Raw genomic sequence first — 144,179 nt, 5'->3', positions numbered from 1 at the left:
ACCAAATTAATTAAAGGCAGGTTTGTTTTTTACTCTTCTCTTCTGTTTTTTGTTCTGTGTGTACCATAAATATCGCTATCAATTAGAGAAAAATTTGTAGTTTTGGAATCAGTAGTTCTTTGGCTGCTGTTTCTGAATTTCTCAGTATGTTGGAGAAGCAGGATACTGCTAATCCCTATATATTTATGATTATATATATATATATATATATATATATATATATATATATATATATATATATATTTATGATTATATATATATATATATATATATATATATATATATATATATATATATATATATATACATACATATACACGTATATACACATATGTGTAGTGTATGTGTGTATATCTGTGTACATATATGTAGATGTCATCAATGTTTAATGTTTGTTTACCATGCTGGCATGGATTGGACAGTTTGATAGGAGCTGGTAAGCCTGAGAACTGCACCAGGTTTCAATTATTTGTTTTGACGTAGTTACTATGCCAACCACTTAACAGTGTGTACTAGGTGTCTTTTGTTTGGCACCAGCACAGGAACTTCTGAATGGCACCAGCATGGGTACATATATATGCATATATTTACACACATACTCATGTATATATATATGTGTGTGTGTGTGTGTGTGTGTGTGTGTGTGTGTGTGTGTGTGTGTGTGTGTGTGTGTGTGAGTAAAAATAAATACAAAAACGGGTTTTGTATGATCGTGTATAGAGGAATATATTATTTTATTTAAAAGAGTTCCAACTCTGTCTATTTTTTATGTTTTTTATTTATATTCTTATAAAATTTATGTGGGATATAGAATATGGAATATATAATATATAATATTAAAAAAGATGGATGGTACAATGAAATGAAGTATTGAATGTCTTATTGAATATATGGAATATGTCTTATTGAATATATGAAATATTGAGTGTTCAATATAAAGGATTAAATATATAAATATATAAAGGCGAATACGTATTTTCTATACCTTGTGGTATTTCATCATGGCCGGTATGACTATAGTCTGTCATACCGGCCATGATGAAATACTACAAGGTATAGAGAATACGTATTCGCCTTTATATATTTATATATTTAATCCTTTATATTGAACACTCAATATTTCATATATTCAATAAGACATATTCCATATATTCAATAAGACATTCAATACTTCATTTCATTGTATCATCCATCTTTTTTTATATTATCTATATCTATACTATATATAAAACAGAGATGTGTGTGTAATCGCTTTTCACGTGAAATTGACTTCACCAAATGCTTCCATACTTGTAATGCATGAATAATTTGACCTCGGATAAATCTTAGGCTCTTCATTTGATTTTTTTAATTAAAAATAAATAATATTGCTTTATATTTAAGATTCACTTCTTTAAAAAGGTTCCTCAATGTCAACTTCCGGTATTGACGTAACAACCGCAAAAAGCTTCACTCTCTATTTTGTGTGTTCGTGTGTGTGTTCGTGTGTATGAGAGAGAGAGAGAGAGAGAGAGAGAGAGAGAGAGAAAATACTACATACACACCGCTCTCTCACTCTGTCTCACACACATACACACGCACACACATACCCCTTGACTCACTCACACTCTGTATCTTACAAACACACACATACATAAATGTATACAAACATATTTACAAAGACACACGTGTGTATGCGCGCGCGTGCGTGTTTGTAAGAGACAGAGTGTGAGTGAGTCAAGGGCTGTGTTGTCATAAAGATGTATGTATATTTATGCATGTACGTATACATGACAACAAACCTCTCTCTCTCACTCACACTCTGTCTCTTACAAACACACACATACATAAATGTATACAAACATATTTACAAAGACACACGTGTGTATGTGCGCGTGGGGGGTTCCACAATCGCCATTTATTTCAATTACTCTTCTGACGATATTCACGTAAATCATTTTTTTCATTTAATCCCCATTTTAATTTTCGTAAAAGTTTCCAAGTACCAATGAGGCTTTTTGGCACATCTTCCACATCTTCAATTTTCCCCATTCATGAGAGGCGCCCAGCCATCATTCATCTGAGAGTCCATCTACAGAATGTCCTCAAATTTCTATGCAGCATATTTTGCTTTTTTTTTCTTCAAGTATATAAGCAACAATTTCATTCCTGAGCAATGCCGGGTGCCTCTGCTAGTATATTATATATTCCATATTCTATATCCCACATAAATTTTACAAGAATATAAATAAAAAACATAAAAAACAGACAGAGTTGGAACTCTTTTAAATAAAATAATATATATATATATATATATATATATATATATATATATATATACACTGACACACGACCATGTATGTATATATACATATTAATACATCTTTCCTCTTTGTTGGCACAATCACTATTATTAAGCACGTGGTGGGGTCTTTGATATCAAACATACATTTCTTTTTCTCTCCTTCTGACTAAGTAACCATGTATCTCTTCTACAACAAGACACCTGTTTCTATCTCATCACCCTCTAACCTCTCATCTTCTGGCACAAAGCCACCTCCTTCAATGACCTCTCAAAGGATCTTCTTCATGTGAGTTACTTGATGACCCCACAAGTGCTGGTGCATCCAGTCTACACTGTATTGCAGTTGGTGTTTGGAAGGGCATCCAGATGTGAAAATTATGGCAGAACTGGCTTTGCTGGTGCTGGTGCCGCATAAAGACCACTCAGTTGACTGTGAGGTGGTTGGTGTTAGGTGGGGCATCCAGCTGGAAAAACCCTGCCAAAAGAAACACTGAAGCCTGGTGCAGTCTTCTGCCTAGCCAGATCCTGTCAAACCATCCAGCTAATTCCAGCATGTAACATGGATAATAAATGATGATGAGGATGATTACGATGTGTATTAGGACAGTGTAGTGGATGAGAGAAGTTGGAGCAAGTTGAAGCAAAAGGCTTACATTCTGTACCATTAGGATGCGTATAAATGAATGAGAGAGCGACAAGTAAGGGTGAATGTTGACGTCACCAATGAATTCAAAGAGGGTTGAAGTAAGGCATATATCTTGAAGGCAGGTGAGGATGGGCTCAGACAGATGCTGGTAGTTTGAGATGTTACGAGAGCATCACAGGGTGCAAACTCATTAATGATGGGAGACTATGATACAAAGTAGCTGGATATCAGTATTGTTGGTATGCAGGTGAGAGGTGAGAGATAGGTAAGAGAGGTGTCTATATAAGCACAGACACCACCTTTCATGGTGATGTAAAATAGAGTGTAGCCGGTACCAGTGAGTGAGATGGGTTGGTGATTGGTGTCTGGGAAGAATAGGATGTATGGCCTGTGTGTGAGTACAAGACATTGAGTGAGATCTAGAGTGGAATGAAGTCCACAGAATTTGGAGAAGAAGAGGGAAAACTCTCTTGAGGATTTACTTCAGTGAAAGGAGTTGTATGTTTGTGAGTGTGTGTGTGTGTGTGTGTGCAGGCATGCATCCCTTTCTCTCACTGCTTAGCAATTGTTGTTGATTTCTAGGAGTGACTGTGTGGTAAGTAGCTTGCTTACCAACCACATGGTTCCGGGTTCATTCCCACTGTGTGGCATCTTGGGCAAGTGTTTTCTACTATAGCCTCAGGCAGACCAAAGCCTTGTGAGTGGATTTGGCAGATGGAAACTGAAAGAAGCCCGTCGTATATATGTATATATGTGTGTGTGTGTGTGTGTGTGTGTGTGTGTGTATGTGTGTGTGTGTGTGTGTGTGTATGTGTGTGTGTGTGTGTTTGTCCCCCTCAACATTGCTTGACAACCGATGCTGGTGTGTTTAGGTCCCCGTAACTTAGCAGTTCGGCAAAAGAGACCAATAGAATAAGTACTAGGCATCCAAAGAGTAAGTCCTGGGGTCAATTTGCTCGACTAAAGGCGGTGATCCAGCATGGCCGCAGTCAAATGACTGAAACAAGTAAAAGACAGAATAAAGAGTATCCCTCTAACTTAGCAGCTCCGAAAAAATAGAAAAAACCCAAAACAGATTAATAAAAATCTGACTTAAAATATGTGGTGGGATTGATGTAATCAACTAAATACTTCAGGCCAGTCACCCACCAATATTACAGCCCAATGACTGAAACAAGAAAAAGAACAAAAAACAAGAATGTTGATATGTATATTTTTATTGTACAAATATTTGTTAGTAAATGTAGACACTTTCACAAATTGTTGGGTTGAGTTGATAACATCATTGTCATCAAACTCCTTTGATAATGAGGTCATTGTGATGTCTGTCTTTCCATTTGGTTAGTTCGTGGCTGTTAAGAGTGCTTACATGAATTGCTGGAGCAACCTTCATCAGGCCTCTGAGAAGGAGGACCCTATAATCTCTGCCTTTCTTTACAGCTGGTTAAGTTGATGGCTGTTGAGAGTGTGAAGTTTCAGCATCTCTATGTATGCTATTCCAAGTGTTTGCTGCTTTGTCTTTGCTTGTGTTGGTTGTCACACAGGTATTTGGTGAATTAGTTGATGTACACTTCTCCAAGAGAGTTCATTTTAATCTGAATCTGACCACAGACATCATAATGAAGAAGTGGTCACACAAGCTGTTGGATTTACTGTTGGATTAGGTTTCTCATGTGAGATTAAATTCAGTGACCAACTGGTCATTGATGCCTTTTAAAGGGTTCATAGGTGGCCTTTTTTTCTCTGGTTAGGCCATTAAAAGCCCCATTGAACACAGTAGTTTGAGACTTGTGGAGTTTCATCTGATCATGGGATCAATGTTGGTGGGGTTTCATTAAAAATGAGCTTCCATTGATGTATGTCTTCCATTGCAGTTGGTAGAAGTCAATGGCTGTTGAGTATATGTTGTGGCAGCTCTCCATTGCTTTGCTTTCTGTTGTATTTGGTTCTAGTGATGTCACTAGGTGAATGAATTCATTTTCATTTATCCAAGAGTGTCTACTCAATGTTAACACTGCCTTTGGAAAGGGCCGAGGTGGGAAGGGGCCTCAGCTAAACCTACATTTTAAAAGGTAGTGTGTAATGTGGATGTAAGTTGGTATCATTTAAAGTGGAGCTGCTGATTTTAGATATCTCTATTTGGTTCCTTAGCTATGTACAATATGTACTGCCCCAAACTACCTATGACCAATATCTATGATCGGCATCACCCCGGCCCAACTCTAACTCCCCAGCTCTAGTGCGATCCGTGTCTACATCAGACATGGATACAGTTCTCCTAGAGCAGCACAGAAGAAGTCCGAACCTACGAGAACTATAGGATGACAGATTTCTCCTGCCCAGCCGAGCATCTTCCCAAGCAGAAGAACAAGGAACCACAATACTCCTACTTGAGACAGATGGACAGCTGGCAACCCTAACACTAGATGTGCTCTCTACAGGAGGTGAAACAGCCCTATCACCTGTTGTAGAGCTAGGATCAGGAGCGATGGCATTCCTTTTCCTAGTGCACCGACGGAAGAGCCTCCCGCAACCTTTCCTCAAAATAGAGAAAACGTTGGCCAGACGTCGCCCGCGATGGGCTTTCGCGGACGTGGACAAATCGGGGGTGCTCGACATTACCTAATACTATCCAAAACACTATCTAAAACACGGAATGAAAAAAAAAAGATTGAAAAATAGGCTGACTCAATAAACTGACGAAGTTATTAGTAAACTGACTGAAGTACAAAATATTTCACAGACAGACGATTAAATACAAAGATATCGCAGATTCGTAATTAACTAGAGAACGATATGAACAACCTTCTCGAAGCGAATTCGAATCAGAAGTGAATTTACTATAACCTTAGTGTTATTACGTCATAATCACTTCGTGAATTTCCGCTAACTTTAGTATTATTACGTCATAATCACTTCGTGAATTTCCGCTAACTTTTGTTTTATTACGTCATAATCGCTTAATCCAAACCCTCCTTAAGTTTGAGGCCTGTACGTGTTAACATAACTAATGTAATTATTATAATATAAATTTTAGCATAATTTCCTGTTGGAGAGAGTTTAATACCAAACTCCAAATTTACAATAAAGTTCTTATGGACAATGCGATTTTATTAAACGATTATAATATTATATTTCGAAGAAAAACATTAAATATATTATCAATTGTAAGATATACTCGATCTTATACGGATTTTCTGTTGAAGTAACGGTTTTCCCCAAAAGTGTTCCACTTTTCGCAATTCCAAACTTTTAGTTGTGCCCTTTGGCACCATGAGATAAAGATAATATGGGATACCAACGTAAAACTATAGAAAATATATTGGTTCGACAAGTACTTCGTTCAAAAACGTTTTGTTAACCACCAGTCATCTTTCAGAGTCCCAGAAAGATGGTTTGTCCTGTCCCTAGCCCGCCATGTATGGCACCTCAAAGATCAAGGAACCCAGTGTGATGTCAGGTGGAAATTAATTGAATTTCCGAGCCCGTATATTAATGGAAGCGGCCGTTGCAAGATCTGCATCGCGAAGAGAATCAACATTCTTAAGGAGTTTAAGAAGCCTGGTGCATTAAACAGCCGTAAAGAAGTATTTCCTGAATGTATCCATCCGTTTAATCGTTAGGCCTCTCCGAGTCTACAAAAGTTTTCTTCCCCCCTCATTAACGCTTTTTTGTATTCTTCGAGTTCTGAGCGTTTCTTCACGCCTATGACGTAGATATTTTAAAATTTTGTATTCGTATAGAGTCTGATGAGCTGTCCACAGGGCCTTAGCTTTATAGGTGTGAAACTTTGGGTAACTCTACGTAAAATTTTGTTGTAATAATTACTGTTCTATTTTTTAGAGTGTGCTTCTTTATGATATATGTTTTATTTTATTAACTACGCACGCACACGCACGCACACACACACACACACACACACATATATATATAGGGTATCCCAGAAAGATTAACCTGTTAATATTTCTTAACTATTCAAAATAGACTTAATGTAGGATCAAGAAATTTGGCACACACATTCTAATGTAAATTGTCATCCATTGCAGTAATTACATTTCAAAACGACCACCTTTCGCCTTGATCATAGCCCAAAAATAAGTGGTCACTGAGTTGCATGAGCGTACCACCTTTTCATCCAACTTGACTGATGAAGGCAGAAGTGCTTTCTTCAGATCTGACACATTTGAATAGGAGTGAGCAGAAACATTACTCCCAAAGATGGACCAAATAGCTAAGTCCGTGGGTTTGATGTCTGGACTTGAAGGAGTCCATATCGTCTTGTCCCATCTTGAGTGAAGATGTAACCAAAGGTTTCTGTGACCCAGAGTAACACTTTCTCATCTAACATTTTCACATAAACTTCAGTTGACCTTGACGCTAGCATCGATGAAGATCAAGGGAGACTTGGACCCATCAGATGCAACTGCAGCCCACACGATGAGTGAAGCTGACTTCTGACAGCGTAAATAACTCCTGCTACGTTCGGCAAGTCTCTTGCATTACGTGCATGAAATCTGTCATTCTACTTGTTGGTAACTGCCTCCACGGTGAAGATCTCGTTGGGCGACGCACTTCATCTCAGCTAACATAGTTTTACCCCCTATTGAGCTGTTTGTTCTTGGAAGCTGCAGAAATTAACTGCTGGGATTTTTTCTTGTATGCAGTTAATTTTAAATCCTCTTTAAAAATCCTGTGCATTGACGATTTCGAAATATCAAGAGCTTTTGCAGTTATTATTTTTTTTTTTTTGCACTCCTGCTGGGATTTCGGTTCATTCGCTTCTTCACAGCTTCAACACTTTGTTTGGTACGAATTGATCATTTCCTATCAGAAATTGACTTGCTAGAGTTAGTAGCGGACTCCATGTATCGTTTCCAGGTATCAAACACAGTTTTACAGCACACATTCAACTGTTTTGTCATGTCCTTGTAGCTCACTACAGCTGTTTTCAAAGCGACAATCTGGTCACGTTTTGCTTTCGGCGCCATGTTTGTTTACAAACCTGTTATGGACGAACGAAACAATAGACACATGAATAAAAGATATATGCAAATCTTTATGTAAAATGTAGATAATATTATATGAACCGATATTCTTTAGGAAGTTTTTAACATGGATATATCTTTCTGGGACACCCTGTGTATGTATATATATATATATATATATATATATATATATATATATATATATATATATATGTTCATATGATGATATCTCCACAACGTGTTGATGATGAGAAAAACATGTAATCGTTACCAGTATAGCAAGAGATTTCTCCGCAAAAAGTCTAAAGTAGACTCCTTAAGGATCGTTCTCCTTGGTTATATATCCAAAATTTTAAATTTAAAAGAGTTTTGACGCTGATATCCATTATTATTGAAATTTATTCCTATGTCAACATTTCTGTATAAGGCTATATTTAACTGTCAAATTCAAGTCAAACATATAAATTGCCTTACACATCTTCAGGGAAAAAAGTTTAAGAACAAAAGGTAAACACCAAAACATCGTCTCTAAGTACAGTTCATATTCAAATTTCTCCTTAAATAACTCGTTAAATAAATTCCTCCTTAAATAAAGGTCCGTTAAAGAGAGACAACCCCTCATAATATTATTAATAATATTATTAATAAATTATAAACAATCACATATTACAATGGAAATCTATATTATATTATCTTTGGAAGTTTTAGCAAAGAACACAACTGCTATTAGTAAATTATACACTGATATGGCCTGCCTTAAGACCCAATATTATACTATAATGTACTATAATACTCGGTCATACTGCAATTTATAATTAATTTAAACCAGAGAAATGTGTCTTGGAAACTGTGTACATCTTAGAGCATTATTTGTTAGTTTATTTATCAACTTACCCTTAGAGAATAATATAAAATATAGTTCTAAATTACATAACGAACAATATCTCCTACCTTTGTCATACGGGAAAGACCTCCCGATGATCGACCATTCTAACGAATATTGCTTTTTTTGTTCTTTCAGTTCCCAAATGAATTTACTAAGACTAGTGCTTGCTATTTTAATTCTATCTCTAAAGGTACTATAATGATTAGATAATCTTTTACAGATTTGTCCCGAAGTACACCCCAGGTATCGGCTAACATCTGTCTGAGTCCTTACCTTACATTGATAAACTACATTTCTAACTCTCGCATTAGGGCCTTCAGACTTCAATCTTCTGGGGTTGACCTCTGTTACTGTAATCATATTCCGATTATTATTACTATTATTATTATTATTATTATTATTATTATTATTGTTATTATTATTATTATTATCATTTATATCAGGGTTCATATCGCTATCCACCCCTATTCCTTTTGATTTAAGTATTTTAAAATTATGAGCTGCAATTATTTGGGCTAAGTTCATAGTGTTTGAAAAACCAAATCTAATGGTATGTGTATTAATAATTTTACCATAGTGTGAATTCTTTGGGAAATATCTGCTTATCACCTCTCTAAACTGTGCAATCAAGTTAGATTTAACATTCCTACCAAAAGGCATTATGAACCAAACATTATCATCTTTAGTATTATCACAGTCACTAGTATAATTTTTTAAAAATTTTAAATTACCTATGTTACGTTTATGGATATTCCTGGGTTTATCTTCCTTATTTCCATTAAGTTTATTCTTATACCTATTATTTTTATCTGTCTTAACGTTGTTACTATCAGTTTCAAAATAGTAAACCTTCTCTTTGTATCCTGCCCTATTTAATGCCGAATTATAGAATTGAGCTTCATTATCAAAAATCTTATCATTAGCAGATAATCTAGAGAGTTTTAATGAAATATTTCTAACTAAATTATCAATAAATTTTCTAGGATGGTTACTCCACTTATTTATATATTTTAGGTTATATATATATATATATATATATATATATATATATATATATATATATATATATATATATATATATATATATATATATATATATATATATATATATATATATAACCTAAAATATATAAATAAGTGGAGTAACCATCCTAGAAAATTTATTGATAATTTAGTTAGAAATATTTCATTAAAACTCTCTAGATTATCTGCTAATGATAAGATTTTTGATAATTTTTCGTTTTGATGGTGGTAGGGGCACTTGCACTTGGGTTTACTTTCCAGGCAGGTTTCTTGCTTGAATCTTCTTTGTTTTCTTGAGTGTCTAACAAGTTGGGGTGACATCTTTCATCTGCATCCGTGCCTCCATCCATGGATGGATGAGTGAATTCTCCTTTGTTTATAGTAAACACGGAAAATTCAATAAACAGTTACCAGGATAGCAAAATTCATGCAAGAAGGATGTAGCAACCTATTCAAAGCTAGAAACTCCGGGTTAATGTGCAGTAATTTGTATAGTATAAGTAATATATGGAGTTAAACGCAGATGTTATTCAAATTCTTTTACTTCCGATATATGTTTCGAAGACAACATTGGTTTTATTCCAAAGGAATAAACGGTGTAAAATAATGTAATCTTCTCGTCAGGGAAAGAAAGAGAACCAAACTCAAAAATAAAGCATTTTAACAAATGTGATGACTGTGTAAATGATGAACAGAACGCTATTAAGTATTTTTTTAAAATCCGTTAGTGGATCTGACGTCAAAGGTAGCCCAGAGGAAGAGAAGGGGTAAAGAAATAATAAGGAGAGAGCTAATAAAGGAGAAATATAGAGTGATATATGGGTTAAATAAATGTTCAAAAGCTTGTAAGTAGATATCTCTATTGGAAGTAGAGTGAAAGGTGAACCTTTACCCTTGTCGTAAGGGAAAGAGATAGACAGGATGAACCAATCTAAATTTAAATTCTTATTATTGTCTTTAAGATACCAAATCAATTTACTAAGTCCTGTGCTATTGCGTTTACTACTATCCCTGTATCCCTGAATGAAGAATAATGATTAGATAACTGGGAAGAAGAAGCTTCAATATAGAAATAGACATCGGTACTGGAAGTAATTTTACATTGATATATAGAATTCTTAATCCTAGAATTATTAGATATAAATTTAATTCTGTTGGGGTTGACCTCAGAGACCAAAACTTTGTTGTTATTATTATTATGGGAAAGGTTGATATTAACTAAATTAATGTTGGAACTCTCAGTAAATGAACTTTTATTTAACAAGCTGGTATTATGGGAAGATATAATTTGCGAAAGATTTTTTGTGTTGGAAAAAGCTACTCTAAGTATATGAGAATTTATAATCGATATCTAGAATTTTTTGGAAAGTTCTTACTAACCGCTTCACGGAACTGTAACGGAAGATTAGATTTAATTTGCCTTCCATACGGAATAGCAAACCAAATAGTTTTGCTAACACCAGTCAAATTGTAAGTGGAACTATCTCTAAAGCATCAGATGGCTCACCTTCTTCTTCGATAATAAGGATATACAACAGACCAATAATGACATATCTTCTGAGTATAAAAAATTATTTAAATCGAAGGGCAGTCCTCCACCCAACCCTAGATTGAAGCAATTTGAAGATGATCTGTGGTCCGTCGTGAAGAATATAAAATTTCACCGTTCACTCCTCAGGAACAAACATCTTAGATATCTTCACAACATCTCTAAGGAAATTAATAACATGGATTACATACTTGTTCAATCAGATAAAATGGGAAACCTCTATAAACTTACTAAGAGCTACTATTTGGAACTGCTTAAAAAAGAAATTTTTAAAAAGCTATAGGATTACTGGTAAGAATACACTCAGGCAGGCTAACCTAGAGGCTAAAGGAATTATGGAATCGTATGGATTACAGATGAAGACAGAACCATTGGGTCCTAGGCAACCACGGTTTATTTTAAAAGACCACAAACAAAACTTTTATAATAACCCATCATTACGGCTTATCTGTCCTTCCAGCTCAGACATCGGTATACTTAGTAAATACATCCTAGATAAGTATATCCCTACATTAGTCAATAAATTAAAACTTAGCTTACGGTCTAATTCATTTCAATTTGTTGATTGGTTTACTTCTATTACTAATAAGGTTAGCATTATCGGCCAGAGGGTCAGAATGCAATTTCGGCCATTATCGATTATATTACTTCCACTCTGGAGGCACCGGCAAGAAACTTGCCGGGAATGGGACCAAGACATAACAAGACGAGACGGGCTCGAGATTGTTAGTAAACGGACGAGGAACAGAATAAACAGAATAGCGGCTTAGGGCCACACGAAAACAACAATTAAAATGATAGTAATGCATATACAGCAAAAAAAAAGCGTTATGGCTGCAAGACAAGACAAAAATGGATAAGGCGAAGAAGAAATGAAAACTCTCCTAAAGGACTATAAACACAGGAGAAGTAGAGCGACAAGCTCAGAAAATCGTGACCAGTCCGGTCGAAGGCAAAGCAAAAAAGAATGACACCGCCTTAGGCCGTCACCGATCACGTGATAGTGGGAGGAGGTAACAAAGACAGACAGCAGGAGAGAGAGAGAGAGAGAGAGAGAGAGAGAGAGAGAGAGAGAGAGAGAGAGAGAGAAAGAGAGAGAGAGAGAGAGAGAGATGAAATTAAGAGAAGCGAGAAACTCAGAAAATCGTGAAAATCTCATGGCTGGTTGTTGACAATTTTTTCTGCTCTGTAAGGATTTTATCCTATATATGCTGTTATATCAGTATTTACGCGTTGAAAAATATATCTTTCTAATTGTGCTACAGTGCATTTCAGCGCTTCAAAAGCAAACTTATATATGTGTGTGTGTGCGCGCGCGTGTGTATTATTTCTAAATCTCTGAACGAGAAGCATTCAGTAACAGTACTCTAGAGTAAAGATTATTTGCCAACATAATGTGGCTGTACTGATTAGAACGAATGTTACTGTTAATTAGCCCCAGGAAACATCGTCTCCAGCTGGCTATCGAGCTGGCTATCCTTATATTTTCGAACAAGGTAGCTTAGTGACCCCACTCAAATAACCAAGAAACCATTGGTATACAGATATTTATCTGCGTACCAATGGTTTCTTGGTTATTTCCCTTCATCAGCACAGAATAACTGCTCGGCTGGAGATGGCGACGCTGGATTCTTGTTCGAAATATATACTTTTCAAAATGACACACAATCACTGATCTCATAAATAGAAAAATATTATTTTTAAATATCTGAACGAGAAACATTCAGTAAAAGTACTCCAGAGTAAAGATTATTTGCCAACATAACGTGGCAGTCCTGATTAGGATGAATGTTACTATTATTTAGCACCAGCTGAGCTCCCTCGTTCGAAAATATAAGGACGCTGCTAGTGCGTCGAAAGTCAGCTGGAGACGGTGGTGGTGGTGGTGCTGTAACGGTAAAAATAAATATTTCCTTAAAACCTCATGCATTGTTCATCTTTCAGATCTTACAACATACCGTTACAATTAAATTTCAACCCTTACATACCTTTAGAATAATCTGTCCGAAACAATCTTATTACATAGTTGATGTATTTAATCCGTGCGTGCGTGTGGAATATAACTTACTGTTAAGAATAAATAGTATAGAACCGATTAAGTTACCTGCCTTAAGTAGTCCTATATCATACGAATGAGTAGATATGATATCCACGCTAAGTCTACTGATTGACTGATCGTGTTTATCAAGGAGGTTTATTTTCAATATACCTATTCAAATGCATGTTGGACCTTTCGCCTCTATTTTGGGCTATGTCTGTCTTAATCAACGAAGTTTACGCGAGACTTCTTCGTATATTACGCGGTGTATAAATATATTTCCCAGTTTTAGTCGATACTTGTGTTTTATAATACATTCTAGAGAAATACTTATGAAAGAGATAAGATGCTAAACCGATAGACCTGATGTATTCATTTACCCACAACTGAAATACTGAGTTTGTTTCTCGGAGGATATTCTTAAATTTATTAGCTATTCTCTAATACTGGTGCCTACTATGAACATTGCCTTATCAAACTTATCTGTTAATGTACGATGTACTAAACTATCTTATTATTTTCTCTGTCTCCTTATTTTTGTCTAACTACTCTTCCCAAGTATGGTACGATATAGATGATATATTCCGTCTGCATCATTTCTTAGAACATTTTCAAGCTTTTTCTCAGGTTGGTAGACGTAATTTAACAGACGAAGGGAAGCAACTCGATATAAACACAGTTGAAATTGCATAGTGATATTAAATATATTTCCAGTCACACTTCTGACATCTGTAACGAAATACACAGCATGAAACATTACGCAATTTTTTTAACAGTTACACATAAATACAACTACAGGGATCAGTATGTATGTACGCAAGCATTAATGGATGTGTCCTTTGACGGGTTGCAATTCAGCCAGCCCATCATCGACAGTTATGCCGATTAATCTATATTTGTGATTGGTAACGTGTGTGTGTGTGTGTGTGTGCGTGTGCGCGCGCGCGCGCGCGCTAACTTTGTATCAACAAGCAGCGATTTTTTCTCATTTAAACATGAGCATACTCACGTATAACTTGACTTTTCCACATTTGATCTCATAGATGGATAGACTGATACACGCACACGCACGCACACACACACACATACTTATACATACCAGGGTAGCCCGCGTCTCTCGGTACGAGAGGCTGAGCGCTGTGAAGGACCGATCACGGCTGCGGAGGTTACAGAGGTGCTTTCCGAGTGCCCCGGGGACAAGTTGCCGGGACTGGACGGTCTACGCTACGAATTTTATATAAAAGTACGCCAGACTTGTTCGGGCACCTACTGGTCAGCGTCTATGCCAACTGGTAGTAGAATGGGAGAATTCCCAAACCTGCGAGTTGGGGAGTGGTGACGCCGATCAGAAAGGACTCTAGCAAGGGGGACACTGTTAGCAATTTTCGATCCATAACTCTATTGAACACAGAGTTAAAGATTTTGGCCAAGGTGTTAGCAATGAGGTTGAAGCGAGCCGTTGGGGAAGCGCAAACTTGCGCTATCCCTGGCAGGACGATACACAACTTTCACCTCATACGCTACACCTTAGAGAGGGTGGGAAAAGTTTCTGGCAAAGGTGGGGCACTGGTACATTTTGACCAGTCTAAAGAATTAGATAGTGTTAACCATCGGTACCTGGCGGCAGTTCTCCGGGGGATCGGGCTGGGCCCAACGTTCCGTGGTTGGATCGTCGGTATGCATAGCGACATTAATCTGTCGTCCGGGTGAACGGTTTTTTCTTGAAACCGCTCAACATTGAACGTTCAGTTCACCAGGGTTTCCCCTTGTCTCCGCTGTTGTATGTGCTGGCTCTTGATCCACTACTGCGAAGGCTGGAAGTGTTAGTGGGTAATCCGTGTGATCTATGTTATGGAAGAAGGGCGACTGCGTACGCGGATGATATCACCATCATCGTGTCCGATGAAGAACAGCTACCTTATGTAGAAAATGCCATCAAAGGATACGATACGGTAGCAGGAGCAAAAATTAATCAGGAAAATCAGTCGGCTTGCAACTCGGCACCTGGAGGGGCGAGTCGATGCCGTCCAATAACGTCGTGGGGCGTTGGACGGAAAGCCCGGTTAAAATACTAGGGGTCTGACTTGGACCAGATCTCCAGATGGAAAAGAATTAGAACGAGGTCACAAGCAAGGTGACTGTCCTAACCCAGACATGGTCTGGAAGAGCGTTATCTCTGCTAGGAAGAGCGGAGGTGACGCAGATGTTTATAGTATCTGTCATAATCTACTGCCAGACCGTCGTGCCTTTCCCTAATTTTTGGCTGGACAAGTTGGAACGCCTTCTCTTCCGTTTTTTGTGGAGGAGGAGACCACTTGTACGGCGCTCCATCTACTGTCAAAAACCGTTAAAGAGTGGGCTAGGGATGCCGTGGCTGAAATTGCGCAAGTTGGTGCTAAGGCTGAGGCACCTCTGGCTCTACTTGGATGACGAGCAGGTGTGGTCACCAAACGTAAAATTTTTCTTCCCTCAATTAACTTCCCTGCGGGATTTGGGCCCATGGATCCGGCGAAAACATAGAATGGGTGTACCTGGATAATTACCAGAAAACCCTGGCTTGGTTGTGTTACCGATCTGCCTTACCTGTTCGAGAGATGCTGCCAAGGCACGGTTGTGCCATCCCACCGACATGCCCGTCGGTGAAACTGTCCTGCACGTCTTCGTGCAATGTGCAGAAATAAGGGAGCTGATAGCCTATGTCGAACAGCTGATGTCAACTAGAGAAAGAGTACAGCTATCGGCTGAATCTGTCATCAACATTGTACCGCCACCTTCCTTTAACAAGGAGAGGCAGGCGTGTTTTTTTTTTTTTGTGTAGTAGTCATACTGAAAAAGACAGTGTGGAAGACGCGTAAAAGATGAATTGCGACGGGTACCTTCATCTCCGGACGAGGGCTGGTGAGTTATTTTAACTACCACCTTAACAGTAAAATCTGTCTGGAGATGAGATACCTGTCGCAAAGCATGTTTGCGAAAAGATGGACGCCTATAGTGAGGATGTTACGAGCGAATGAAGCCAGGCTGGTGTAGCCATCGAGAAAAACAGGATAGAATGTCGAACAAAGCCGCTGGGTAAATTCGACAGTTTACAGAAAATTATAGATTTTTAACCTGTCATTGTTAAAGCGAATGTTAAAGCGAATGTTAAAGCGAGCACGTTACACATCTATGTTTGTGTGTCCTGTATTGTCCCCTCTATGTTGACCCCTGGTGGGCAAATGAAGAAAATCGAACTGTGAGCGCGTTAGTCACATTATTGATTCTGCATTAGAGTATTGGATTGTTATCGTGCGAACGATTATAAGATAACTAACTCTTGTTGCATTGCTTATTGTTATATGATTATACTTAGTACTGTGATATATTGTTACACACACACATAATATATCGTGACTGACGATATAACACATGCATACATGCATACATACATACATGCATACATACATACATACATACATACATACATACATACATACATACATACATACATTCATACATACATACATCCGAAAATTGTTTGGAGACACAAAGCACATATGTCTCCATCCCGAGACATGTAGGATGGAGCGTCACTGAAGAAGTTACGGGATGTGTAAAGAAAGATTTCAGAGAAAGGACACTAAACAACAGCAACAGCAACAGCAACAGCAGCAGCAGCAGCAGTAGCTACAACAACAACAATAATATAGTGTGTGCTTAATTGTATGTATGTACGTATGTATGCATGTATGTATGTACGTATGTATGTGTGCATGTAAGCATGTGCGTATGCATATGTGTACATGCGTATGCATGGGTGCATGCCTATACGCATGTAGGATCTTTTTTAAAACGGGGGCCACATTTTTCATTAACGAAACACTTTGAAACTTGGAACACTGGTAGAATGTGTCATATAAAACATCTTTTTCTCTTAGTCTTCTTTTAAAAAAAAGAAATCCCTAAGTTATTCCATGTTAAAGTTGTCGTATTTCTGTAATTTCAACCAATCACTGACGTCCATTCAGCCGATATACATTAAGTGCCGACTACATAAACAAACGATTCTGAAACAATTCTATCGGTGATAGGGTTAGGGTAAAACAGCAAATTTAAAAGTTTGTGCCAAAACTGCTTTAAGGATACTCAGGTGTCACTTGCATGAGATCTCCTTGATTGTGTCGAGAATGATGAAAACTTTTTGAAAACGGTTATAACGGGTGATGAATCGTGGGTCTATGGCTATGACCCCGAAACAAAGGCTCAGTCTTTGTAGTGGAAGACCCCAACCTCTCCGGGACTGAAGAAAGCATGAACTGTTGACCGTTTTATTCGACTACAAGTGGATTGTTTATCATGAGTATGTTCCACCTGGTCAGATAGTAAAGAAGGAGTACTCTCATGATGTTCTGTGGTGTTTGTGGGATGCTATTCATCAGAAAAGGCCACAATTGCATGCGTCTGGTGAGTGGCAATTGCACCATGACAACGCACCTGCCCATTCAGCGCAGCTTGTGCAGCAGTTTTTGGCTAGATACAGCATTCCATACTCCCCAGATCTCAAACCTTGCGACTTTTTCCTCTTTCCGGAAATCAAACCCCGCTTGAAAGGAAAATTTCAGGATGTCGAGGAAATCAAAGTGAATGCAACGAGGCAGCTGCAGATTATCTCAGAAAACGATTTCCAGGAATACTTCCATCAATGGAAACAGCGCTGGATTAAGTGTGTGGCTTCCGAAGAGGACTATTTTGAAGGCGATTAAATGCCAAATTAGTACGTGTTGTAGTTTTGTTTTTATAGCACCAGTCCGGATACTTATTGATCAGACTTCGTGTATACACACACATAAATATACATGTATGATCTTCCTTTCTTGGCTCGGCTGCCGGCCGCGAAGCATCTCTTATATTCTTGTCTCAAAACTTTCATCTTTTATGTTCATCTCCTATGTTCCTGCCTCAAGGCTTTCACTCTACACGCGCCAGCTCATCGTGATCCGTCTTTATTAGTCGAAAGACACCTATTGTTATTTTCTTGTTGTTTGTATTCGTAATTGCGTAACATTTTCTCTTGTTTTTTTGTTTTTTTGTTTGTTTTTTGTTTTAGTTATCGTGCGCATCCGCTTGCTTTCTCCCAAAAAACTTAATGCTCTTAGCTAAGATTTTTGGGGCCAGTCAGATTTGAACAGTGTCAAGTGTAACCGGCTGAAACTGTAAGAATGATCTGGAAACTTGACTGATGAGAGAAGGCTGCGAATGATCCGTCCTTGTTTTTTCCTGTCTGTCTTTGTATCATCTATCTGTCCGGATATTTTATGTCGGCTATTGCGTTCTTGTTCCATTTTTTGGGGATATATATATATATATATATATATCAGTGGCGTGCAGTCTCAGACATGCAAGGTATGCGCCGCATGCTCTGTTATATAATCGGAAAATTAGATAAAATAGTTACTTTCTTGCAAAAAATAATCCGTCCAGTTTTCGAAATATTCTGTCTCCCCTTCCCCTCTCTCAGTGACTAGTAAAAGCTTTGAGAATCCAGCATATAGACACTCCCTAACTCCCTATCTATGTTAGTTTGTCCTTCCTTCCTTCTCCTCTCTCTCTCTCTCTCTCTCTCTCTCTCTTTCTCTCTTTCTCTCTTAGTGACCTGTCAAAAGATATGCTAGGACCGATCTCCCCTTCCCCTCTCTCAGTGACTAGTAAAAGCTTTGAGAAGGGTATGCAATGAGAGTCCAGCATATAGACACTCCCTAACTCCCTATCTATGTTAGCTTGTCCTTCCTTCCTTCCTCTCTCTCTCTCTCTCTCTCTCTTTCTCTCTCTCTCTCTCTCTCTCTCTTAGTGACCTGTCAAAAGATATGCTAAGGCCAGCATATATATTTTGTACCCCTTCCTCTCTCTGTCAGTGATTCCACAAATTTATCATAGGAAGTAATGCTTTCTGATAATAGCATGGCCCCCACCTCTCTATCTCTTTGTTAGCTGGTTCTGACCGGAACTAGAGCAGTTCTCAAGTACTGCTATAATTAGCCATAATTCTTGGAACAGCCTGGCGGTAAGTTTGAATCTTTTATCCAAAACATCTGTTTGCACTATTATATTTTTGGAGTGTTCTGAAAACAAAAATATTTAATTTAACTAACGTCATTTTTCCGTTTTTTTTTTTAAATTTACTTACAATATACGCAGATGCTTACACGTGTGTTACTTTTTTCCAAATGAGTGAAATGTGTGTTATAAACGATATTTTGAGAAATAGTTTTTCGAAAAGAGACTTCGATGGAAAACAATTAATTATAAACGGTGGGTGACCAAAGGATTCGTATATTTAATCAGTAAATATGACAAAAAAATGGAAAGTCATCTAGATACAGCTTCTATCTTCACTGGTATGTCAAACCAGTGATTTCTTATTTTTGTTAGAAGTATTCAGTGACATTTTTTTCTTTTACTGACGTCTTATTTAATATCCAGAGTAAAAGTCATGACATAGTGTATTGTAAAGAGCAAATAGATAAAACTAGAACTGTACTCGAAAACAAACTTGATAATTTTTCAATCTTTTATGATATATTAGGGGAAAAATATGGAGTCGATGCAGGAATCGGAATTCAGAGATCCAAAAATATATCTATTGAGCCTCAACGACATTATTAGAATGCATTGTAACAAAATTATCAGTACAGTAGTTGACCAAATAAAAGCATGATATTCATCCTTAGAAGAGTTTAAATTCATGGAACTTTTGAATTTCAACAAAGTTGATGAATATTGCAAACAATTTCCTGTGGACTCTATACATTCTTTAAAAATCACTTATGGCAGATTTTTTTATGTAATTCGATTACAAAGTGAGCTCAATGTGACGTATTCAATGAAAGATTTTAAAAAGCGAAGTTAAGTCATTTAATGAGTTACATTTACAGCAGTGACCTTGTTGAAGCTATGCCAGAACTCTTCAATCTGTGCAAGTTGATTTTGACAATTCCGTCTACCACTGCTTCTGTAGAGCGATCCTTTTCTGCATTAAGTAGAATCAAAACATACCAAAGAAATGCGACAGGAGAAAGAAGACTGTCTGGGTTAGCACTAATGTCAATTGAAAAAGATTTATTACAACAATTGATGAAAAGAGAAGATTTCTATGAAAATGTGATAGATATATTTGCCCAGGAAGATCGAAGAATTGAATTAATTTATAAATGAGGTAAATAACATTTTAGAACCTTAAAAAAACAAATTAATATTAAAGGGCATATATTACAGGTTTTGGTTAGTGTTTGTTATAATGTAAGGTTCGACCATCTTACATCAGTATCGTTTGGCAGGAGAAATGGTTCGACTTCTTCGTCACGCCTAACCTACATAGGTTTTCCTTTCTGTGCTGCTGGGTGTAGTCTATTTACGGCCGTAAATGTCTTGTTTCAATCTCAGAGATGTTGACTTCTGCCACAACAGTTTTGGGGGGCTTTTTATAATGTTGAATTTTCACTGTCTTTCATTGTGTGTGTATTCATGTATATGAGTGTATTTTCAATGTGTGTGCGTGAGACGTAGTCTTTTAATATACGGAGTTCAGTAAGTCTCAGAACAGTCTGCTTGAGTATCGATAATTTTCCCAGAATTGACAAGTAGCATGATAAAACACCTGACTTGTCTTCCAGGGCGTAACGATCTTAAAGCATGGCCATATAATGTAACTAAATGTGTTCTCTTAATTAAATCATTTCAATTTGATTCAACTCAACCAATAGGTATAGGGGCTAATGCAGAATCGCACCCCTTTGAAAAACGAATTTTGTGAAAAAAAATTTTCTGATTCCTACCTTTAACAGAGATTCCGAATATGCAAAAATATTAACAGAATCCAATTTCATCTTTATTACATTTCATTTATGATTTTTAGACTTTTTAAGGGAGAGTGAGGATGGGAAAGTACTGACGTTTCGAAGAGAGAGAAAAATACAAACAATACACTTATTTCAGGCTCATCTTTACAGAGCCATTTTTTATTCCCTGCTTATTCTAGGTCATACGAGGGTGATTGCATATTCAGAATCTCCCATATGTAAATTGTAGGAATACGAAAATTTATTTACTGAAAAATTGCCGGGGGAGGGGGGAGAAATTCATTGCATGCCCAACCCCGGAAGTCACCGCACGCCACTGATATATATATATACACACACACACACACACACACACACACACACACACACACACACACACACACATATATATATATATATATATATTAGAAAAAATAATAAGGTACTCAGATATTTGGATGATTGTACATTTACAGATTTTTATTAATATGTCACATGTTTTTATGAATTAGCGCTTGCATCTATTCTGTTAGATTCTCCAGGTTTAATTTTTCTTGAGAGGATTTGTCTCTTTTTATAGTTTTATTGAATGTGTAGGGGTGGAGAGAGATATATAGGATAGTAAAAGAGGGTGAGGAATGGGGAGAAAGTGAGAGTGTGTGTGTGCGTGTGTGTGTGTGTGTGTGTGTGTGTGCGCGCGTGTGTGTGTGTGCGCGTGTGTATGTGTGTTTGTGTGTGTGCGTGCGTGTGTGTGCGCGTGTGTGCGTGTGTGCGCGTGTATGTGAAAGGAGTGTCAAAGGGAAAGAGAAGGAAAGAAAGAAAGAAGGAAAGAAAGAAAGAAGGAAAGAAAGAAAGAAGGAAAGAAAGAAAGAAGGAAAGAAAGAAAGAAAGAAAGAAGGAAGAGTGAAAGAAGAAAGAATATTGTGTTTACAGCTGATCAAGTTTATTCTTGGCCTTTAAAAATGGCAAAACTAGGTGGCTCTTTAGGGGTGGCATTGTTTGGAAGAAAGTTGTTTTTCAAAAATTGCCATCATTGTCCAGTGAGAGAGAATGGGTGTGTTTTGTGCGTGCGTGTGTGTGTGTGTGTGTGTGTGTGTGTGTGTGCCTGTGTATCTGAAAGAAGTGTCAATGGAAAAGAGAAGGTAAGAAAGAAGGAAGAAAGGAAGAAGAAGGAATGGTGTTTACATCTATGCAGCTGGTTAGTTCAAAAAAAGGAGACAAATATGAAAACCAAGTTAACCAGGTTCAATTCCAGTTGACACAAAAATGTCCCATTATCTGGGTTTCTTGCGTTTTTTAGGCACTGTTGTTCCAAAGTTGAATAACGATTAAGAATAATGAAATATTGTGATGAGAAAATGACGTAATGAGCTGGTGTAACTGTTAACAGTTAAGAAAGAAAAGGAAGTAGAAGTTGAAAGGAAGATAATTCTTAGACGAAATTTTTTTGTGTGTTCGTGCTTAGATGCATATATACATATACACACACACGCACACACACACGTACACACACACACGCACATACATGCATATATATATATATATATATATATATATATATATATATATATATATACTAGCAGTATAACCCGACCTTGTCCGGGTGTGACTTATTATGCCATCTACGATAAGTCTTGCTAGCTGAAAATCAACTAAAAAAGAAAGCCTTACAACGAAAAAACCCTTATGATGTAAATATGTTCATAATTCAAAAGACGATGAAATTAATAGGGAAAGTCTGAAAGCTGTTTTGCGTAAAATTATTAAGCATACGTAAATTTCATCCGTGTAATTGGCTATAGAAATGCTTGTGCAAAATAACTTTTTGCGCTGCCCTGATTATACATAGCAGGGTAATCCCTTTTCACAGGAGCTAGGATGGCAATTTGTGATGACGCAATTGCTGGCGATCTGTTGCTAAACAGTTTTGCCAGAATTCTATCAGATTGGGCAGAAGGTGTTGATGCACTATTTTGCATTATGTTCAAAGTAACTACTGGAATGTGGTGAATTGCTGCAGTCTGTGGCTGTCATTTTAAACTGGTTGCTGTCTTTCCCCAGCAAACTCTCTTCTTTGGAGGCATAATCTGTGTATATATTAAACAGAACAACAAAAGTTATAATAGATGGCAGGGTCGGTACTTTTCACATATCTGTAATTTTTCAGATTAACAACTGCACGATTACCCAACCCAAATCCTAAACCTAATCCTAACACTAACCCTAACACTAACCCTAAACCCTAACCCTAACCCTAACCCTAACACTGACCCTAAAAAACGTAACCGTAACATTAATCCTAAACCCTAACCCTGACCCTAAAACCCTAACCCTAACACCCTAGTGAAAATCGTGGTAAATTTACAAAACATTGACGAACATGAGTTATATCTTACTGAATGATTGTGTACTTGCACGTGTATGCTTTTGAGAGAGCGAGAGAGGAAGAGGTAGAGAGGGGGAGAGAAAGGAATAGGGGTAGTTAAAAGTTTTCTTATGACTGCTTCTCTTCACTGCCTATTACATCATTAGAAATCTAAGGATGCACATAAGCACATAATAGAGAAAAATGAAACAAATATGGACGACTTGCTCCGAAACACCACCGAGTGGGGAACACTTCTCAAAAATAACCTGCAGTTGTTTCCTTCAAAATTCCTACATGCTTGAAATGTACATACCTCAAGGTACATTTGTACAAGATTTCATGAAAAAATATTCATTTTCCTGGAAGTTAAGAGGAATTTAAGTGGAATTTCCGAACATTGTACCTCACCCCCTTCCAAAACACTTTCACCGAAAATTTTTGTATATTTGGAATCTACATAATAAATAATAAATGCATAGAAAATTTCATTAAAAAATATTCATTTTTATGAAAGTTATGACCTTCCAAAGTTGGGGGATACAACTCTGTAGTTATGCCATCAATGTTTTGTAAATATACCACGATGTGAATGATTGTGTTTACTTGCACGTGTATACGTTTGAGAGAGCGAGAGAGGAAGAGGGGGAGAAATGAATAGAGATTGAGAGCAATGTGTATGCTGTTGTCACAGGTCATGTATGTGTGACTGTGTGTGTTTTTACGTATCTATGTTATGAAAAATAGGTAAAGTATACTGAGATGAAAGTTTAATCTATGACGTTGTATGTATCAGTTTCTCTCTCTCTCCCTCTCCCACTCTTACTCTCTATATTTTTATGTTGAGCGCGTGTGTAAGAATGGCGTTCCAGGTAGAAGGGATGAAATATAAAAGTTGCTAGAAACAACAACCAAATCTCCCTTAAATCACACAAAGTAAACGGAATTTTAAAAATCTAATTACTGCACTGGAAAGTTCAGATCGAGAAAATTCCATTGATGTAAAAATTTTAACGAAAAAGTGGAAAAGGTGGATTTCTATAAACTTTCAAAAAGGCTTCACACAGACACACAACTTCAGGTTTATATATTAAGATATATATACATACGCGCGCGCTCGCATATATATATATATATAAACATTCTCTGTGGCAGGACTTCACACGGACAATTGTGTTGGCTGCTCCAGAGTGGGGACCAAAAACATTCTATTCGCATTTGCCCCGTAAGGTAAAACAAAAAATATTGTCTACAGAGAGGTTCTGTAGGCTTTCCCTGTACCTACCTCCACGCATCTGTCAGACTACTTGCTCCAATAAGCTCGCAATTTGTGCAAATGTCAAAAAGAAGTGGCTACGAAGAAAGGTAGGTCATGATGTTGATGGAATTGCCTTGGGAGAATTTACACAGTCCATCCCAGTGAAAAGGAGTGTTTCCAGGATCTGAAAACCTTTGATGAATAGGTATGTGGAACATAGTGGTAGGCCAGTTTCAAGCATGGGTTGCTAAAAGATGGGGCACAGTGGGATGCAACACTGCCAGAGGCAGCTGCATCAAAGTCCCAGCCTTGGGAGAGTTTACACGGTCCATCACAGTCAACAGGAGTGTTTCTACCTCAGTCTTTTACTGCACGAGGTCAGAGGATCAACATGTTTCCATGACCTGAAAACCTTTGGGAGAAAAACCGGGAGACCTGCTTCAACTACGGTTTGCTAGAAAATGGGGCACAGTGTCATGCAATGCTGGCAGAGGGCGTTGCATCAAAGTCTCCCAAAAGTCTCAGGGCATTGTTTACAGTGATATTGCAAACATGCATGTTATGTGATCCTTTGTGGTTCAAGTACAGGGATGTGGAAAGTGAGAGGATGTCTTTATACCGAGGATTCCCCTTATTCTATCAAGAGTGGAAATACCCTTTACTTTGAGGCAGTTGCAATTTCCTGTTCGTGTAAGTTTTGCTATGTTAAGCAACAAATCGCAGGAGCAAACACTCTCTGTGGCAGGACTTCACCTGAAAGACTCGTTAGTAGCGCTGCCGAATTGGTAAGTTTGAACAGTTTTGTATGTCTCTACCGAAAAATTGACTGTATTGTACGTTTTAGAGATTTTAAATTTCAATCTTTTTTCTTTTTTATATGTATTTTCATCAATTTCAAGTTATTATACACCCACACATTTCAAATGTTACAGTATTTTTCTCTATTTTTACGGTTGTGACATATTTAAAAAATATTTTGTACGTTTTTGTGAATTTTGATACGTTTTGGCATGAAATTTTGTACGTATTTCCAAAAAAAGCATTCACAACCCGAGCTACGCCGGGTACCTCTACTAGTAGCTATTAAAATGATTATACCAGTGGCCAGCGTATAAGAAACATCATATGGGTAGAACTGATATTTAATCAATATTTTTTAACGTCTACATTCGCACTCATCGTACCCTTGGAACACAAGCCACCACTTTTTTTCTTTTTTGTTAATTTTCGTCATGTTATTTTTCCACATTTTGAAACATTTGTAATTTGTACTTATTTAGAAAAACATTTGGTAAAGCTATTATGCATAAATCAGAATTCTCTGGGCGTGGGGGAAGAGATGGAAGTATGAAATTTTTTCTCTAAACATGCGTATTACATGTGTTTCAATATGTGGAATGCTATAACATTTAAGATATATTGTGCAACTTACACAGAATAACCAAATTTAGCTCACAATTAGATGAGTATTCTTTGTAAAGCAATTAAAGTTTGCTTCTTGCATAAGCCGTCGTGAATTGAAGGTGGAAAAGTGCATACCAAATGATAACATTCAAATATGTTGTTCATATCTGGATGAGCTACACAGAGACGTATCTGACAGACTTCAAGATATTTATTTTTGCTTAAAATACTTGTCTGTGTGACTCCTAGATGTCAGTAGTGAGGAAACAAGAATAGTGGAGGAAGAATTGATTTCACTTTAAAATGATAATGAGCTAAGGCTAAAGTTTGTTTTAAAGTCATAACAGGATTCAAGGGTGGACCCAAGGAGTGGGGTAGGGGCTGAGAAGACTGTGTCCCCCTCAAGAAAAGAAGTGCGCCCTTCTAAATAATGTTATTATGCCCTTTTCTCCTGGAATTGTATCCCCTTCTGACCGTGTGCTCTCCCTTCGAAAAAATCCTAGGACCACGCCTGAGATTTTTGATTGCAAAACATTTCTGACTGCTACCCTGCACCATGGAACAAAGCCTTTATTGCCTTTTCAACATCATATTCAGTAGAGCGGGGTCTCCAGTACAGCTGCTCAGCTTCTTTCTAAACAAAGTAAAACCAGACTGAAAATTATTGAACGTGAGGATCTAACACTGCTTCTTAGTGTTTTTCAGCCTGATGTTGAGAAGCTGATATCCTTGTACAAAGTATATCCGTCGCAGTTAAAAAATGAAAACAACGTAGTTACAGATGAGATGTAAATTTACTCTTCCATATCGCAAAAGCAACAAATAATGGGTTAATTAAGTTAAGTTTTATTTGTGAAATATAGTCGTTTTGAATTTGCAGTAGAAAGAGGTATATTCTTATGATGTGGTGTGGTGGGGCGGGATTGAGGCGCTAGGAATGTGGCCTGGGAGCCAAGAGAGAAGTCCGAAAAGTATGGGAACCACTGATCTAGAGTAAAAATCCAGCAGTGTAGCAACTCAGGTTTTAAGTGTCTATAACTTTAAATCACTCTGCCAAACAGCCTCTGAGATCTGCGAAATGTAGATGTTGATGTGTTCAAAGAACATGCGGCCAAATTTTTATTTGAGATACCAGATAGACTCACATCGCAACAGAAAACAAAGAAAAGCGGTTCTGTCCAAATCGCTACTTCGCCAGAAAGAGTTCCTGAGAGAGCGCCAGAAAGTAAATAGAAAGAAAAGCTAATCACGCAAAAGGTGGTGCCCCAGCATGGCCACAACCTCTGACTGAAACCAATAGAAGTAAAAAGAAAATGGTAAAAAAAGTAACTAACACCAATCAATGAATAATTGTAACTTGATGGGAAATTGTGAAACTATTGCCTCTACAGTTGTGTGGTAAGAAACTTGCTTCCCTACCACATGGTTCCGGGTTCAGTCCCAGTATGTGGTACCTTGGGCAAGTGTCTTCTACTACAGCCTCGGACTGACCAAAGCCATGTGAATGGATTTTGTAGACTAAGAAGCCTGTCGTGTGTGTGTGTGTGTGTGTTTGACTCAGCGTTTGTCCCTTACCACCACTTGACACCGGTGTTGGTGTGCATACGTTCCCATTACTTAGCGGTTTGGCATAAAAAGACCGTTAGAATAAGTACCAAACTTTTTTTTAAATGTACTGAGGTCGATTCATTCGACTAAAAATTCTTCAAGGAGGTGTTCCAGCATGGCCGCAGTCTAATGACTGCAACATGTGGGGGAAAAAAAAGATAAAACTTGGTTTACCTTTTTGTCTCAGAAAAATAAATAATATTGTAGGTGAAAGACTTATAAAATGTAAAAGGGATAAAGTTGAAAAATACGAATAAATGAAAAAATGAATCTATTTATAGATGTTAAAATTTAAGAAAGTACGTTATTTTCAAGGGAAATAATTGTCAGGGTTATCTCCCTTATCTAATTGCTCGTGTTGGCAAATATTAAAGTAATGCGTTGGTTAAGTATCAGATTCATTAAAACGTTGAACAAAATACGCAGTAGTTACGCATTTCTTGTCTGAGTTCAAATTCCATCGTAATCTATTTCACCTTTCGTTTTTGGCTGGTTGATAACTCAGCCAAGTATTGAGATCGATGCCTTTTAGCCATCTCACAAAGCTACGTTTAAATCTATCGAATGATGACCTCCCGTTGACTTCTTGTCCTCAAGAGAATCTGAACACTAACTGCAAATTAATAAAACATTTGTTAATTACTGCCAAACTCCATGTACAATTGTTTATAATTTAGGCACAAGGGCAGCAATTTTTTAGAAGAGGAGATTATTCCATTGGTACTTTATATTACCGATCTCACAAAGATGATAGGCAAATTTGATCTCGACGGAATTTGAAAGCATTTTATCCGACGTTCTAACAAGTCTGCCCGAAACTTCATTTATATATGCTCTTTTCCAAAATCAAAATTAAAATTAGCGATGCCTCTAAAACATATTAGGCTGCAAAGTATTTTCCTTATCCACTTTTATTAGGTACTACTAAAGCAGCACGGTCCCGAACGCGCAGTCGCGCGTCCGCGCTAGCTAGTCGTGAGTGGTCGATCCTAGCCCTGACCCTGTCCCTAACCCTAACCCTAACCCTAACCCTATCCCTAACACTAACCCTAACCCTATCCCTAACCCGCGTGTGTAAATGAATACATGTTTAGGGTTAGGGTTAGAGTTAAGGTTAGGGTTAGGATCGACCACTCACGACTAGCTAGAGCGGACGCGCGACTGCGCGTTCGGGACCGTGCTGCTTCAGTAGTACCCTTTTATTGATAATAAAAAACAACAATGTTATAACGTTTTAATATTTTAGATTTGTTTTTATTACCGTATATACTCGAGTAATCGTCGATCTCATGTAAAAGTTGAGTCCCTATTTTTGGCCAAAAAAACTGTGAATTTTCCATAGACCCCGTATAAAAGTCGACCCTACTATTTCACGAACTACAGGACAACATTTATACTGTATGTAGAAATAACAGTGGAACTGGAGGATAGTCACTCTGTCCCCTAAACTGACCTTTCCGATTTTCTTTTTTTCACCGAGTACCTATGTTTTTGATGACGGAGATTCCGAATATGCAAAAACACTACGTTTTCAAAAATTTTAATTCCCCCTCCCCATCAATTTTTAATCTTTAATTTTTTTTCAAAATTTTTTTAAAATCTACGTGGAAAAATACAGAGATTAAGAATATGGGGGGGGGTTTAATTTCAAATTTTTAATGAAAAACTCCAAAATTGATCCACACCCCATCTCGCTGTCTAAGGAATGAAAATGAACGACTGTTTAATCCGTTTCCGCATGCGTATATTTATAGTGAAGCCCTCACCACGAAACTCGATATGCTGAAAATATCAGCTAAATGTCCGGAGAACTTTTGTACTTGTGGTTGTGCGCACGTGCAACAATTTCTACAGCTTATCCGAATGAACTGAGAGAAAAGTACACAAAATATATTTTACATACCTGTCGTATACGTCGATTTTGTTTCTTTCGCTTTCTGATAGAAGTAATTATTTTGCTGTCAATTCATTGGATTAATCCCAACAAAGTGTTACAAGTTTAGTCACCGGTTCAGCACTTATGTTTTTGTTCTTTATTCCAAAATACTAAAACCTTTAACATACTTCCAAAATGGGACTTAGTCCATGTGAATCCGTGTACGTATATGTGCATGGTGGTGGTGGGGAGTTCGCAAGGAAAACATGTACGGAAATGTACTCATAAAATTTCTATTAAAATAAGTTGCCTTTATATGCCACGCTTGCAATTCTCCATATAAATGTTTATCAAATGAAATCAAAATCCTCATTCAATGACAGATCGATCAAGTTATTAAAGTTTTAACGTTGTTGGTAACAACATATTCTCTCTTTTAATTGAATATTGAAAAAGAGAGAAAATAGCAGGGAAATTAATTTTTGCGGTAACCCTTGATTCGTTATCACAATTAAAAAGAAATTCAGAGGTGTAACATTGCGCAAGTTTATTTCCGTAAAAAATAATTGCTTCTATCAGAATCGTTTACCTTTAAAGCAAAAACAAAACAAAACCGACGTATACGACAGGTATGTGAAATATATTTTGTGTACTTCTTTCTCTGTTCATTCAGATAAGCGCGCACCCACAAGCACAAAAATTCTCAGGGTATTTAGCTGTTAGGGTATTTAAACAAAAAAAATTCAAAATTCCGATTTTTGGCAATCTTCCGGAATCTCCGTATCCGAAAAGCTGGGTTTTTGGCAACAAAAAATTTTTTTGTAAATAATTATTTGCGAGAAAATGCGGTGGGGCGGGAGGAAATCTTCCCGAAAATAGTAGCTGAAAAACAGGAAAAAAACCCTAAAAGCAGTAGGAATGCACGGAAGATTATGGTGGTGTCGTGAAGTAAACGTGCTTCAGATACACACGTCAGTGTAAGAAAGCGTCACAGAGTGCAGCATAAAGTGGAAGATCCTGGAGAAATGCAAACCGTACTTCAATAGCAGCAGGAGATGCAGGTTGTGCCTGGCTGAGAAAAAAGCTATATTAAAGGGTACCCAACGCAAGGATATTTACCTGAATAGCAGGAGTGATGTTGTATTTCCCTTGGAAGACTCGCAGAGATAACACAACGAGTTGTACAATTTAATTATTACATTTATTATTCAATTACATACAAAAAACGCACTCACCCAATGTTCGTTATGAATAAACAAGAATCATGTCCGCCATATATATCAATGACATTTTACTACCCCAGTCCTTCAGAACAACAACAATGAAACAATGAACTCAGACGAACCACAGTGACACACACGTTCAGACGAATTACATATCTAACAGTCCATATAACACCTCCCCACTGAAATTGATGCTACACAAGAAGTATCAACAGCAAAGTCTCTCTTGGGTTTTACGGGTTCTCTTGGACCGTCTTGGGTTGTCTGGTCCATACTCTGGAACGGGTAACATGGTCTTGGGTCTGGTTTGTCTTTGAGTTAGTGGCACAGTTTCCGAGATCTCCATCGGGTGATCTGTTGCAAATTCAAATACAGTGTTTTCTGCATCACCAGGTTCACTGTTTTCCTCAGTTGTGTACCGCGGTCGCAGCTGTTCCCAGTGTCGTCTCCACATCGGGCCATGAGGTATGACCTTCACGTTAAAGCAGCGAGTACGCAATGACTTCTTAATGATTGCTGGTACCCATCGGGGATCTTTGTCTCGGCGAGGTCCATAGTATAGTGCATACACAGGATCTCCGACCTTGTACTGCCTGGTAACTTTAGCGACATCAGCCGAGCTTGGAGTCACCTGAGACTTATGTGCTTCCTTAGACTGTTTGCCTTGAGCAATGTGTGCTGGCGATGGCAGCAGAGAATCAATCCTTGTTCGTATCTGCCGGTGATTCAAAAGTTCACTTGGAGAGAATCCACAGGATGTTGGTGTTCTCCGGTACTGCATCAAGAATTCTTGAAGTGCTCGGGTCGGCGGAAGAGAAGACTTCCTCAGAGCTTGTTTGAAGGTCTGCACCAAACGTTCCGCTGCTCCGTTGGTAGCTGGGTGGTAAGGTGCCCTTGTCAGGTGTGTGATCCCACGTTCTTTGCACCAGCTCTGGAACTCCTCAGACGTAAAAGTTGGTGCGTTATCGGTGACCAGTGTGTGAGGAAATCCGAAGTGCGCAAAGTCTTCCTCAAGCAGATTTAAAGTGGCTTTGGAGGACGTGGAGGAAGTAGGATGAATGCATGGGTACTTGGAATAAGCATCTGTGATCACCAGCCAATCTCTACCCATAAAATTTATTGCGTGGTCCAGGTGTAAGCGGCTCCACGGCTTTTCTGGTAACATCCATGGGTGAACTTGAGGCTTAGATGGCTGCCTTTGATGTTCGTTGCACGAATCACATCGTTGACCGGCTATCTCTATAGCAGCATCGATACCAGGCCAATAAACAGCAGTTCTTACTAGTTGTTTCATGCGTTCCATGCCAAAGTGTCTAAGATGCAGAAGATTGAGGATCTTTGGCTGCAAGCTATGTGGAATCACAACTCTAGATCCATGTATAAGGCATCCATGGCAGATACTAACTGAGTTTGATAACTTCCGGAACTTGTTGACTTCGTCATTGATCTCCATGTTCTTTGGTGGCCAGCCTTCACGGACGTAGCGCATCACTGTAGATATCACTGGATCTTTCCCTGACTCTTGACGGAGGAGATTAGCATCCACAGGTTGGACTTGAATACTAAGAGCTTTGATGGCACACACCATGTCTATGTCTTCACCATTTTCCTTTCTATCAAAGTCGCTGTCATCACCGAATGGCAAGCGACTGAGGGCATCAGCATTGCCATGATCTGCTGATTTCCGATATTCAATGGTGTAGTCAAACTGGTTCAGCCACAGGGCCCATCGTGCTAGTCTGTTAGCAGCGAGAAGTGGCGTCCCTTTCCTCGGACTGAATAGTGATGTCAGTGGCTTGTGGTCAGTCACGAGTACGAATTTACGACCGTACAAATACTGGTAAAATTTCTGCAAGCCAAATATGATAGCTAGGGCTTCCTTTTTAATTTGACTGTAGTTACGCTGTGCAGAAGTGAGAGTCTTGGACATATTGGATATTGGGCGCTCGCTTCCATCAGGATAGCGGTGAAACAGGACTGCTCCAATACCAACGTTTGATGCGTCGCAAGCCAGTCCCAAAGTTTTGTTTGGATCGGAGTGTATCAGAACTTGACTCGATGAAAGTACATTTTTCAAGTGATCAAAAGCTGACTGTTCCTCATCTCCCCACTTCCAAATAGTTGACTTTTACGTAAGGCAATAGAGTGGCTCTGCTATACTGGCTAAGTTTGGGATAAACTTTCCATAAAACTGAACTGAACCTAGGAAAGATTTCAAGCTTGATTCGTTCGTTGGAGATGGCATCTTTAAGACTGCTTCGACTTTGGATCCCTTAGTGATCCCCTCAGTCGACAAAATGTGTCCAAGGTATTCTACACTGGGTAGTGCAAACTGGCACTTTTCACGGCGACATCTGAGTCCATTGTCGCTTAGACGTGTGAGCAGACACTTTAGGTTGTTTAGGTGACTGTTTGCACCTTTCCCACTGATAAGCATGTCGTCCTGGAAGACGGCCACTCCAGGTAGATCATGGGTCAGGTTTTCCATGATCTCCTGAAAGTAACCAGGTGCTGACTTGATTCCGAAAGGGAGTTGTTGTTGCAGGAGTACTCCACGGTGAGTGCTGAGTGCGAATCTGCGTTGACTCTCTGGAGCCAGCTTGATCTGATTATAGGCATCAGCAAGGTCTATCTTTGTGTTTCCGAATCCACCTCCGAGTTTCTGCATCAGTTCAGCAGGGAGTGGCATTGGATGACGGTAATCAGCAAGCTGATCATTAATTCCTACAGAGTAGTCACCACAAATCCGTAGTTTGGGCTTCAGGTTGCTTGAAGCGTGTGCTTTACGAATCGGTACCACTGGCGTTCCGTATTCGTTGAACTGAACTGGCTTCCATATTCCCTTGGCGATGCCTTCTTCGTAACCTTTGGCTAGGTCATCACGAAGAGCAAACGGGACCGGACGTGCCTTGTGAAAGACTGGTGTTGCGTCCGATTTGAACTTCACTTCCAGTTCAAAGTTCTTGAGACATCCCAATTCTTGCTTGAAAAGATCTGGAAATTCATTAGACATGTTGTGAAAATCTTGCTGCAGGGAAACATAGAGCTCACTTGAGGTCTTTGGGTATATCCCTTCTGCCCCTTCCCTCTTGGCTTGACTGTCTATGCTTTTCAAACCTAGAGCAGTGTCTACGGAAATTCCCAGAGTCTGGATAGCATTCCGACCCAGCAAATTAAGATCAGAGATCTTGGTGACTATGTAAGGTATAAGATCCTGCTTACCAGTTGTCGGATCCTTGGTTTGGCCCATGAAAGTTCCTAGAACAGGCAGGTTGTGCTTGCTGGCAGATTCATAGCGATGCTTGACATCTTGCAGCTTTGGTCTTCCAAGTTGTTTCCAGACTGACAAGGAAACAAAATTGCCTGTAGTGGCAGTGTCCAATTCCATTGTGAACAGTCTGTTCTGGATTGTTACTGGCACACTTAAACTATGAGTGTCTTGGGAAACTTCGCCTAGGATCGCCTTGACTATCTCAACTTTTGTGATTCTTTTCACGGGAGTTTGTGAATGGCCATTGCGTTGCTGATGTTGTTTTTTCCTACACACCGCTTGCAAATGTCCCTTTTTGTCACAAAAATGATATTTGGATTGTTTGAAAGGACAGTCTGTTGCTTTGTGGGCCTTTCCACATCGGTAGCATTTCTCCTGGTTTGTGGAATAAGACTGCTGATGGTTCTTCTGAGGACTCTTATTCCTGTTCTGCTGGACTCTGTAGACTTGCTTGGTTTTGGAACCGTAAAAAGTTTCTTTTGCAACCTTTGCTGCGTCTTCAGTCTCAATGGCAACTTGGACAGCACGGGCAAAATCTAATTCTGTGTCTTTTATCTTAAAAAGCGCCTTCAGAACCGCTTCATTATTAACCGAACATATGAATCTCTGTCTCAAAGTTTCATCCTGTGGGTTGGCGATCGACGGAAAATCACAGGTAGCTGCATCCTGACGTATACGTGCTGCCAGCTCTTGGAGTGTTTCGCCTGGCTTCCGCTGCATATCACTCCAAAACTTGAAACGCTCTCTCAATGAAAAGTTTAGCGTCAAACTGTTCCTTCATGAAGTCAACGATTTCGTCCATTGTCAAGTTGTTGATATCTTTAGGCGGATTTTGTTGGGTAGTCAGATTAGCAAGTTGTTTGTAAACAGTAGCGGTCTGATTGGTCAGGAATGTAGTGAAATTACCTATCGTCTCTAACACCTCGATCGCCATTACATACAAAACTACCTACCGCCACTAGATACAAAACTGCTATCACCATTCTTCTCATTTAAATATAAATAAACGCGGGCGTAGCAGAGAACCCATTCCTTGTCATCACGTGACTGATCATTATTCGAATCGGCAACTTCTTCGAACCGTTCCCGCCAGAACGCAAACTGACCAATCACAGCCCTTAATAAGGTCACGTGATAGTGTTTTTCTATCACCGTCTGGGAGCCCCCTTAACGCCTTAAATAGAGCAACTCATACCCAACAAATTTGTCTCGGTCCAGTTTCTCTTTGAGAACTGTTCCGTGTACCACACGACAGCAGCAGCAACAATCAGCCAGCGACCACTTCAACAGCTTCGTCCAGCCAACGATGACCACCGCCGTCGCCGCATCAGCAACATGAGTCTACGACTACTAACCAGCACCATCGTCATGACCAACACGATTACTACCAAGCAGCCTCAATCACCACCAGCGTCTACACGACTTTATATGTACACCAAACCAAACCTCCGCGGCACATCTCTCTCTTCGATTCTGTTAGGTGACTTAGCTTCACCACGATAAATAAACAGACAAGAAATCTCAGCCAGCGACGAACATCTGTATAACAAGAATCACGGCCCGGCATCGATGCCACGACATCACAACTAGTGATCAGCACTGCCACACTCAGCCTCCCCTCACTTCACATACAGACTCATACTATTGGGTACACAAGAACTGGTATAAAATTGCTCACGTGTTATTGACTCTCTTTCCATCTGCTGTAATAACTCACACACATGTATCACTCACATACACACTTTTCTTTGTATGACGGCCTGTCTTTGATTATGTTCTTATATGTCGCATTCACACTCTCACACAGACATACATCTTTAACGCCATAATAAATATTTCTGTTATTCATCTCATACGGTTGTGGTCTTTCATTACTGGTCATCTATGTTATCGTCGTATAACATATCATGTATATCATCATTGATATATATATTTGTGTGTTCGACCGTGTGACACGTTTAAATAAAAGGAGTCCTCTGTTTTTCCATTCGTCACCATTTCTCCTTTTTGAGTTCGCACGGTCGTTCCTTACAGGAACACTTGTGCCATGCGTTGTTCAGGTACAGCATTAGCAGCCACAAACGTACGGAATCTTGACCAGTAATCAGGCCATAGTTCTGACGTTGAATCAAATGCAGCAAATGGTGGAATCGACACCGTTGTCGAAGCAGCTGAAAAATAGCCACTAGGATCGCCTTCAACTTGTCGAGCACCAAACAGTTTTAACAGAGCGTCCATATCTCTCTGATGTTGTTGCATTTGCTTGTCCATTTGTTCCCTAAACAATTTAATAAGTTCTACTGTCTGTTTTTCAGCCATTGTTATTACGATGAATAATCTTACGGTAAAATAAGCATGTATCCTACCGGCGACGCCAATAAACTCTATAATATTTCCCTCGGAAGACTCGCAGAGATAACACAACGAGTTGTACAATTTAATTATTACATTTATTATTCAATTACATACAAAGAACGCACTCACCCAATGTTCGTTATGAATAAACAAGAATCATGTCCGCCATATATATCAATGACATTTTACTACCCCAGTCCTTCAGAACAACAACAATGAAACAATGAACTCAGACGAACCACTGTGACACACGGAACGTCAGACGAATTACATATCTAACAGTCCATATAACAAGTGAGTTGTTTAATCTTTGCCCACATGAAAGAAAGTACATCCTATCGTACCTGCGCGCTCCACTACAACTGCAACCACAGGTCCCCGACCTCGACCTTCCACTAATACCGTCGGGCCTGGCAAAGAGTTTGACCAGAGTACACACCAATGCACCTATGTACACACGCGCACACCCCTACAAGGTGGACAACCCACAAAATAAACTGTCTCCCACACCACCACCAAACACATACCCCTTCACACAAATTGTAACCCCACATATACATAGATACCCCGCGCACAAACACATTACATACCGCACGCTAACATAACTCCCCACCCCCACGACTTTATCCTTTACAGAAAGAAAATGGAACAAAGAACACAGCTATATGTACCTACACCCCTGGAAAAAAGTTTGCATATGACACCACTATATATATCACACACCCCATCCCTACAGGAGCACCACACTTAATAACGCACACTCTTCATACAGACACTTCAGGATAACTCTTACCGGCCTTACAGCGTACCCAACCAAGGAGCATAACTCCTTACCTAATCCCCTGGCCCTTTTTCGTTTCACCACCTTTTTCACAGCAGCCGCAAACCGGATGTGCTAATCCACCTTCGACAATAGAGAGCAGTCGCCATATTCCCTTTTATATCGGCTAACTCTGACGAGCGTAAGATTATATAATCGGATTGTCGCCAAACACTCCATTGTATTCCTTGCGCGAAACCGATTGGTAAGATCAGCCGTGATGGATATATAATACTGTATATTTTGGATAATATAATATTAAGATTGACTGTATTGAATTATAGTAAATTGTCTACTCCTATTGCAGCAGTTGTATAACACTGTTATGCATCGTATTATAAAGTTTTTAAAGTAGTTAAGTCCCGTGATTCGAAATGAGTATCTATACATGGTTCATTTATTTGGACATGCATTTATTCATGCACACGGACTTTAACACTGTTTGGTGTTAGCACTGTTTACAAAAGTAAACTACCCATTCTGTCGTACCTGGAAATAATATATTACTTTATGGTTATAAACAGTTCAAAAATGGAATAAACTGGTTTGTTGTGAGGAAGAGAGTAAATCTAATGTTTGGCGAAGAACCTTCCATCGAAGAATTCAAACAGAAATGCTACTATTTTCCCTTTTCTCACTAATCTACTTTCGAAGTATTTACAGACTATTGCTACTTACTTGGATCCTAGTGTTTACTTTTAAGTTGTTTTGTTATAAACACAGCACAGTGATGTTAGCAAAATACGAAGCATTGATAGTGCTAGAAACAATCTAATTGATTATACAAAGCTTTCAGATGATAAAAATAATATTTCTTTCTACAATAGACACAAGGCTTGAAATTCTGGGAAATCGGACTTGTTGGTTACATCAACACCAGTGCTGAACTAATACTTAGTTTATCGATCTCCAAAAGGAAAGGCAAAATCGACCTCGGCGGCATTTGAACGCAGAACAGCTTGAAAAGATATTCCTTAACACTTTATCTGCCAGTTCACCGCCCTTATAAAAATAGCGGATCTTTGTGATTTGACGGGCAACACTTGTTTTCTTAACGAAACACTTTCAAACTTGGGACACTGGTAGAATGTGTCATACAAAACAACTTTTTCTCTTAGCCTTCTTAACAAAAAATTATACATCGCATGTTAAAGTTGTCATATTTCTGTAATTTCAACCAATCACTGACGTCTATTCAGCTGAATACAGTTACTGCTGTTGTAATCCTAAAACTAACCCTAACTCTAAAACGCGAACCCTAACCCTAAAACCCTAAAGCTAAAACCAGTACAAACGCACGAACGATGTCATAAATAACAGGGACAAACGAAAAATATACCGCTGATAGTTGTTGACAATGGATAGTTTTTGTTGACAAACAACGGGACTAATTTTATTCAAGGGAAAAAATCCCGTAACACCGTTGTTTATATTCCACGGCGTAATTGTTTTCACCTCAATAGACGTCAGTGATTGGTTGAAATTGCCGAAATACGACAATTTTTTACATGAAATAATTTCGAATACAAAATTTTTTATCTGTTCTATAACACAAAATATACAAGTATTCGAAGTTTGAAAGTGTTTCGGTACCAAATACACTACATAAAAAAATGTTGCCCGTCAAATCACAAAGATCCAAAATAGCAAATTGCTTTTACTTTTCAGACAATAACCGATTATAGGGCTTGGATCTATTTTAAAACGGGGGCCACAGTATTTTCTTAACGAAACACTTTGAAACTTGGAACACTGGTAGAATGTGTCATATAAAACATCTTTTTCTCTTAGTCTTCTTAAAAAAAAAAAGAAATCCCTAAGTTATTTCATGTTAAAGTTGTCGTACTTCTGTAATTTCAACCAATCACTGACGTCCATTCAGCCGATATACATTAAGTGCCGACTACATAAACAAACGATTTTGAAACAATTCTATCGGTGATAAAATTATTATTTCCTTGTCAAAAAATGGCTGAAGCATATTGGCAGTAGCTAATAAACCTTTCTATTATAGGCTAACCCTAACCCTAACCCTAACCCTAGGGTTAGGGTTAGGGTAAAACAGCAAATTTAAAAAGAAAAAAGCAAATAAAACGAAGAAAAAAAAAGAAAATGTAAAAAGCAAATAAAACGAAGCTATGGAGATTAAATACGCTTTACACCGCTTAATCAGCCAAAGAAGTTAATATAAACAACTGAATACTTGTCAGTGATTGGTTGAAATCATCGAAATAAGACAATTTTTTACATGAAATAAATTCGAATACAAAAATATTTTTCTGTTCTATAACACAAAATAGATAAGTATACGAAGTTTGAAAGTCTTTCGGTACCAAAAACACTACGTAAAACATTAATGAAAACTGTGGCCCCCGTTTTAAAATAGATCCTAGGGCTTTCCTATAAGGTGTTATCCACCCCTGATTGGAACTCTCCCGTATGACATGTACGCATGCTCAGTGACTTGCTTTAACAGTTGCAATCAGCTGAATTCACATTGCCAGTGACATTTGACATAATTACCCACACTCTGTCGTCAGGATTCTTTTTTTGGGGATTACCAGACACCGGACAATACAGTGAGAGCAGCTTTCACTCACATCGTGGTATTCGATGCTGTGTACGTGTCTGTCGTGGTAAAATATACCACTCCTTAACTGTTGCTTTGCTTTCATCCGTAGCACGAGGTAATTATGTCATTATCTGTGAAATTCGGCAACTTACAAAGATCTTTAGATCAGGCAATACTTCACCAAGAGGAGATATAAGCTTCTGCTTATTCCTGTCTGAAGTATCGTCCGATGAATTTACTTTGTTGACATTCTTCATCGACAGAATTATTCCTTTCAACCTTTCAGTCAAGTCCGCCTTTCTTCCAGTAACATACTGTCCATATAATCTTAAATATTTCTTTAACTCAGGCACAGTAAGTACTTCGATAGCTGAATCATCAAGCTGCTTTATATCCATGATAAGACGTAAAACAATAACAATGGCGTGGGTTAGCCTCCGGAAGTTTAATTATCTACATGGAGCGCCGCCTAGCCAAGGGAGATAACCTACTTATAGGAAAGCCCTATAGCAGTGACTCGATCAATTCCTAGTAATATCTGAAGAAGGAATTTTTATATTCCGAATATCAGACTATGAATAATTAAATTATAACAGTTATTATAGTCCACTCTGCATTGTTGTGCCATTCAAGACACTTCATATTTCTTCTTCTAACATTTTTTCCATCTTTACTTCCTTCTACGGTATAAGTATTTATTACTAAATATTTACACCGTGTTAAAGAAATATGGTTTAACGATGAAACAGTATAAACCAAAATCGTAGATATTTGATATAAGCTGGTAACTGATTAGGAAGGAAGATGATTCTGACTAAACTTGTAAACAATCTTATTCAGTGTCAAATGTAAGTGTGAATAACTGTGACAGGGAAATGGGAGGACTACGGGTAAATTTGAAGCTGTTTTCAAGTGTTTACAGGATGAACGCTACAATACAACAAAATACTGAGTATTGTTGTAAAAAAATGTCAAATATTTACGTTAGTATACTATACATCTATACGAAGCAGAACTATGATTAAAGTTCTAAGTGCGACCACCCCCGTCTTTTTACTCAAGTACAGTGTATCGAAGGGATCTTTTCTGTTTAGCTGCCACTTTTCAATTTCTTCAATTTTTGTTCTAATTGATTTTACATTTGGTGTATTGGTATAGTTTTGTAAAGTAATCATCGTCATAGAATTTATTTTCGCCATAAATCAATAAATAAAAAGTTAATAGCTTTTATAGTTTGCAAATATTTTTCTGAAAAGGGCGAATTATCTCCTGAGATTCAGCATAGAAAATTATATCAATACACTAAATTTTAAAATTTTTACTAAACTTTAAAATTTCTACAGATGTAGTCAAGCAGAAAAGATCCTATTGAAGGTTGCTTTATTCAATGTGTTCTTCCTTTTTCGAGGAGGTATGTGTGATACGAGGAAAATTTTGCTGCTATTTCTAGGAAGTCGATGGACCTCGCCATGGTTCCTTCATAAGGTGGGGCGGTGGCAACGGTGGTTGGTGGAAGTGTAACTAATGGAGTCCATGAACACCCAGACTGACCTGTCACTCTGCGCTTGCCATTCCCTACTACATTCCCAAACATTTGCTCAATCATTCTTCTCTGGAACTTCATCATACTCGCCAGATCATCACACTATCGGCCAATTACAGGAATCTCCAGGTTTTGTGGAAGCTGTCCATCTTCTTCCGACTCGTAATGAAAAAAATTTATCTGTCTGATAAGCAAACTTTTGAATGAGAGTTCGTTCATAAGACAGATAAGCTGATACACTGGGAAAGTTACACTTTGAAATATAGGGAGGCCTTTTGTGCAGAGTTAGGTGTTATATATGCTCTTTTTAACCACACTTAACTTGCTACATCTATACTGTGTCCTCCAAACACACTTGTTGCACCTGTCTCTTCTCGACATCCCTTCTTAGTCGAATATCCTACAAGCAATGCTGTCTCAAGGCATGGGTACTTGGGTCTAGGAACTCAATGCTAATCTATGTATGTAGTGTTTGAGTTTGTAGGGGCCCCAGATCATTGCTTTGTCTCGGGGTTCTGAAATGTTGTCGAGACGGCCCTGCATAAACGATCCCATACTAAACACCCCATCCGGTTCTTCATCCCGAACTGCGACCGTTTGGAACTTCCCTGTCCACGTTTATCACTACCTCTTCCAAATGTCTCTCATTTCTTGGGTCGGAAGCTTCTTGTCAGGTCATACCATTGCATTCTATCGACTCTGGTGTACACCTGCACATTAGTGATACACGCGCTATCCCATCTAACGAGAAACGTTTGCGCTGATTATACTGGGAAAGATTTTCGAAAACATTGTAGTTGTCTTGCTTTTTACAATTATCTGCAGATATGCCTACGCTGTGCTTGATTTAGTGTGACTATTATTGCAAACCTTTATTTCTTATGAAAATTGATATTTTCAATGCACCCTCAATATTTTAATTTTGAGGTCACATGAGTCAAGGTCTGGCTTTCGAAAATAGGTCCGGATCAACTTGCAGCTGTTCTTTCAGTTCACGACACGCTTTCAGTCGTGACTACTTTTGATCTTCCGTGAACAAACAAGACACAAATTTTGCTGCAACTCTTTTTCATTCGCAATTCCTCGCTCAACATTCGTTGGAAAGAGCTCCAGGACACACTAATCATATCAACAAGTTTGTCAATCGTTCATGATTTTTCATGATGTTTCATTCGTTCGGGAGGTCGATGGTCGCCCTGAACGAGATTGCTCTTCAAGCGAAAAGTGACCATTCCTAAAGAGTGAAAACCATTTGTAAACTTGTTTTGCTCATGGCAGCTTCCTTGTAAGCTGTTTGAAGCATGACAGCTGTTTCGGTCGCCGTTTTCCTAAGCAGAAAACAGAATTTCACAGAAGCCATCGAAAAAATCGATGAACAGGGAAGAAGCACTGCAAAACAAAGACGGATCACGTGGCAGTACGACCTCACCGGACAACGCAGGTCGGCAGACTAATGCCTGAAGGCTGCATCAAGTGGCTTCAAGCGGCGGAAGCCCGGTCTACAACGGGCTTGTCCCACAGAAAACGTTTCCGGTAACTTTTGAGTACCCCTTGTATGTGCATGCAGTCCTACATAAACTATATCGTAATAAGAGCCGTGTTTCTCTGCCCGTCCGTCTGTCTGTTCGTCTATCACACGCTGTTTTCATATCAAGATGATCTTCAAACTGTTTATATGGAGAAATAAGAAAAAAACTTAATTCATCCAATTTAGTTACTGAATTCACATATGCAACGTTAGGGAAGATAACGTTTACGATTTATTTTTAGTCAATATTAATTTTTCCCTCGCGCGTCAACGAAAAAAAGAGAGAGCTATGAATATTTCACTTTCAATTACATGAGATAGTCGTTAAATCCCTTTTCTGTTTTGCTTCCCGTCGTAGCCGCCAGGGGTCACTACATAACTCCCCACTCAGAAGAGCAATCGATAAGCAGAATCATTGTAGTGATCAAGGGCAGATACGAAGCAAAATGAGATAGCAGAAACACGTGCTTGCAAAACAAGTAGTAAAATAGAAAAATCAATACATGCATCATGATAGATACTGAATATAATTGCAGAGTTTGGCGCGGTAACATTTAGCTACACAGCTATGCACATCAAACTAAATGAAAAACATGGCAACATGAAAATACAATGTGAAAACATGCATAGGAACAATGTTTGTGAATAACGTTCTTTGTAAAAGAAATAACAAACAGTTTATATTGTAATACAAAGTTAAATGTACATAGTTCTGGATAATTTTTGTGGCCAATGTTCTGTTCTGTCACTTCTTGTGATGTAAGGTTTAGAGGTATGTTGTGTTGCGGTGCATGTAGTGGTGTTGGTGTAGGAATGAATGTACGTGGTATGTCAGGTTCTGGAATGAGATTTTCTGAGAAACCTTTTTTTTATCCTGCCGATGGATATTGTTTCTTTTCGACCATTAACGTCGACAATGAAGTTTTTTTTGTGAGTGCGACAGTACACGACAAGGTCCAGAATAAGGTGATGTAAGAGATCATTTAAAGGAATTGTTCCAAATAAAAAACATGTGTTCACTCAGAGATGTCTGATGGGACAGCAGAAGAAATGGAGACATTGGTAGAACATTGGAGAAGTAAGAACGAAGTCTGTTAACGTATGATGACGTATCAGAATCTGATGAATCAACTATTGTGAACATTTGACCGGGAAGTGTCAAGGTCGTGCCGTAAAGCAGTTCGGCCGAGGAAAAACCTAAATCTGTCTTAACAGCGGAACGGCAACCAAGAAGAACAATTGGTAGGAATTCGATCCAACGTTGCAGGGCATGAGTAGCGCGTAGTGCAGCTTTTAACTGTCTGTGGAATCGTTCTATCATTCCATTGGAAGCTGGGTGATAATTTGTCGTATGAATCCGATGAGCACCTAAGAGTCGTGATATTTCACAGAATAACGAAGCTTCGAACTGACGTCCTCTATCAGTGGTTATTTTGGATGGAACACCAAAGCGTGCCACCCAATTGGAAATGAACGCTTGTGCGACGGATTCGGCTATTATGCCAATCAGAGGTATGGCATCGAAAGAAACGATCGATGTAAGTTAGGATTACGTAAATCCGCGACTAACGGGCTAGGGTCCAACAATGTCGATGTGGACATGACGGAAACGAGCGTCCGGTGGGCTGAATTTTCCGAGAGGAGAACGAACATGTCGATGGACCTTGGTGCGTTGACACTGTTGTAATACTTCGACCGTGCGAACCAAAGGAGATGGCAACGTAGACGGTAATGACTCCTTTTTACCATGTCGCACGGTCGAACACAAAACAAGATATATAAAATAGAAGGCTCATCGTGAGAGATACGAGCCATTGTGCCAGTAAAAGAACTTAGGACAAACACAACCGTTATGATTTATAATGAAAGTGAGTTTATTAATATAGTGAAACTGTTTGTGTCTGTGTGCGCGTACATGCGGCAAATAAAATAACACAGTAGATAAGTCAGGCCTTCGTGTACAAGAGAAAGTACACAACAATGTGAAGTGACGGACAGTCGTATAAACAATAGTGTGTACAATATGTGAGAGTACAAGTGTACGTGTGAATGAGAGGAACACAGAACAATAAAAAGAGTGTCTGTAACATAGACTGTAAAAAGTCTTAAACACTGAGAATAGAGAAAACTAGTTCGTATAAGAGTTACACAAGATAGACTGTTCATACGCAGGAAGTTGTGGCCAAGTAGCAGAGCTGTGAGTATCACAATATGTGTGTTGAGCGTCGAATGCTGTGACCTGTGTTACCTGGTATAGTATATTCTGGCTGGTTAGTTCTGACTGTTGTTCGTGGTGGAAACAATCCACTCAACAGCGTCGAGATAAAACCGCGCTTGTTGATGTTGGTGTTGCTGGCGACGACAATGGTCGGTGCTGGAACTGGCTGTAGCTGTGTTCTGTATGTGTGGTCAGCGACCAGACCTGTGAGAGATCTGAAATCGAAGACGACTACCGTCGTTGGATCGGGCTTATTTATAGGCGAAATAGAGCTCACCGGAATCCCAGTAAAACTCTTTATCACGTGACTTTATCTTTAAGCCACGATTGGTCGTAATGCCCCCTTAGCAATCAGAACATGGGGACAATTGCCGCGCAAATAAGAACCAATCAGGATGATGGACAGAAGGGTCCAAGGCAACCGAAGGCTAGATGTTAGCAGCTTCGTTATCATTTATGGTTGAATGCCCGAGAGAGAGGTTTCACTACACTGTAAACAAGAACGTGTCCAACTAGTGATTATACGGCGCATGTTAGGCCAGAAGAAACGGGCTGTAATGAGCTTTACCGTGGCGGCTATGCCGGGATGCGACAAGGAATGAAGAGTATCGAAAACGGTACGTTGATGACGATGTGGAACAAGCGGTCTAAGTGAGCCGGTAGAGATGTCACAAAGGATTCGTCCTTCAGCAGATGGAATGGGTAGATATTCAAATCTGCAACAGGAATATTGATTGGAAGAAATGTCCAAAGAGTCCAAAGGCAGGTGATCTGTGGCGATAGCAACCAAATCGATGTGTGCGGGAGACGAAAGTAAATAAACAGGAAATTTGGATAATGCATCAGCTGGTATGTTTGCAGATCCGGCTATATGACGAATGTCGCTGGTATATTGCGAGATGAAATCCAAGTGTCTGTATGTCCTCGGCGAGTATTTATTGGACTTGGACTGAAGGGCGAATGTAAGAGGTTTATGATCTGTGAATACACTGAACTCCCGACCTTCTAGGAGATGGCGGAAGTGTCTCACAGCAAGATAAAAAAAGCTCTCTGTCAAAGGTACTGTAACGCTGTTCTGCTGGCTTGAGGTGACGTGAGAAAAAAAGCAATTGGTTGAGTGTGCTGGTTGATGATGTGTTCTAGAACGGTGCCGACAGCGATCGTGGACGCGTCTACATTAGGAATAGTTTCGCGTTTGCAGTAGGATGCGCGAGAAAGGAAACTTTAGCTAATTCAAACTTTACGGAGTCGAAAGCTTGCAAGGCGTCAAACGAAAGGGAAAATAGATGCGTCTTTCTTCTTTGTTGAAGAAACAACTTGTCCGTGCAGTTTGGAATAAAAATCTTGTAGAAGTTTATTAGTCCCCAAAAATGACGTAGTTGTCTCAATGAAGTGGGGGGTGCAATTTTCTGAATAGCATCCACTTTAGATGGGAGGGGTCGAATTCCATCTGCGTCTATAAGATGTCCAAAAAATTCCAATGAAGTTGTACCGAATATACATTTAGCTGGATTGATCATTACATGATACGCTCACAGATGTTGAAACAACTGAGATAGATGTTGATGATGATGTTCAACTGTGTCTCTAGCTATTAGGAGGTCATCTACATAAGCAAAAACAAAATTCAATCCGACTTCGTCGATGAAGCGCTGGAATGTATTGGCAGCATTTCTCAGACCAAAAGGCATAGATAGGAATTCGAATGGACCAAACGGAGTGGTTCAGCAGTTTTTGCTATATCTTCCAAGTTCATCGGAATTTGGTGGTACGCACGTACAAGATCCACTTTGGAAAATATAGTGCAACCATGGAGTACATAAGAAAAGTCCCTTAAGCTGGGTAGGGGATAGCGGTCGGGCGTAGTGATAGCATTATGTCTCCTGTAATCATCAACGGGTCTGAAATCCGCTTCACCTTTCTGAGCTAAGTGTAGCGGAGATGCCCAAGGGCTAGTAGAATGACGTATAAGACCAAGCTGGAGCATGTGCTCGAATTAAGCGCGGGCTTTCTTGAGTCTGTCTGGCGCTAGTCAGCGTGGACGAGAGAAAACGGGTGAGCCAGTTGTAATAAAATATTGAGTCGAGTGGACTGTCTGGGTAGGTTTAAAGGCGAGATCCGTTAACTCGGGAAACGAGCAAGCAACGTATAGAACTGGTTATTGGCAGCAGCTACAAAAAATAATGGGCTAAGGATAGCGGCGGTAGATCCACTTGCAGGCGTAGATAAAGATACTTTAAAGGCACAAGGCTTGTTACAACAACGTGCCTTGTCGTGAAAACATGCGTGGTACCAACACACCGAAAAATTGTCGGTTGAAAAAGTGTTATGTCGTTTAGAAAATGAAGAGCGGCTTTGCGAACGCCGACTAACACGACAGAATTAAACTGTCGATAGCCTTCAACATGGCGTCTTCGTTTTTATTATTAGGCTGCTGTCAAGTAGATGATGAAGCAATAACCGAATCAGCCGCGGTGGGTCTGTGAAAAAATTCCATTATTCCATCTTTAGACGAAGCTATTTGATCTATGGTGTTGGTGTCAACCATGTTCGCTAATATCGTTTGTAGATTAGTTGGTAAGAGGGAAAAAATAATTTCTTTACGAAGAAACTGTCCGCCGGTGTGTCATCACTAACTTCTCTAATCCGCCTAAGAAATTCTGAAGGAGCTCTTTCACCCAGATTCTCATCCTGTGTTGTTGGCACTCCGTCGCTTACGACGTCGAGGGTTCCAGTCGATCCGATCAACGGAAGATTTGTGATGATATCTTTAACGGTGTCTGCTAATATGGCGGGAATGTCACCAATAAGTACGTGTAGCTTCTGTTGAGCGGCCTGTATGCCATGTGCTGTGAATCAAGCTGTGCAAACCATAGCTTAGCGTCGCCGGAATAAGCTGGTATGGAAGTGTTACTCATGATTATGACAAAGAACAGGCGTGATAAGTGACTTTCTTGTTGGTCGTGGAAGACACGAAATTATTTCAAAATATCAGGTGCTGGTAGAGTAATTCAGAAATTACTTTGAAAAGTGTAGTATGGTGTCGATGTACCATTTGCAGTGGCATGCGTATCCAAACGAGTTGGGTTTGCTATGTTATTATAGTAAAGCGGCAATCGTGTTCTTAACGTCGGTTTCACCATTTTATAGTGGAGCGGCTATCGTGTGCTTAACGTCGGAGGTCACCATTTTATAGTGATATCAGGGTTATCCATTTTCGGTGGTAACGTTGGCTTAATGATACACTATAATTTAGTCAATATGAGAGAACGAGGGGTCACCATCTTGTTCGCAACAACAAGAAAATAGAAATTCACGAGACGCTTGTGATAAGTCATAACTTTTATTACTGGAGGTAATGCGCTAACATACAAGGTTAATTGAAAGAAAGCTTATAACATTACATGAATATGTTCTGTTTGCAGTCACATGTCTCCAAGTAAGTAAGGTTAACGTGTGCGCGAGCGGACGTAAAAAGCGAAGCCTTGATTCAATACCAGCCCAAGGCTAAACAGACACGGAGTGGTGCGAATTTAGAATTTCTCTCCTTTATATAAGGGATGGACCGGAAGTCCCCAATTTCCACGTAAACTGGAAGCTTCCAGAAAGATCTCGAACATTCTAGGAGCTCGTGGAAGATTACTCTCGTTAAATCCCTTTTGCAAACGACCGTGCGAAGTGAAGGTGACGAGAATGACTCCTTTGCACATCACACGGTCGATACAATAATTATGAAAAGGATAAATGAGTATAAGTGCCAGAAGGAAAGGAGAGACACAACCGGGTAGAATGTTTAAGAGAAGATTTTATTTATAGGTTAACATGTGTGTCTGTTGTGCGTCATGTATACATAATGTGTATGTGTGTGCATTAAGTACAGAGCATTGAAAGAGTCTATAATATGACGTTAGAAGAATGTTCATACACAAGGGTGATAAGTACCAGTTCGTAGTCAATGTACACGATAGTTGAAATGCTGTATCGAGAAGTTGTGGCTGTAATGCAGTGCCGGTTGAGGTACATGTCGCATAAGAAGTTGTGGCTACAATGCTACTGCCAGTCACTTGTTACAGGAGTTCTCCCAGGTTGTATTTGCAGTTAACCATGGTGAAGTAATTCACAAACAGTGTTGAGCTGGAACCTGTGCGAGTGTTGCTGGTTGCTGTGTACGTAGAGAGATGATGTTGACGACGTTAAGAAGATGATGGAGACGACGAAGAAAGAGATTGTAGTATGCTGTTGGTCGAGTGTTTATGAGTCTCCATGTGGCTGCTGTTGTGTTGTCGCTGGAACTGGTTGTATCCTGTGTGATCAGTGGCTAGACCTCAAAAGGTCTGGAACTGAAAGACTTCGACTCTATGTGCCGCTGAAGTTTTATAGGGAACAGTCGGCGCAAACTGAGGTTTAGAAGAGACTGTCTCACGTGACCTTATCTGAAGGCTGCGATTGGTTGGGTTGCATATTGGCGCGCAATAGAACAAGAGACAAATTGCGTCAATACCAACCAATCAGAGTAGTGGACACAACAGGGTCCAAAAGGGCGGCCGAAGGCTAGCTGTTATCTACTACGTCCGTATTTATGTATATATAACAGAGAGAGAGGAATTTCCCTCCAAGCGTACGCTACATCCCTTTCCGTTTTGCTTCCCGTCGTAGCCGCCAGGACTCACTACAAATGTAAATATGTTTAATGTATATACTGAATTTGCAGAATATGAAATATTTTAAAAATAAACACCTTGTTTTGCTTTGTTTTAAATTACTTATTAAGTATTCATTGCGAAAACAACCTAAATTGAAAGGCTCTTTGTATTTAAATTCAATATAAATGGACAAATAATCTAATCTTAGAATTTCACTGTCTTGCTGTCAGCAATGCGATGGAAATTCAACTAGTATAGAAGAGAAAGTCATAGCTTTTTCATACAGCTTTTAGAAGGTATTACCAATATGATTAACTTTTAGATCAATGTTTAAAGCATAAAATATAATAGTAGGTATACAACAGAATTAAATTAGAGATCTTTTCTGTTGCTGTCACTGGTTTCTATTTTTATAAATTTTGTTCCAATTGTCTTTAAATATGGTGGTGTAGTTTTGTATGCTAATTATAAAAATGAAATTCATTTTGCCATAAATTAATAAATAAAAAGTTAATAGCTTTTAAAGTTTGCAATTTAGGGGTAATTTTAACCAATCCAAAACAACAGATACAAGGCGGCGAGCTGGCAGAAACGCTAGCATGCCGGGCGAAATGCGTAGCGGTATTTCCTCTGCCGCTACGTTCTGAGTTCAAATTCCGCCGAGGTCAACTTTCATCCTTTCGGGGTCGATTAAATAAGTACCAGTTAGGCACTGGGGTCGATATAATCGACTTAATCCGTTTGTCTGTCCTTGTTTGTCCCCTTTATGTTTAGCCCCTTGTGGGCAGTAAAGAAATAAGATACATTGGTGCCTGTTTCCATAGTAACAAGCCAAGAAAACTACTGCACTATTCTTGACCTATTTTCTCTGATAAGTGCCTATTTTCTGAATGTTTGTACTACCTCATTTTTGTCATTTTTACCTGATTTTTTTTTTTTAAGAAACAGATATTTCCGGCTCCTGTCCTCTCACAACCTCATTATTTTGAACTGTGTTTTCCTGGACCTTTTCAACCTAAACAGAAATATGACCGAAGCCAATTCATTTAACCTTTAGATTATGATGGAGAAATTGAAAACTGAGGAGGATGCGGTTTCTTGCTTGCAAGAGAAAGGTATTATCCCTGAAAGAAAAATGATTATGTACAAAGAGACACCTCACTATATGAAGATGTTTCATGGGAAAATTTACTGGCTGTACCCCTGAAAAGGATGCAACGAGTATGTGTTTGTCAGAAAAGATATATGGTTCGAAGGTGGCACCCTTCCTCTTAGGATTGTATTGCTATTTTACCTTTACTTGTGAGTCAAAGAATTGACTTCAGTCCTGGTTTTGTATTGAAGAAGTGAACTACATTCTGGTTTTATGAAAATGAACAACTGCACAGCTGTTGATTACAATAGCTATGTTCGTGAAATATGTGTGGAGGACTTGCTTCTAATAGGCGGTCCTGCGAAGGTTGTTGAAATAGATAAAAGTCTTCTCAACAAGTAAATACAACCGAGGAATGATGCTTGCTACCTGAACAGTAGGTTTTCGGAGGAGTGTGTTGCATGACCAGACATGTTTTTCTTTATGCGGTGCTATTTCGGAATCACAAGAGGAATGAATATGTCAATCAGTTCTTCTAGAAACCACCATTTTCAGTAACTTGTAGAGAACCTAATCTCACATTCCTGATATTAATCTATACTATAATTGCTCTATTTACGTCTCTGTGTGTGTCTATGTCAAAATTTTGTCAACAAACTATTCCACAACCACTTGACCTATTTCGACCAAACTTGGCGTGAGAAACCATGGGTACAAGGAGAGTGTCAACATCTATTTGGGATTCACGAAAATTAACCGGTCCAGTTCCAGACTGGTAAAATCCGACAAAACAAATTACCCTTCTCACACTATTCAGGGACTCTCCTACTATTCCTCATGCTTACTAACCGCTTTCTCTTATTGAGAGATGTAGTGTGAGGAGTGGTAATTGACAGCTATTCTTATGTCTGCTTATGTCGTTACATATATGAATATGTTTTTGAATGTACTGTCGTCTAATATTTCACACATGCGTAGCATTCTGAAATAGCAGATGTAAAAAGTATGAAAATTTCTGAGACTTTACGCATTCGGCTGCATGAAAATAGGTTCGACTAATTTTATTATTACTTTAAAAAATACTAAATCTCGACATTTTTATAGTCAAATTCATTTAGAGCAATTCAACAACATAAAAATCGCACTTTAAAATAGTGTTTAGCGAGATTCATATAATTGTAAATAAATACCCAAGGTAAATATTTACAATTAATACCGTGAAAACTTCCCGTTCAGAGAAATTAGCTCAGATACTTGCTGAATTGTCTCAAAACTTTCAATGTATAATTGTCATAAATATTCACGCTTTCAACAATACTCTATACCCAGAAAAGGGAGGGCAACAACCTGTCCCGAAAAATTCTCGCTCACAAAATATCACTGAGAAAAGACAACAAACACTAATTATAGAAAATAAACAAGGACCTAGCCCTTCTCGATGTCTCGAAATAAAGCGAAGGAGTATGCAAGAAACCCGTGCAATGGAAACACTAGAAGAAACAGAAGCACGGAGAAATGCAGATCGGCTGAGGAGACAGGAAACCCGTGCAATGGAAAGGCCAGAAGATTCAGAAGCACGGAGGAATGCGAATCGGATGTGAACACAGGAAACCCGTGCAATGGAAAGACCAGAAAAAAGAGAAGCACAGAGGAATGTGAATCGGCTGAGGACACAGAAAAGCCGTGCAATGGAAACGCCACAAGAAACAGAAGCATGGACAAATACTGATCGGCTGAGGAAACAAGACTCTAGGGAAAACACACCGCTGCCACAAATTCAGTAGCAAACAACAAACAACCAGGCACGATACCAATCGAGACTTGGTCAACAAAGAACTGACATTGAGAGAATGGCTATGGAAGTTGATGTGACAGATTTTCATGAGAAAAAAACGAAACCTAAGCCTCATGTTGCACTACTGTAGAAACATTTTTAACAGAACATGTCCTGACTGCAAAGCTTACCTTTGGGGTGCTGAGAAAACTACCTTCTGCTGTGGCAAAAGAAAAATTAGCAATGACAAAGTTCCACAGATAAAAAAAAAAAAGCCCCCGAAATCAATAGCTAAATACTATGATGTTAATCTATGCGGTCAAATGTATCTGAACAAAATTCGTGACTACAATAATTTACTGGCTATGGCTTCACTTGGACTGGATAATCCACCAGTTGAACCACAGGGTGGTAGCACTTTTACGCCTACTTTCAAGATTCAAAGAAAGTTGTACCACCGCATAGGAAGTCTCCTACGAGCAGTAAACAGGAAGCCAGTCTATGCACAGCTATATTTCGTTGACAGTGTAAATGAGATGAGAAACAGGTTGTCATTCAGAGGAGCTGACAATGACCTTAATGAGAACATCTTGCTAGACCTGCAGAGAGCACTGCAGATGCACGATCCATATGTCAAAAGTTTTAAACAGGTTATTGATATAATTAAGGAATACTCTGCATCAGGAAAATGTTCTACTGGTGATATTATTATAAGTCTGACAAACGGCTGATTCCTGCTGGGTCACATGAAAGAATCTATAATCCACCGACTGCATCAGAAGTTGCTGTGATCATGGTGGGAGATGATACCAATAATCCAAACATTAAACCTGTGGATGTTGTTGTGCAGTACAGAGAGAGCAATGAGAAGTTAGACTACATTAATCAAATCCACAGAAGCTATGACACTCTTCCTTATGTACTTTTGTTTCCCTATGGAGATGGCTGGAATGTGCTCTTGAAAGACAACGATCGAAGCAAAAATATCACTGAATGTGACTTTTATTTTTATTGGCTTCAGGTAAGAAAGGACGAGTTCAATGGCATAATGAAAAGTAGACGTCTCATACAACAATATGCAGTAGATCAATATGCAAAGATAGAGCAAGATCGATTACACATCCTGAAAACTCATCAGAAATAACTTAAGGTTGAAAAATACCAGGGCCTTCTGGATGCTATTGCAAATGGTGACATGAATGACGAAGAGTCTAAAATCATTCTTCTGCCATCACATACTGGTTCTCCTCGGTCTTACAAGGAATGTTTCCAAGCTGGAATGGCACTGGTGAGAGAGTTTGGAAAGCCAGACTACTTCATCACTATGACGACCAACCCAATGTGGACTGAGATAACGGAAGCCCTGTTTGGTTCTGGGAACAATGTGCATATATTGGCTTTGGACTCAGGGTATAAGGGTATGAAAGGAATCTACACTGACAACGTCGTCTATAAGGAAATTCTTTAAGAAATGTTTCACTTTTTACTTTCAAACTACAAACAGGAATTTAGAAACGTACTAACTGAATCGACCGCATAAAGGACGGTGATTCAGCTAGTGATTATAATTTTCGACATAGAACAGTAAACCAGTGTTGAGTTTGTAGTGAAACTACCTCTCTCATGGTTATTTATGTACAAATGCGAACGTAGCAGGTAACAACTCTTTCCCGCCTTGCTGTGTCATCACCTGACTGACTATTATTTTCGCGGCAATTGCCTCCAGTCCTTACGCTCCAGGATGCAAGCCCACCAACCGTGGCCATCTAATAAGGTCACGTGAGAGAGTGTTTTCTGATGCTCTCTGGAGCCTCTCTGTACCTATAAATAACCTAATTTATACGCGTCACTTGGTCGCGGCTTCAGATCCTCACAGATCTGGTCGTTGACCACACACGTAACACAGCCAGCCAGTTTGCACCTCTATGAGTTTATGTGGTGCAGGAGATAGGAAAATTTTAATTTGTTTGAGAAACTCCAAGAGTATATCTCAAACTTTCGTTTTTGAATTTTCGCTACAAAAATGTATTAATTGTTGACTAAGCTATTACTTCAATAGTATACGTAATGTTTTGCTTTCATTTTGTTTAATAAAAATTTGTCAGTATGAAAAATTACGTCAACATACCAAATTTGAAAGTGATCACGTAATTTAAAAATTTCGAAAACTGTGACAGCAACAGAACAGATCCAAAGTAAGTTCACAGACTTAATCTATTACGTTTTAACTTGGCACATTAGATGCCTTGGTTAATGTTTACTTTAACACCCGACTACCAAAACAAACAGACAAAAAAAGTGTAATAGATGTAATTTGCGCCAACGAACTGATTATAAAGAAACTTGTGGGGAAAATTTTTTCCGGAGGTGTGAGGGGAGGACTTCCGAAGGGTAGAGGACTTTCTTCCCACCCCATTAGGCTTGTTAACTTGCTTATTGGTGACAGAGAGAATTTGTAGTAATTAACCGAAAATATTAAACAAATAAGGAAGGTATCAGATGGTCGTGAGTTGTGCTAAAACCAACAGCCAAATTGTCCTTAACTTTTTTCCATAGTGAAACCATATTCAACACCGAATATATGAATTTGTTTCTCTCACCATCATACACGGGATCTTTTTTGAAAAATAAATGAATCTAAAAATTCTATTTTCAAATTTTTTTCCATTACACTCAGACAAAAAAAATATTTCATGAATTTCAGTTTCTTCGAAAGTCCTCTCCCCACCTCCTCAGAAAAAAATTTCCCCACAAATATCTTTATCATCGGTTCGTTGGCGCAAATTTTTGTTCTTATATTCGTTTAATACACGTTTTTTTACACCTATGACACTTTTTTTTTTTTGTTTTGGTGGCCGGGTGGCGAAATTATTTTCCCACGTGAGTTCCGGACCCCAGTAATGAACTCATTTGCATACAACCAATCAGAGCAGAGCCACCGTTATCCTTTCTAGTCAGCACCGTGCATTCCTTACTCTTCCCTCTCTACTGGCAGACAGCAACCTTTTTGTCAGTATTGAAAAAAATTTTTCGCTATCACTGCAAGTACTGTCTCTAACTACCTGTCGGGCAAACGAATAAATATATATAAATAACATTTCTTCCTTCTTAGTTTTGATCTTTCGATGTTCACTGGTTACTCCGACGTTGGCACAATAATACATTTGCCCAAACAGAATTGCTGGAATTCTTTCTTTTTTTTTTTCCAGAAAAATGTTTCTAAAAATTATGGAGATGTACTTGCTTAGCAAGTAACCTGATCTGAGATCGTGTGCTGAAACAAAAACAATTGCAGCGTGGAAGGTGTTTATAAGCCATTTAAAAACACAAAAACCGTTAGATTCACTTCAACATTTAAATTTAATTTGTTAAAATATTTTCATCGCTTTGAGACCGCAACCTGTTCACTGATAAAATTCCGTATCATTTTCACCCGCGATAAGATAAGGTCACTTGGTTAAGGAATGACCATGCTTCTTTTCTCTTTTAATGATGCTTTTCTTGTTTCAACCATGGCTGCCTCAACGTAATTATTTGTGTTGTTGTTTACTTTGTAAAACAGTAAAGGGAGAGGGTTGCTAGCACATCACTATTTAGGACTCGTACCGAAAGATCGCCCTAATTACTTGTCTCCTATAATCAGGCATAACTTGGCGATCGGTCGACTTACAACGACTTCTTCGTCTTGAGTTTACTTGGTAGAGTGTGTTTGTCAACTTGACACGGTCAAGGTGGGCTCTGATTGGCTGTATGTAAATGAGTTCATTACTGGGGTCCGGAATTCTCGTGGAAAAAAAATTTCGCGGCCGAGTGTTAAAGTAAACATTAACCGATGCCTTTAGCAAGCATTCAGGCCGAGTATTTAATTTGAAGATTACCTCCTTCCCACCTCCAGTTTCGGAGACTATGTTGAGTATCATGGACACTCTCTTGACTAAAAGGTGAAATAATAAGGTGAGACAGACAGGTACATATATCAACAAGTAGTTGAACAAGAAGAGAGTAACAAAATAACAGAGGTTACAGAATGATAAACAAAAGGTAGAATACAAAGAGAGAGAGAGAGTGAGAGAACCAAATAGACAGTTAGACTGACAGGTAGAAAGAGAAGGGGGGAATCTAAACTGATAGATAGATAATCAGAAATATAAAAAGTCGTAATCTCGATATACTCTTACATAATAAACACACTAAGAGAACACATCACCACCCACTTCAACAGCACTAACAACTAGCAACAACACCAATCATCAGCACGGGATCTAAGTGAAAGTTTTTTTCATTATTCTGCCAACTTTTGTATCACTAACGTGACGAACGACAGTCTGCCATCAACCGGTAATACAGCACACAGCATGTCGGTGTGGTTTACTCGTGTTATTCGGAATCCCCTGTTAAGTTATCGCTGTAAGTTGATTATAATACATTAACTGTTGTTATTAACATTATTATTTTTGTTGCGATTGCTATGTATATATGCGTTTCATTTAACGTCGCTCATGCCCTTGGAGATTGCATGATCATCACAACTTCACATATTCCCTCCCACCCATTTCACCTTACAAATCTTCGTCTCTTATGATATATAAAATGTCTTTTTCGCTGGGAGAGATCATTTGGTGGTGAAAGGAGCTATCCTTGATATCTCTCTCTCTCTCTCTCTCTCTCTCTCTCTCATCTCAATGCCAACCTCATGTTTTTATAATTTACCTATTTTGGAAAAAAAAAAACGAAAAAGATTCTCAGCTGTTAATGTACAAAAACCAAGTACAGAAATAGAGAGATGTTTGTACAAATACATGCATACATACAAACATTACATATATATATATATATATATATATATATATGCGAATGGTTTTGTTAAGCAGTGTCGAGTTTTACAATTCTGTAAATAATAAGAGTATTTTATAAGCTTACGGCTTTTTTCTGTCGGGGGCTTGTATGCCCTATGATTAGACTATTTTCCTTATTCATTGCGCGGTGATCGCTATAAGCCTTAAGCATATAAAATAATATTATTATTTACAGAATGTGTGTGTGTGAATATATTTCCACAACAACCACGCTACCGTCGATCTAGTTTCTGTTTATATACGCCGCTTCGTCCTAAGGTCAAATTCCAGGACGACAGATTTACCTCGTATTGACTCATACCAGTTGATTGTTTAGCCTTCGGATAAGATGTGATTGGGTAGACAACATCTGTTATCAAAAGCATTCCAATTGTGACCATCATATCTGTTTGTATATCACGATTTACTGTTGTTTAATTTGTCCTTCCGTTGTTTTTAAGACGGCGGGGCATCATTTAAGACGAACTTTCCTACCTTTTCGGACAAAACCTTTTGTAAGCTTCGTCCTGTCTTTGTCCTTACATGTTTTTAATTGATATTAGCCCTTGTGGCCAATAAAACGAATTAATCATTTAAGATGGTTTGGCTAATATTTATAGCAGATCTATTAAAGGCTCCTTCGATTGCCTGCACCCCTACCTCTCACTGGTTGATTTCTCACTTCAAGTACACGAAGGGAGTATTGTTAACCTCAATATATTATCTTTAATTATATCATAAAACCCTGCAGTGGATTTGAACTGGAAACATGCTCATAAATGTCACTAGTTCAGTTTCGGTCTGAACAGACACGTGATCAAAGATATTCTCATCTTTCTATGTGGAGCATACTCCAAAACATTAGAGCAGTAATACTTCGAAGGTTGTTTGTTGTGGCCGGCCAGAGAATGACCATTACTTTTGTACCTATACAGTTAAGCACTGTATAGGTACGAAACCAATGGTCACTCTCTGACCGACCATAACAAACAACGAAGTATATATATTCACTTAAACCAAAACAAAAGCCGTTATATTTATTTGTATATGTAAACGCATCTTTCCAGTAAAACCTTAAGCAACCATACGCATACAATGAAGAAGTGACATTCATTCGGTTCTAGCAGCAGAGTTGTCAAAAATCACAGCTGTTTTGTCTCTTGCGCGTGTTATGTAACATTCAATGTCTTTATGCAATCACTGTTAAACTTTAGAAAGACTTTAATACCGGTGAATTCTGTGTTTTGTTGTACAGAATAGTAGGGGTGGGGATGAAGGTCTACCAGTAATCAAATAAAGGTACTTTGTAATTCGACCAGCTTCACTTCAGTAACCAAATATTCCGCTGCAGACTTCGGCACTGTCATGGTATTAGCTGTCAGAATTGAAAGTAGAACTGACAAGGAACGTTACTGCTGGTTTGAGTTGATTCTTTGGCTACTGACTAGCCGGAGCTATCTATCTGTCTGTCTGTCTATCTCACTATCTCTCTATATATATATATATATCTATCTATCACTCGTTCACCTCTGTTTGTGTCCGTAGAATTTATCAAATTAGAAAACGCAAATTTAATATAAAAATATATTTTCTGAAATTGCAAATTATTTAGAATATAAAAATATAATTTTCAACAGAGAGAATTTATCAAAATAGAAAACAAATGAAGTTTGAAGTTTAAAAATAATAGGATCGACCACTCACGACTAGCTAGCGCGGACGCGCGACTGCGCGTTCGGGACCACTCTGCTTTAGTAGTACCCTTATACTCTGTGCGTTTTCAAACGCATGGATATAGGTGTCGAATTTGTTCCAATAACTTTCGAGTGATAGATAAATAGATAGAGAGAGAGAGAGACAGACAGACAGACAGATAGCTCGCTCCGGCCAGTCATGTCAGTAGCCAAAGAATCAACTCAAACCAGCAGTAACGTTCCTTGTCAGATTTTTCTACTTTCACTTCTGACAGCTAATATCATGACAGTGCCCAGACTTCTTTCTTTAAAATAGCGACCGTGTGAATCTGTGAAAGAAGTTCCATGGATCTCAATGCGGTAGTCAAATCTCTAACAACAAACGCTTTAAAACAAATAGGGTGTGTTTTATGCAGCCCGGAATCAACATGAATGTAATCTCTAAACAAAGACCAAACGAAAACTTCTGTGTTTGACAATGTGATTTGAGGGCAGTTTGGTTTCTATTTCTAGCTGGTGAAGTGACAACATAGAGCAGTGTTTCTCAAACTGGATTACATGAAACAATTCTGGTTTTCCACCAAATAAAATGTCTATAAATAGAATTTAATCATTTATTTTATATAAAAATATGCTATTTACTTCCCACTGTAGCCCTGAAATTACCAAAATCTTATGAGTGGGCTTAGTAGTTGGAAACTGAAAAGTAAGCCTCTGTCTCTGCGTGTGTGTGTGTGTGTGTGTGTGTGTGTGTGCCTCATTGACCTAACATCATGGGATAGTTTGTAAACAAATGTCATTGTCATACAAGCAGTGTTATTTATTTCCACTCTTCCTTGAAAACATGTCTGGTCATAAGGAAATATCTTGCTTGGAAACAAGCCTGGGCTAGCAACAGGAAGGATATCTGATAGTGAAAAAATGTGCTTCAGCAAGTTGCATCTGACCCATGCTAACATGGAAAAATAAGTGTTAAAATGATTGTATATATGTATATATAAATAATTCCTCTCTGAAAATGTTTTGTTTTATTAGAATTAGGGTGGTAAGGACTTGTCCATAAACCATGGGCTCTAGGATTTTGGAAAATCAGCAACATATGAAGAAAATGTTCAGGTTATTGGTATAGAGTCTCAATTGTTGACTCATTACTTATTCACAGACTAGATATGTATTCCAGAAGTTGATGACCTAAAACTATAAATTTATATCTCACAAGCAAATTTATCTCAAAGCATTCTTTATAGTTGAATTAGATTTTTTTTTCATTTTTCCTGTCATTCCTGCATAAAATCTCAAAGAATTTGTGGAGAGTGTTGAATGAATCACCTCCAACACTTTACTTTTTTACTCTTTTATTTGTTTTAGTCATTTAACTGTGGCCATGCTGGAGCACCACCTTTAGTCGAGCTAATCGACCCCAGGACTTATTCTTTGTAAGCCTAATACTTATTCTATCGGTCGCTTTTGTCGAACTGCTAAGTTACGGGGACGTAAACACACCAGCATCGGTTGTCAAGTGATGTTGTGGGGGGACAAACATATATATATATATATATACATATATACGATGGGCTTCTTTCAGTTTCCGTCTACCAAATCCACTCACAAGGCTTTGGTTGGCCCGAGGCTATAGTAGAAGGCACTTGCCCAATGTGTCATGCAGTGGGACTGAACCCGGAACCATTTGGTTGGTAAGCAAGCTACTTACCACACAGCCACTCCTGTGCCTATGATAATATTTTTTCAGGGTTGTTGTTGTTGTTTCATTTGGTCTTTTTCCCCCCTTGAGAAATTCAAATGGTTGTTTTGAGCTTATTTCTTATGCCTTGGAAGGATAAAAGTCCAAATGAATTCAACAGGATTTGGTATTACAAAGATATGTGACTATATATAACAAAGAATTTTAAATTGCTGGTGTGTTAATAGTAATTTGTTTCTTTTATATACTTTACTATATGAATGTAAACAATATGGCTGTATATGTTTTTGTGAATAAAAAAAATGGAACAGCTACACACATGTCATGTATATAACTGTTTAAACCTATCCTACAATGATATTGTAAGATAAGTGTGAAAGGCTGGATCTGGCTGGTTTGAACTTAAAACAGGTAGAATATTTAACCAAACTAGCTGCCAAAAAATGTTATAAATATAACTTGGTCTAATCAGTTTACATAAGCTTTTAATAAACATGGGTTTTTTTGTTTTAAGCAACTTATAAGTTACTTGGTTACCTCACTGGTGCCAATACATTTGATAAAGTAGTTGGCATTAGGAAGGATATCCAGCTATAGGCACCATGGCAGAGCAGATATTGAAACTCAACACAGTCCTCCAGCTGTCAAACTGTCCAACCTATAACCAGTATGATAGACAGATTTTAAATGATGTTAATGATTGTGATGATGATAATGATGATGATGGGAGACAGTTAAAGAGGATATACAATTACTACTGAAATCATCATCATCATTATATCATTCAATGTCTATGTTCCATGCTGGTATGAGTGGACAGTTTGACAAGATTTGATGGGTCCAAGGACTGCATCATATTCCACTGTCCGCACAGGTGTCTTCCTAACAGCAACCACTAGGTGCTTTTCTCATGCCACTGGCACTACTCACCTCATAAAACCCTAAAACCTGAAGTAGGATGGAGCTTTAGACTAGGAGATGATAAATTAATGGACAAGAGAAGCAGGGAACACATTCCTGTTGCAGAGAAGCTACATGGCTACTCACTTTTAGAAGAGGGGGTCTGAATGATCAGTTGGGACTGCAGCAGATGACTCCTCAAGGTACATGGTAAATAGATGTGAGTGGGGACCAAGGAACTAGGAGTGTGGATGGATGGGGGGTTTGGGTCTAATGGATGGAGGAATGGAAGAAGGAAGGTATGCTACAAACTGTAAAGATTGGGATGGTTGAAGAGTGGATGTGGAGAAGGTGGAGTGATGCAGAAGAGAGTGAGCAGAGCATCAAGAGGATAGTAATGATAAAATGTTTGACAAGGAAGAAAGAGAGAGGTAGACATAGGACATTAGGGGAGATGACTTGGTGCTTAAATGGGGAAGTGATCTATGTAATATGTGGGTGTAGAGAACAATAATTAATGAATGAAGAATAACTATCAAGTAAAATCGTTTCGGGTAGTAAGAAAAATGAAATGATACCAAGGGTAAGCTGTAGTGATGGGTAAAATTGAAACATGGAGACCTGACCCTGGGGATCAACTGCAGATGTGGTCTGGTGACCAGGGTCATATATTCCCTATAGAAACCTCTCCAACATCATTACTCTATCTCCTGGAAGAAAAAGCTCTGCATCTACAATGCATCAGCCCTTTCCATTCTCTTCTATGGAACAGAAACATGGCCCTCTTGAAGACCCTAGTAAAGAGGATCAACAGCTTCAATAGCAGAGCCCTGAGAGCCATCAAGAACATCAGTTGGTACCTTCATGTTTCCAATAAAGAACTACGTGCACACACACATCAGCTTGCAGCCTCCCACCTCATAGCTATCCATTGCATGCACTGGTATGGACATGTCCTCTGTCTCCCACTAGATCATTCTACAAGAGCTTTACTCTCATTCAACTCAACAGCTGTGGGCTGGAAGAGGCCTCATAGCAGACCCTGCACCAGATGGCTGGACATGATAAAGGAAGATCTCCAGAGGCTCAACATCACCTTGGAGGATGCAGAGGGGCTTGCATGAGAGACTGCATAAAGTTGCCTTCCAACCTCTTCTAGCATAAAACCTCATTTCTTTTTCTATAACCCCACTTGATCAAAGAGGATTTTAATGTTGCAAGCTACAGGATAACCTCACTGCTGCTGGTGTCATAAAAAAGTGCCCAGTACACACAGTAGAGTGATTGGCATTCAAAAGGGTATCCAATCATAGATGTGATGTCAAAGCAGACATTGGAGCATGTCAAACTGTTCCAACTTAATAATAGTTTACCAGTATTGGTCTATAAACATAACATGAAAGAGCTCAGAAATATAATAATGCAACAAAGGAACACCAGAAGAAACTAACTAACAAAGTATCAAATATGATGGCAGTCTGAAAGAAGAACAACACATTGAGTAATATATTCCTCAATATATTACGTCAATGGAGGACAGTAAAGTCACAACTGAAATGTCTTTGATCAAAGACCTATCAGATAAGAGCCAACCTAGGGTTAAATAACAAGTTGAAAGAACTTTTGCTTTATTGTCAGATATGCAAGATAATTAAATACAAAGACTGTCTTCAAAAGATCTATCTACTAACAAATTAAGTGTGTATAACAAGTGTGTATAACAATATCTGTTTTATTTGTCCCTCTAGGATTCAATAAAATGAATTACCAGTCAAGTACTGGAGGTTTGATTTCATCAAACCCTGTTATCACCACCACTAAAAAGAAATTAGTGGCATTATACTTGCCTTAGTCGTCAATATTGTTTGTATTTATATATCCTAGAAACAACTATTGAAAGAGATTGTACCTCTGTATGTTTGGATTATGTGTGTGTGTGTGTGTATGTACACACACACACACACACAGAGGCACACACAAGAGAATTGTATAGATAAAAAGCTGTTGATTGAAGGTATTTCTGATTATTAATCTTACTTCCCCTACTTAAAGTGTACCTCAAACAATTTTTGAACACACATTGACAAAATATTTGACAACTATATCTGTGTAATTGTGTAAGAAGGGCAATGTGTAAAGAGATAAATGTTGTTACTGATCAACCTACCTTTTAAAAAATGTTTTTTGTTTTTATTTGTGTGTGTTTTTTTGGGGGGGTGTGGTGAGTTTTCCTACTCACTATTTATAAGTTTGGTGAAAAAGTAATACTGAAGTTTGCTACAAAATGACCTGTTTTATATCAAAAAAGAAAAAAAGTGGGGCGGGGGATGTAGTTGAAGCTAAATGGTTCTGGAAACCATATTGAAAATTTATTCCCAAGAAATTGAATATTATGTTTGTGCCCTTGGAAAAAGAAATTCAGCTGTCACTCAGAAGAATGCTTAAGATCTAAAGAGGTTACATTACCATACAAAATGCCAGGCTTGTTATTCATATCTCAATACTGATCGTTATCAATGCAAACAATTTCTCTGGATTTGATGCAAAGCATTTATGTTATGTTGTACAAAGTGACAATGGTAGCTTGATCCTCCTATTCTGTATCAATCTTGATTAAACAAACCTTTGATCCAAATTTTTTCAGTTCTAATGTGTATCCTTCCTTGTTTAACCTTTTAGCATTTAAACAGGCCGTATTTAACCCTAATATTGTTTTATGTTCAAATTTGTCAGATCCAGCCTCTCACACCTACTCTACAACATCATTCTAGAAATAAAAAAAATCATTACAACGAACCTTGAAGATACAAGGTAGTGCAAGATTGAGTATCCCTTCTTTTAATATGGTAGGGTGTGATTTGAGGTTAATCAATGTCCTGTAGTGTTCTCTCACTCTCTCTCTCTCTCTCTCTCTCTCTATATATATATATATATATATATATATATATATAGAGAGAGAGAGAGAGAGAGAGACAGCAATAAGAAAATGGAGGGGAATAGGTGGTATTTATCAACTTGCAGACATTGTATTGTGTCAATTTACCTGTTTATTTGTTATCTAAGAGGACAATAATAACAATATACAAACACATGTGACATATTATGTCATATCAGTAATTAAAAAAGGACATCTAGTGACTATCCCTTAGTGAGTTGGATTCACAATCCCTAACTTTCTTGGATATATATATATATATATATATATATATATATATATATATATATATATATATATATATATACATATATATATAATAAATTCCTTGATCCTGAGATTTTGACAAAATGCATATAGTCTAGTTTAAATATCATAAAAATGTAAACTGTTGCATGAATCATCATTTAACATCTCTTTTTCCTTCCATACTGGCAAAGGTTGGATAGTTCGACTAGAGCTGGCAAGCTGGAGAGCTGCACCAGGCTCCAGTCTGATTTGGCGTTGTCTCTACAGCTTCCTAACGCCAGCCACATTACAGAGTGTGCCAGATGCTTCTATGTGGCACTGGCATAGGACACTTGCAGGCCAATCCTCTCCACCAGGGTAGCAGCCTTAACACTTCTACTGTGGAGGACAGGTAGATGAAATTTGTTGATACAAAATCAACATCATTAGTGTACATTGTGAATGTGGTGTTTTTAAACTGTTAGTATGTCCTTTCACCTGCAAAGAGAGGTTGAAAATAGTTAAGTTGATTACATGTTTCCACCTATATTTACGAGATTTATTTCCTAATTAAATTACTCTTTACTCTTTTACTTGTTTCAGTCATTTGACTGTAGCCATGCTGGAGCACCACCTTTAGTTGAGCAAATCGACCCCAGGACTTATTCTTTGTAAGCCTAGTACTTATTCTATCGGTCTCTTTTGCCGAACCGCTAAGTTACGGGGACGTAAACACACCAGCATTGGTTGTCATGCGATGTTGGGGAGACAAACACAGACACACAAACACATATATATATATACATATATACTACGGGCTTCTTTCAGTTTCCATCTACCAAATCCACTCACAAGGCTTTGGTTGGCCTGAGGCTATAGTAGAAGACACTTGCCCAAGGTGCTACGCAGTGGGACTAAACCCGGAACCATGTTGTTCATTAGCAAGCTACTTACCACACAATAAATTTATTATTAATAAATATCACTGAATTCTAATTCACTTCTTGAGGTGTTAACCGCCATTAAACTTGAAAATTGAAGGAAGAAATTTATTTGATAAAACACAAAAAAATATACTCAACATATATGATGCAAACAGGAGGTTTTGTGACAGAAATTTCTTTCTAAAATGTGATTAAATTTTGTTTCTTGCATCAGCTTTTTGGGATCTATTTTAAAACGGGGGCGCCAGTTTTCATTTATGTTTTATGTAGTGTTTTTGGTACGGAAAGACTTTCAAGCTTCGTATACTTATCTATTTTGTGTTATAGAACAGAAAAATATTTTTGTATTCGAATTTATTTCATGTAAAAAATTGTCTTATTTCGATAATTTCTACTAATCACTAACGTCTATTCAGTTGAAAACAGTTAGCGCTGTAACGGTGTATATCGTATTAATCCCCTAACCCTAACTAGACTGTTAACCGTAACCGTAACCCTAACCCTAACTCTAGAATCCGAACTCTAAAATTGTTACACACATAGATACGCACAGCGTAATTTATTATATAAACAATATATGCGTATAAATTACGATTAAACCGGATGAAATATGTCACAGGGAATAACATTTTTATGACCGCCCAGCAGTAACTCTATTGAGCTGAATAGACGTCAGTGATTGGTTGAAATTACAGAAATACGACAACTTTAACATGGAATAACTTGCGATGTACGTTTTTTTGTTAAGAAGACTAAGAGTAAAAGATGTTTTATATGACACATTCTACCAGTGTCCCAAGTTTCAAAGTGTTTCGTTAGTGTTTCGTTAAGAAAATACTGGCACCCCCGTTTTAAAATAGATCCGCTTTTGGCCCTCAAATAGCATATTCATTTGGTTTAGGACTTGGCAAAAGGTATGCCAAGATCTGCAGCTTTGAACTTTGAGTGAAGGCTGCTATTTCTAGCCAGTCAAGCAACCACTTTGAGGCTTGTTGTGAAAAAATGTTTCCAGCTGAGTGGGGAGAGGAGTTTCAGAAAATTCACATGACTCAGCTTTGTTTCCTCACAACTTTTGAAAAAATGGGTATTTTTAAATGAAAATTTCAACGAATACCTTTCAGAGTGTGTAAATTACAATTACATAGGAATTTGATATGGAAATAAAAATTGGTGGGATAGTGCACATACATACTGACACTCATCACATTTTTTTTTTTTTTTTGAAAAATTTTTTTCACTACAAATTCTACTATAATTAGAATCTACATCATCTGAAGTATATTTATAGAAAAGTTCATCCAAAATAAAGAATTCATTAAAAAATATCCACTTTTCTATGAGGAAAGAAATTCGTTGGGTCACATAGGTGTAGGTATGTTGCAGCTAACTGCAGCCGGTTTATTACGGATTTCATGCATTACCAGAAATCCGTAATAAACAAGTATTACTTTCATTCTAATCGTCATTCATACACACATAATTTTTCTCGTCTGGCCGTAAGGCCTTTTCTGTTTGTTTTCCTGTCTTGTTTTTTGTCCGCCACTACATTCCTCCATGGCAAGATTTAATTTGCGTATACAAATTTAATCTGCGGTCCATGGGATGAGCCGTTTTAACGATGCGTCCTGCCCAAGCTCTTCGAAACGCCGGTGTTAAAACGTGGGTAGCTGATGAAGTAGAATGTTCTCTATGTGGCTTGTGTTTTCTCGTCTACGTTTTGTTTGCAATGTCCTGTACCCAGATATGCACCTATACATACAGGTGGATGTCGGTATGCACATACCTGTACGTATATATGCATATACTCATTTACCATTTGTTTATATATATATATATATATATATATATATATATATATATATATATATATATGGTATTCTTTCGTTATGCGTTGCAGTACATACAGCATTCCGTAAAAAACTTTTATTTATTTCTTTTTGTGGGTGGGAATGTACATTTCCTTTGATCTCACAATAAAGTGAAACAGAAATTTGACAGGGAGGTGTGTATATGTCGATAGGAGCTGCGAGACAGAAAGTGTGTGTATGTGAGAGAGAGATAAGTGTATGTGCATGTGAAAGAGTAAGTAACATCGTACATCTTTAAATTTATTTTTCCTCGCATCTTTTTGAGTGTGTGAGTGATTGACTGAGAGAGAGAGAGAGGTGTGTGTTGTCGGAAAGAGAGAGAAAGAGCGTAAATTTTATTTACTTTTTCTTCCATCTTTTTTTAGTGAGTGTGTACACATACACACATCTCTCTCTGTCAAAAACTAAAAAAAGATGCGTGAAAAAGTAAATAAAATTTACGCTCTCTCTTTCTCTTTCCGACAACACTTCTCTCTCTCTCTCTCTCTATCTCAGTCAATCACACACACACTCAACAAGATGCGAAACAACAACACACATCTCTCTTTTTCTTTCTCTCTCTCGCTCTCTCACATACACAACACACTTTCTGTCTCGCGCCCCAACATATATACACACGTCCCTATCAAATTTCTGTTTCACTTTATCGTGAGATCAAAGGAAATGTACGTTTCCATCCACAAAAATATATATATATATATATATATATATATAGCTGTGATAAACTGCAAACAACAAGCAAAAAGAAAAAAGGCAAACAACAAGCAAGAAGAAAAAAACATACCTTCTCTCTCTCTCTTACACACACGTCATTTATCTATCACCTCTCTTTCGCGTCCTTTCCCACTTCCCTAACACAACATTTTTACGAAGACTGCCGAATTGATGTAAATAAAGAGATGACAGAAAAAAGATTAGTATCGAAAGATATAGATATGGTAATCTTCAAGTTTTTTTTTTGGGGGGGGGGGGGTAAATCACACACGTATTTTCTTGGGGGGGGGTTGTAAAACAGCATGCGACGGAAGGAGAGAACTTTTATCGATGAAAATGCTAATGAAATTCAACAGATTCAAGGGTCAGTATGCAGTTCTAGAAATTCACCTACTCAACATTATACACTTCAAAAATGGCAGCCAAAAAATAAACAAATATTTTTTCTTTTGGGGTTGAATTCCGCCATAGAAATTCATGTAGATAATATGCAAATAATTCATTCGATGTCCCAAATTGCCACCGAAGTTTTCTTTTCAATCTCATCCACAAGTTTTCTACATTCTGTGTATGAATTTCATTGTCGTTTGGATCTACAAAGTGGTCCCCATGCACAATAACTTCGTGGGTGTATGTACATCCTCCCAAGTTTGCGATATTGGCATAGGATGCCCACCCGTCACTGATTATGTGGGTTCCTGGCAAAATCCACCGCTGTATCAATTCCGACAGTGTCCGCTCTGTTCGGTCGGGCACTTCTACAAGGAAACACTTCCCTGAGTCTCTTTCAACACCTCCGAAAACCCAGTGGCCAGGTCTCCACAGCCCACGGTGGTACTTTCGATACACCATTCCAACATTCTGTGTCTTGAACAGCTGCATAACTCACTAATATTCCAATATTTTTCTAATATTAATTCACGAGTAAATATTTCATTTTCAGGAACAATAAGTTGTTGTGCAGCCTGTCTTCCACGAGGCATTTTCGATCTCTCAGCCGGTACTATGATATTCAATGGCGTGTGTGATTTATATATAAACAGTTAACTTCAATCAAATCACGTGCGTGATTTATTTATAAACAGAGTAGTACAGAGAATACTGGTAAGACATTCAGTTACTTCCCTTGAATTTTTGTTTTACCCCCCTAAACTTGAAGATTACCTATATATATATATATATATATATATATATATATATATATGGGAGAATGTACGAAAAAACAACAACAGACGAGGACAGGTGGTGTAAATAACAAAAGGATGTATTAGTATGACGCTCGGGAATACGGAAAGTCTTTGACGTTTCGAGCTACGCTCTTCAACAGAAAGAATACGGAGACAAGGAGAAAAACACGGATATATATATATATATATATATCAGCAACAGCAGCATTTTTTTATCATCCATTTTCCTTGTTGATAAAAAATTTCTTCCAGTGATGTTTAACACTGGAACAATAAGCAAATGAAATATATCCAGTAAACTAAGTTGATTTCAATTTTTGGACAAAATACATATTGAATATGTTTTGCTGTGGAGGTCTAAGATGAAAGTAAGTCTGTTGCTTTCAACAGTTAACTTTAAAGACAAGATCCATCCACTCCAGCTAATCTGACGCTATTTTGAATTGATCTTATAGTTATCTCCCTTGCTTCTTGATTTTAGATCTTAACACTGAGAGAAAGTTCTTGTTTGGATAATGTCAGTCACAATGTTTAAACTCTGTATTACCAATACCCTATTGTATTGATATTTAGTATACAGAATGCTCCCTTGAGAACCTCTTTTCGAATAGATGTTGATCACACACTAGTTACCCTGAAACTTCGCATTTTCTATATAACTCTTGTCAAATTAAGATCTGCTGTTTCTCAGAAAGATCTATTTAGACCAGAGTTCACCAAACTTTTTCGACCATTGACACCTCCTCTTAGCCACTTTTTCCACATTGACCATCCTCCTCATTTAAAATATCTTAATACCCTACCGTACCATATCTTAAATGCATACTGGGTACTGATGCTCGCAATTAAAATGTCATCTAAAATATACATGTACAACAAATTAAGAAATTCTATTGAAGATGACACTTTTTACATTTAAAACTACGGATCTTGTCTTTCTCATTCACAAAATGAGCCCCCTTTAATTTTGTTCAGATTGCTTTCAATTTTGGTGTATCGATGCAGCTCTGAATTTTGATTACAGTCAACCAATTTCTCTATCTCGTAAATTAAAGTATTTGATGTTATTTGGAATTAAAGTTGGGAAATTTGGGTAATTTTAGCCATTCAACAGACAGCATGACATTAGCAGCTTGTTACCATGACAACTGCACGCTATGTTGTGGTTCACCGTTGTCTGTGCCACTGTTATCTATGTTGATTTTTCACACTTGATTCTTCACACCATGAGATTCTTTTCACCTGCATGTTTTGTTTTAATTTTTCTGTGTGTTAGTTGTTGACCAGTGTTATTTCTGATCGTAGTTTACAAGTCCAAGCATGAAAATGTTACTCAACTTTAGAGTTTTGGAGACAGACGCCCCCTTCACACACACACACACACATTAATGCATAGATGTACATATAAACTTATATATGAATACATACATCCACATTCACTTATCTATTAATTATGTACACAAATACATGACAGGTATACATGATACTGAAATAGGCATAAAGTAAAAACATGCAGACAAATGTATTAATATAACAAATTTTAAAAAGTAATAAAAACATACAATCAATGAAGAGACAAAAGAAAAAGTACAATGATACATGTTGATTTTATTAGGTATTTCTGTTTATTTAGAAACCTACAATGAACAGGTCATGTTACAGGTGCTAAACTATAAATTTCACAGGGTACAACCTTAAAATTGACACCGCTCTGCTAATCACAGAAAATTTCTGTCTCACTATTAGCTAAAAAAAAAAGTTTTTCCAAACCTCTGTAACTCTTTCCTACAGTTTTTTTCTCCACAACATCATACCTTCACAGCAATGAGATTGGAAGACTACATTATTATAGCCAATATTCAGATTTTTTACTTCCTTTTAAAAAATACATATTTTGCGAATGAAAAAAAACTAGATCTAAAACTACATGTACAAATGTACAAGTATGCAGTATTAAACTTTCAAGTTTTATGAAATTGTTTCCATGATTAGAAAATGTGAAAAACGCATCATATTGCTGGAATATCTTTTATTGAAATTGACAACATCAATGTGAGGGTTGAGCATGGTGCTCACTAACTATTTCAAGCAGTTCATCTAGGTGAGCTGGTCTTTCGCATGCCAACGCCCATTCAACCCTTGGCTATCATCAAACCCCTGTAATTCCTTGCCGACCCCTAAGGGGTCCCTCAGTCCCCACTTGGCAACCCCTGATTTAGACAATATACATGAAATATCTTAGACATACTAAAAAGAAAAGCAGTTATACTCTACAGGGTGATTGGTGTTAGGAAGGGCATCCAGCCATAAGAACCATGCCAAAACAAATACAGTAGCCTGGGATAGTCTTCTACTTGGCCGGTTCCTGTCTAACCATCCAACTCATGCTAGCATGGAAAATGGGCATTAAATGATGATGATGATGATGATGATGATACACAGGTTTGAAATCCACTAATGTGATTGTTTGGTGAATATAAGAGACAAGTACTTAATTTAAGTGCAAGTTGTTTATTAGTATATTGAATAAATTAGTATAGATGTGTGTGCATATGCATACACACTTATGAATTTATTCTCTGTCTTAAAAATTCATCTCCATGAGAAATACAGACCTGGTCTGACCAATATATATATATATATGTAGAGAGAGGAGGGGGCAAACAGATGTATTTATGTGAGGGGTGTGTGTGTCTGTGTATTGAGTGAGGCTTAGTGGTCAGGATGTTGCACTCACAATCTCTAGACTGGGCGGTGCATTGTCTTCTTGAGCAAAACACTCCATTTGACATTGCTCTGCAATCATTTCAAAGCACACTTGTGCACCTATACAGGCAGTATTGATTTGATGGAAGTAGCAATCTAATGTACATCATGTACATTTTATCACTATAAAAAATCCTTTGTGCAGGTCATCCAGCAAAAACTGAATGCTCATATGTCATCTTCAGCAGGAGATTCCACCATGCATATATATATATATATATATATATATATATATATATATAGAATTAGTAGTGTACATTTAAACACAAAAGAGGTGACTCTTAACAAGCAGCCTTACATGCTAGAAGTAGCAGTCAAAATGACCAAAACCACATTTAAGAGCAATTTCAAAGGGAATGAAAAATAAAAACTTTTACCTTGTTTTTTTTACAGCCATACCTAGGTTTCATAAAGCAAGATAAAAGTTTTTATTTTTCATTCCCCTCGAAATTCCTCTTAAATGTGGTTTTGGTCATTTTGACTGCTACTTCTAGCTGCCTGATAAGGGTCGCCTCTTTTGTGTTTAAATGTACACTAATTTTATATGAAAAATATGTTGTCTAGTGACTTGTTATAGATGCTAGGCCACTGGTAGTGTAATTTCTAAAATTTCGCTACCCTATATTTTATGAATATTAAATATATATATATATATATATATATATATATATATATAACTTTACGATGAAACTAAACAAACAAAGTTTGTCTTTAGAAGCATTGAGATGTAGTAAGATACAGAAATAAATTTATTTCTCAAACGCGTGATAATGCTATAAATAGCGTGATCAGGATAAATTATCCATATAATGCAGAAAAATACGTTACTGGCCAGCCATGAGACTCGAACTCACATCTCTGTGATTACATGTCAAGTGTTTTACCATTAAACTAAACTGCCCAGCAACGAATTCTTCTGCAATTTTAGAACTTATAAATTTAGCTTCATAAGACGCTAACGTTAAATTCAACTTTACGATGAAAGTAAACAAACAAAGTTTGTCTTTAGAAGCATTGAGAAATGGTAAAACACTTGACATGTAATCACAGAGATGTGAGTTCGAGTTTCATGGCTGGCCGGTAACGTATTTTTCTGCATTATATGGATACTTTATCCTGATCACGCTATTCATAGCATTATCACGCGTTTGAGAAATAAATTTATTATATATATGCACACACTAATACAGATAGTAAGGCCCCAGATGCGATGGCCATTTATGGTGATTGCTAACATGTTTCCAGTGTGCAACCAATCACAGCATCAAAAATGCCTGGAATAGGAGCATTGTCAACTCAATTGTCTCATATCCTTTGTATTGTCGTCAGCATCAGGGAACAAAGGTAGGGCACTGGGAAGCCAAGGGTTCTCCTACTCTAGTATTGGGGTGTGGAGGAAAATGTTTCAAGCAATCTTTACACTGCATTGTCTTGCAGCTATGGAGAGGAGACTGAGAATGGAAAAGGGTAAGGAAAATCTTGGGGACAGTAAAAAGAAAAAATGTAGGGAAGAGAAAAGGAATTGGTACAAGGTAAAAACAAGTTGGTTTCACTTGCAGAAGGGTGTCTATGCACTCTTAAGATCTTGGATGTCATTGTTGTGTGGATCAGTAGGGAAAACCCAATGTAAATGCTGAAGGAAGAACAGCAAGACGAGATGGGTGATCATAGCACTGAACAAACTATGGAAGAGAATGTGTGGATCTTAGGAGATAGTAAAGAATTTTTATTGTTTTATTTTGTTTTGTTTTTCTTAAATAAAGAAAACTAGCAACAGTAGCAACATCAATCACCTTCATCATTGTAGTCATTGTCATCATCATCAATATTAAGGGTAGTGGATTAGTAGAACTGATAGGAAGCTGACAAAGTATCTTGTAGTTTTTAGCTACATCTATTTATATTTTGTGGTTTTTAGCTACATCCATTTATAAGTTTCTCTGTTGTTGACTTAGTCTTTCATCCATCTGGGGTTAATCAAAATAAGTACAACTCAATGTAATCAAGTTAATGAGAAAAGACAATATGATCTTTGTTATAAGCAAGAGACAACTGTATACATAATTTCTTCTCTGCAAACAAATGGGAACTATATTATCCTGATAAAACCCCACAAACCAAAATATATGTACATAATTATACTTTACTGCAACAAAGATTTAAATCAACTCAACAATTTCTCATTTCCTCTAAATTATTTCCAGTTACTAGCATTGCCAAACATTTTTTTTTTTGTCTTCCACTTATGAGGAAAGTTTTTAAAAATTTTTTATTTAATGTGCATAGCATTCAATTCTACTGCCTTTTGACTTGTGTGAGAGTATGTGCAAGCATGCATGCCTATAAAGTTAGCCAAAAAATTTTTATTCTTTAACCTTTTAACATTTAAATCAATCTTATCTGGCCAAATATAATTTTATCTGTTTTACATTCAAACTGGCCATATCTGGCCTTTCCCATCTACCTATACTGTCATTCTAAAAACAAAATCTCAAAGTGACAAGATTGTAGCAGAAGTGATTTACACTGTCATTATGTGTGAGATATTTTCATTATGGTTGTTTAGGCTTAAATACCCAGATATTGGCTCCACAGACCTTTTCATTCCAGAAGGTCACATGAACTTGTGATTAGCTGAACTTGTTGTTTGTATTGGTCGGTTTCCAGCCATCCAATCATGTTGGCACAACAGTTCATTTTTCCTTACATGGGAAATTAATTACCAGCTCTAGGAGCCTACTGATCTCTATAAGAATGGCAGTTCATGACTGCACTTTGTCTTTGGTACATGCCACTCGTCTCTGACAATGACGTATCTGACACCAGCTAGTCTCCACTTTCATCTCTACCAGATACCTGCCTACATCATTGCTGTATGAAGACCACACAAACAACAGACCAATGGCTGCCTCTACATACCACCAAACAATATATCAACTATGTTTACAAGATCCAGCCTAACCACAAAGTCTCTCACACATCTTTGTTGTAACCTGTTATTTTATTTTATTTCATGTATGGCATTCATTGTATTTTATAACGGAGAATAAATCGTTGTTTACCGGTTCATTTTCGTCTCATGTCACTTGTGGTTGATGCATCAGACACAGCTGTTGGTGCTGTTTTACAGCAGTTTCATTCAGAACAGCTACAACCTCTTGTATTTTTCTCCTGGAAGTTGAAACCTGCCGAGACACAATACAGTATGTTTGGATGAGCTATTGGCCATCTACGTTGCCATAAAACATTTTTGGCATATTCTCGAGAGAAGAAAGTTTACAACCTACACAGATCTTAAGCTTCTTACTTTTGCCTTACAATCAAAGCCAGAAAAATATTCACCAAGGGAAACTAGACATCTCGACTTTATTTCTCAGTTTTCAACTGATATACAGCATATCTCAGGTTCCTGCAATACTGAGGCAGATGCATTGTCTCGTCTGCCTATAAAATTCTTTGCTGTCTGCTTTGGAAATCAACTTGACTGCTTTATCATCCGACCAACCTCCACTGGACTCGTTAGACACCTCATCCACGGTTTTTGCAACATCTAAGTTCAAATATCTGCTGTTGTCAACTGCTGATAAAGAAATATTGTGTGACATATCTACTGATGTACCATGTCCTTTTGTTCCTGAGAAGCATCGACAAGTTGTTTTTGATGCTTTGCACAATCTATCTCATCCTGGCGCTACTGCCTGAGTAAAGCTCATTTCAGCTAGATTCTTCTGGTCTAATACGAGGCATAACATTACTGAGTGGTCTCGTTCTTGTCTTCCGTGCCAAAAATCAAAGGTACATAAGCACATCCATGCACCCCTGAACACTTTCAGTACTCCTGACGCTTGTTTTCACCATGTTCACATTGATCTTGTTGGACCCTGGCCTGTCAGTGAGGGATTTTCTTATATCCTGACTTGTATTAATTGTTTTTTCTCATTGGCCTGAGGCTATACCAGTAAGTGATATTTCTGTGGCATTGGTAGCACAAGCCCTTGTTGCGGGTTGGATTTCGCACTACAGCGATCTTACCACTATTACCATGGATCGAGGTAGACAGTTTGAATCCCATCTTTTTGCGGGACTGTCTAGAATCATCGGTGCTCAAAGAATTCATACAACTAGCTATCATCCTGTGTCAAATGGAATGGTGGAATGTTTCTACCATCAGTTGAAAGCTGCTTTTAGAGCCTCTCCTAATATTCAACATTAGACCAAGTATCTTCCTATTGTTCTCCTTGTATCCAAACTTCAATTAAGAAAGACATTGGTTTTTCTCCTGTGGAGCTATTGTATGGTGTTCCTTTGTCTTTGCCTAGGCAGATGCTTGCTCCTATTGATTTGAGTTCACAGGATCCTAACCTATATGTTGATCGCATACATGCCTATTTTCAGGAGTTACCACCAACGAGCACTCGACAGCAAACTATTAAATCTTTGGTTCCAGAGAACATTGCCTCGTGTACACATGTCTTTGTTAGAAAAGATGCAGTGAGAAGTCCTCTCACTCCACCTTATTCAGGACCTTATCACGTGTTGGCACACATTGATAAACATTTTACCATAGATTTGAATGGTTTTAGAGAAACAGTCTCACTTGATAGACTTAAATGAGCTTATACAGATGCTCTCACACCTGAGCCTCATACACACCCATCCTACACTATACAGCATGAAAGTAACACACCAATGCATTCACCACAAGCTCATTCACACACAACTCCCCCTTCACCAACATACATCGTGACAACCCATAGTGGTCGTCATGTACATTGGCCCAAGAAACTTTGTAAAACAATATTCATATGAACTGTTTCTTAATGCATATTATTTTGCCTTTCTTTTTTAATACACTAATGTTTCCTTTTCTCTGTATGTGAACGTTTGTTGACTTTTATAGGCATGTGCCTACTGTTGCATTTAAATTGTTACTTTTTACCTTTTTCATAACATTTTTTTTATTCATATGCTTACATTTGTAAATATTCTGTACTTTGTTGTTTAAAATATTTTTTTGCAACATTCATATGTACATTGCACCATATTATTGTGCCTTTTTTAGTGAGTTATATCACTATAACAGTGTCTGTTAAGCTTTTTTGCCTGACACCTTGTACGTTGGATATTATCTCATGCTTTCTGTGCTCATCAGACACAGCTTACCTCTATTGGACCCATGGTTAGTCAAGTAATTAATAGAAAAAGTTGTCTGTCTTTTACAATGTGCCTACATGCAATTCTGTTGTTCTTGCAAATTTTAGCAACTGTGCTTGAAAATAGGGATCTTTCTGAATTGACGGGCACCACTTTTCATTTATGTTTTATGTAGTGTTTTTGGTACCGAAACACTTTCAAACTTCGTATACTTGTATATTTTGTGTTATAGAACAGATAAAAATTTTTGTATTCGAAGTTATTTCATGTAAAAAATTGTCGTATTTCGATAATTTCAACCAATCACTGACGTCTATTGAGGTGAAAACAATTACTGCCGTGGAATGTAAACAACATGTTGTAACGGTGTCATGGAATCTTTTCCTTTGAATACTGTTGGCGGTACTGTTATTTATGACATCGTTCGTACATTTGTACTGGTTTTAGCTTTAGAGTTTTAGGGTTAGGATTCGAGTTTTAGAGTTAGGGTTAGGGTTCTAGTTTTAGAGTTAGGGTTAGGGTTAGGGTTATGATTATTTTTGCCATAACCTCACTCCTAACCCTAACCCTAACATCCGAACCCTAACCCTAAAGCCCTAAACCCTTACTAGGGAATAACGATATAATTAACAGAGAATAACAATCTTGACACCAGCAAAAATTATTGTTTACAAAAACAGCAGTAACTGTATTCAGCTGAATAGACGTTAGTGATTGGTTGAAATTACAGAAATATGACAATTTTAACATGAAATAACTTGCAATGTACAAATTTTTGTTAAGAAGGCTAAGAGAAAAAGATGTTTTATATGACACATTCTACCAGTATCCCAAGTTTGAAAGTGTTTCATTAAGAAAACAAGTGGTGCCCGTCAATTCAGAAAGATCCTAATTTGTTTCCTGGAACTACTGTGAGCTCTCATTATATTTGCCAGAATATATACTTTCTGTCATTATGGATCTGGCTTCCATTCTGATATTGCAACGTTTATCCATACACATATGTGGCATTTCTTTTTTTACATGCACTTGTATGAATATTTAGTTCTTGTTGTAAACATGTGTTTTTGCTGGACAATTGTTTAATACCCATTGTTTTACTATCGACTTTCAGTCTGCTGAGGGGTAATGTAGTAAGACATGATAAGTTTATTTTTTTCCTGCAGCGCGAGTTGGTTGTTTAAGACAGACACTAACCAGTTAAGGTTGGCATTGCACAAATCCAAACAACTTCCACCCAAGTTGAAAATGCATTTAAAAGCAGTAAGTTGAGTTAGTTGCTGTGAAGACGTTGAACCATTAACAATGTACTGTCAAGCTTCTCATTCTGTCAATTTCATCTAGAACCTAGAAGATTAATTGTTCAATTTCTTAGTCACTATAACTACTGAGCTAAGATTTTTTTAGCAAGTCAAAATCATTATGCCCTCTTCTTCACTTGGCATTTGTCTCCTTTTTTAAGCTGTTATGAAGCTTATATTGTTTTACCATGTTTGCTGAAATTGACTGCTTCAGCAAGATTAGTTTGTCCGGCTTTGTACTATGGGATTAATACCCAGTACCAGACCAAATAACCTGTAAAAATTAGTAGGCGCAACCAAATACATTCATGTCTTGCTATGTTATTCCTGTCTGACTGAAGGTCCAAATTTTGATTGTTTACACACACAGTGAATATTCCTGTAATACATGTTTGTTTAGCGTTGTTTTGAAACCGTAAATAAAAGTGTCGCATTTTGAACTTGAATACAACTCATTGCCTTCTGATACTTTCTGTGTAGCATCTATCAAACATTTATTTTTACTAAAAGATAATGTAATATTAATTAATTCATTTTATGTTTGACAGAATAATCTTAATACTAAAGGGTAAAACTATGTACATAAAAGGGTTTTATAAATGTTTTTATGATAAATATCAGTTTAGACTATAAAGCAGTGAGATTACTACATTGTGTTCTCTATAATTGCAGTAATTTCACAACACCAGTTAATGTTTGCTCACAAGAAAAGCCGTAGCTTCCATAGTAATCCTTTCATTTTAAAACACCACCACATGTTTAATTAAATATTTTCATAGATGCTGCCACTTGGAGATGGTAGAATTCCTTCAGTGAAAGTATCATTTAAAGAAGTTGCAATGTTAAAGTTTCTTTTGATAATATATATTACCATGTCAATGTCACATGACTCTACAATAATATGTTTATAGTCGTTTGCCATAATGTAAATTTTGTATAAATAATTTTTTTTAAATATAAAAAAGAAAGAAAAGAGAAAAAATGTATATACAACAGGTGGCATAAGAAGTTTTTCATAAAAGCCTCTCAGAAGGCCAATTTTCATTTGAAAAATGATGCAAACAACTCAGCAGTGTCACACACAAGCCACAGAGTAATCCCACAATAAGATGCTACAAGTCTTTTGTAGCATCAACAATTTGTTGAGTGTGTAAAAGTGCTAGACAACAATTGTTTTCACTAAAACCACTCGGGATGACAGCTCTCATTTAATGATAATAGAAATATTCTATCAGTATTTAGGATTGATTCCACGGTGAGTTTTTACAAGACATTTACCATAATATTGGTTATATAAAAACCACAGACAGCAGGTGATAAAAGAAGTTTTCCACTTATGATAAGCTTCACTAGGATATAGAACTATCTCATATAATACATGGATTCTACAATGGTGTGTTACAAGAGTTTTATTTAATATTGGCTATGAAGAAACTCAGACAACAGAAGTTTTATGAAACAAGATAATTGAAGAAACAAATGAATTTATGGAAGTTGAACTCCACAATGTTCATCATTTAGAACATTGTGTAAAATAATTATATTGACGAAGTTATCTCCCCGGAACTAATCTGCTTTGACTTTATTTTTCCTGGTGTGTCTAGTTTTTTAATATCATTGAATTACCAGTGGCAAGGCTATATTACCCTACTAGATACCAGAGACATATTCCATTATTGTATATGTGGGAGGCTTATTTAGACTGAGCAAAATATTCACAACTACTCAAGAAACAAAATACTTTGAGGCTCTGAATATATAGTATGGTTGCTACAGCTTAACCAAATGGTCATACAGACATTAAAAATGTTTAAAACATATTTCCATTAAAAAATTTTTTTTAATTAACTTGTAGTGGCGCGAAATTATGGTTGCCATTAAGGAAGTACAATCTACGCATACACAAGGGACTTGCCTTCCCGGAAGCCCCTCGAGTGTGCATGTGTAGTAAAACCAGTACTTAAAGCGCTTCGCGCGCTTTCTAACTCTTTTTAGCACGATGCCTTCGATGTAACAACAACTTGCTCCTCTCAGATGCTTCAACGAAGCTCTTAATATCTAGATGCCGATTACAAGTTAACCAACAAGTTAACTAGGCTGAATGACACAGGATTTGTAAAGCCAAGCATCACCAAAATAAAACTTATTTTATTATTTTGTTAATTGTTCTACTGTTTTCTTAATATATAAATTTGTTGAAAGGTGATAGAGAGAGACTAAAGTCTCTATTGCAACTATCAACCTTTTACAAACTAAAAATAACTATTGTTATTTGGTTGTCATTTCAGTTCTCAGTGGATTCAAGAATGTACGCCAGTATTCTTCAGCAGCAAAAATCACAACACATTACACAATCCATCCAAGAAAGGATGATGAGCGATGGAAAGGTACGAGCATCCTGTTTGTATATACATCTATCTTCATTTATCATGGACGTATGGTTCCAAAAAACACAGTGTTAAATGAATCAGCTATAAATAGAACATATGGGGAAAATAGCTTTTGTTCCAAAACCCTGCCACTTGTCCCCTAACTTACCCAAATAACACCTCCAAACAATTTTTAACCACATATAATGATAGTGTTTTATGGTTGGTCTAATATTTAGAGTAAAATTTATGTTGAGTAAATAATAAATACACTCATCTCCATTCTTTGTTTGGATCAAGCGCTTTCATATTTTTTCCATTCACTGGTGGCATGTTAATGGGCACATTGTACGTAAATCCATATGAAAAAATATCCAGACTCACAACTTGATGATGTAAACACAAGCAATAATCAGTGCATTCTAGGTAACTGAGCATTGTGGATGATTGCTGGAATGTGCTTTTGTGCACCAAACAGAATCTTTGACCACTTGCTAAACCATCAGTGATAAATGAGAACAGATGTATAGATATAAATGTATGACAGGGATAAGAAATATGCTGGTGTGTGCATGTGTAAGTAGAGTCTGTTTTTTTTCATTAATATTAACAGGTTCCATGGAAATCCCACATTTTGTAAATCTTATTTCTATTTTGATCCTAAACTTATAGTTATTCACAACATTGTTTCATTATGCTAAAGATTTCATGATTTTGTTCTCTAGTTAAAGATTGCTAAAAGCATAATGCTCAAGCACATGTGACAACTGAATAATATCATAACAGTTTTGAATGTGCAAAAGTAATTTAGATAAATTTTGTCAGTTGTAAATTTTCTTCTGTTAAGTAATCAGTGATAATGCTAAACTGTTAGCATTAACTTAAAGAGTTTTCAGCATATAATAAATATATAAACTCTTTTTTATCTACTGAGTACCTTGTTTTCTCATTTGTACATGTTTGTGTGTATGTATATATATCTATATATAGAGAGAGAGAGTGAGAGAAAGAGACAGGGCTTTAATTATTGTCATGCCTGTATAATTATGTTTGTACATGTGTGGAAATGAATGGTGAAGCACAAATTAGAAGCCTGATATATCTATGCTAAACTATAAAGAACACCAATCAATTGCTACAAATCTCAGCTGTAAATTACTTCATGTAAGATTATATAATCATCATGGATAGTTACAAAGATTTTTTTCCTATGATATATTCAAAAGAGAAAGGAACATACCTCTGACTTTTTCAAGCCCCCTCAGACTAGTGAGATTGTAGGGAAAACACAGAAAATTCCTGAGGGTGACAGTTCTAGGCCCAAAGAACTAAGTGAGATGTTTAATGCAGATATGAGAAATGAGACACAGTATGTGTGACAAAAGGTAAGCTTGATTAAAGATAATATACAGTTATCTCAAAGAAACAAAGGCTGTTGTAGTAACAATAGAATAGGTAGAGAGAGAGAGAAAGACAGAAAACAGTATGTCTGTGAGCCAGTGAGTGCAGTATTTTACAGGTGAGTGAATAATTGCTGACAATATGGAATAGCTTTCACCTGGATGTGGTATTGCATTTTATATGTGTATGTGGGCACAGTACTATGCTGGATACAGGAGCTGTTAGATCCAGTTGAAGATCTTATGTTCTCAAGAGTCAGCGAAGAGAAATTCTCAGAACAATTCTTTTGTAGTGACTTAGATGGGTTTTAGTTGTAGATTATTCATGACTATAAATGCTGAGTGGTTAAATTCACTTCAGAGCCCTGGAGTCCCAGGTCCCATTCCATTGCATGGAACTTTCAGCAAGTGCTGTTGCCAGAGTAAACAAACTATCTAGAAGTCCATCATATAGACTGCATCTGTAATTCAAAGGTAAAGCCTTATTCTTGTATCACACTAATTTCTACTTATGAATTATGTTAAGGATATACATGTTTATGGAATGCTCAGCCACTTCACATGATTCAGCAAGTGGAATATCCCATTTATTAAAGCTATATTGTGAAATCATTGTGGAACCCCATCATTCACAACTATATTATGTGTGGTACAAGTCTACTTCTTAGATATGTGTAGTGATTTTGTTACTTGACTGGGTTGTCATATCTCCATTGAAGAATTTTCGCAAGATGATTGTTCAAATTGTAAATGTGTGTGAAAAGTTAGGAAAAAGTAAAGTTGTGAAGAGTGTATGGGATGCACCAGAGTTTATAGAATGTAGGCCAGATAGAACATTGTCACCAACCTCATAAGGATCTTGTTATACAAGAAACAAGAGATGGAAAGATGCTACATGTAGGTAGCTCAGTTAGATGATTCTTATTCTAGACACAAAGGTCTTTGCTGATGTCAACTGTAAAAACATTGCTTTTGTTTAATATTTAGAGTAAACCATTTCATGTAGAAAGACACTATTGAATGACATAGGAGCAGAGCAAGTCTGATCTCACTGTGTAGAAACTATATTTGTAATTACCAAGGGATGACAGATCTTTCAAGGTGATGAAGGAGCTGATTGCTGACAACTGTTTCTATTGCCTGAAATGTTGGAATGGTTAAAGAGGTGAAACGGAATATACTGTGGCATGTTTCCAAATAGACTAGGATGCACTTTTGTAGAAAAAGAGAGGGCTTGGAGTGTTTGGCAAGGATAGGAGCTGACTCTAAATGGCACAGTTTGAGAATGGTGAAATACCTTTTCACATTGGAGCAATTGGATGTGTTTTTTACATTGTGACTGTGTAAGTGATGATGAAAGGTGAAGGCAAAGTGAAAGCTTTTTCAGCAAGTGTGCTGCTAAGAGAGCTTAGTTAAATAAAGAGTTGATGACAAGAAAACTATGCAAAGTTGGTTGAGAACCTCTTGATAATAGCCCAGAAGGCTCTGCTATAATTTGGTACCTAAGAAAGTTAGTAAACTGTTCAGTACACAAAAGCATCCTTTGCTTATCTGATAGCTATCTTTGGGCATTGGATAAAAGATCTCTTATAAATGGAGTTTTAAGCAGCACAATTGTGGACAAACCTCGTGAGGATATTGCAATTATAGACTTCAATTATGTTGAAAATATCTACGGAAGAAATATGACTGGAAGCATGGTTTTGGTCATTCACTTTATTTCGGACCAAAATGGCAGAGGGAGGGAAATACGTTTGCTTCCATATGTAGTGAAACTTGATCAGTTAGCTGATTTGGTAACAGAAGATATGAGATATTTTGTGAGAGGAGAATACTATGATGTATTTGTGTGTTTGTGTGTACATGTGTTTTAATTTTAATGTCTTATATAAGAAAGAGAAGTGCTCATGACACTTTTTTTTCTGAGCTTCCAAAACTGGTGATAGGAAGAAAGAGAGGAAGAAATCACCACAGTGCATTACGATATTGCATAATTGCATACATTCAGACCTGGACTGAATATATGTAATAAAGTAGACTTCACTAAAGGCATTAAACCAAGTGACAAATTATGTTTTCCATTTAAGAATTGTTCTACTTCATTTGACTGACTCTCACACAGTTTCTTTCTATCAAACTTCACCGAAAAGGCTTGGGTCAAATAAAAGGTGCCTACACAATAGAATCAGTGTTGAAACTGTATGATTACAAATCAGACTTCTTAACCTCTGAACATCTGTGCACCTTTATACAACATCAACCACCTCCTTTCTCTAATTTCCATATAACAACAAATGTACATTCACCATCTATAATACTGGCTATAAATAAACAGACTAAAAGTATAATATCCACAATCTTCCTTTCTATCAGCAACTCCAAAAAGTTTCAGACATGTCTAATATCTAACAATCATTTTCAACAATTAAAACATTCTAATGCAGGGAAAAAATACAAGAATATTTCTACAACATTCTTCACAGAACATAAAATATAGTCAAAGAAGGCAAAATTACACACACATTAAGAACACTCACAAGCATCACATTTGAAACATGATTAGTATTTTAGTCTATATAGCAGTTATCAGATAAGACAGTAGAAGCAAAGACAGTATAATACAGGGGTTAGTTTAGGGTTTAAGAATAAAAAATTGATCAGAAGTATTCGGTGTGTCTTTCAGAAATATGTGTAGGAGTGGAGCTAACAGTTGGTGTTGATAATTCGACCTCCCTGCTGGCAGTACCTGTGTTGTGGGTGGGAAGAACATGATTTATAAAGATGAGTTGTGTACACTGAAGTCCCAAATTGTGATGACTTCAAAGAGAGGTGAGGTGAAATTGTTGTCTTCAAGGTAGGAAGTGAGATAGTCAAACAACTGGTGATGATTGAAAGAATTTGGGGAATTGTAGCAATAACGTACAAAGTTAGAAGAATAAGACAGAGAGACTTTTAGACAGAATAACTGAAAAGTCATTATTACTGAAGTCCACTACTGAATATTGGAAAAAGTTATCTGCATATACGGAGGTTTAAATATGAAAACATAGAAATTTTTAATTTTTTAGGACAAGATTTACATGATGATAATTTTGTCAAACATTTTATATTTCTAAAATTGAATAATTTCTATTTTCAAATTTGAACTTTAATACTTTTTATCAATAGCTTTTTCTTTTATGGAGTTAAATCACAGTTTGTAAATAAATAACATGAAAAAAGAGCTTACTTGTCAAAAATGTGCGTTATTGTAGTGATAGTGACAAAGTTATCTCCCCTACATTGAAAGTAAAAATCCAGAATCCAAAGAAACTAGCAATATGTCAGAATCGACAAAAATTAATTCATTAAGAGTTACTAACGTGGAACTTGATTCACATAAGGATATATTGAACAAGTTTAGCAGCTTCAAAAAAAAAATGTGCAAAAGGCTGTCACAGGATTCAGACAGTAATATTCTATCGATGAACCTAATACTTGCCTTCTAATCCTTTTCTTGACATGAGCTGAAGAAGTTGTCCACTTGTTTATTGTTGTTGCTCCTTAGCCCTAGGTCAACTCTGATCAAGTAAACCTGTTATTAAGGACATTTTTCCTATGTACAGGTAACTCAAGGCCTCATTATCCAACATGTCCTTCTCTAAGATGGTATTTGTTGTGGAGCTAGTCACCATGCAGAATAGTGGCTTCTAGTGTTTCTGTGACCTCATCATCCTATCTCCTTTAGTTTGATATGCAACACCCTTGGTTTATTCTCAGAAATTTTAACCAAAGAAGAAAACCTGCTATGCCCTAAGTGTGTTTTTGCAGTCTTTCTAAAATCTTGCTTTTAAATACAGACATTGGCTTTCTTTTTTTTTTAATTGTATAATTTAATTTGATGCTTTACACATTCCTAACAAATGTTTGTGGCATTCTATGGTGTCGTGACACCCATACTGAAAACCACCAGTGTAGAGTCTCTCTCTCAGTTTGTTGTTCATCTGGTGATATAAATCTGTATCATTGAATTAATATGGAATAGGCCATTATATTCACCAATCATTTAGTACATCCCATAGATAAGAACCAAAATAAAAATCCAAAGAACACACAGTGAGTTATTTGATGAACTCTTGTTTGTACATTGGAGGAACTTTACTAGGCATGTTTCATACAACCGGAGTTCAACTCAACACTGCAATTTAATAAAACATGTTTTGCATGTTGTTGCTTGTCATCTACAGTGGTGAGCTGTTCCTGCCCTGTGGGGTCTTCTTACAGCCAGATGAACTACCAACTACTTGACTAAATGTACAATAACCTGTCTGTGTTCATGCTCCATATTAATATCTCCAAGGAAACGAGCATGAGAATGGAGAGAAGTCTAGAATTTTTACCCCTTAAATTATTTGAAATTATCTGGACCACTGAAAGAGTCTCTATGAGGTAACTCAACCTGACTTGGCCTGCTAAAAGCAGCACCCAAGTTTGCTTTAAATCACATCCAGCTGTCTCACAAACAGCATCCTTTAGATAATGTAGTATGGGGTGTAATGTCCTTTGTAGAACCTGGTGCTAAATAAGAACCTGAATGTATGAAATTGACTATCCAATGTCCTTCACTACACACACTTCCTCTATTCTTTCAACAGCTTATTTAATGTTAGAGTTATCCTTATCCTTTTTTTTCTTTCTTCCAGATATCGATATGGAAAGATATGCTGATGAAACAGACATCCTAATTGTTGGTGGAGGGCCTGCAGGTTTATCTGCAGCTTGTCGCCTCAAACAGCTTGCAGCTGAAAAAGAAATTGAACTACGAGTAACACTAGTTGAAAAATCTGCTGAAATTGGTTGGTAATGTTTTTATTTTATTTTTTATTTCCTTAGTTATTTTTCCCAACTCTAAAGGTATCATTACCATAAACTGTTAGAAGATACCTCTTACCAAGTAATGGTTGAAGTACAGTTTTACTTCCCAGTTGTAACACTTTACACATGTGATGCTCTCATTTTGCATGCTTACCAAAGATATGGGTAATCACTCATAAAAGTATGCCACTAGTTTCTAAAAAGATTGCATAATTTATGTAATGGTTTACTTTTTATTTTAGTTTTGTATCAATTTTTCTATGCCTACATACATAGAGGAGGTTTTGATAAATTTTGTTATTTATTTACTGTTGGAACATCTTTTTTTCTGCCTTGCTATTTCTGGAAGAAGGGATAATACCCATGGCTTTTTTCAGGCCCTCCTAAACCTGTGAAATTGATGCCATTAGTTTTTTTCCCCAAACCACTGTAAGTCAAAGCCTGTGAAAAAGATATGAGCAAGAAATTCCAGAGTTTGACATTCTGAGAGAAAAAAAAGACTGGATATTGCAATTAGTGAAGGGTCAGTGGGTGTGGGTATAATAAAAAGGATGAGAAGACAAGAATTAAGTAGGATGGGAATGCCTGAGTAGAGCTGGTGGGAATCCAGCTAGAAGCCATTATAGTAATTGCAGAAAAATTGATAGACAGTGCATCTCTGGGCTAGAGGCTGGAGTGTATCTGCAAGTGACTTTAAGTTGATCAACCTTTCTTGGATATGGTGTAGGATGTCTGTGTATACAGTAGCAGCACCATCTCAGATGTAAGAATAATATTCCATTGTGAGCCTCGCTTGAACTTATAGAGTGCTGGTAATTGTTAGGGGCTGAAATATTTTCTGGTCCTGAAAAGAAGAGCCAGTCATTGGAATGAGATTCTAGCTATTTTAAAGATATGCTTGTGCTAGGAGTATTGCTTGATGGTAGTAAGACCCAACAATTGGAGCAATTTTGAGAGCTCTAGCTGAATGCTGGTTGTGATTAAAGGGATGTAGTGTGATGATGTTTTTTCTCTTTATATATAAGTAACATTTATGTTGTTGAAAGAGACATGTCCCCAGTAGAGGATACATTTAAGGTTTTGATTTGGGGAGTTAATGTGGGTTTGTTGTGTGGTTTAATGTTGTGTGTGGGTGATGCATGGTTGGAGAATGTTTTGGAGAAATGAAGAGAAGTATCATCAGCATAATGCTGTTATATGTAGCTGGAAGATAGTCTTTTGGTATGTAGAATGAAGCGATTCTAGAACAAAACTGAAGCCAGGGGCACACTAGTGTTGGTAGAATGAGGAACAGAAAAATCTCTGACAACATGTGGCAATAATGCAATGTGGTAAGAAGCTATAAATCCAAGAAGTAAGAGATTGGTGGAGCCCATAGGCAAAAAGTTTTAATAGGGGGTTTACATGCAGACACAGGCAAAAGTTTTGCTGATATCAAGTGTGACAACATTGCTTGCACTAGATTATTCTAAAGCAAGAGTCTACTGGGGAAGACAGAGGAGAAATAAGTCACCAATAGATCTGGTTTTATGGAAACTATATGCATTCAGCTGTTTTCAATCCACTTCTGAGTGAACCCTCTGCATAGGCACAGGTGGCTGTGTGGTAAGAAGCTTGCTTCCCAACTACACGGTTCTGGGGTTCATTGCCACTGTGTGGCACCTTGGACAAGTGTCTTATACTATAGCTTTGGGCCAACCAAAGCCTTATGAGCGGATTTGGTAGATGGAAACTAAAAGAAGCTTGTCATGTTTATATATATATATATATATATATATATATATATATATATATATGTATGTATGTATGTATGTACATATGTATTTATGAGCATGTGTCTTTGTCTATGTTTGTTCCCTTACCATTACTTGGTGTGTTTACATCCCTGTAACTTAGCAATTCAGCAAAACAGACCAATAGAATAAGTGTTAGGCTCACAAAGAATAAGTCCTGGGGTCGATTTCTTTGACTAAAAATCCCTTTAAGGTGGTGCTCCAGCATAGCCAAAGTCAAACGACTGAAACAAGTAAAAGAATGCCTTTCACAGTTATCTGAGCTGGTCATAACCCTACCTGTTCATACTAGCTAGTTATTGGTTGGCAGGGTACTCTTGTGATCAGGTAATTGGTTCTGGCCATCAACACCTTGATGGAATTTTTTAAGTTCAGAAAACAAATCTTCTGCAAGTCATCTCAATTTCATCAGTTCACTGCCTTGGACTAATAAAAGGCAAAGCTGGCCTTGGCAGGATTTGAACTCAGAGCAAAGACAGCTGGAACAAATATCATAAGGCTTTTTATCCAATGCTCCAATGACTCTCCTAATTCTCTGCCTTCACAATTAAATGGTTAATAGTAATTAGTCATTTAAATGTGATGTCAGGAAAGAAACTGTTTTATCAACCAAGCAAACTGAAGCAAATAGTGTTTGTATTCATTTCTCAAAAAGTACTACACAACAGTTGTATTAGTAGTAAGCACTGTTACTAAGGACTAAACTGTGATGTTTTTGTTGTTGGTTACTCCCAGAACAGACTGATGATCAAAGGCATTCCAGCTATGACCATTCCTCTCTTTTCTTAGGTATAGTATAGCTTGGACTACATCATACTATGTCCTTTTTTAAGACAATAGGGTAAGATCTGAGAGATGTTATCTATTTCTAGCAGGTTGAGTAACTACTTAGCTATATTTGAAGAATCACCATTTCCTCGTGTGGTTTGGGAGAGGAGGAAAAAGTAGGATTTGTATGTATAAGTGTGAAAATTCTTGTTTATGACAATTGTCACAACTAGTTATATTTTTAAACTGAATATCTTATCTTCCTGACTGACTGTGATTTAGTTGTATGTTTTACCAACCAGGCAGACTGAGGCTATTACAGTATTGTTGTTGTTGCTGCTTGACCCCAGGTCAACCCTGATCAAGTAAATCTATGATGAAAAGCATTCCAACCATGGCCAGCCTGTCTTTTTAGGGATATGTACAGCTACATTATTTAGTGTGTTCTTTCCTAAAATAGTATGGTTGAATTTGGGAGAGATTTGGCTGCTACTTCTAGCATATCAAGTTTCTATATAGAGACTCCTTCGGTGGCTCATGTATAGTAATGTATCTTGTGTAGGACAGTACAACACAAAGATTGGGACAAAGTTTGATCCTAATACCTTCTGCACAGTAATTTAACTCCTTAACATCACTCAATTCTCAATTGTAGTATAGCTCCCAAGTGTAGCAAAGAGAGTTATATTGTGTTAAATTAACATGTTTGTCTGTTTTGCTATGTAAATATCATGATAAATCTGTGCTCATGCAATAGTATTAACACACAATATTTGTATTCTTCCAGGTGGACACACTTTATCTGGTGCTTGCTTAGAACCAATAGCTTTAAATGAGCTCTTTCCAAATTGGAGTGATTTGGAGGTAAGTAGATACCTTGATTTTAAGGAAGGTTCTCTTTGGAACAAGTTTACAGAATATCAAGAATCTAAATAATTAAGATAATCTTCTGAAGATACAGCACTGTTATTTGACAACAAATTAGAAGAATCATGAGAGTATAGAACAAAACCCTTGCACTTTGAATTCAGATCCTACCATTGTTAACTTTACCTTCCATCCTTGGTAAAATAAAGTACCAGTCTAGTGCAGTGGATTGACAGAATTGTCAGACAAGATTATGCCGCTCTTTGTTCCAGCTCTTTGATTCTGAGTTCTTAAGCTTAATCTGATGCCCATAATTTGATCCTTGGGAGCCTTTGGCAGAATTCATTCTATCACAAGTATTCCGATTAATTTTCCTGTTTTAGGAATGTTCTTTCCTTTCCTGAAGTCTCAAAGGTTATGAGCATTGCCCTTCCATACTTGACTAACTGGAGTTTATATTAATGCTCAAATGGTTATGGATTTTTAGCAAAAAGACAAAGATTAGATGTCCATATTAACATATTCAACCAGAGGCATTTGTGGTTAGCAAAGTATAAACCTCAGACCAGATGCACCACTCTAACATATGAGTAGTGTGTCTGGTCTGAGATTTATACTGTCGTTATCATAATTCTGATTTCTACATAAAGAGATTTACATGTGATATTTGGAGGTGGTCATGAAAACTGGCAACTGATGAGCAAACCATAATATTTCATTTTTTACTCAGTCATGCAAAACTAAACTAAAGAAATTCAGATAAGACAAGTTAAGCTGGTATTTACTAGTATTTTGTTGTCATTAATTTTCACATTTATTAGGGAGGTATCAACTCTACTGTCAGTGTATAGAGCAACTTGCATGATGTTTGTATTCATAGTGCAATGCTGCATTTTGTGCGCAAGCAGCAAGCAGAGGGTTTGTGAATGAAGACTCGGAAGAAATTAAATTAGCATATTTCTCTGGATGCGTAATGTTAGTATGCATAAATAATGAAGTACAAATGAGCTGAAAGTAAAACTGGATATAAGAGGAATCAGATGTCATGTGTAACAGAGAAGACTGTATTGGTATGTGATGCACATATGAAAGACAACAGCCATGTAAAGAAATTCCAGGCACACACAGTATGTGAATCCTGTGGAAGGGATCTAGAAATATCTAGAATGAAGTGGAGAAGACTAATCTCAATATGCTGAGCTTCATAAAGATGACAGAAGCCTGCTATGCTTGACAACATTAAAGGCTGGGAATAAGAGAAGTTGGGTCATGCTTGAAAGAAATCTTCAACTGAACTCCTCACAGGTAGGAAATAGTAGTTCAAACTCTTCTGGATGCACAATAGTGACAATAGATATACCGTTAGCTGAGAGATGGATAGATAATGTAATAAGTAGTCAGGGTGTGTGATAGGATAATTAAGTTAAGACTAATTGTAGGCAACACAATAGCAGCATTTATCTTGACATATGCCTCACAAGTGGGACTGCCAGAAGCACAGAAGGATTGCTTCTATGAAGCCCTTTTACAAATTACTTCAGTGACAAATAACAGCAACCTCATTATTGTAGCTGGTGGCTTCAGTGGACATGTTAACCAACACACTGATGGCTTTCACAATGCACATGGTTATGGCTCAAGAAATGAAGCAAGTTTTGTGATGCTACTGATCTTACAATTTACAACACATTCTTTAACAAACCATCCAACCACCTCATTACCTGCTAATCTGCAAACACACAAGTCAGAGTGTCATTAAGAAACAGGACAGAAAGATGAATGCGCTACTCAACATAGGTTATTAGCTAGTGACTTCTATGTCAGAGTTAGGTTGACTCAGAAAAGAAAACAGCATAGAGAAAGAAGATTTGGAAATTAAAGGATCCAACAATTGGGAATAGGGTTAGAGAAATTCTAAATGATACACATGACTGTAGGGAAGAAGATTTAGATACTTGTAGTATAGATGACAACTGGGGATTTGTACATGATAACCTGCTTAAAGCTACAAATCTGATGTGGCTGGAGCAAAGTCCCAACCAAACCAAAAGTAACATGGTGGTGGAATAAGATTGATAGGGCAGTAAAGGCTAAGAGACAGGCATGGGAGGACTGGAAGAATGGTAGTAGTAAGGAGCACTACTTGATGACTAGAGATTTGCATGTCCTGAAATGTGAGGATCTGAAATGAGAAGTGTTCAGAATTGTGAGAAAATGTGTGAAAAAGAAGTGAGATGTATTTGGAATGATGAAGGCAAACTCACCATTAATATGGAACATAAGAAACTGGTATGGAAGTGCTATTGTGAAAAGCTGCTAAATGTAGAAAATGCATAGGATAAACAGGGATTACCCTATGCTGATCCAATACAGAGACCAACAATTCAAGTTGACTGCAGTGTGATAAATAAAATGATCAAGAACATGGAAAGAGGGAAAACTGTGAATCAGGAATAGTTGCAGAAACACTTAAAATATATGGGAAAGTAGGATACAAGATTACCAGACAGTTAATTAAATCATAGAAGAAAGTGTCATGCCCAACAACTTATGTGTTCAAATATGCCCCAAGCATATTTGAACTGGTAATAACCTTATATTTATACACATTACTGCTTAGTGCTGCCACCTTGTAATATATATATATATATATATATATATATATATATATATAAGCAATGTTAATTCTCTAAATGAAGTATTAACAGTAACTGCACGATAAAGTGTAGTATATTGCCACTTAAGTGTGGCTGACCCCTAGGGGTGGATGTTACTGTTGCTTTTAGCCCCAGGAGGACATCTCCTCCAGCTGGCTTATCGACACACGACTGTGTCCTGTTTGCCAAGGGAGTTATCCCTCTCACCTCGACCAGCAGCACAAACGTATCCGGATTTCAGGGTTATTTCCCTTCGTCGGCGTTCGACAGCTGATGACCTTGGTGAGAGAGACAAAAACCTGGCAAACCTTATATCTTCTTTTCCAGTGAAATTCTTCACTGATATTGAAAAGGTGAAAACAAGCAATGTTAATTCTCTAAATGAAGTATTAACAGTAACTGCACGATAAAGTGTAGTATATTGCCACTTAAGTGTGGCTGACCCCTAGGGGTGGATGTTACTGTTGCTTTTAGCCCCAGGAGGACATCTCCTCCAGCTGGCTTATCGACACACGACTGTGTCCTGTTTGCCAAGGGAGTTATCCCTCTCACCTCGACCAGCAGCCGACGAAGGGAAATAACCCTGAAATCCGGATACGTTCGTGCTGCTGGTCGAGGTGAGAGGGATAACTCCCTTGGCAAACAGGACACAGTCGTGTGTCGATAAGCCAGCTGGAGGAGATGTCCTCCTGGGGCTAAAAGCAACAGTAACATCCACCCCTAGGGGTCAGCCACACTTAAGTGGCAATATACTACACTTTATCGTGCAGTTACTGTTAATACTTCATTTAGAGAATTAACATTGCTTGTTTTCACCTTTTCAATATCAGTGAAGAATTTCACTGGAAAAGAAGATATAAGGTTTGCCAGGTTTTTGTCTCTCTCACCAAGGTCATCAGCTGTCGAACGCCGACGAAGGGAAATAACCCTGAAATCCGGATACGTTCGTGCTGCTGGTCGAGGTGAGAGGGATAACTCCCTTGGCAAACAGGACACAGTCGTGTGTCGATAAGCCAGCTGGAGGAGATGTCCTCCTGGGGCTAAAAGCAACAGTAACATCCACCCCTAGGGGTCAGCCACACTTAAGTGGCAATATACTACACTTTATATATATATATATATATATATATATATATATGTATATATAATATATATATATCATCATTTAATGTGCATTGTCCATGCTGGCATGGATTCGACTGTTTGACCAGAGCTAGCAAGTTAGGGAGCTGCACCAGACTCCAATCTGATTTGATGTGGTTTTTATGGCTGGATACTCTTCTTAATGCCAACCACTTTACAGGGTGTGCTAGGTGCTTTTACCTGGCATTGCATGGGCACTTTTATGTGGCATCGCACGGACACTTTTACATGACACCGAATGGGGGCTTTTACATGATGCCACACAGGTACTTGTATGTGACACCACACAGGTACTTGTATGTGATACCACACAGGCGCTTTTATGTGGCACTGCCACAAGTGCTTTACACCACCAGATACTTTAAGCATCTCAGCAGTGGTTCTTAATGGTCCAGGAGCTTTCCTGTCTTCATATCTTTAATTGCCTTATTCATTATACTATCAACTCTGATGGCTGGTCCATCAGTTGGTTCAATATCTGAAAGATTCACCTTCTCCCATGCATTTTCCACATTTAGTAACCTTTCATAGTGGCACTTCCATGCCTCTTCCCTGAATCACTAAGTACAAGCATACCATTATCCATTCGCACACGTTTCTCATCCACAGCATCTTTACTCTCTCTGATATACTGCTTTGCAATCTTGAACACTCATACTTCTGATCTACATACTGTTGAACATTGGCAAATCTCTTACTTTCTGCTTTTCCTTTTACTATATAAACTTGTCACCTAATTTCTCTTCTTTCTGCCTGATATAGTTCTGCTACATGAGGGTGTGTTGCCTAATGGTTCGGGTGTTTCACTAACAATCGCCAGATCATGAGCTCAATTCCCAAGCCAGGCAGCATGTTGTGTTCTTGAGCAAAACACTTCATTTCATGTTGCTCTAGTACTGTGTGGAAACCAGCATGCTAAAGAATAGACCCAACATTTCGTTTGCATGTCATAAAAGGCAACTGAAAGAGTTCAGGAAGGATTTGCATTCAAATCTCATAAAACTTTTACCAACAACTACCCAAACAGACCCATGGGTCAGAGGGTTGTCATCTGAGTAGTGCAAAGGTGTCTTCTGGGAATCACCAATAAATGGTGGATGCAACAATGCATGCCTCCATAACACTACAACTACCACCATATTTCCAGCCTTTCCACACCCATCTCTTTACTTTTATAGCATGATCTACCTCCTTATTCCACCACCATGTCACCCTCCTACAGCCCTCAGTAATCTGTCCCACTGGAATTTCCAGTTGTCCTCTAAGCCTTATGTCTCTAACTCTTCCTCTTTCTCATCAGAAGTTTCCATTAGAACATCTCTAAATTTCTGTCAATTTGCTGGGTCTTTGGGCTTCCATAATTCCCTTTTACAGACTACTTTGTTTCTGCAAGTCCCTCTAGCTCTAATTCTGAAGTTACTAACTACTAACCTATGCTGGGTTGTACACTCTTTGGCTGGGAAAGATATTGCTTTTACAAACATCCATCTATCTTGTTGTCTGGTGAGGATGTAGTCAATCTAGCTTATGTGCCCATCAAACTGATAGGTTATCAGGTGGCTGACTGGTTTCCTGAAATTAGTATTTGCAGATCATCAGATCATTTGCATCACGGAACTCCATGCAGTACTGCCCAACATGTTCATTGCGGTCACCAGCCACAATAACAAAGTTTCTGTTATTTATCATTGAGGTAGTCTGATCATCAGCCAGCCCAGACTATGGAGCATATACAGAGATGAATGTAACCATTAATTTATGTAAGATTAATCTCAACTTGACTACCCTATCACATACCCTGACTATCTCAATTACCTTATCTACCCATTTTTTTCTGCCAAAAGTATGCTTACACTACCTACCCCATCACTGCTACATACTCAGAAGAATTTGAACTTCTGTGTCTTACTCCTGAGGAATTTAGTGGAGGCTTTAGTCCATCTTGCACACTGCACATATCTACATGCCATTACTCCAGCATTTCAATAATTTCATCAGTCATTCCTTTCAAGTCTGCCAACATTGATGATGGCAGACTTGAAAGGAAGAATAGTGGGAAGACAGTCATTGTGTAACTTCTGTTAACACCTGAAAAGTTTTGCACAAGCATTTTCCAGCTGGTAGATGGCTTTGGTACATAGTCATTTTACTCAATGAATGTGGTTATTTTAAGGCTTAACACTTGCAAGTTACTTGATGACCTCACTTTTGCCAGTGTCACGAAAAAAAAAAAACAACACCCAGTGCCTTCTGTAAAGTGGTTTGTAACTGGAAAGGGCATCCAGCCAAAGAAACCCTGCTGAAGCAGACATTGAAACAACACAGTCCTCCAGTATGGAAAACAAACATTAAATGATGTGGGTGGTGGTGTTAGATATGTTTGTGTGTGAAGTCCTGTCAACCGTAACCATGTTGAGTTAGATATCAGATAAAAAACCTGTTAAGAGAGTGACTATTAGTGTTAATTTCCACCATCATCTTTGAATATCAGAGTAGCAGGGGCTTGTATTCTGGGTGTACTGGGTGAGTGCTATACGCCTACAAAAGCTGGTTAATTCATCATAAATATTAAGATAATCATAGATCATAATTGGAGCACTAATTTCCTCTCCCTTTTATGAAGTATTGTTGTAGCTGTTCTGAGATAGCACTTCACTCTTCACAGCTTGTTAATTGTATCATATGTGTTGGATGGATGACAGGGTAATAATAAACATATGGACCAAAGCTGAGCAACATTTCATTTGTCCACATTTTGCTTATTATTCACTTTTATGACCCTCTGTAAGAAAGTATGTATAACCAGCCATGAAGAACAAATCAGCAGTACAAAGAAATCAAATACCAATCCCTTTAAAACGGCAACCACTTTAACAGTGTCAGAATCACCATCCCACTACATCTACATATTCAAAACAGTTTGCCAATGTCCCTTCAACAACAACACACCCTGATAAGCTCAGTGACTACTATTAAATTCAGGCCAAGACAGATAGACATGATGTTCTTGAAGCCGAGGATTTCAAACTTACAAAGACAATATTTACATATTGCCTGAAGAAACACAACTCATAATGCAGGGAGATAGTTACATAATCAAGTACCTGCACACCTGGAGAAGTACATTGTGTGGAAACAATTGTAATGATTAAAAAATAAATGTCCAACTGTTGACTCCAATATTTTCAATTATCTATTCATACATGACAGATGCCTAGACACAAACTACATATAATACTATTATTGGATAGCACAGGATAAATCTGAAGGTGGACGAGCTTTATACTGTACTCTACTACGTTTTTAACAAAATATACCATAACTATATATATACACACACACACAAGTATATATATATATATGTGTGTTGTTTTCTCAAAGTAAAGGATAACTTATTTAACACATCTTTGAAACAGGAAATTGTCATAAACACTGATTTCAGTGTTCTTAGAAATGTAAATGAAAGTGTGAATACACACACACACACACACACACACACACATGCATGCACGTGCGTGCATATGTACATGCATGTGTATATAAGTGAGTGTGTGTGTCTATGATCATGATCATAGTGATGATGATATTGATGCAACAGGCATGGCTGTGTGGTAAGAAGTTTTATGTTTGTCTGTCCTTGTTCATCCCCTCTTTGTAATGCCTTTATGGCAAATATTTATGAAATAAAGAAGTTTGCTTCCCCACCATTTGGTTTGGGGTTCATTCCCACTGTGCAGCACCTTAGCTAAGTTTCTTTGACTACAGACCCAGGCCAACCAAAGCATTGTGAGTGGAAATGTTAAAATGAAACTAAAAGAAGCCCATCAAGTGTGTGTGTGTGTGTGTTTTATTGTCTCCCTGCCTTGACATCCTGCGATAGTTGTGAGTGTCGTTGTCATGCAAGTAGTGTCCTTTATTTCTAATATTGTGCAAGGACATACCTAGCCATGGGGAAATATTACATTACTTGAAAACATGTAAAGGTTGGTGACAGGAAAGGCATCTGGCCATTCAAAATCTACGTGTTTCATGTATACAAATGTGTGTGTGTGTGTAAAATATATAAACTATATCTGATTGTTCCCATCCTTCAATATTATGTATCTACATATATTTATTGTGTTGCTGACATTTTCCAATGATTTCTTCTGCTGTTTCGATGCACCATTTTCTATCATTAATAAAACTGTCAGCATTTTTTATGACAATAGTTTGGGAGAAGAGTAAATAACTGTTTTGTTTTTTACTAGGCAGCTTCACAATGAGCATAATGAACCATTGAAATTTAGCATGGCAAGTGCTATATGTTCTTCAAAATTTTATGATGCAATCTATGACTAGAATCTTCAATATATTGATATGGATGGGTATGGAATTGTAGAAGTTGTTATCAAACTCCTGAAATGGTAGATAGCCACATGGAAGAAAGCAATTACAAAAAAATGTTCAGCCCGTCCTCAATGTCTGGCGTTTCAGAGAAAGTTGGTTGCTATTTCTAGCAAACCTAGTGACCTCGTAGCCCATGGATAATTTGTGGTGAATATAGGACAAAATCCCCTAAATATTTTTGCCTGTTTTTGAAGAAAAAATATTAATTTAAGTAATTTATTGCTGAAGTAATCATAAAAAATATAATAATCTTTCGTTGTGTTGATTCACTCTACCTGATCATTGTTTTGCCTACCTGAATACCATAATTCACCATGTCTAGGTGAAAACATGACTTCTTAAAAAAACTAGCAGTGCAATGGAAGGCCAATAATGCAACCAGCCACTAAGGAAAGAATGCAGATAGGTGAGGATAAAGAAAAACACTTTCCTGTTTCAGTGTATAATCTGCTTTGGAAATTACAGTATTCAGGTGGACTAAACAATGATCATGTGAAGTGAACCAACACAAAGAAAGATTATAATATTTTTCATGATTACTTCAGTAATAAATTACTTACATTTATTCTTCTAATTTTAATGGTATTAAATGGTTTTAAAGTTCAAAAACAGAAGAAAAAAATATACTTGAGTTAGTTTGTCCAATCTCACACTTTAAGTTAGGGGGTTTTGTTGGTGGAGGGTCTGGACCCCACTTGTGGCCCTTGGAGCTTTCTGAATGACACACTAGAGAAAAATTACCTTTAACTTTTTAGTGGTGCAGCTTGGTTGATGATAAGATAAGTCTCATGTAGCGCTCTTCTTCAGAAAGGCATGCCCATGCATGCCTTTAACATTAATGTTTTACGAACATTTCTGTATTTATTTTTAACATGGTAGCTTCATATCCAGGTTGCTGTAGGAAATGTACATTCTCAAAAACTGAATAAATAGGTTAACACAACCTATTTTAATATCACTCTATCAATATGTAGTGATTGTGTATTACATATAATAAATATATATTATATACACATATATAAAGAAAAAGTTGGAAGTTAAAATAAAAAATAAATTTTGTATAGTATGTGTGCATTTTTACATTTATGCTATATATTCTATAGAGATAGTGTATATACCATGTCCACTTCCCCACACTCTGTTGTAACCAGTAATTAACTGTTTTAACCAGTCTAACTGTTGTAACCAGTCGTTCCTCAATACATCAACTTTCTGGTATATCCTCCCGGCCTGTATTTTTCCTGCAATTATTCAAATAAAGCATCTATATTGATCTCACTGATTTTCAAAGGTGTATGAAGGATTGGGACAGTGCTTTCATCTATTTTGAGTGTAGGACAAAAGCCCCTCCAGACAAAACCCCAACGGTTCTTAGACATACCTTTTTTGACAAAAAAAAAATTGCTTATAGATAAATGACCAATAATTTGGAAATAAACAAATTTGACATTTATTGCACTACGATTTTGTAATCGCTCACTTATAGTAAGGCTACATTTTATACTCTTTGTGTCCAGTACTGGTCAGCACATTGGTATGTGGTGTTCTTTATAGAGAGAGAGAGAGAGAGAAAAAAAAAACTATAACTTATTCAGCAAAAGCAGCTGGAAATAAAAATTTTAAGAAATAGGTCAACATGACATGGTTTTGTAAACAGTTTTTTTTTTTTGTTTTGTAGTTTAGATAATACGTTTTCACATTCAGTTCGATTCTCTTCATCACACACACACACAAAGGTGTATGTATTTTATGTATGTATGTACTTGATTGCTTCTATGTAGGTTTTATGTTTCTATACATTTCTTGAAGTGTGTTCAGTTATTCTATTCTGCTTATTTATTTTCAATTGAATGTATTTTGTTTACTTAAAAATTGGAATTTTAGAAAACGATTTTTTTTTTTTTTTGCAACCGCGATTTCCGTTTTTGTTTATGTGAAATTATATGAAGAAAAAATTTTTTTAAGATTCGGCTGTTATTTCTAGAATGTGGAGAGACTTTCTAGGCTTAACTTTATGTGCTGGTTGAAAATCATTTAATAAAAATTCTGGGGTCAATACATTCGACTAAAAATTCCTCAAGGTGGTGCCCCAGCATGGCCACAGTTCAATGACTGCAACAAGTAAAAAGATTAAAAAAACGAAATATATCACAGAAGTGGTTTTGATCAGGCTTTAAAAAATTCTGGGTTTCATACAGCCATCTAAAAATTCTTCAAGGTGGTGCCCCAGCATGGGTGGATGTTGTCTAATAACTGCAACAAGTAAAAAAAAATTTTAATTCTGGGGTTGATACATTCAACTAAAAATTATTCAAGGCAATACCCCAGCATGGCTACAGCCTAATGACTGAAACAAGTGGAAGGTGAAAAGAAAGAAAAATTAATGAAAAGTATAACTGTGGGGCTTTTGTCCACTTTCACACTGTAACTATGGGGCTTTTATATTGATGATTTTATATAAAATATAAAGGAAATTTTTGTAAGTATTTTCATTTTTTTTTTCCAGGCTCCACTGCTTACTCCTGTGACTGAAGACAAGTTTGCTTATCTGACAGAGAAAGGAAGAATTCCAATTCCTATTTTACCTGGTTTGTTCATGCATTTTTTTTTTTTTATATTAAACTAACTTGCACAGAATTAAATAACACAGCAAATTTTTCATTCAAATATATAATAACCATCTCAGCACCTTCATTTTTTTTTTCAGGAAATGAAGTTTAGAACTTTTGAAGCTATTTAAGTATCCTAATTTTAATACATGATCCTTGACCATACAATCATAGAAAATATACCATTATTCATTTGTGCATAATGTGAGAAATTTGATGCAAAATATCAAATTTAAAATTCAAGCATGGTATTAGGTGACAAATTGGCATAGTCATTAGAGCATTGTATAAAATGCCTCCCGATTGTGTACTCTGAGTTCCAATCCCACAGAGGCTAACTTTGCCTTTCATCCTTTCTTAATTAATAAAGTACCAATTGATTGAGCTGTCAAGAAAATTGGACTGGACCTGATGCCTTTTGGTACTTGTTCCACATCTTTGTTTTCTTGTTTCAAATCTCATCATGGTTAATGTAGGTTATAGACTTAACCCTCATCCAGTTTAACACCACCTTAGATGTCTTTAGTGCTACTCTGTTATATTACATTCAAACCAGGTTTAACAGCAATTTCCTCCCTCCTGACTAAAAGATAAATAAATACTCAAGTGTAAATAAATGAGGAGGATATATTACTGATATTGTACATTAAAAAATGTGGGGATAACATTATGTATGAGATCACATTGAACTTGAGTGTTTATAGTTGATATGAAGCATAATATATTTCTAAAGCAAGATCATGATTCCAAATCTCTCTAATGCACTAGATTGACAAAAATAATTTATGCTATTTAGTTATGTTGCTTTATGACTGCATAGAATCTCTTGAGAGTAGCACAAAAGCCTGTTGGACAAAAGCCTGTTGGACAAAAGCCTGTTGGACAAAAGTGCCATAAAGTGGACAAAAGCCCATGGTTATATATATATTTTTTTTTTTTTTCACGTTTTACTTGTTGCAGTTATTAGACTGCAGCCATACTGGGGCACAACCTTGAAGAATTTTTAGTCGAATGTATTGACCCCAGAATTTTTTTTTATTTTTACTTGTTATAGTTATTAGAGGCACCACCTTGAAGAATTTTTAGATGACTGTATGGAACCCAGAATTTTTTTTTAAGCTTCATCAAAACCACTTCTTAGTTTTTTTTTTTCTATTTAATTGTTGCAGCCACACCCTAGCAGTTGAGGGAACCTGTGGAAGAGGTAGGCCCAGGAAGATCTGGGAAGAGGTGGTGAGGCACGACCTTCGAACATTGGGCCTCAACAAGGCGATGACTTCTGACCGAGACCTTTGGAAATATGCTGTGCATGAGAAGACCTGGCAAGCTAAGTGAGACAAATCCAAGGCCTCTGCCAGGGGTGTAGCCAGCCCACTTATGTGTACCTTTCAGTCATTGGACACTAAACTCTGCTTGCAAAGACCTGTTGAGGCAAGTGAAATCAAACTAAATTCGACAACTGGCACCATGCCAACGTCGTCTCCTTCATTGGACACGAAACTCAGCTTGCGAAGACCTGTTGGGGCAAGCGAAAGTGAAATCGTGATGGCACCTGTGCCCAACGTCACCTTCCTGGCACTTGTGCCGGTGGCACGTGTAAAGACATTCAAGCAGGTGGCACGTATAATACGCCATTTGCCAGTACCACCTGACTGGCCTTTGTGCCGGTGGCATGTAAAAGCACCCACTACACTCTCGGAGTGGTTGGCGTTAGGAAGGGCATCCAGCTGTAGAAACTCTGCCAAATCAGATTGGAGCCTGGTGCAGCCTTCTGGTTCACCAGTCCTCAGTCAAATCGTTCAACCCATGCTAGCATGGAAAGCGGACGTTAAACGAGGACATCATTAGACTGTGACCATGCTGGGGCACCACTTTGAGGAATTTTTAGTTGAATGTATTGGCCGCAGAACTTTTTTTAATGATTTTCAACCAGCACCTGAAATTAAGCCTAGAAGGTCTCTCAACATTCTAGAAATAACAGCCAAATCGCTTGAAATTATTTTTATAACCCCCTCGGTTGTTTTTTTTTTTTTTTTGTTACTCTTCGTTTTTTTTATTTTCTAAAAATCTTTTTACTTGTTTCAATCATTGGACTGCAACCATGCTGGGGCACCACCTTGAAGAATTTTTAGTTGCAGAAAAAACAGCATTTTAAAATTTAAAGTCTTTTGTTTTTTTCTCTGAGCACTTCCAGATTATTGAGAATGTGCTGACCTTTGAACTTTCTCCAGCCGTTGAATATCTAACAGGATTATGGTGCCGAAGGCTAGTACTTCTTATCATTTCTATGTTTCTACACATTTCTTGAACTAAATGCTTTTCCTTTTGTTAGAATTCAGACAATCTGTACATCGAGTAGCAAAGAGTCTTGTGTTCTGTTATTCTATTCTGCTTATTTATTTTCGATTGAATATATTTTGTTTACTTAAAAATTGGAATTTTGGAAAATAAAAAATTTTTTTTTACAACCACAATTTCCATTTTTGCTAACATGAAATAATGAAAACAAAATTTTTAAAGATCAAGCATGTGGAGAGACCTGCTGAGCTTAACTTCATGTTCTGGTTGAAAATCACCTAAAAAAGATTCTGGGGTCAATACATTCAACTAAAAATTCCTCAAGATGGTGCCCCAGCATGGCCGCTGTCCAATGACTGAAACAAGTAAAAAGATTTTTTAGAAAATAAAAAAAAAAATGAAGAATTACCAAAACATATAACTAAGGGAGTTATAAAATAATTTCAAGAGATTTCTAGCATGTGGAGAGACCTTCTAGGCTTAACTTCATGCGCTGGTTGAAAATCATTTAATAAAAATTCTGGGGTCAATACAATTGACAAAAAATTCCTCAAAATGGTGCCGTAGCATGGTCGCAGTCTAATGACTGCAACAAATAAAAAGAAAAAAAAGAAATATATCACAGAAGTGGTTCTGATCAGGCTTTAAAAAATTATTCAAGGCGGTACCCCAGCATGGCCACAATCTAATGACTAAAAGAAGTAAAAGGTGAAAAAAATGAAAAAATAACCATGGGGCTTTTGTCCAGATCCCGCATCTTTCACATTACTAGTATATACACGAGTTTAATGTGTCTATTGTTCAGCATATCACCACTCATCTCAGCCTTGTCTCATGCTGTGAGCTCAACATCTTGAAATCTTTCACTATTTTCTTTCATGTCTTCCTCTTTAGCAATCGCCTTCATAGATTTACCTGTTTCGTTATACATATTTACCTTCTGTGTGTGTGTGTGTTATATATATATATATATATATATATATATATATATATATATATATATAACAATCTAAAGATATATTGCAAATAACAAGCCCTAGTTAGTCTTAAAGTGACTTTGCTTTATTACCTGTATGGGCTTATAGTTTTACAGTCAATATATGCGTGTATGTCAATATATGTGTGTGTGTATACGACCCTTGTATATGTTAAATCATAATTACTGTTTCATATTGCAGTTATATATATCCTTGCATGAAAGGTTAAGTAACAAATTTTAACCAGTAAAGCTTATTTAGAGTCACTAGTTTGCTGGGTTTCAAATCTCACATTTTTTATTCTTCTTTCCTGTACACAATGGGTATTGGTAAAATATGTACCGTTAATTATAGGGTGTAATAAATTGATTTATTTTTGAAATTTTTTCCTGATATTATATGTAGGTCATGCTAACCTTATTAGGAAATTATTTTCTTTCGCATTTTTATTCATTTTTAACGTAATCTTTTTCCATGTAACCTTCTATAAAACATTAAGAAAGCATTTTATTGCTTCAAATTTTTTATCAAATTAGTAATTTTAATGTCATTAGTTTCTCGTTTGAGTTTTGGGGATGTTTTTTTTTTTTCATGTGGTTAGGTTGTAAGCCTTATTCATCATTGTCATCAGCTTCATTTTAACACCAACTTTTCTGTATGTGAATTGGTCAGCTCAAGTTCAAACTTAAATGGCATACTGCTCCCATTGTGAAACTCTGCTGTTGTTACATACACGCAGATATCCTAGATTACATTTTTAAAAATGTTCAGTAAATATATCACTAGTACTAGATGTGAAAATGAAAGCAGCAGAATATGTGTCAATGGGCCTAGTCTCCACTTTGAGCAGGGGCGTATATTCCAGGTGTGCTAAGTGTGCACTGTGAGTGTAGGACAAAACCCCCATAGTTAAATCCCCGTCAGTTATATTTTTCATTTTTTACCCCTTTTTACTTATTTCAGTCATTAGACTGTGGCCATGCTTAGGTACCACCTTGAAGAATTTTTAGTTAAATGTATTGACCCCAGAATTTTTTTGTTCCTTTTTACTTGTTGCAGTTATTGGACTGCAGCCATGCTGGGGCATCACCTTGAATTTTTAGACAACTATATCAAACCCAGAAGTTTTTTTTAAGCCTGCTCAAAACCACCTCATTGATATATTGGGGTTTTTTTAGTGGGGGAGGGGATTCTTCTTTTGTATTTGTCAAATTATTAGACGGCAGCCATGCTGGGGTACCACCTTGATGAGTTTTTAGTTGAATGTATCGACCCCAGAATATTTTTAGGTGATTTTCAACCAGCACATGAAGTTAAGCCTAGAAAGACTTTCCACATGCTAGAAATAACAGCCAAATCTCTTGAATTTTTTTTTTTATAATTTCATGTAAGCAAAAACGGAAATCGCGGTTGTAAAAAAAAACTTTTATTTTCCAAAATTCCAAGTTTTAAGTAAACAAAATATATTCAATTGAAAATGAATAAGTAGAATAGAATAACAGAACACAAGACTCTTTGCTACTCGATGTACAGATTGTCTGAATTCTAACAAAAGGGAAAGCATTTACTTCAAAAAATGTGTAGAAAGATAGAACTACATTTGAACGACTAGCCTTCAGCACCATAATTCTGTTAGACCTTCAACGGCTGGAGAAAGTTCAAAAGGTCAGCTCATTCTCGTGTAGAAAGAGGAAAACAAAAGACTTTAAATTTTAAAATGCTGATTTTTCTGCAACTAAAAATTCTTCAAGGTCGTGCCCCCGTATAGCTGCAGTCTAATGACTGAAACAAGTAAGAAAATAAAAAAATTCTGGGGTCAATACAGTTGTCTAAAAATTCCTCAAAGTGGTGCCCCAGTCTGGCTGAAACAAGTAAAAAAGAAAAAACGGAAAAATGACCCAAAAATATAACCAAAGGGGTTTTGTCCGGATCCCATTCACTGCACATCTGTCGAAAATGGCAAATTCGTTATAAACATTAACCTTACTCGTTAATTTAATCACAAATCATAACGGAAAACTTTTGTAATACCCCTGCTTGAAATTTGGTGGCAGGTATCCCAAAATAATACTGCACACCTCACAGTGCATTGCATCATAATATGGTGCTGGGCATATTGTTGGATAATGAGAGAAGAGCAGTCAAAGAAAGTGTGACAGCTTTGACAGCATGGTTGCATGTTCATTTTCATGGCAAGAAATTGTTCATTTAAATTAATTTAAAATTCCTTAACTAAAACTTATTTTTTTACAATAATATTTTTCTTACAATATCATCATATAACTTCGATCTTAATCTGTTTTCAAAATTGATAATAAAGTGGTTCATTGTACGATGAGGTTATCGAACATTTTACGTCTCAAAAAGAATAGAACTTACATATAAGTAATTTAAGTAAGTAAAATTATACGGTTTCTTAATTTTCAGTGTGTGCACATAAGAAAATTATGGCTTATTTTAGAATGCTTACAATTTATAGGGTATTATTAATTCATTTTATTTTAGTGCAATATTTCTGTATCCCAATTGAATTAAGTTTACATTATTTACATTTTGGATCCTGCATTTTGAATAGAAATACACAGTTTGTATGCCTAATTTGAGTAATACCAACGTTTGTTATAGTATGGTCAGTGTAATAGCACACCCAATGACAACAACCACCATATGCCACTGACTTTGGGTGGTTGAAAATGCTATAATTGAATCTCTACATTGGATTTGGCTTAACCAAACAGAAGCAAAGAAAATGGTGGTGTAATGTATCAATCCCTTTTATGTGATAATGGAACAGTCCAAACCACTCAGCTAGCCCATTCATCCTTATTATATCAGACACAACCCCAGCAATTTTGAGGGGCAAGATTAGTTGGTTATATCAACCCCAGAAGGGATAAAAGGCAAAGTTGACAAATATTGTAAAGAATTTTTTTATGACACTCTAATGATTCTTGGCAATCCACCGTTATTATATAATAATAATAATTCTTTCTAATTTTGACACTAGGCCAACAATTTTCAGGGAATTGGAAGTTGATTGCATGGACTCTCAGGACTTTATTTTATTGATTCCAAAAGTATGACAGCAAAATTGACCTTAACAAGATTTGAGCTCAGGACATAAAGAGCCAAAAAAGTGCTTGAAAGCATTTTTGTCCAACATACTAACAATTCTGCCAGCTAGCTGCCTTCCATAATTATTATTTGTTTGTCCGTCATTGTCAACAATGACTAAGGACATCACTTGGGAGTAGATGGGTCGTGGTGTGTCCAGCTGTGGCTGATCAGTCTAATGCATGCTCGGAAGGCTCTGCCACAGGTCAGGTGCTGGTCGTCTGCAAAGACTGAAGGGAAGGAGTTGGCTCTGGACTTGCTCAGTTCGTGTTTTCTTTGTGCCCCTGCAATCCTGCTCTTATTGTAGGCAATGGCACCTTTGTTGCTGTAGCTTCATTAGGTCTTGTGTTTTCATTTCCCAAGGTGTCAGGGTTGATCTCAAAGCTCTTTGGTAAGACTTTGAGCATATCCTTGAAGCACTTCTGTCCACCTTGCGTGCACTTGCCTTCTGTCAGTTTGCAGTAAAACAATCTCTTGTGGAGTCATATATCAGGCGTTCAAAGAAGGTCACCTGACCACCTGACTTGCACTCTAAATGCTTGGCAGATCAACTCAAGAGAGAACCTCTGTGTCTGGGACCTTGTTTTGATATAGTGTTCATAAACCGTCCAAGTCTCACAGGTGTACAGTAGTGTAGGCAGTACAACTACTTGGTACACCTTCAATTTGGTGGCCAGCTTAATGTCTCCCCTTTCCCACACTGATTCATGCAGCCACCCAAATGCTGAGCTTCCCTTGGCAATGTGTGTGTTGACTTCATCATCAATGTTTGCAAATCTAGAGAGTTTGCTGCCAGAGTATGTGAACTTATCAACAACCTTCAGAGTTTCCCCTTTGAGAGTAATAGCTGATTCCATATACAGCTTCTGCACTGGGTAGGTTGGTGTATGATCTCTGTTTTCTAAGTACTGATTGTGAGACCAAAGTTGTTGCAGGCTGTGAAAAAGCAGTTCATGCTCTACTGCATCTAGGCCTCTGTGGCATTGTCGAGTGTGCAGTTATCTGCAAACAGGAAGTCACACACTGGATGCTCTTCCACCTTATTATTATTTTATTATTGAGTGAGAAGGCAGTGCATGCCATCAAAGTGACACTGGGGTACAAATATACAAAGCCCAATATACCCATCATGACTACCCATCTGATAAGGGTAGTCCAAGTACATGCGTCACAACCATATGTGCATGACATGATGATCTCATATCAAAATTAACAGCACATGACCTTGCAGGTGGGGCCCAGTTGGAATTTTCTGTAAGTCAAATAACCCATTCTGCTCAAAAGGTCCCTAAATGGAGTTTGTTTAAGGATATGAACAAAACACCCATGTTTCCAGAGGCAAATTATTCAAATCCCAAAGAATTCCCCTCAACACATGGCTATGATGCTCCCCCACTACTTCTGCTCATAATCAGAGATGTGCATATCATCAGCTACTAAGGGACATGCTCAACTGGTTATGGTCAAACAACTGACAAGCAAATTTGTAGTATTGAGCAGAATATTTGCTGTATCCCATCTTTTATTTCAAGACAAAATATCTACAGGATAACACTTCCAATCAGTTAAGATCAAAAGCCATGAGAGCTACTACCTGGTACTGCATCAGGGCATTATTATTATTATAATGGACAGCCTTTAGCCTCCAGAGGTTGAAGTGATACATTTTTTCATCTCAAAGTGGCCTCACTCCAATATGGTGGTCTTTTTCTTATTTATCTTTTATATTCTCAGGAATGCCAATGAGGAATCATGGTAATTACATAGTCAGACTTGGAAATGTAGTTCGGTGGCTAGGAGAACAAGCTGAATCACTGGGTGTAGATGTTTACCCAGGAACAGCAGCTGCAGAGGTAAATAAAATACATATGCTGTTTTCATGTTGAATATAAGCATTATCATACTTACAATTATTACCTACATTCTCATAGCATCATCAATTTCATTGTCATCATTATGTCAATTTTTTTCCTAGCTGGAATGGATTGGACAGGTTTGTGCAGTGTCATCTGTCTGTGTGACCTTATGATGTCACATGTATGTCTTGTCGAGTGTTTTCAGAGCTGGACTAACCACTTCTAGAACTCTACTTTGACACCCACTATAATACATAATAACTCCACTCTTAACTATGACAGTTTAACTCTGCACACATCATTTATTTGTATTATATGGACATGACTTTTCTGTTTAATTAACCTCGGGGGAGCTTTGGTCGAAATTGAAAACAAATTCCAGTTCTGACCATTTTTTTTTCTTAGGTATAGTGTATCAAGGGTTACATTTTCCAGTATGTCCTTAATTTTTTTTCAAAAAACCAAGGCATAATTTGAAGGAGATTTTGACTGTTATTTTTTGGAGGTTGATCAACCACATCACAGGTTGCTATTTAGTTCTATATTGGCCCTAATCAAGAAAACTTATGAACAAAGGCATCACAGCCATGACTCTGGTTTTTCATAGAAGACTGCAGGACAATATCTAAAGTGTCTATTCCTTATTTAGAATAGTAGGGTCCAACCCATCCCAGCATGGAACATAGACATTAACTGATGGTAAGGATGCCCAGGCAAATCAAAATCAAGTTGTTTGTTGCAACTGTCAAATCAGTGCTATTATATGGCAGTGAAACATGGACACTAACAAAGAAATTATTAAATGGGCTAAATAGACAAGGATGCTACAAATGGCTTTAAATGTGAAATGACAGCAACAAATGAATGCCTTTATGGAGACTTACTGAAAGTTAGCTAGAAGATCAGGCAAAGATAGCTGCAATCATCTGGTCACTGTGTGTGCCACCCTGGCCTGGAAACATCCAAATTAGCCTTGTGGAACCTACATCATGGTAATGTAAGAAGAGGAAAACATCATCACACTTACATTGACAATTGATTGCAGATGCTGGCCTGGAATGTATCCAGAGTCTCAAGGCAGTGATGATGGACCAAGAAGTGCAGCAGATAGACTTTCTTGCTGCAGCCCAGGTTGGAACCCAGCCATAATAATGATAAAGGATGTTGAGGATGATGATGTAGTGTGTCATTTGAAGGAGATGTGACTGCTATTTTTAGTAACAACTACATAGGGTCTCCCTTTTCTCTGTGCTATACATCAGTTTAAATTTACTCTCTATGCTCACATAGCTAGGATGGGTTGTCACAGTCCATGTCATTTTTGTAGGGATCTACTGTTCCCATAGACTGACACTTGGAAGGCCTCCACTGATGAAAAGATTATTTAATAAGATAATTTGGGCCAAGATGATAAAGAATTCCACATTCAAGAAAGAACCACAATGTAACCAGAGATATACAACATTCAGCAGTCTGGTCAATGCAGATGTATATATAAATGTATGTGTGTGTGTATATCTTAATATATAAAGCTGAAGATGTGTGTCTGTGTGAAGCCTTTTAAAAAGTTTATAGAAATCCACATTTTCCACTTATTCGTAAACATTTTTACAACAATGGAATTTTCTCGATGTGAACTTTCCAGTGCAGTAATTAGATCTTTTAAATTCCTTTTACTTTGTGTGATTTAAGGGAGATTTGGCTGTTGCTTCTAGCAACTTTTATATTTATTCCTTTTTACCTGTATTGGCATTCTTACACATCGATCATGCGCTCAACATATAATATACAGAATAAGAGTAAAAGAGGGAGAGAGAGAAAGCGATACATACAAAGTCATAGATTAACTTGCTTTAAGACTATTCTTTCCTTCTATCTTTTCACTCTTACTTCGTTCTTCTTCCTCGCTCCCATTTAATAACTTTCTTCTACCCTCTACCTCAAACATATTTTTCATAACATAGTAACGTAAAAACACACACAACCACACATACGTGATTGATCTGTGACAACATACACATAAACACATACACATGAACACATACACACATCAATATTATAGATATAAGATTTAGTTTGTGTGTGCTTATATAACACGCGCACGCATTGCTATTTTATAACTGTCTTCTGTTCTCCCTTCCTCTCTTTCTCTTTCTTCATTGCTCCCCCTCTCTCTTCCTCTCTCCCTCTTCTCTCTCACTCTCTCAAACGCATACACGCGCATGTACACACAAGCAATATATATAACTCATGTTCGTCAATGTTTTGTAAATATACAAACTACAGAGCTTATGGACAACACATTGCAAATCAGTGAACTTCATTAGAAATGTGGGTAATTTTTCAGATTAACACCCACACGATTTTCACTAGGGTGTTAGGGTTAGGGTTTTAGAGTCAGGGTCAAGGTTTTAGGGTTACGTTTAGGGTTAGGGTTAGTGTTATGGTTACAGTTTTAGGGTCAGGGTTAGGGTTTATTTACCTTGATATTATAATTACTAACAGGGAATTTATTGGTTCTTTTAGGTGTATTATTTTTATTTTTATTGTTATTATTTTTTTTTTGCTATTGTTATCATTCCCATTATTAGTATTTCTATCATTATCATATCTAATGTTATTAATATCATTATGAATCTTATCATTCTTCCAACTATTTTTATTATTACTACTACTATTATTATTATTCTTATTGTTTTTGTGATTATTATTATAGATATATTGGCTATTATTCCTATTATTATAATTATGAATATTTATGTTATTCGTTTTTTTTGGGGGGGCTCCAAGTAAAGGTACTTAATATTTTGCTTATAACCTGCTTTTTCCAATGCAATGTTGTAGTGTTCCTTATACTTATTAAAGATATCTTTGTTGGACAAGAGATGCAAAATTCTTTTACTAATGCCCTGTACAAGTCCTCTTTTTATAAAGTTTGGGTGGTTGCTATGTACATTAATATATTTGAGGTTGGTATTTGGTTTAATGTACAGTTCATGTAATCCCATGGTTAAATTACAATTGGCATTTAAATAGTTAACAGAATTATGCTCTTTTTCTATCATGATGGTTAATCCAAACTGTTTGAAGAACTTATATAATTTTTTCTTTAGTAGTTCAAGTCTCCTATTTGAGGTGTTTTTAAGGATAAATAATGCATCGTCTCTGTAAAGGCCTCGTCTGATCTCTGGGAATTCTTCATGTAAGTGTGATAATAGGTAAATACCCACTAAATCAGATACCTGTGCTGAGTCTGGGACCCCCTTAATGATGTCAAAGTAATTGGGGATGTCCTTCCTTACCCATAGATTGTTATCGAATTTTATTATAGATTTCCTAGCTTCTATGATTACCTTAATTTCATTCATTGTCAATTTGGCATGTTTTTTACGGAAAATCAGAGCACTATTTAGAATTGTAGGGTTAATTGATGAGTAGTAGTTGTCTATGTCTATTTGTAGGAACTTATAACTATTTTTATTCTGTATATTGGAGAACCGATTAAGGGTGTCGTGGGTATTTGACCATAATTCTAGAGTGATTTTACTTTTTATAGTAGGAATATATTTATCTAAGATTCATTTACTTAGCTTACATAGATCGAATTTATTAGGGCAGATTAGTCTAACTTTCGTGTCTGTTAATAAATTTTCTTTATTATCCTTAATTGTTATGTGGGGTCTGGAAGGTGCTAAAGGTTCAGTTTTCTCTTCTATGTTGTAGTTGGTCTTAATCTTCTTGGCAGATAAGTTCAAAGATCTTAAAGTGTTATTAGGAACTATTTTGTATTTTTCCATTATTTCTTTATGCAACAACCAGTGGTATAAATTAATATCCAAATTATATGAGTTCCTGGTTTTGTTGGAGTGTAGAGTAATTCCCTTTTGCGATTTCAGTTGTAAATGTTCTTGAACTACAATTAAACTATGACCTTTTGATACCAATGATCAACTTCTAATTGTTAATTGTTGCTCCATTTCTTTTCTTATCTGAATATATTAAACCACGGTTTTACCATTTAAATTACTAACTACTGTTAATCTTATAGTAAGGCCTATACATAATAAGGTAATGCACCAGTAATTCCTACAGATACATTTATCCCTTAGACAGTTGCATAACCTCTAACTCATAATTTATATATATATATATATATATATATATATATATATATATATATATATATATTATAAGTAAGTCCCAAACAAGGTGAGAAACCATTTAGTGTAATGGAGAAGTTTAAATGTAAGGAATGAATTTACTTTTGACTTGAAATAGTTTAGATCATAAGAAAGAGAAAACATTGAGATAGAAGAGAGAGAGTTCCAAAGTCTGGCAGTTCAAAGAAAAAAAGCTACAACTATAGAAAAACTTCTGTATGTATGTGTGTATATATATATATATATATATATATATATATATATATATATATATATATATATATATATATATATATATATATATATATGCATATAATTTTACATCTGTCTTCCATGGTGGCATGTGTTGGATGATGCAACAGGATCCGAGTTCAGTGCCTGCTTGGACATGTTTCTACAGCTGAATACTCTTCTGTATGCCAACCACTTTACAGAGTTATTGTTTCTTTTGTTTTTTGTAGTATTGATATTAGAGTGGTCATCATATAACTCACAGGATTAAAAGGCCTCCTCAATTTAATGGTGGGTATTGTAGAGAGGCAGGCAGGTTCATGCCAATTGTTGAGTGGTTAAAGTATGAAAGAAGGGACAGAGGATAGGTTTGTTGCTATAGAAGAAACACATGGCTATCCTGTATGATATAAAGGTGGGTAGGAGTAATCAGAGTCAAGTTGAAAAGAGAGAGATAGAGATGATGGTGATGAAGTGTTAGAATGTGCCTTCAAGGTACAACAAAAGTGTAGACACAGATTGGGAATGACAGGCAGGTAAAGGTGTGGGGTGAAAATCAAGTCACAAAATAAACATTCATTTTCAATAAACCTTATATTTTATATGTATCAAACCCTCTTTTTTCTTTCTCATTTTAGCACAATTCAGTGTTTGTGTATATGTACGTGTGTGAGAGAGAAAGAGAGAGAGAGTGTGTGTGTGTTTGTATCATATTGGATGGCATAAAAGACACATATATTTCTGTAGGGGGAAAAGTGCATCTTATCTGTCATCAAACACAGTAATTTATAGCTTCTTTTTATATTGATATTTGTCCCTTTATGTAAATTTGTAGATCCTATTCAATGAAGATGGCAGTGTTAAAGGCATTGCTACCAATGATGTTGGAATCCATAAAGATGGATCACCAAAAGTAAGACATTTGTTTTGCTTTGTTCATTTTTTTTCTATTGTTCCAAAATAATCTTAATATAGAGATGTATCAAACAAAGCATTGTGCCAAAATTTCTGTTAAGGTTGTACGACTACATTGAAACTCTATCACTGGATCATATGGTCCCTATTTTAAACATATTAAGAGGTTTGCCAAGGGAGGTTTAGCTGCTGCATTAAGGTCAAGTGACTGCTTTAGCGCTGTATCACTGGATCATGTGGTTACTGTTTTCAGGTCATTTGAGAATTCAGTTGAGAGGAAATTGATTACCAAATTGTGCTGGCTACAAAACTATCAGAAGCTTTTTTCCTGCTTTTTGTATAATTTGTAGCTTGATTCTCTTATTGTAGCCCTTTTTTAAATACAGTATATAGGTTAGATAGTTTCACACGCAAGGATGATAATTGCTAAAGATTTGTTAGTAAAATGTTTTAGAAATTTTACACATTATATCAATAATGAAATAAAAATGGTTCCTGTTTTTTCAGAGAAATTACCTGAGAAAATTATAATAATGTTTCCTGTCAAAGAGAGCCTTGCCATAATGGAACTTGTAATCTTTATCATTATCATAAAAACATCTAATTTTTTCCATACTGCAATGCATTGAACAGGCTTTGAGTACAGTGAGTCCCCTCTGTTGTAAGCATTCAGACCAATTCTCAAATCTTTGCTCTATTTCTTATGATATTCTTGGAGGTACTGCAAAACAATCCTGAGCACTGTATTTTCTCTGTTGACTAAGCCTACAAAATTTTGTTTTTTAAATACCATGATGTGTTTTGATCCTGTGTCAGCTAATTTCTAAAGTCTAGTCTTTGGTCTTCCTCTGCTAACATACAGTACATTTTATTAAGTAATCATACAACTATTGATCAGACTACTGAATCAATAGTTCTGAATAATTGTTTTCAAAATAAACTCTCTCCTTTATTGCAGAACTTTTAGTGAATTGCCTCTATCTTTGATGATGTTGAAATCATGAAAACTTGACTTACTATGTATTAATACTCAGTTTATAGTTTAAGGTGATTTTGATCACTTTTAAGCTGATAACAGGAATTGTTTTTGTTGTCAGTGTTCTTGTTGCTGTACCTTATGTTGTTGCCGTTCTGCCAGCTTGGGGGATAATTTTGTCAAAATATTTATAAAACAAGTTTTTCCATTGTTTATTTTCAACACAATGGCTACTTAAAGATTGCTTGTTTTCAACAGGATTCATTTGAAAGAGGAATGGAATTACATGCCAAGATGACTATATTCTGTGAGGGTTGTCATGGACATTTAGCAAAACAGTTGTACAAGACGTTTGATCTGCGGAAGGACTGCGAACCACAGACTTACGCCATTGGTTTCAAGGAAATCTGGGAAATCAATGAAGCAAACCACAAACCTGGAAAAATAGAACACACAGTTGGATGGCCTCTTGTAAGTTCAGTCTTCTACAGATGTACTTTCACTTTTGTGGTGGGGAGGTGCTTTTTTTTATATGTGAATTTGTTATGTCTCCACATGCTATGAGTAGACTCTACTAAAGGTGGTAGAGTTAAATACCTCTCATTTCTACTCTATTGCAAGCATTCAGATCTGGTCTTTGGTTTGAAGATAGCTTTTCATGGAAATTGTCTTTTCCTCCTGGCCAAGCAATAAAAAAGAAAACAAGTAGTAACAGCACTTTCCAAGATATGTGAGCAGTACTTTAATATGGTTAATAATTTATCATGGCTGAAATATTTCCTGGTCCCAAGGAGTATTTATAACACAGTTTTGATAATGTTTAATATATACTGGTTTTTGAGGCCTAGTTTTTGCAAGAATTTTGAGTTTTTAGTTGTTTGCTATTTATGACTAAAGAATGTCAGTTGTGAGACTATTTCTTTGACATGAGTATGGACTAAATTGTTATGCTATTGAAAAGTATTAGATAACCATGTCTTCATTTACGTTCATTATTAAGGTTTTTTGCCATTGAATTTAGGTTACAGGTGAATGGCACCTAGAAGTGTGTATTGTTTAAGTGACAATATTTAGGCCACTGATATTTGGAAGGAAATGTGTGTGTGTGTGTATGTGCGAGTGTAAGACATAATATAATTTGTGGTACACCATAGTTGCTAGAATGTAAACTATAGAGAGCCTCTGTGTATCAATACAATTATATAGCCTGATAGGGAACTGGTAAACCCAGAGGTGATCAATACACTAGAAGATTCTTATACGAAACACATAGTGGTGGCTTTGCAAATATTATTGCTAATTATTATTCGAAGCTGTTAGTTCCCAACCAATTTTGATAAGCTCAGCTGGATCAAGTCCTTTTTATCATCATTAACACCAACAACAATGAGAAAGTCTCATTCATGACTAGACCTGCTGGAAATAGCAACTGAATTGTCCTTAAATCAAATGACAGGCTACCGTCTTAATAAGGGGGAAAAAAAATCCCCGTTAGATGTAAGTTTTACATACCCCTAGAAAGACAGGATAGTCATAGCTGAAATTCTTTTCATCATAAGTCTGCTCAATCAGGATTGATCTGGAATAAAACAACTTGTATTCTGGTTATAACAAAGATGATAAATAAGGAAAATGTAAAAATGATATACGACTTTAGATAAAATGAACTGGTAAGTGACGATTTACTCTCCATTATAAAATACAATGATTGCCATACATGAAATAAAATAACAGGTTACAACAAAGATGTGTGAGAGACTTCAGGCTGGACCATTGATCTTGTAGACAAAATTGATGTACTGTTTGGTAGTGTGTAGAGGCAGCCATTGGTCTGTTGGTCGTGTGGTATTCATACAACAATGATGTAGGAAGGTGTCTGGTGGAGATGAAAATGGAGACTGGCTGGTGTCAGAGATAAGTTGCATGTGGTCAGTGGCATGTGCCAGAGAACTAGAGCAGTTAAGAACTGTCATTCTTACAGAGATCGGGAAGCTCCCAGAGCTGGTGATTGATTTCCCTTTGGACAGCTGGAAACCAACCAATATGAACAAGTTCGGCTAATCACAAGGTCATGTGACTTGCTGGAACGAAAAGGCCTGTGGAGCCGATATCTAGGTATTTAAGTCTAAACAACTGCAACGAAAACATCTCACACATAATGACAGTGTAAATCACTTCTGCTACAGTTACTCCCCTGTGAGAACATTTGGCGTAGACAAATGTGCAATACACATCAAGAGACCGATAGCAGAAGAAAGAATGTACTGAAATGGTGTACAAACAGTTGAAAACAATTGAAAAAATAAATTGTCCAAAATCTGCTGAAGCAGAAATAAAGCAAAGCAAAAATAAACATTTCAGGACCAAATGCAACATTCAACACTCAGTATTGATGTGTCAGAGTGGATAACATGAGGCAGAAAGCATGTATGTATGTTTGTATGTATGAACATTGAGCAAAAAATATTTGACAATCAAAAATGTGTCAACGAAATATTTAACAATCAAAAACAGGAATAATGTGAAAAAGGGGTCCTGAAAAGTGAAAACATGCGAAAAATATGTAAAGCCAGTCTTTTGAAAGTACAAACACGCAAAAAGTTCATTGTGTACAGAGAGTCCACTTTAAGATGTTAGTGAACACTATGGTAAATGGCAAAGAATAACACTACAAGTGTCATGATAAGAAGATGCAAGAATCCAAAATGGCACAGTAGAAGACAAGTGTTCCTTGAAAAAGGTGCACTGGAAATAAGAAAGCATCAAGGAATGTTACATTCTTACTGGAAATGTAACTGCGCATTTTACAGCTATTTTCAGCAAGTAGATGACACTGTAAGAATGAAGTGACATCTCGTGAAACATGAAGAGAACTACCAAAAAGTTGTTAGGATAACATAGCCATCAAAACTTGATGGCTGAAAAATTCTTAGTTTTCCATGTGATAGAGCTGATAATGTAAGGGTTGTCATGAAGTTGAACATTGCAAAACCACATCGAGGCCACTAATTATAACAATAATGAGTAAATAAAAGAAATGGAAAATGATATACGACTTGAGAGGAAATGAACTGGTAAACAACAATTTATTCTCCGTTATAAAATACAATGATTGCCATACATGAAATAAAATAAAACAACAGGTTACAACAAAGATGTGTGAGAGACTTCGTGGTTAGGCTGGACTGTTGATCTGGTAGATAAAATTGATGTACTGTTTGGTGGTGTGTAGAGGCAGCTGTGTAGTGTTCATACAGCAACAATGTAGGCAGGTGTCTGGTGGAGATGAACGCGAAGACTGGCTGGTGTCAATTACATCATTGTCAGAGACGAGATGTGTGTGATCAGTGGTGTGTGCTAAAGACCTAGAGCAGTGTAAGTAAAAACAAACTGTTGTGCCAATATGATTGGATGGCTGGAGACCAACCAATACAAACAAGTTCGGCTAATCACAAGGTCATGTGACCTGCTGGAACAAAAAGGCCTGTGGAGCCAATATCCAGATATTTAAGCCTAAACAACCATGATGGAAACATCTCACACATAATGACAGTGTAAATCATTTCTGTTACATGGCAATGTCCTCTACATTAATCTCTAGAAAACACCAAACAGAATGACTTCAGTTAAAACACTTTACTACATTATATTACCTTACATTAATATCTTACACTTCACTTGACTACAAGATTTCTATATATTGAATCTACACTACTGAATATACATTAATGCTTTAACCCTTTAGCATTTAAACTGGCTATATCCAGCCCAAATATCCTATGTTTTATGTTCAAACTGACCAAATTCAACCTCTCACACCTACCCTATCATGTCATTGTAAAAATAAACAATCACATCATTGAAATGTAGGAGCAGCAAGATAATGCATGATTAATTCAAAAAGATGTGAGTAAATAAGCATTTGACAGAATAATCTGAATGCTAAAGGGTTAAAACAGTTAGGGATCTATCTTATACATTTATTAATATCTATGATCCTTAATTTTTAGGATATGCACACCTATGGGGGATCATTTTTATACCATCTTGGTGAAGGAGAACCACTTGTTGCTATTGGATTTGTGGTAAGTAACTTTTACAACTTTGTTTCCTTTTGTTTTTTTCTTTGTTTCTTAAAAATTTGTTGGGGGGGGGGTTAAGCTTTATTGCTTGGAATAATAGGTTTATATATGTGTGTATGTGTATCTATATGTGTGTGTGTGTGTGTATACTGGGGTCAATGGTATCCCATGCTGGGATACCATCAGGAAGAATTTTAAGTCAAATGAATTAACCCAAGTTCTTTTTTTTTAAGCCTTGTACTTATTCTATCAGTCTCTTTTACCAAACTGCTAAATTACAGGGTCATAAACTCACAACACCAATTGTCAAGCAGTGGTTGGGAGACACACAGACATAAAGACACACACATATATGATATGCTTCTTTCCAGTTTCCATCTACCAAATCCACTTAAAGGCTTTGGTTAGCCCAAGGCTATAGTAGAAAGTACTTGCCTAAGGTACCACGCAGTGGGATATATAAGTTAAATCTTTATGCATGAACTGCTAGTGTTTGTTATTTCTTCATCATGTGTCCATTCTATTTCTCCTCAGCTATTATTCAACCATGAACAAGCAAAGAGGAAATGAAAGAGGTTGATAAGTATGTGTGTGTACACACACGCACATATACATTTGTATATTCTGTGAACTTTAGTGAAATGAAGTGAAATAGGTACATCTGGGAGTTGTAACTAGGTCACTAGACTCACTTTGCGCACTGTAAAGTACTCATTGTCACACACACGCTCATGTATTTGCTCTCCAGTAAACACACTGTAGAGTAGTGAGAACACTAGTCTTATGAGACAGAAGGCAACATATCTAGTGCAGTGACACAGTGAACTGCATTTGTACACCCAAAGTGAGGTGGTATGTAAATAAGTAGGGACAACATAAGTTCAAAGGAACCCATTATACTCATCAAAGAAGTAACAGTATCCCTAGTGTTAGTACGACAATAAAATGCATCTAGTAAATTATGACTTTTGGCAACACCAACCTGGAAAACATTGCCTTAGGTCTAAATATAACTACATTGCTTGCTTTAGTCTGAACAATAGAACAGGTTGAACACTTACATGCTAGTGAAGAGGTTAGCAGCAAGAAGAATATCTGGCTGTAAACAAACCCATGCTACCTGTGATGACATGACCTCAGTTTAACATTTGCTTTTTTCATGCTGATACAGGCCAGATGAGAATTTTTGAGATAGTATTTTATGGTTTGATGCCCTTCTTGATGCCAACTCTGTTATTTATCTCATATGACATACAGGGAATGACCTGTCACCCTTGTTAACATGCAACAGAATGTAAAACTGACACAAAAAAAAGCATTAAATTATTAACTTATATATATTTTTTTCTTTTCCATGATTAAATATTTAGATAGCTTTAGACTATCAGAACCCATACTTAAATCCTTTTAAAGAATTCCAAAGATTCAAGACTCACCCTAGCATCAAGAGTATGTTGCAAGGAGGAAATAGAATAGCGTATGGTGCCAGAGCTTTAAATGAAGGTGGCCTTCAGGTAAACTATTTTTTTATTCATTTCTTATTTGTTGTTGCTTAGCCATAGATCAGCTTTAATTGATTGAGTTTTTTTATTAAAGTGCTGTATCTAGTGCAGTATTATTTTGGGTGTATGTGCGTGTGCAAACTTCTTTCCAAGTTTTAAGATTAAGAATGTAATTTGAGGGAGATTCTATACAGTTGAATAACCAGGTAAAGGCCACTCTCTCTGAATCAATATCTTTAATTTGGTTGTTGTGACAATTGTGATGCGATGTAAATTATAGAAATTTCTCCGTTTTAACTTGCCTCATACTGACTCACATCATTTAACCAATCAAAAAATTAAATGCTAAGTTATTACCTGAATCTGCTGTTAGATTGTAACACAAAATGCCTTGCAGTATTTGTTCTGGCTGTTTTACATTCTGAATTGAAATCTCACTGAGGTCAGCTTTGTCTTTCATTTTCCCATGATTAATAGAATAAAGTCTCAATGAAGTTGTGAAGTCAATTTAACTCTCTTCCTCTCTCAAAATTTTGGCTTTGTGCCTATGTTAGAAGTTATCATGTGGTTTTACATTTACTGAGAAGCAGAACCACAAGTGACATTAGTAATCACTATGGCCACGTGATAATAGCTGATAACTAGAGTAGAGGTAGATAGATGATGGTGATGTGGTCATATGACAATAGTAGGTCGTTGCTACAGTAGATATTGTTGTTATTATTTACCCCAGTGGAACTCTAATTGAAGAAACTTTAAATCAAAGACATTCCAACTAAGGTACAAGGAATCCAGAACCACATTATCCAACATGTCCAGGGTGTGTTTTAAGTGAGATATGCCGGCTATTTCATCATATCAAGCAACCACTCAGAAGCTTCCACAGTAGCTTGCCATACTTGGCTTAAATATTGATGGTATGTGCTTATGATGGTAATGGATGGTGCAAGTGTATAGGCTAATGATATATGTTAATGAGTGGTTGTTAGAGTAATGGTAGTTGATAGTCATATTACATGTGATATTAGTAGTAGTACATGGTAGCTAATGACTACATTGATGTAAACATACACCAACTCTATCACTGTTATAGTTAACATCTCAATTATTCTGTTCTTGCTTCTAAAGAGTATACCCAAACTTACATTCCCTGGTGGCTGCCTCGCAGGTTGCAGCCCTGGATTTATGAATGTACCAAAAATTAAGGGTAGCCATAATGCCATGAAGACAGGGATGCTGGCTGCTGAAGCTGTTTTCGATATCATTGCAGAGGATCCAGATTCTGCAGCAGGTAAGAATTACCTTTCATTTAAAATTTTGTTTCTTTAGTTCAAAAGATGAAGGGGAAGAGTAATGTTTTTCTCTTCCTTTTTCTTTTAGTAAGAAGGAAAGGCAACACCTATGCCCTATTACAGGACCTCCAGGGCTGGTGAATGGGAGGGAGGAAGATGTCCTCAAACTGAATATCTGGCCCTAATGCTTTACAATAAAGTGAATTTTCCTGAAGGCATCTAAAATGCCAAGTAGTGGTGTTTAACCGATTAAGTAAACCATCCAAGTAGTCCATGTTAGGATTTGAACTCAGGATGTTAAGAGCAGGAACAAATACTGCAAGACATACAATCCAATATTCTTGCAGTTTTGCCAGTCTCTCACCCCTGGACTGGTACTTGTTTTTATCATCCCAGAAAAGATGAATGACAAAGATGGCTTTGTTGGGATTTGAACTTGGAGCACAGAGAGTCAGAATAAATACTACTAGGCATTTTATCTGACACTCTAATGACTCTGCCAATTTGCCACACTAAAGATTATGCACAGGTAGAGTAAACACTAGAAATATACAGAAAATAGACTCCATCAAATACCAGAAGGGATACCTAGAAGTAGTTGATAGCTTTTGTTATCAAGGTGACTAAGTCAGTAGCAGAAGTGGATACTCTGAGAGCAAAGCTGCTACAATAAGAATAGACTGGGCAAAGTTCAGAGAGCTTCTACTTTTGTTGACAACAAAGGGCTTATTGCTCAAAGTAAAAGGCAGATTGTGTGATGCCTGTGTGCAAGCAGCCATGCTACACAGCAATGAAATATTGGCTGTGACTGCAGAGGACATACAAAGGCTTGAAAGAAATGAATCTAGTTTGCTCTGCTGGATGTGGCAATGTCATTATGCATGTACAATTGAGTGTAAGTGTCTTGAAAGAAAAATTGGGCATAAGCGGCATCAGATGTGTGCAAGAAAGGTATCTGCGCTGGTATGGTTATGTGATGTGTATGGACAAGGAGAGCTGCAAAAAAAGTGCCAATCTCTAAATGTGGAGGAAACTTGTAGAAGAGGTAGACCCAGGAAAACATGGGACAAGGTGCTGAATATTTAGAATCTCACTGTTCTGATTTCAAATCATGTACCTGAATTGAATCAGAGACAAATCAAATTACCAGTCTATGATTATATTTGAATAGGGTAAAAACTATTTGCTGGTGTGCCTTGATGATACACATGTAAGATTTTCTATATATGTATAAAGATGAGAATGTCTGTCTGTCTGTGTGAATCCCTAAAACTTGAGAACTACCCAACCGATTTCATTCAAATTTTACACATGTGTTACTTAGGGTCCATGCAGTGTCATGAGCCAAAAAAATTTTCAACTTCTTGCCTAAAGCAAGTCCAGAGCAATCTCTTATACTATTTCAGTATTATGTGTCAAAAGTGAAACAATAACATCTCTATTGTAATGTAAGATAATACTTTCACTATGTATATATATATTAGTTTCATATCACTTTCCCTATGATATATTTATGTATGTATGTGTGTATATGTATCATCATCATCATCATCGTTTAACATCCACTTTCCATGCTAGCATGGTTGGACGATTTGACTGAGGACTGGTGAACCAGATGGCTATGCCAGGCTCCAATCTGATTTGGCAGAGTTTCTACAGCTGGATGCCCTTCCTAACGCCAACCACTCCCAGAGTGTAGTGGGTGCTTTTACGTGCCACCGGCACGAAGGCCAGTCAGGCAGTACAGGCAATGGCCACGCTCAAAATGGTGTATTTTATGTGCCACCTGTACAGGAGCCAGTCCGGTGGCACTGACAATGACCTCACTCGAATGTCTTTTCATGTGCCACCAGCACAAGTGCCAGGAAGGCGACGCTGGTAACGATTACGCTCAAATAGTGCTATTTACTTGCCACTGGCGCAGAAGCCAGACAGCTGCTCTGGCAACAATCACGCTCGGACGGTGCTCTTAGTGCTCCACTGGTACAGGTGCCATCACGATTTCTGTTGTTTAATCTTATATCTCACATTCTGTATTTGACATATACTTAATTTTACATGATTGATATATATACTAATCCATATTTATAATGTATAATTTATAAATTTTAATTTTTAATATTACAAAATATAATTTTTATTCTTAATTTTTTTTAATTCATAATTTTTAATCTTTAATGCTTGTATTGCTTATTTTTAAAAGGATGTAAAATTAGATATATAATATTTTGAAATAGAACCTGAAGATGAATTGGAATAATTGTAAATCTGACGATTGCATATATGTATTTATATATGTATATATATATAGGTATACAGTTGTGTATATGTATATATATTGTAATCTTCCAATACTGAAACATGTATAGTTCCTTCATATTTAATAAATATAAGTATTAACTAAAGTATGATATAATTAATGAAGTATATTATATACCCTGCTGGTAATTTTGGTTATATCCTTTAAGTATTATTTTGTGATGTGCAAATTGATACCATAAGTTTACTGTCAGATATTCTCATTAGGTTGTTTTTGTATTATCTGAAATAGAATACCCACATATCGATTAATCCCCCCAAATTGTATATATATATATATATATATATATATATATCGGACACTAAACTCCACTTGCGAAGACCTGTTGAGGCAAGTGAAATCGTAATCAAGTTAAATTCGACGACTGGCACCCATGCCAACGTCGTCTCCTTCATTGGACACGAAACTCAGCTTGCGAAGATTTATTGGGGCAAGCGAAAGCGAAATCGTGAAGGCACCTGTGCCCAGCGTCACCTTTCTGGCACTTGTGCCCGTGGCATGTGTAAGGACTTTTGAGAAAGATCGTTGCCAGTGCCCCTGGACTGGCTCTTGTGCGGGTGACACATAAAATACACCATTTTGAGTGTGGCTGTTGTCAGTACCGTCTGAGTGGTTGGCGTTAGGAAGGGCATCCAGCTGTAGAAACTCTGCCAATTGGAAATATGCTGTGCGTGAGAAGACCCGGCAAGCCAAGTGAGACCTAAATCTAAGGCCTCAGCCAGTCCACTTATGCGTACCTTCTTTCATTGGACACTAAACTCCACTTGTGAAGACCTGTTGAGGCAAGTGAAATCGAAATCGAGTTAAATTGGACACTAAACTCCACTTGCGAAGACCTGTTGAGGCAAGTGAAATCGAAATCGAGTTAAATTCGATGACTGGCACCCATGCCAACGTCGTCTCTTTCATTGGACACGAAACTCAGCTTGCGAAGACTTATTGGGGCAAGCGATAGCAAAATTGTGATGGCACTTGTGCCCAGCGTTGCCTTTCTGGCACTTGTGTCCACGGCATGTTTAAGGACTTTCGAGCGAGATCGTTGCCAGTGCCCCTGGACTGGCTCTTGTGCAGATGGCACATAAAATACACCATTTGAGCGTGGCCGTTGCCAGTACCACCTGACTGGCCTTCGTGCTGGTGGCACGTGAAAGCACCCACTACACTCTCTGAGTTAGGAAGGGCATCCAGCTGTAGAAACTCTGCCAAATCAGATTGGAGCCTGGTGTAGCCATCTGATTTCATCAGTCCTCAATCAAATCATCCAACCCATGCTAGCATGGAAAGCGGACGTTAAACGACGATGATGATGATGATGATTCAGTGAATACTACATAGCTTGTTTCAGCACTAATGGGTGAAGGAACAGGGTTTTATAATTGTGTAAACCTGAAAATATTTCTGATAAATAATTGTTATATCTAAATGGATAGTTTATATTATGTATAAGAATATAGTTTTATAGATGTGAAACATAGAGATAAGCTGTTGACACGCATAAGCACAAAACAGTGTATGAAGGATATCATAAAAAGTATTTTGGGATTTTAACCAATAGAGAACATGTCACTCTAACATTTGAATGCACAAGCCAGCAAGTTAACCTCCATATAGTTATTCCATCTGCTAGAAACAGCAGCTAAGCTTCTTTCTAATCACACTGTACTGTCTTTAAAAAATATGGGACGAGTGCATTAGTTAATGTAGATCTTGATTACATTATGCCACAATGCCTGGAATAAAAGAAAACAATGAAATGGACACAGCTGGAATTGGTCAAGCCTTACATGGTAGCTAAATATCAACTACAGTATCTGAAATTTTGTGATTTGAACCCATGTTTTATTTGTAGTTAGACTGTTTTATGTGTATGTGTGTTCACACATGCACACACACATACATATAAAAGGAGAAATAACTATCATTAAAGCATTAGACTTTCTTTTTCTAACTCTCTGTGACCCAAATTCACATCCTACAGACACCAACTTAACTTTTTGATCCCTTTCTCTCTCTCTTTGTGGGAGGGAGGGGTTGATAAAAGTACCATCCCATACCCCCAACATAAAGTACCAATCCAGAGCAGTGGATTGGTGGAATTGGAAGGACATGAGATGTGGCTTGTTCTCTTTGCATTCAGGAATATCTCCAGTGATACCATTGTCGAGCTTTCCTTTGGACATCATCAGTGATACAAAGAAAAGAGACAGAAAATACACCTTGCTCAGGCCTGTTCTTTGGGGAGCAACTTTGCTGATGTGGAAACACATAGTAAACTATGGCTAATGGAGGCCATGTGTATGTGTGTAACAGATAGTTACACATATCAACATGTATGTGTGAGTATGTATGTAGTTAGATAGGTAGATAGATAGATAGATAGATAAACGTATTACATGAAGAAGGTTACAAAACAGATGTAATTACGGAAGTCAAATGGAAAAATAAATCCATCACATCTGACAACCCTGATTTTATACTTTATATATATATCTGGAGAAAATCTCTGGAGGGGGTTACTGTCTTTAAAATGATAAAGGTTCACTGAACAATGTAGTTCCTACTAAATAATATATATTGATCAGTATTGATCTTGGGCTCAGCAGAGTAAATTACTCTGCTGTTGATATTGACTTCTTTTTTCCTATGTCAGCTAAATTTTAATTTGATTTCATTGGCTGCTTGGATCTTTCATTGCTAACTTGTCAAAATGTTTACTTATTTAGGTTTTGTTTTTTTGTTGTTGTTGTTTGTTTTTTTTTGTGGAGGGTGTCTTTCTTTCAAATTGTAAAATATTCAAAAAATTTTTTCAACTGTCTTTTTCTAGGAAAAGAACCACTAGAATATGAAACTGCTTACCGAAACAGTTGGGTTTACAAAGAACTTAAAGCCATTCGCAATGTCCGACCCGCGTTTCATTCCAGGTTTGGACTGTTTGGGGGTCTAATGTACACAGGAATATTTACTTGGCTCTTACAAGGAAAGGAACCATGGACACTCTCACACAATGGTAAGGAAGTGTTTCATACAAACAATAAACCCAGACCAGTAAGGTTTGTTGTATTGTCAGTAGAATGTGGTAGATGTGTCTGGACCTGATGAGAGAGAGTGTATTGTTAGGATGGTGTTGTAGATGTATCTGAACTGAGTAGAACAGATAGTGGTTTTAGGATGGTGTTGTATTAGTGTTGTAAATATGTTAGAACTGAGTGGGATGGATGGTGTTGTGTTAGTGATTTGGAGTGTTGTAAATGTGTCTAGACTAAGTGGAAGATACAATATTCTTTTCTACTCTAGGCACAAGGCCCGAAATTTTGGGGGAGGGGACCAGTCAGTTGGATGCACAACTGGTACTTGATTTGTCAAGCCCAAAAGGATGAAAGACAAAGTCGACCTCAGCGGAATTTAAACTCAGAACGTAAAGACAGATGAAATACCGCTAAGCATTTCGCCTGGTGTGCTAATGTTTCATATTTCTTTATTGCCCACGAGGGGCTAAACATAGAAGGGACAAAGGGATCAAGTCGATTACGTCGACTCCAGTGCATAACTGGTACTTAATTTATCAACCCCGAAAGGATGAAAGGCAAAGTTAACCTCAACAGAATTTGAACTCAGAACGTAACGGCAGACGAAATACCGCTAAGCATTTCGCCCGGTGTGCTAACCTTTCTGCCAGCTTGCCACCTCGGCAGATACAATTTTGTTGTTAGGATAGTGTTGCAGTAAAATTGGTTTCTGAGTCTTGTTGGCAGTGTAAATGTTCTGGTTGTTGAGTATTCCCAGTTAATTTTGGTTCAGTAAATCTATGGTAAAAGAGACAACTTACCTACAAAACTGAACATAGAAATATAAGATCTTGAGGGAGATTTAGCTGCTATATTAAGTAGGTCAAGTGACTTCATGGAAGCTTCCACTCTGAGCTATATGGTCCTTATTTCAAAGTTAGTAAGGGAAATTGACTGCTATATTGGTCAATAAATAAGTCAAGTAACTGTATAGAAACTCCCTTTTTGGTTCGTATGGTTCCTTTTTTAAACACAGTGGCAATTTTGTTCAGGATAGAAATGATAGCTATGTTGAGTAAGATCAAATGGCTAAATAGGAAAACTTCCCAGTATTTCATGGTGTGCATGTGCAGTGATGGGAAGCGGGTATCAGTTGAGTCATTCATTTCCACCTGAATGTTATCTGAAATTTATACTGATTTTTATGTTTCATGTTTTCCATCAAATGCAATACATTAAGTCATTTTTGGTTTTATATATTCTTGTACTTTTCACATTTTTCTCACCTAGGTTCAGATTATAAAAAATTAAAACCAGCTACTGAATGCAAAGTTATAGAATATCCTAAACCCGATAATGAAATTTCTTTTGATCTCCTAAGTTCTGTTGCTTTAACTGGAACTAACCATGACCATGATCAACCTCCTCACCTCACTCTGCTGAATGACAATGTCCCAGTTAACCAAAATCTTCAAATCTACGATGGACCTGAACAAAGATTCTGCCCTGCAGGTAAAGCATTTCGTAAACATATTTTTCAATATGCAAGGAAACAGTAATTCCATATACAAACATAAAGCCTCAGATTTACAGGATAATGAGATTGTGTAATGTTCATACCTTTTCAGAGATATTAGGAACACAAATGATTTGAATCAAAATCACTTTGCAACACAATTCACCAGGGTCTCACATTGTCTACAATGAAAGTTTAGTTTATTTCTTTATATTTTATATTACAATTTGTGAGTGAATAGCATAGTTGGTTATAGGTTTCCAACTGATTCACTGAAATTATGACTGCATAATTGATGAGTGTCTGAAGCACAATGCAAAACAAATATTGCTAGGGACTTTGTACAAAGAGCAGCGATTTTTTTTTAATTTCACTCTCACTAATAATAACATTTCATCAAGATGTATATGTGTGCATCTTTTGTCTGGCACAGGCATGGCTGTGTAGTTAAGCAGTTCACTTTGCAACCATATGGGTTCAGTTTCATTATAACCCTGGGCCAACTTTTAAGTGGTCCAGGATTATAATAAACAGAATGAAAGAAGTCTATTGTCTGTGTGTGTGTGTTTACATTTGTGCTTCTCGAAAAATCACTGTGATACAAGAGGTGATTTTGCCATTTTCCCTATCAACAAATAATCCACTGGCTTTATACCTTCAAAGACATATGGAAAAAAAGAGGTAAAGATTAGCAACAAAAAGGGTATTCAGCTGTAAAATATCTCAATAGTATATTTACCTAACCTATGCTAGCATGAAAAAACTTATGTATATGTATACACAAAATATATATTGTTATATTTGGGAATGGCCATATTCTTTTGCCAATTAACCATACACACTATATACTTGTTCTTCACTTCAGCTTTATTGTTATTATTCTTATTTTAATGTCTTTGTCTGAAATTTTTCACCTGTGTCCTCTTCAGCAATTCTCCATCCTACATGTCTCCTTTTGTTCTGTTTAGTCCATTCAAGCATTTGCATCTATATCTGTGGTGTGTGTGCCTATGTGTTTAGTATGGATTTGCTTACCACACTGTACCCATGTCTTTTATTTAGTTGTTTTTGTTTTTTATTTTTCTTATTCCATCTTAAGTATGTGTATGTGTCGTGTATGTATATGAGTTTATGTATTATATTGTTTGTATCTTTCTGTTTTTTTCTTTTCATTCTGACTTTAGTCATCATGTGTAATGGAGTGTTATTATTCCATTCATGTTTTCTATTGACACTCGGTCTATCTATTACTATGTGTGTGGCCTCTGTAATCTGTCTAAGTAGCATGTCTGTTCTGTGTTGATAATATCTTAACATCTATGTTATTAACCAAGCCTGAGCCTATACTGGCCAAAACCTAAGTTATCTATGTTGTAATCGAGCATGTTAGTAGAGCACTCCTTGAGCTCCTGCTAGTGTTCACCTTCCTACTCACCTATGCCATGTGCTGTCTCCCCAATGTATGTTGTTGTCCTGTTTCTGCATCATACCTCAGTACTGTATGCTACATTCCTAATCTTACAGTTTACCTGTGGTTCATCCTACATAGTATACAGTTATCTGTACATGGGACCCTTTCAAATGGATATGTTCTACAAATCAGAGATTTTGTGAGAGTTCCTGGCCTTTCTAGTACTTTAACCTGTAGATTCATCTTATCTGAGGTTTTTCCTAAAAAGACATACTAGTTCGCCACCATCAACAAACATGACACACTGGTATTTGTGGTTGTCATACCATGAGTTGGCCTTATCTATCTTCTTGGTCCTTTCTATGCTATTCCAAGATTTACTCATGTATAGCAGGCACATCCCATTTGCATCATTCTCTATGATGATCTTGTACCTAGCCATGGCTCCTTTATACCCTTTGGCTGTAGCCAGAGAACTGCATGTGGTGAATGAAGTGTTGTATGTGTATTTCTAATTCTGTTGGATTGCACATACAGGACACATTTCTCATCACTCTTTCCAAGTCCAATATGAGGATATTGAACTTGATGTTGTCTGCAATAGCTGTATTCTTGTTGACCATGGGTTTGGCAGAGTGGGAATGAAGGATCTTATTATTCCTAGCCAGGTGTTCTGTGTTTAAGACCAATAGTCTATAGTTAGGGTGCTTTCTAGGATAATATCCATGGTGCTGGCTTCTAGTTGATAGACACTGTCTTGTGGGGGGGGGGGGGTCTTTTGTTACTATGTTGACAGTGGCAAGTAGAATTTCTTCAACAACTTTGTATCTATCACCCAAGAATTTAATATATATTGTTGGAATCTTTCAGGTGTCTATGAATATGTTCCTACAGAAGATGGTGACAGTATGCGACTGCAGATCAATGCACAGAATTGTATCCACTGCAAAACCTGTGATATAAAGGATCCAAGTCAGAATATAAACTGGGTGTGTCCTCAAGGGGGAGAAGGCCCTGCTTACAATGGAATGTAACAGTAAATTCACTTCTTGAGCTGTAGACATTTCTTAATTTTGTGCTTATAATTAACATATTTAATTTTAATAAATCACTTTTTGTTAAAATAGTTGTTGAAACTTTGTTGAAATGTCAAAATTGATACAGATAAATTTGTTATACATTTACAGAAAAACTTTTCTAATTTGTAAATGAAGTCTTCTGCCAAAAGTATTTAGTTTTCAACAGTTTTTATATGATTGAGTGTGCCTTGAATAGTCCTTTAACATAAAGGGAATAACTCAAAGTGCTTTTTTGAATTTCACTCAAAATAAAGTAAAAGTCATAAGTTTACTTTATTAAGCAAGGCCCTTTTACTCGTGTATAAGCCCTCTTTTAGCTATTAAGGTGCTTTCTTTAGACAATGCACTATGTCTAGCAAAATTCTTTGAGGTTTTTTGGTTTTTTTAATTTGTATTAGATTTTCCTTAAGTTTCATAATTGTTTGTGCTAAAAGGACAACTCTAATGCCATCTTTATGTAGTATAGCAAAATCAGGTTGAGGGTATTTATTCCTCTCCAAGCTATGCTCATAGGAAAGAGTTAAGTGTCTAGACTAACAAATGTGAATATACTTCTAAGTAGATTATAATTGAAAACGAACACTAAATATTATTGGGTTAGTATTATAAGTGCTGCCACCGATGCATTTTAGTGGTCAACTGTACCCACTCTTTACAATCATTTTGAGCATTAAGTACATGTCTGTAGCACAGTTTGATGTTGATGAATGTAATTAAGGCATAGGATTTCTCCAGTTAGTGGAAGAATCATCAATCTTTCTGGCTACATTTCTCTATTCAAATTAAACTATTTATTAATAACAGCATGTATTCATACCCCCTTTGAAATCATTTGATTTTAGCAGGTGGAATTGTCCAAAAGGAAAATTAAAATGTCATAGTTATTTTATTTCTTCACCTTCATCAAAGCACTGATTAGATGTTTCTTCCAATGCAATAAACAAGCTGACTGCATTAACAGTAGGCTTGAGGAACTTGTGCTGCACAAAAACTCTTATATTTTCGTTGTATATTTTAAATTAGACTACTGTTTCATAACACACTCATCAAAGTCATACAGTGTTATATAATAGTCACTGGGGTTTTATTTATAAAATCACTTCTTTTATATTATATATTTACAATAAACAAAACTAATACAGTGTAAGTAAGGAAAAAAAGTTCCAGACAATTTACACTACTGGCAATATTTTGACTTCATTAAGAGAAAGCAACCAAGTCATTTGAATGCAACTTTAGTACATTAGACGTAAGTTATTTTATGTGTGGAGGAATGGAAAACAAAGTGTTCCATCTCAGCATGATTTGAACTCAGAACATGAGGGAGAAAACTTGAATATTGTAATGCATTTATCCAGGCAACTATCATTTCCACCAACATACTTCTCTCCCACTACTATTGCATAACCATTGCAGTTGTATTATGCTGTTGCATTTTATTATGTTAATTGCTACAACTGTTATACAGTTACCTCAATATATACATATACCTCCTGTATAAATTACAGAAAAGATTCTATTTTTTTATAATGTTAATCTAAAAATAAATAAATGAAACAAAATGGAAAAATTAAACATGTAAAACTTTCACAAAATATAAAAATAAATCAATTAAATCTTATACTTTGTCTGAATTTTTTCTTTTCCTATCCTTCAAATTTACATCATTGTTACAGAAAGTATTTATTTGGAATTAATCAATGTAAAACAGTTTATGGTTTCTCTGCTTTACAAATTCAAAGTTGTTCCATATACCAGCTTAATATTGACAGGTATTTAATTAAATTTTTCATTATTCTAAAAGGTAGTGTATTTCAACAGAAATATAGTATCAAAAGGGTTAAAGTGGATACATGTGCATTTAGCAATACAAAGTGACTAACAACTCTGAAACAAATGTCTCAATATTCTTCTACCTGTTAATAAGTCTCTATAGTTGTGTCCATTCCAGCTTTTTACATGTGCCACTCATGAAATATTAGTCTCCACATCATGGAGAACAGTTGCTTATAAAAAAAGCAGAATTTTTCTTTGGAAAATGTCTAAATTGTTATAAATATAATAATTGGTATAAATGTAACAAATCCCTCATTTAGAGAAATCTCTGAATGCGAATTCACATCCACATATACAAGGTAGTATCAGAAAGTTCCCAGACTAGTTCTGTAGCATACCAACGAATTGCATATGGTGTGAGGGCTAGCAGTGACCTTCACAAAGCAGTGTGCCAAGTGACATCAATGTTTACTTTGCAAGTTGAGAAATTTGTTTTTGTGATCTTGTGTTTGCTGTAGTCTGCAATTTTGTCATGGACAGGAAGTTGGAACAGAGAGCCAACATAAAATTTTGTGTTAAACTTGGGAAATCTGCTAGAGACATTGAACCTGCTACAGCAAGCTTATGGCAACAAAGCATTGGGTTGTACACAATATTTTGAGTGGCACAGGCACTTCAACAGCAGAAGAATGTCCCTGGAAGACCTGCCATGAGTGTCATCCCTGGAAACGAGAAGAAAATTCATCAGTTTGTGCATATTTAATTTTAATAAATCAGAGGACAATCAATGACATTGCTGTCGTATGGGGTCCATGCAGGCAATCCTAATATCTGAATTGAATATGCAGTATATCTCTGCCAAGTTTGTTCCCCACCTGCTGACCAAAGCAGAAAGAACATCGCGTCAAAGTCTGTCAAGATTTCAGTCAGCATGCCACTGACGATCCATTCTTCATATCGAGGATCATCACCTGTGATGAGAACTGGGTCTATAGGTATGACTGAGATGAAATAGCAGTCCTCACAATGGAAGAACCCTTCATCGCCACAACCACAGAAAGCCGCAGCTCAATCAAGAGCATACTTATTATTTTCCCCATCCACAATTATTATGCATCGGGAATTTGTCCTCCAGGGCCAAACCATTAATCAAAAGTTCTACTGCAACATTTTGAAGCATTTGAGGAAGGACATTTGGTGAAAGCAACTGGATCTGTGGAGCGCAAAGAACTGGACTTTTCACAACAAAGCACCCTGTCACCAATAACATGATATCGCTTTCACACCCACCCTATTCATTTTTTATTGCCCACAAGGGGCTAAACATAGAGGGGACAAACAAGGACAGACAAAGAGATTAAGTCAATTACATCGACCCCAGTGCGTAACTGGTACTTAATTTATCGACCCCAAAAGGATGAAAGGCTAAGTCGACCTCGGTGGAATTTGAACTCAGAACATAACGTCAGACGAAATACCGCTAAGCATTTCGCCCGGCGTGCTAACGTTTCTGCCAGCTCTCACACCCACCCTATTCACCTGAGGACTTCCATCTCTTCCCCAAGATGAAAATGCAGCTCAATGGTCTCCATTTTAACACCATTGTCAAGATCCATAACAAATCACAAATCCTTGACTTGCTTACATAAAACTTCCAGGCTGGATTCCAAAAGTGGCAGGAATGTTGCGCAAGGTGACTATTTCAAAGGAGATGATGTTAAAATTTCGATAAACAAGAGTGGCTGTGTGGTAAGTAGCTTGTTTACCAACCACATGGTTCCGGGTTCAGTCCTACTGCGTGGCACCTTGGGCAAGTGTCTTCTACTATAGCCTCGGGTCGACCAAAGCTATGTGAGTGGATTTGGTAGACGGAAACTGAAAGAAGCCCGTCGTATATGTGTGTTTGTGTTTGTCCCCCCAACATCGCTTGACAACCTATGCTGGTGTGTTTATGTCCCCGTAACTTAGCGGTTCGGCAAAAGCAACCAATAGAATAAGTACTAGGCCTACAAGGAATAAATCCTGGGGTCGATTTGCTCAACTAAAAGCGGTGCTCCAGCATGGCCGCAGTAAGATGACTGAAACAAGTAAAAGAGTAAACAATTATTATTAAGTCTAGACCAGTCTCAGTAAGTGCAACTTGAGACTGAAATCTACATGGCTTTAGGATTTTAAAAAGCTGATATCCTTTGAAACCCAAGATCATATAGTTCATTATTATATATAAAGACATGCTTTTGGCACCAATTCTGAGGCCCTGCCAAAGTTCAATACCAGCTATAAGTCATGTATGTCTTTGCTCCAGGTCTTAAGCTTTTTGTCCTCTCTAAATCCAACCTATTGTCCACCTATTATATATATGACAGCTAAGTAGTTAAACAATAATTGTTGTTAAAATAGGTAAATACCAGAAATCTAGTGGTTAACTGATTAAAATCAACTCCAGTAATTGATTTGTACTTTATTGAGCCCAGATGATTGTCAACCTTGGTAGGATTTGAACTTGGAACAAATGTTGATAGGAATTTTATCTGATGGTAATCCACTACCCTTAGTTGAAAATAAATAATTTGACCTTTTGATGTACATCCATCTGTATCACACATGCAACATTAAAGCAAAGTGGTTTGCCGTTTGCTGAATAATTCATGACAGACCCTCTACTTCCAACCCAAGAAAGCAAAGATCATTTTCCTGATTGGAAGCTATTTTTGCATGGTTGGGAAGTAAACTTTTTAACACAGCTATGCACTATCTAAAAATAGTGTTAACTGGCAGTAAGCAGTTAAAACAAAAATCTTTAATCAAGTCAATCTTTATAAGCAACACCTTCAGCTAGTTGCTTTTGTAATGCAAGTGAATCAATTGAAACGATGTCTCTTATTTGAAATTGTCAATTTCCTACATGTAGAAATAGTTTCAAACTATTTCTGAAGGGGTTTCCTTAATCTCTTGCTTCTGCATATTGACAACTCACCACCACCACACACAACCTCATAGCCTTCATGAAAATATATTTTAGTAAATATACAAAAATGAAAACATGCTAATCTATTCAACAGTACAAAGGCTTAATGAACTACACACAATTACTTTGAACATCACAAACTTCTTGTCATGTCTAACTAAAACCCTCAAAGTTTCCACTAATTCAAAGTCTTACAACTACTTACCCTCACACAAGTAACATTTGCCTAATCTTCATCACAAAAACAATGTTCTTCAGGAAAATACTTTATTTCTTATATTACTGCCCACTCTTCAAAGTACAACTAAGATCCACTAACCGAGTACTGCTTATATATAATATATATATAGTGTTGCAAGACAGTGTATGAGAGAGAAATGTGTTCGCATGGATTATGGTACACTTGCACTAAACGAGGCTGCAAAGAGAAAGGTTTCGAGACGCCACTATGAAAGGTTACACAATAAAGAGAATGAATGGGAGAAAGAGAGTCTGCCGAATGTCGACCCAACAGAGGGACCAGCTATCCGAGTTGACAGTACCATGATAGATAAAGCAATTAATAGCATGAAGACAGGGAAAGCCCCTGGCCCATCAGGAATCACTGCAGCGATGCTCAAAATATCTGACAGTGTCGGCTATAGCCTAGTCACCCGTATAGTTAACCAGGTGATACACGAAGGAGTCATACCCAATGACTGGTGTAGCGGCACCATAGTCAACTGCTACAAAGGTAAAGGTGACGCTTTAGGCCCACTCCTATTTATCATAGTCCTCCAGGCAATACCAGAGGAATTCAAGACAGGATGACCCTGGAAGCTCCTCTATGCTGATGACCTTGCACTAAATGCCGAGTCACTATCAGAACTAAAGGAGAAGTTTCAGATGTGGACTAGAATCGAAGGGCTTTAGAGTCAACCTCGCTAAAACCAAAGCCCTAATAAGTAGGAAGGTAGACAAAACACAAACCCCTTCAGGTAGATGGCCCTGCTTGATCTGTAGAAAAGGCGTAGGTAGAAACTCTATTAGATGCACCCAGTGCAAGCTATGGACACATAAGAGGTGCAGCAATATCAAAAGAAGGTTAACTAGGAAGTTAGTTTTTGTATGTAGCAGATGTTCAGGAGCTATAAACACTGAAAATGTGCAGAAAACAACTTCTGCCACATACCAGGGAGAAAAACTAGAGGTAGTTGATAGCTTCCGTTACCAAGACAGTAGTGGAGGAGGGTGCACTGAAAGTGTAGCTGCTAGAATAAGAATAGCCTGGGCAAAGTTCAGAGAGCTCTTACCTCTGCTGGTGACAAAGGGCCTCTCACTCAGAGTAAAAGGCAGACTGTATGACGCATGTGTACAAACAGCCATGCTACATGGCAGTGAAACATGGGCCGTGACTGCTGAGGATATGCATAAGCTCACAAGGAATGAAGCCAGTATGCACCAATGGATGTGTAATGTCAGTGTGCATACTCGACAGAGTATAAGTACCTTGAGAGAAAAGTTGAACATAAGAAGCATCAGTTGTGGTGTGCAAGAGAGACGATTGCACTGATATGGTCATGTGGTGAGAATAGCTGTGTGAAAAAGTACCACACCCTAGCGGTTGAGGGAATCTGTGGAAGACCTGGGCTGAGGTGGTGAAGCACGACCTTCGGACATTAGGCCTCACTGAGGCAATGACTTCTGACCGAGACCTTTGGAAATATGCTGTGAGTGAGAAGACCCGGCAAGCCAAGTGAGACCATAATCCGAGGCCTCTGCCAGCCCACTTATGCGTACCTTTCCTTCATTGGACACTAAACTCCGCTTGCAAAGACCTGTTGAGGCAAGTGAAATCGAAATCAAACCAAATTCAACAACTGGTACCCATGCCAACGTTTTCTTCCTTGGACACTAAACTCGGCTTGCAAAGACCTGTTGGGACAAGTGAAAGTGAAATCGTGATGGCACCTGTACTAGTGGAGCACCGTCTGAGCATGATCGTTGCCAAAGCAGCTGTCTGGCTTCCGTGCCAGTGGCACGTAAATAGCACCATTTGAGCATGATCATTACCAACGTCGCCTTCCTAGCACGTGAAAAGACATTCAAGCGTGGTCGTTGCCAGTGCCGCTGGACTGGCTCCTGTGCAGGTGGCATGTAAAATACACCATCTTGAGCATGGCCATTGCCAGTACCACCCAACTGGCTTTCATGCTGGTGGCACTTAAAAGCACCCACTACACTTGGCGTTAGGAAGGGCATCCAGCTGTAGAAACTCTGCCAAATCAGATTGGAGCCTGGTGTAGCCATCTGGTTTCACCAGTCCTCAGTCAAATCGTCCAAACCATGCTAGCATGGAAAGCGGACGTTAAGCGATGATGATGAAATCATCACAGCCTTTCACACTGATATAAGTTGGATAGTTCAACAGGATCTGACAAGCCAAAGAATTACACTGAGCTCCAGGGTCTACTTTGGTATGGTTTCTACAGTTGAATGCTTTTCCTGTCAACTACTTCACAGAATGTACCAGAAGCTTCCCCCTCCCCAAGGTACTAGCACTGACACCTCAACTAGGTTGGGTGCAGTATTGAAGGAAGTGGCTTTATGCTCGGTGTTAAGAAGTTAATGTATGACAGAGGGACAAAATCAAGTGTCTTGGTGTAGAGGTAATACAGGACCATCCAACTGCTTCAGTAAGTGTTGTCCAAGCCATGTATGAAGAAGCAGACAAAAATGATTTTTGTATATGCATGTATAAATTCACACACTAAGAGTCCATACACAAAAAAATATCCACTGGTTCAGATTCAGGTTTTTTATTACCAGTGTCCTGTGCCTCATGTAAATAAAAAGCAAAAATCAGTCAATGCTAAGCTGCATGCTAAACCTTGTGCTATCCCCAATAACTTTCCAACAACCTTCTGGATATCAATCTCAAAGCCAAAAGAACTAAATGGGTCCTTGATATATTTACTCACTAATACTTATTTCCATATTCTTTTAGAAACAACATATTTTAGCATGATTCCCAATTTGTAGCAAGGAGTTAATATCTTCCCAAAACAGTTAATGAAAATAAAAAGATTAAAAAAAAACTCAGACACAATAAGAAAACCAAATGAAACACCTTTATTTCACTTGCATACCAATGACAAATTTTAAATTTATGGATCCAAGGAATTTTCCAAAAATAGTATAATAAAATTACTTGTATTCACCAATGTTAAATTACTAAAGTAATAATCAGACATATTAAAGCTCTAACAGACTAAAATAACTAAATCTTCAGCTATTACTTATCAAAACATTTTTATTAAAAAGGCAGGGTCTAGTAAAGATCTGGATGTCTAGATCTAATATGATTGCTTCAGCAAGAAATAAAGAATAGCAAAGAGATGGAGTGAAAGAAAATAAGAAAGTTTTTTGTTGCATTTATTTTAAGTCCATCTCTCAAGAATTGAGTATTGTTTTGAAATTCAGTAAAAAGTTGCCAGTAGAAGCTATTGCAATATCAAGGAATGTAATTCTCCTACAATATATATTAGTGCAGTAGTATGAATCCTGCCAGCATCACAAAACCAATTTCTAAATATATATTGCTATGTTATTTTTAAAAAAAATGTGTACAGATATTTATATATATATATATATATATATATATATATATATATATATATATATATTTAGAGGGAGTGGTGATCAGGAGATACCACTTGGTATAGATTATAAAAAATGAAATGTAGATGAATAGCAATATATAGCCCTGCCTTGCTGCCATTTAAAAGAGAATATTGCTATTACAGGAGGAAAAACAGAAAATAGTGGGGGGGAGAGCATAAACTTCAATAAATTGATGAGCTTTTTATGCCAGTGAGCAATTTTCTAAGAAACTAACAGTACAATACAATTACTCCATTATATAAGCATTTACCAGTTAATAATTGCTGACCAAAACCTAAGAATTTAACATGGTGAAAACTTTGTATCATCACTTACAATATGAGGAACTGGTATATCATTGCAATATACATAATTTTTTAATTTTTATTTTTTACAAAAATTGAACAAAAACTAGGGAATGGCAAAATATAAAAGCACATAATGTGCATATCATTCACACCAAAATACAAAACTGGTCAACTGAACGAAGCGACCTCAACTCTGGCCAAAAAGGTGTGAAAAAATAGGAACTCTAAAACTGAGAATCTTGTAATCATTTTAATATATATATATATATTTTAAATAAATTTCTTCAGATAAATCTTTCAAACCAGCAAAAAATAATTTTAAATGCCAGGCCTTAGATGGTGGTGCTGCTGTTGATATTTTTAAATTTTATTTTGCTGGGAATCAAAATAGTTGATGGATTGATTAGAAAAAATAACATTGCAAAATATTAAATATATAGTTGTATATGAAAAGTGTGGTGAAATAGTAAAATATTTCAAAAATAATAAACAGATACCAAAAAAAAAAACAAAAAAAAAAACACCTATGGATCTTTTCAAACACACCATATTACATTTGTGCTCACAAAAAAAAAAAAAAAAAAAAAAAAAACCAGAAAAAGAAAAAGAAACAGAGCTAATATAAAATGGCAGACTTCACAACCTTCTCCAATGACAGATGGAAGTCAAAATTAAAAAATATAGATTTGAAATATAAGCTTCTTCCACCCTTCCAAGCAAATTTCCTGATTAAAAAGGAACACAGGTGTATCAGCAGTGAGCAAGTACCAGGCAGTGACCTTAACTAACTTGTCCAAAAGGAAAAAAATGTAATATATATATATATATATATATATATATATATATATATATATATATATATAATTGAATATCTAGGCTAGATTGTATAATTAATAAATAAGATTTGTAAAAATAAATTTATAAGAAAGCAAATTTACAATATATAAAAATCTATTCCAGCCCCTAGAATTTTAAGAGCAAAATGTCAAATGGTGCATTTATAGAAAGATCCACTGCTTACAGTAAGTCTTCAAATATCACTGCCCGGAACAAAGTACAAACTGGAAAGCAGTAGTCTAAAAGAGGAAAAAAACTTCCTCAAAAAAAAAATTAAATAAATAAATAAATAAAAAATGCTTTTTTTCTTTCATTTTTCTTTTAAAATGTTTCAAAATAAAAGTTTCATCAATAGGGAGAAAAATCTGAAAAAAGTAAAAAATAATTTCTTAGGGAAGGAGGAAGGAAAAAAAAACCCCACTTATTTTGAATTATCAGTGTAAATATAACAGAAATGCTGAGGATGCTTGCATATCTAATGAGATGTGTGGATTTAATATTGTTCCTGTAATACATGTTAAGCACCAACAGGAAAAGTTCCCCAGGACTGAGTAAGAAAAATACTTTACAGCTACAGAATCTGCCTTCACCCTAGCCTGCAGCCATTTTCAAAATCCAGAAGTCTTGATAAGATTTAACAGCCTGTTTATGTTTTTAGGTTTATATTATATTTATATATATATATATATATATATATATATATATATATATATATATATATAAAACCTAAAAAGTGGACTTCAATGGTTGATAAACACAGGAATACCCAGAATAATTATAGTTTCACTCAATTTAAGGGTAACAGAAATTGCTGCTCAACATAATTATCACCACCTCAACTTCCATTCTTTAAGAATGCACATAAAATCACTTAATTTGCATCACATTTTAATTTTTTTTTTTATTCATTTTCAGTGAAACATCTCGTACTAGTTCCCATTCCAATCCCATGTTTAGGGACTAGAACCAGCTTGACACAGTTTAAATTTCTTCAGAGGAACAAGTAGATTTTCAGAATTTGTAAGGTAGCTGTGACATCTTGAAAAAATCTAATATTTTAGTAAGAAAAAGTAAAACTAAGATATTCTAAACCAACCAGAAATGCAAGCAATTGGACCAATTGATAAACTACTGAAGTGGATTGAACATATTACTGGCATATTGGTAAAAGTGTTTAAAAGAAGAAGGGGGAGGGGGGACTGGAATCAGTATTTAAGCAACTACCCTTATCACCATGGTCATTAAATAATAGGGAAGGGGATATGAAAAAAAAACTCATTAGGTTTAGCTAAACGGTGAAATTAAATAGTAAAATTTGGAGCAAGTGAGAAAGATACAGAAAAAGAGGTTTCAGATTACCAGAGAAAAAGAATAAAGCAAAATACTAATGGCCTAAAAGCAATGCTAATTAACCTAGTTTATCTATACGCAAATATCTATAGATTAAAATTTTTTATTCTACTAAAAAATGGCAATGAATGAAGGATGACGAAATGGGAGAAAAGTGGTAAAAACTAAAATCCTCATTTCCTTATATAAATGAAACCAGATTGTCCTGAAGAACTGGGTATATTTGTAATATAATATAATATAATATATTATATTTATTTATTTTATTAATCAATGTGTAGGCTGTTACATAAGCATGCTCAAAAGGGAGCACAACTTTCTCCCAGCTCAAATTTGTTAACTGGATACAAAAATTTTACAGATAAAATATACATCCTGTATATAAGAAAAAGAAAGAAAAAAATGCAAATAAAAAATAAAACTAAATATATATATATCATATATATAGTGTCTTGTACAAGATATATTATCTTGGCCTTGGGTTAATTCAAATGTATATAAATCATTACAGTATGAGTAAAAAATAAAATAATTAGAAAAAATTCTTTCAATGAAAAAATTTAGTATATCTTTTCAAAACATATATATGGGGAATAAAAATAAAATCAACAAAAATTTTGTTAATAAAAAAAAATGTTTTTTTTTTTAACATTTTATATTTTTTCTTTTGATTACATAATCAGGTGGGAAACAACAGACATGACATACATA

The 144,179-nt window shown here is 36.9% G+C and overlaps 1 protein-coding gene across 1 annotated transcript; it reads left to right on the top strand.

Moving 5' to 3' along the window:
* Positions 1–57,116: 57,116 nt before the first annotated feature.
* On the top strand, positions 57,117–134,208 carry LOC106873736 (electron transfer flavoprotein-ubiquinone oxidoreductase, mitochondrial). The gene is made up of 14 exons (XM_014921228.3): positions 57,117–57,183; positions 81,293–81,391; positions 87,456–87,608; positions 90,976–91,052; positions 101,751–101,832; positions 109,977–110,095; positions 115,325–115,402; positions 116,639–116,851; positions 120,391–120,465; positions 121,833–121,976; positions 123,093–123,255; positions 128,401–128,583; positions 129,872–130,093; positions 132,379–134,208. Exons 1-14 carry the CDS (start codon positions 57,132–57,134, stop codon positions 132,540–132,542), a joined length of 1,824 nt encoding a protein of 607 aa, XP_014776714.1. The 5' UTR covers positions 57,117–57,131; the 3' UTR covers positions 132,543–134,208.
* The last annotated feature ends 9,971 nt before the right edge of the window (positions 134,209–144,179 follow it).

The sequence above is a fragment of the Octopus bimaculoides genome, chromosome Z, assembly GCF_046866305.1.
Source record: "Octopus bimaculoides isolate indiv1 chromosome Z, ASM4686630v1, whole genome shotgun sequence".
Taxonomy (NCBI): domain Eukaryota; kingdom Metazoa; phylum Mollusca; class Cephalopoda; order Octopoda; family Octopodidae; genus Octopus; species Octopus bimaculoides.
Note: the sequence above shows the minus strand (reverse complement) of the source record. Positions and strands in the feature narration are given on the sequence as shown.

What these genes read in the sequence shown, in the direction of transcription:
- LOC106873736 (XM_014921228.3), top strand. Translation starts at nt 57,132, where the DNA reads ATGTCGGTGTGGTTTACTCGTGTTATTCGGAATCCCCTGTTAAGTTAT. An exon ending in CAAATTGGAGTGATTTGGAG is followed by an intron (nt 91,053 to 101,750) that starts GTAAGTAGATAC and finishes TTTTTTTTCCAG; the next exon opens with GCTCCACTGCTTACTCCTGT. An exon ending in ATAAAGATGGATCACCAAAA is followed by an intron (nt 115,403 to 116,638) that starts GTAAGACATTTG and finishes TGTTTTCAACAG; the next exon opens with GATTCATTTGAAAGAGGAAT.